We start from the raw sequence: 144,179 nt of genomic DNA on the forward strand, positions 1-144,179 counted from the left end.
CCCTCAGGCCTTGCCACTGCGTTAAACTCAAAATCAAAACTCAACACATACGGTACTCTTTTTATTTAAAAATATTGTGTGGTATACAATATGTGGAAATCAAGATGGCTACTATGATGCATACTAAATCATTTAATGCAGTTTCCACACCAATGCCAAATTGTAACACTTGCTTTTCCTCCGTCTATGCATCTCTTTGTTACTGCCCTATCATGATACATTTTCTCTATTAGATACATATGTCAAACATAGCACACTCTGCCTCAAACAAATGATGTGTAATAAATGAGTTCACATTCTCATTTGTGGCCATATTCAAGCCTAAGTTGAAGTGTAAAATCATAACCTTTTACATTTAAAACAATATTGTGTGATATGCAATATGGCGGAATTCAAGATGCCTTCCATGTTGACCACACACCAAATCAATGCAGGTTTTGCAATAATACCATTTGTAACATTTATTTTTCCTCCGTCCGCGCATGTCGTTATTATTGTTCTGTTCCAATACTTTTCACTAACCCTGTATACAGATCCACATATGTATTCTCACAGTAAAATTAAACTTATCTTTTCCACAGAATATTTTTCATACTATACTTTGATCCAGGAGTAGAAATGGAATTTTACAAGTAAGGGGAAAATCAGCAATAGATAAAGTTTGATTGGGCTATGTCACGAGAATACAAACTCAGAAAGACGGGAGTCAGGGGCAGACTGGCCAGAGCCGTTAGGCCGCAATCGCGGCCTAGGCCCTCTCAGGAAAAAATATGAAACAATAAAGAAAGAAAGAGAAAGAGAGAAAAGCTAAAACAGAAGAAAGCTAAAAAAATCGGTAGATCACTGTTATTATGCTGCCAACACATACTCCTCTTCCATCCTTTCATCAATCAGTAAGTTATCTTTTTCAATAAGGTCCTTTTGTTACTGGATTTTTGGCTAGGTCCATCTTTCACTATGGTCTTTTATTATCAGAAACTATGATTTAGTTTGTACCTGGGGCCTTGGACCCTTCTTTCAATATAATGGACAGTTGGGGCCTTGTTTCATTACATTGAGCAGTTGTGGCCCTGAGTCCTTTATTCATTATATTGGGCAGTTGGGGACCTTCTTTCACTTCATTGAGCAGTTGGGCTCCTAGGCACTTTCTTCATCATGTTGAGTTGTTGGGACCTGGAACTTTTAAAATTATGTTGGGCAGTTGGGGCCCTTTCATCGTTGAAGACTGAGGTCTGGTTTGTAGCTGGGTCCATATTTAACCACAGGCTGATTGGTCCTTTATTAATGTTAATACATCTTGTAGGTCTATATTTGATAACTGAAAAATGGAAAAACAGCGTATTTTTTTTTTAAAAAAACTATTTACTATCAAAAACGTTTGCAAAATTGCAGGAGAAAACAGTGGAAGACGGCAAGAAAGCGGGCATTTTCAGCATAATGGTTGATTCTATTTAAGATGTTTCAGTGCTGAATCAGCTTACTATAGTAATTCTCTGCGTTATAAGCGGTCAACTAATTGAGCGGCTGTTAGCAGTTGTCGTAAAGAGTGACACTATAAGACAAGTAACTTAAAATGAAAACAAAAGAGTACTTTGTGCCAACAATATTTTGATGTCATATTGATAGAGCTGCTAATTTGAGTGGATGCTATAAAGGAGTTAAAGCATTACTGGAGAAGGATAATCCTGAAATCATTTACACCCAATGCATGGCTCATGCTCTTAATTTGGTTATGACAAATATGACTGAGTAGATCCCTGAAGCTGCAAATTTTTTTGGTGTGGTTGAAACCATGCCGTGTTCTATCTGAATACTACTAAAGAAAGAATGTTTGGAAGAAAATGATTGATGCAAGCTACGAGGGACATGACAAACTACGAAAAGTTCAACAAGTTGGTGCAACACGATTGTGGAGCAAAAACAAGGCACTGAATGCGGTAGTCGACAGTAACGAGTTTCGCTACGAAACATGAAGCCAAGACGAGACGACAGTCTATCATCATCAAGATTTCTTTCATTTTTATTGTTCCTCAATGATGATGTACAGGACAGGAGTTTTAATGCGAAATCAACATTTCAAGCTAAACTTTACTGAATAAATTGACATAATTTAACACTGTAATGATGCGCTCTGTGTTTCAGGACTTGTTTACAGAAACGAAGCATGTTTCAAAATACCTGCAGTCTCACGGATTGGACTATCGTACAACCTGTAGACTTGTAGACAATTTGCTGCAGCAGCTTCAGAAGAAAATAGAGGCAAAAGATGTCTGTTTAAGCTTTACGAAAATACAAGAATATTTTGTGTGTAAAAAACAACAGCTTGTGCAATCTGGTGTAGAGATAGCAATGGAAAAAGACTTTCCGCCCAGAAGAATCTTAAAGAAGAAGAAAATGTCAGGAGAGCTTGCGGCAGTTGAACTGGAAAAGAACTTAAATATAAGTGAAAATGATTTATTCAGAATAAAAAACTTCAACGAAAATTCTGAATACAGCTCTTACATGAGTCAGTGATAGATTTCAGCAGCCAAATGAACTCCAAATGCTGGATCCCAAGCACTTTTCGGAAATCGGGAAGAATGATGTGTCTGCAGGAGCTTTCAGAGTTCTTGCGAAAAAAACTAAATATAAAATAGTAGGAAATATACAAAGAGCTCCAGCAGTTCTTTGTCGTGTATTCTGTCACAAATCGTTCTGGTTTTTGATGGTCATGAACAGAATGGTGCCCCTGAATCCGTAGAAGAAGATGATGATGATTATGCATCTGAGCATGCTATGGGAGATGGAATATTTTGGGCGGGATTCACGGCAAGAGTGATAATGATGCTAGAAACACATTGTGTAAAAACTTTTTGTCTTATGCAGGGAAAATTTTGTACCAATTTCTGTCAGTCTAGTTGTTTTAACAATTTATACATTGCATACAAACATGCGTTGTCTCTACCATGCACACAAGTGACATGTGAAAGGTGCTTCTCAAAGTTAAAGTTAGAGAGTAAACAAATTTCAGAGCTAATTTGTGTTAATACATTTTGGACACACTTTTACTAATGAAAATGGAAAGAGATATGTTAAATTTAGTGTCTGTGAACGAAGTTATTCAGGAACTCTGCCACTCATAATATGAACTGAAAAGAATCTTAACGTTGTAAAATGATTAGTTGTTTAGTTGTTCAGCAGTGTTTTTCATTTTCAGTAAAACGTCGTGTTCATTCCAGAGTCAAAAGTTATTATTAGTTGTTTGTTACAATTTTCAGTAAGCTGTTCTCTTCTTTCCATAGTAAAAAGCTATTAGCTATTATTTGTTTAGTGTTTCAGCTACTATACAGAATGCCTCAAAATTCCCATGACGTACGGTAACTCTTATTATCAGAGTTACAACAAAAAGTAGGAGGGGAAACCGCCTCCAAATATAAGGTTTTCAATCTAAAGTGCAAGAATTTTTCAAATCGGACAAGCCGTTCGGGCTGTACGCTCTATATGCACATAATGTTACATGAAAATGCAACGTTACCATTTACCTGGACCCAGAACATAAATGAATGAAGTTACTGTCTATTAAAAACTTTATTTGAAGACGGTATCTCCTCTTACATTTTGTTGTAACTCTGATAATAACAGAGTTATCCTAAGTCAGGGGACTTTTTAGACACCCCGTGTGGCAATACAATAATAATTATAAAATATTCTCTTGAAAGTTTGTTTCTGGAAATCCTGTGCTTGCTATGATATCAAATTTCCAATGACCAATAAAAAATCATAGCTTGCAAAAACTATGATGTAACAACGAATTTACCACTACTTAACGCGATGGATCATCGCATATGTTCATTGTACGCACTGGCGCAACCAGGAATTTATTTCAGGATGGGACAAGAATATCCAATACAGTAGTCCGCAAACGACGTGCTGCACCATTTGATATGGACAAAATTGAAAGTTTGAATTCTCCTCATTACAAGCAATTTAGTTATCCTTATTATTAACTTGCTAAAAAAAAACTTAAAATGAAAATTCCAATTCACAAATTCCCTATTATTAACGGTTCGAAGTTTTAAAATTTGCACTATAATTATTATTTTGTACATCTTTGTTTTTGCATAAAATGACGCACTCTTTACTAACATTTATTACTCTAAGAAATTAATGTAGGGGTTTTCTCTGTGTATTTCTCTTTCGACAGTGCTTTGACTTAATTCAATATTCATTTATGCATTGATCTATTTTGAAATTTCACCGAATTTGTCTGCAGCGCGTCTGTATAAGATAGACCAGGTTTGATTCGGGGAGGCATGAGCCCCCGAGCTCATAGCTGGTTGCACTACTGATTGTACGATATTTTAGAAATTGGTGTTATAGTCTGAGGGCCCTCCAAGGTAACCGCGGCCTAGGCCCTAATATACCCAGTCCGCCTATGACGGGAGTGCAAGCAAACATTCATGGAGAACGACTTAAGCGAAAGCGATTGTTGCAAACCAATCAACAAGCAAACAAAACTAATATCGCCATTCAAATTTCCTATTTGTTACTAATAACCACATATATATTTCCTTCTTTCGCACAAACACTTCAATTTACTAACAGGAGACAAAACCCTTATGCATGCTTGATCTCCAATCTACAAAAGATCAAACACGCTTTTTTACCCGTGAAACCGTATTTACCGGGCCCTTTTGACGCGGGACCTTCCTGACTTATGCCACTTTGACGCGAGGCCCTTTTGACTCAGGCCCAGCTGACGCCTGGCCGTTTTAACCCGTGCCCTTTTGTAGCGGTGCCCCTTTGACCAGGGCCCGTTTGACGTAGTTCCCTGTTGACTCGGGCCATTTTGTCGCAGAACCCATTTGATCCAGGCTCTTTTGATGCAGCGCCCTTATGACTCGGGCCCTTTTCTGGCGGGGACTTTTACCTGCGCCCTTTCGACGTTGAGTTGTTTTGCCTCGGACATTTTGTAGCGGGACCACTTTTGACTCGGCTTCGTTTGACGCAGTTACCCCTTTCGACTCAGACCCATTTGTCGTGGGACTCTTTTGACCCAGGCCCTTTTGATGAGGGTCGTTTTGATTCGGCCCTTTTTGACTCGGATCCTTTTGTTGCGTAGACTTTTGGTCCAGGCCCCTTAAACACGGGCCCGTTTGACTTAGGCTTTTTGTAGTGGAGTCTCATTTCACCCGGGCCCGTTTTACGATGAGCCCTTGCGATTCGAGACCTTTGGTCGTGGGATTCTTTTGACCCGGCTCTTTTGATGAGGGGCGTTTTGATTCCGGCCTTTTGACTCCGGCCCTTTTGTTGCGAAAACATTTAACCCGGCCCAATTGACGCAGGTCCGATTGACTCTTACCCTTTTGTAGTGGGGCCCCTTTTTGACACGGGCCTGTTTGACGCAGGGCCTTTTGACTCGGGTTCTTTTGTCGTGGAACCATTTTAACCCGACCTCTTTTTATGAAGGGCGTTTTGATTCGGGCCCTTTTGGCTCAGGCCCTTTCGTTGCCGACATATTTTAACCCGGGACCTTTTGACGCGGGGCAGTTTTGACTCGGGACCTTTTGTAGCGGGACCCCTTTTGACCCGGGCTCGTTTGAGGAAGGTCCCTTTTGACTCGGGCTCTTTTGTCGTGAAACCCTTTTGAGCCGGATGTTTTGATGAGGGTCGTTTTGATTCAGGCACTTTTGACTCCTGCCCTTTTGTTGCTGAGATATTTGACCCGAGCCCTTTTGACTTCCGCCCTTTTGTTGCTGAGAGGTTTGACCAGAGCCCTTTGGAAGCGGATCCGTTTTGACTCGTGCCCTTTTTAGCGGGGACACTTTTGACTTGTGACCTTTTGTTGCGGAGACCTTTTGACCCAGACCCTTTTGACGTGGGGCCGTTTTGACTCAGGTCTTTTGTAGCGGGGCAATTTTAACCAGGGACTGTTTGACGCAGGGCCCATTTACCGCGGGACCTTTTTGACCCAGGTCCTTTTAATGAAAGGTGATACGACTCGGGTCCGCTTTTGCGGAGACCTTTTTAACCGTTCCCCTTTGATGCGGGGCCGTTTGACTGAGTCCTTTTGTAGCGACGCCCATTTTTGACGCGGGCCGTTTGACACAGGACAATTGACTCGGATTCTTTTGTTGTGGGACCCTTTTGGCCGAGCCCTTTTTATAAGGAGCGTTTTGATTCGGGCCCGTTTGACTCAGGCCCTTTTGTTGTGGAGACATTTTCGCCCGGCCCATTTGACGCAGGTCCGATTGACTCTTACCCTTTTGTAGCGGGCCCCTTTTTGACACGGGCCTGTTTGACGCAGGGCCTTTTGACTCGGGTCCTTTTGTCGTGGGACCATTTTAACCAGACCTCTTTTTATGAAAGGCGTTTTGATTCGGGCCTTTTGACTCAGGCCTTTTCGTTGCCGAGGTCTTTTGACCCGGGACCTTTTGACGCGGGGCAGTTTTGACTAAAGCCCTTTTGTAGCGTGGCCTCCTTTGACCCGGGCTTGTTTGAGGCAGTTCCCTTTTTACTAGGACTCTTTTGTCTTGGGACCCTTTTGATATGGGTCGTTTTGATTCGACCTGTTTTGACTCGGTCCCTTTTTTGCGGAGTCCTTTTAACTCGGTCCCTTTTGATACATAGCTGACTTGGGCCCTTTTGTAGCGGGGCCCCTTTTTGACACGGGCCCTTTTGACGCACAGCTTTTTGACTCAGGTTCTTTTTTGTGTGATCCTTTTGGCCAAGGCTCTTTTTATTAGGTGCGTTTTGATTCGGGCCCTTTTGACTCAGGCCATTTTGTTGCATAGACCTTTCCACCCGAGCACTTTTGACGCGGGGCTTTTTTGGTCTGGCCCTTGTGTAGCGGGTCCCTTGTGTCGCGGGCCGTGTTGACTCGGGCCTTTCTGTGTTTGCCCTTTTGTCTGCCCTTCTGACATGGAACCCTATATATAAGGCAGCAACTGAAATACCTGGGACAGGGGGGCCTGGTGGAGTATGAGTAAATCAATGGGTGATATCAATAAAACGGAGAAGTTACTCATTACGCCCAATTTTGAAGTGGTTACTCGCATTGGTATCAATAAAAAGAGAACTGAGCACTAGTCGTCTCGGCTGACCTCGGAGAAGCCCCGCCCTTTTGAAGTAACCACACCTCTGTTCTCGAGCCGAGTAACTACTACGCGTTTGATATCAATAAAAATCAAAGACTCCTCTGTGATGCTAGTAACTTCTCTAAATTTGTGGAGCAAGTTAAATAGGTGACTCCGTGCGAAATATGGCAGAGTATATGATTGTTTTACTACGTAGAAAAACTTATAAACTGCATAGAAATGTTGGATATGGAGATTACAAAAAGCATTATAAGTTTATGAAAGAAAATGTAGTGATTAGCACAACATTTTTAAAGGAGAATCAACCGAAATTCGGGGTGGTGGACTACGTAATAATGAAAAGATGCGGGTTTTCTTCAAGGGCGCCGATCCTGTGGTAGCCAGGGGACCCGGGCTCGCCAAAGCTCATGTGGGCCCCCTATTGTATTTATGAATATACAATATTTGGCATAATTAGAGTGCAATTTGTCTTAAAATCCTGATATATATATACCTTCTGCATCTGAATGCCCTCCCCCCCCAATTTACAGAGAAATCGGTGCCCTTGGTTTTTTTGCGTTACGTGAGTGATCCGGGATTCAAGGTCGGAATGTCAGGGGATTCTAGTGTGGCTCAAAGTACTGTCTATGACTACCTGAAAATGGATTTTTTCCGGAAGTGTGCGTAATATACAAACAGCAAAGGCAGAGTGGCAAGAACAATACAGTATACATTTCCGGGTGCTATCGGAGCACTTGACTATACACAAGTGGCATTAAAGAAACCTAGTATTTTGGAGAGTAATACGTTAATAGGAAGAGCTATTTCGTGGCTAAGCGGTTAGCGTACATGCCTTTGGCATAGGAGACCCGCGTTCGATTCCCGGCAGGAGCTCATGAGGTTTGGATTCCACGTTAATCAGTGGGTTCTGTCTCATATAGGCACGCTACTGAAAAGGACGTTAAACTAATAATCAACTCAACTCAACGTTGATAGAAAGGGTGTATACATGAGAATGTATTTTGTTTATGTCAAGGCGAAAGGGGACACGTATGGTGTGGAAAATGCAATCAGATGGACGTGATTTATGACGTGGGTGGCTGGACTTTATTAAAAAGAAAACAAAGGAGCCAAGTGTCTGATTTCGTTCTTAAAGCCAAACAATCTACAAAGACCTTGGACAACACGTGATATGCGCTTGTCGTGTTAATCTTGATATTGCTGGATTCCAATCAACATCCGTCAGCTCAAATAGGTTCATTCCCATGATTTCAATATTACTTTCTTCTTTCTTTTTTTTCTTCTTTTTTATTTTTGTTTTATTCTCGCTCGAATATTAAAGATTCTCTTTTGAATTTGTGTCTCAGTCGTAGATGTATTTGATATTTCGTTGCATTTCACTGTAATTACCTTCAAAGTTTCGGCTTTCCTTCGTTTACTTTCTGGTAGCTGTGACTTTGAAAGTACCACTGGAAACTCTTTTAGAATATCCACAAATGCACTTTGATTGAAGCTATCGTTGCTACTTGCCCGTTTCATGGCTTTTAAGATACACGCCATAGGTTAAAAACAACGAAATGACTTCGTGATGAATGGGAGAAATTAGTAATCACTTCTTTTATTGATACGACTCAGTGTTACGTGCAGAGGAAGCGCGAGTAAACGTTTATAAATCTGGAGCAGACTAGACATGAGTAGTGGCTTGTTTTATTGATACGAAATTGAGGGAGGAGATTACTCCAGGTGTAGTTACTCCGATTCTCGAGCAGGACTTCTCAGGAGTAGTTACTTATTTTTATTGATATCACCCAATATCGATCGATCCAGGGCACAGTAAAATTAATTACGCCACTGTTCATATCTTTTCTTTCTATTCTCTCGACATCATGTCTGGAGATGAATGTTCTGACTAATGGGCTACAGCGGCGAAAGACGATATACGCTATCAATATTAATGTTATGGATTTTAACTTAACATATATAGGGCAATAAAATGAAAAACTCTCTATCGGTATTTTGCCCTCCCCCCCGTTGGAAAAAATCATGCGGGCGTAAGTGATTATGGTGTTTCTTAGTTACTGTATTATATTGTTCTATATACGGAATAAATACTTCTGTGTTTTGTATAATAATAAGAACCTTATCTACATTTATTAGGTCCTTGCTTTACGACAGCGAAACATATTCACGTTCAGCGTAATCAGTTTCCATTCTCAAATAATTACAGTGAGAGGAATGAAATAATTCACGCACACATTTAGGACTTAGAAAAGTGCCCTGCGAACATTTATTAAAGTCCTGAAGAGTGAAAAGCGCTAGTAGCAGTTATTAGCTTAACAAAGAAGACAGTAAATTGAAAAACTGAGAATACGAATCTTTTCAGAAAGGACAATGCGCTGATGCTTCTAATCTATGCCTTTACTCCCTATACCTACGTTATTTCCCTAGTCAAAATATAAACTCTTCAAAATTAATCACAATTTCTTATGCAACCATCCCTTCCTTAGAGTACTGCGCGTTCACATACCCGTCACGGCGATGTAAAGGCACTTTTGGCGACGAGGATACCATAATGTGTATATTGTCACGAACGTTGCGTGACAATGATGTCTCCGTGTCCCATACGAGTTACGGGGAAAATCCCACACTTCATCATATGTTCTTGTAAACATAAAGATATCATTGCCTTCTATTTGACGATTAGACCCGTGTAGTTCTTACATTTTGTTGGGCGTGTCATTTTCATTACTCGTTCCTGTAGTTTGGAGGGCGAGATAATTATTATGCAGTGTTGCAAACCCCGCACACCTTTGGTGTATCTCGGGAACGGTTAGAGATATCGCTTTCGAACAAACGCTATTAGGATTCTTGAATCTTACATAGACTTTCTATGGTGTTTCCAGCATTACGTCATATGGGCACTTTTCCTCCTATGGCAACTGTAAAATTTTCAATTTTTCCACCCTTTGCTGTGGCAACCCTGTTACTCATTGGATGCTGTGCGTTCTCTGGTTTACTCTTTCGGTTACTTCTTTTCATTCCGTAGTATTAATTTTCTTGCCCTTTTGCTAGTTTTGCTCTACGGACACTTTAATTTCTTGATCTTTGAAGCTTTATAACTTCCTTATTTGACAACACTGACATGTGCGGTTTCGGTTGTTGGTATTCACATTCTGTACTAATTCTTTTGATGGCATAAACTTCTATATGTTCCATTTTAAAAAAATGCAACTTTGTACTGTGCTGGCAACACTGTTGACCTGGTAACATTCTGTAGTACCTCAAAAGACGTCCCACTTCCACATGTATCTGGATCTACCACACTCTTGCTAATATCTGTTTTGGTTTCCAATTTATTCAGGGCTGTCTAACATTACTGAACCACCCTGTGATATATATATATATATATATATATATATATATATATATATATATATATATATATATATATATATATATATCACTTGACGTGTCTGTGCGCTATATACTAGTTTTCCCTTTCTTTCGTATTATTCTCTGTCGATGTTGTGCAAGTGGAGCCAGCACAGAGGATTTATACCGGTAGGGTATAAGTATAAGCTTAGGCCTCTTTGTATAAGCTTAGGCCTATCCACATTTCCCTTTCACAACAAAATTTTCAATGACATCGAGAAAATACACACTCTAGGAAAATATTCAAATAAAATGTATACTTAACTTAAGATCCCTAAACCTAACTATCTAGCCTAACTTAACCTAACACATATAAAAATCACTTCCATGAAACATATTTTTATTGGTATATAGCATGCACAGCCTTTACTAAGGACGTATAGAACGCATCTCGTTAAATTTTATATTTTTCTCTAATTAAATAAAAATTATCCAAATATGTTCTTAAAATCTGAACTTTTGTTCATGATGGGAATTCAGAATACAAAACGAATATTGCACCGTTGATTAGTAGCGTAGCCAGGATGTCTGTTTGGGGGGCCTAAATGCTGTTATAGGTAAATATAGAAAAATTACAAACAAAAAAATATATAAACATAAAAATATACAAAAAATTACAAACATCAAAGTACATTGTCGGACCTCTTTGGGGGGGCCGGCCCCTCCGCCCCCCTTCCCTACGCCACTGCCGTTGACAAACATCTCCCATTACTTGGGTCCCCGCGTAGCGTAGTCGCTAACGCTCTCGCCTTCGGTGCGAGCGGTCCCGGGTTCGATTCCCGGTGGGGGCACTCGGTCGAAAAAGTGTAAAACGCTTTTTCAGGCCAGCCACCCTGAATGAGGTTTTCCTGGGTTTCCCTCATTCACACCAGGCAAATGCCGGGGTGGTACCTAACTTATAGGTCCCAGGCCGCTTCCTTCCTTCCCCCATCCTTCTTCCTTCCCTTTCCCCGGATTGTGTGCTCGCCGAGGGACGTCATCCCTCAAACGTGAAGGGCTAAATGGCCTTAGATGCTGAAAGCCCAGAAATCTAAACCCTAAACCCATCTCCCATTACCAATAGCCGTATGTGGCACCCTTGTCATCAATGTGAGCCGAAAGTTTTCGTAAACATTATCTCATCATATCCAATCTAAAGTAAATGTGAGCCTAAAAAACCAGAGAATGGACTTGCATTGTGATATCGAGCAGTACGGAAAATTTTGGTGTTTACATATCTAAAATATAATTTTGGGGAGAATGTATGTACCCAGAAAGTACACATATTTCATGGACTGTTTATGACAATCGTCAACACAAACTTAAAGAAAGAAATTCCCCCATTGAGCGAGCAGTTCCTGTCACATCTCGAATTTGTATACTATATAACTTAGGGGAAAACGACGCAGAGTTTAGCACATTATTTTAGACATCACAACACCAAAAGAATAATGCATCTTCAATCCAATGATAAAAATTTTGCAGGTTTAGTTCGGCCGAAAACAACAATTTTGGATTTACCTTCTACCACACTTACTTGTTGAAATCTTCCATAGAAAATTATGTTTTCTTCCCTGGTCTGTCAGTCCTTGCCAGGCTTCTCAAAGAAAAGATTCTTCACCACTACTCGGCTGAGTAGTTTCCCGGTGACCTCAAAATGAAATTTTCTGGCCGCTGCTTCGACTCCAGACAACGAGGCTATACCCCAAAATGGCTTACATCAGCCACTCACGCTCTGACGTATAAGTTTGCTCTCACTGTCGAAACTCTATCGTCCGTTCAGCACAGCAACCACTCACTGCATTCGTATACTGTCCAAAGACATGAAAAGCTTCAACTATTTTGTGTTGTTACTTTTAGAAATTTCTATTTTCCACGTTTTATATCGACGAGGACCTCTTAACACTGCTTCTGGTAAAAGACAAAGACAATGGGAAGAAGATCCCTAATTGGAGGATTATTGTGACGTAACTATAGGATGATAGGTATACCTCCCGAGATCAAAGAAAGCCGAAATCTCCACCACAACTGTGATTGCGGAAGATCCAAACACAGATAATTTAGATTAAACAAAGAGATGCTTCAAGAAGCTATTATGGCTGACTTTACAAATGTGAAATTTCAGAGAAGATTTATGAAATAAAAATTTCGATTTCTTTTGATGATCCCCTAAACCAAAAATATCCATGAAAATAAACTGGAAAGGATTCAAAACGACCGGATATGACATTATTTTCTAAAATAACATTAGATTTTGGCTAAATATATAAATATTGTCCAATATAGATATATATAACCATATATTTTCATCTAAATACACAAAAATCATTATTTCAATCAACTTTACGCAAAATTTGCGATCTACATAAAATTGAGTAAACAACTAATTATATTTTTATCAAAAGTGCAATAAATATAAAATTCCTATATATATATATATACTGGTTGCCCAAAACTTCCGGGCCATGTTACATTACACCATGTATAAGGTAACATTACACTGATTTTAATATTTTAAATTCATTTTTCAAAAAGAAAAAATAATACTCAAATATATATGATATATTTAGTACTTAAAAATATACATATGGTATCAATTATATTGTGTTTTATTATTATTATTTATGTACCAATACGTATAAACGAAAACAATATCGAACAGCATTTATTGAATACTACTAATGGTGACATAATTACTGCTATATTGTAAATTTTGTTATATCAATAACATCAGAAGTCATTCTACCATATATCCGACTATGTAACAATCTGTTCTAATGACGTGAAATACCAATAAATACCTTTTACATATGTTGAACGTGTTTTACGCACAGGAATATAAACAACCTTTTCATGTAGGTTCTAGTAGTTGAAGTCCAAAGCATTCATAAAACGTTATCTCATGAATTTGTACAAAAGCTGAACACACTTACAATACTAAAGGTTAATAACAGATTTTATGAAGTATCACAAATCCTCTAACTTTCGTAAGTTTGATAAGTCAATATCAAATCATATCAAAGTCAATTTAGAGAACTGTATGAGAAAGCGTCCATATCTTTTCTTCCATAAAAACAATACCTTAACTTATAGAATAATTTATAGAAATAGTTTTTTCTCTAATTTTGCAACCTTTGGCCTTGCGTTAATTAATAGCATAACATAACTTAAGAAAAAATAAAAATAATAAATTCCACTATTATTGAAAATTAGCACCAAATTAAACAATTTTAAATACATTTGTTTCCAGCAACTAATAACAATTACAATATAACCTTCCAAGCTTTCTTGCCTGCAAAATCTCTGACAATGACCTCTACGTCAATGTCTTAAAGAATGTCGAACTCAATCGACAGCATGGGGCCGCAGTGGCTCAGTGGTAGAGCGTTCACCTTTGGTGCATCGGGTGTAGTTCATCCCAGCTCACGCCTAGTGAACTCTCACTTCCTCCCGTTTCCTCCCTTCCACCATTTCATTCATTTCTCATCACCGTTTCCTCTAGCCTAGTTGGCATAAACGTGGGACGTAAAACTCAGGTTTCATTTCAACGGAGTCCCACGAGGCGCTCCTGGTACGTGGTAGATCTGAAATAATTTTTAATTTTAATTTTGAGACGCTCCTTCTGTCTGAAGCTATGTTGACGGAAAGGGAGGGGAATTCTGAGTGCAATTGATACATTAGGTAAATTTTCAGTCAGCTGGTTACTTGTCAAGTATTTTAATACTTCAAGTTCTTTTAAAGCATTTTCAGTAGGGAGGGGACACTCAATAATTCACTGTTGATGTTGGAAACCCTTAATATCACAATGTTCTTCATCTGTTAAAGCCATCTGAAGGTAAACACATTTCTTCATCAGGAAATCCTTGTTTTCATTTTTGATCTTGTATAAAAACTCAAATAGGTCATGATGGTGGTTTAGTTGAGAAGACCGTTCTTCTAGCGAGCTTATGGCCTGATCCAAAACATGAAAATAAAAGCTACTTTTGAAAGAAACTTTGGGATCGCAATGCGCTCATCAAGAGCCTCATATTCAAGCTGACGTTTGGTTTTCCGTGGTCGTAATTGTAACTCATTTGGAAATAGAGATCGATTTCGAGAGTCTTTGCAATTTCTATTGGATTCACTAGTGACTCTTCAAACCCTCTATCGGTTTGCATTGCTTCAAAATGACTTTTCACTTTTGCGATCATTTTAACTGCTTTTGAAACGTCCATTTTTCTTTTTGAAGCATTTTGCATTCAAGATTGATTCTGAATAGAACTGTGTGCCAAAGTACGAGACAGCAAATGGACTTGAACCAATCCTGCGGGCTAGACTATTAGCTTTGCTTTTTCCAAACGCACCACTTCTGGAATCAATAGACAGTACTACTTTCAACAAAGGCCTACAGTTTGGCGCATCGGTGTCACTTCTAAGAAATCAAAAGTAAGTGCTGTCTATACTGTTCCCCCTCCACTACCACTTTAAAAGAGTAACATATACATCCAATAGCATTCCTTATCTGGAAAATGTTCACAAAGAGCATGGCTCGCTATAAACAACTCCCTTTATTCTTTCTTCTGCATGTCAAGTCTCCATTTGTCGATACAGGCCCCCTAGTACTATGGAACTCTTCTTCCATAGTAGAATGGAAAAAGATGATGTAATTGACGCTACTTTAGAAGAATATAAACCCAAAAAAGCCAACGAAAACACGTTATAAATTTTATAAAATTTACTTTTTGATGCTCGTTTTGGTCCTCCCCTGTATACTAGTTACTAAAAGCTAACCACTTCATGGATAACGGTCTATTTTTAGACCATACCGCAAAGGTGCTGTTTCATTAGAAGCTTCAAATTATATTTTCCTTTCGTGCAATGCTGTTGATAATAGAGCGCTAGTGATTCACGCTAGACATGTGTTGCCACCTTCTGGCGCTTTGGAGAAAGGAAGTGCAGTTTGGCGAGAACAAGCGATTGAAAACGTGGTTTACGGAACAAAGGTAAGATTTTTCTTTTCTCCCCAAGAAATATTTTGAATTAATCAAAAATGAAATTTGTCATGAAAGTTGGATGTTTAAAAAGAGAATAATGTATTAATGTTGATAATAGTGGTTTTACTTTTTTGTATGGAAGAAATAAACGTATGGTCTAAATATAGGCATCTATGCAGGAATTCTACAACACTGTTCTCCATTGTCCTTTTATGCTGCTGTTCTTGTATTTGTTACTTTATGTCAGTAATGCAATGCTAATTTTTTAGGTGTGTATACGCTCCATTCCTTATCACACATATATATATATATATATATATATATATATATATATATATATATATATATATATATATATATATATATATATATATATATATATATATATATAGTAATTATGAAACACCCTATATATAGGACGTTACATAATTACTATTACAGCACTTAGGAGTTGAAAGTAGACAGAAAAACATGCACATTAAAAAAGTTTGTATCACCGAAGTGGAAAGCGGCGTCCTTTCCGAGATATGAGCGCGGAAAAGTGCTGAAAATTGAACTTCGAGCATTAATAGCGCAGAGAGACCTTGACTTAATTTGTGAAATTCTGTATCTACTGGGGCCGTTCACTCATATGTAAATTCCAATAATAATAATAATAATAATAATAATAATAATAATAATAATAATAATAATAATAATAATAATAATAATAATAATAAATCGGTCAAGAAGATGTGAAAATGTCTTTACAGATCATCTGTGCCAAGAGAGGTTTTTCTTCATTCGCACCAGGCAAATGTCGGAATGGTACCTAACTTGTAGACCCCAAGTAGTCTCCTTTCCAATGTCTTTAACGAAGGACGTTATTCCTCTTACTTATTCGTCATCAAGCCGGAGATGCCATAACCTTTCTAATTTTAGAAAGTCATCTCGGGCTATCAGCCAGGTGAAGGTATTCACATCCGACGCGATGTTTCGAATGCAGTCATTGCATTCATCTTCAAGGATTGCGATGAAAAGACCGGAGTCAAGTGAAATGAAGTCTGTTTTGCCCCCGAAGGAGGAGTGACGTCTAGTTTTTAAACGGCTATTTTGTCCAATGTATATATTTTCTGTTGTGTTTATTACGGACAGAATGTTCTGGGAGTTAAGGTATATTTTGTGTAGATAGGATTTTGTAGTAGAGACAGGCTTAATCATCTTAGGTGGTTCTGAATCATATTCTTTAAGATCATTCAGATTGAACGCCCATATACGCGGAGAACAGGCAAAGCCCACAACGTGGAATTCAATTGAAAAACTTTTTATTCTGATTGGCTGAGTAATGCTGGCTCCTGATTAGGTATTATTGTGGTTCTCTGTGGGTTATCTCGTTGAGCAGTAGGCTATATCATGGTCCCTTGGATGTATATCTGCTTTATCAGCTTCGATCAGATTGATGTGGGTGTGTATTATGCGTTTGATTTTTTCGGTAAGTTTTCTTCTGGTGTGATGACCATTTTTATCTCATTGTCAGCAGTTCTGGAATGGTCAGTCTTGGAATTAGCTACTTCCGTTTCAGTGATGATTAGCTTTGCAAGTGCTCAGTGAGATGCTTTTTGATTGATTGTTAAGTTTTCTTCTGATATGATGACCTTTTTCATCTGATTGTCAACGTTCTGGAATGGTCAGTCTGGGCATCGGCTACTTACGGTTCTGTGATTATTAGCTCTGCAAGTGCTCATTGATGTACTGTTTGATTGATTGTTTTCTTCTGATTATGATGTGAAGTTGTTTTCCTGGATAGAAGTCCCGTTTTCCCTATAGCATGGTTTTCTTTTCCTTTCTGTGTTTTCTTCCTGTTCATCTTTACATCCATCCTTTTGTTAGATCTTGTATTAGTTATGCAACCTTCGTGAGTGTTGTTGTATGGGAACATCCGTGTATTTCTTTGTCTACTAGTAAGTGAGCAGTTGTTTGAACTCCGTAGTGCAGGTGATTTCGTTGCATCAGAATAGCTATAGACGGGAGTTAGGAGATGCCGCAGTTGGAGAGAAGATAGCTTCTGGGGGTAAAGCCTTCTTCAGAAGGCTCCCTTTCAGGAGTGTTTTGCGTCGACCTCTCTGGCGATATCTGGCAAGGCCTCCTTTATTTTCATCTATTTATTGGTTGGTCTTCTACGTTTAACATCTCTTGCCTGTTTTGCTCAGAAGGATTCTATTCCTTGAGTTCTGTGGCGTTTTTATGTCATTTCTTTAATTCCTGCATGGGCCTAAAAGGGCCTTAACACTTTGTCCTCTGCTTCCAGTAATTTAAAAGGTGGGTATGTGTTTGTTTATTTTCTTGGTGTAAGCAGCTCCTTGGAATAACACCGCAAGGTATCCAGAGCTACGATGTTGTAGGATTCTGTACGTGTAGTTGTTTGTGGGTATAACTGGAGTGTCGTCTGTTGGGATATATCTTAGCCTACTTGCTCTCCGACTGTCGGCAAGGCCTATACATGGAAGAGTGCCTACTCTAAGCTCGGTCACTCCAGAGGGACAGGGGAGCAAATAGTTAAACCTCTCCGTCCGGTTTGTTCAATGTCAATACTGTCGGGGAGGGAAATCTCTATTGTAAGGTGGCTCCAATAAAAGCCGGATGGTACTACTCTTATAAGAGCGGCAAGATTCTTTAGCATTGTCTTAGTCAATCATAAAATCAATTTTCTTTGCGATTTAAGGGTCTTACGCCGACATAGTACGGTCACTTATCCTGCTGCTGCTTGCTTCCATAGACTTGTACTGCTACTATACGCTGTAGACGATAATTCCGCGGTCGTGCGTACTGCAGCTTACCTCTCTCGGTACGTGGAGCACTTGCATTATGATGAGACCGGAGATATGGTCATGTATATATAGTGACTATTTAGGAGTGGAGCTGTGAATGGGGCTTGTGATTGGCTGAGGGAAATGATGGCTCCTGATTGACTATTGTTGCGGCTATGAGAAATGGCTTTGTTCAATGTTCTTTTTTGTTGTTGAAAAGGGCCGACCAGATATAACTGAATTGAAGCCCATTGTCTCTATTGAAACTATTCCTTTCATGTGAGATAGCTATGGCTTTCTTTATTATTCTATCCCAGAAATTGATGCACTTGACTATTATGTTGGTATTTGTAAAATCAATTGGTTGGAGGTTTATAAATAACTCTTATACTATGTTTGACAAGGCAAGTATTCTGCTGAGTTTGCCAGAGGTGCGGCCGATGAAAGGCAATACGGTAGTAGAGATAATACTGTGCTGGGAAGTAACGGCCCTTTTTAAGGTCATGTTGATATCTCTAAGACTGCAGCCATTCTCTTGTAGTCTGAAACAAAGATGGTTGTATTCCCCTTGTAAACTTTCCTGGTCATTTACGGAGATTGCTCTGTAGATCAAGGTGTTTAGCACGTAAGACGTTGTGACTTGTAATGGAAGCTGCTTGCGTTGAAATAAAGATAAGTATGTGTCTGCTCCCTATGTGTGTTATATGAAATAAATAAATAAATATGCTTGCGTCTTTCTCTGCAGTAGCAGCTGGCAAATTAGCATGCTCTTTGGATTGTTTCGCTATTTCTCGATGTTTTTGCTTTTACATTTTCATCAACGGAATTTACAAAGGTAAACGCAATTTACAACACAACACAACGCAACGGAATTTACAACGCATTTTTCTAGCACCTTCTTGGACATCTTCAAATTGCGAAGCAACTCTTTAATTCGTCAACCTACAAAGAAAGTTTAAACACTACTAAATTTTCGAAGTGACGGTAGTATTGAAATGATCAAAGATTGCAGTAACAAGCTCATACGCTACAAGTCTTTCCTGACTTTTGTTTCCTACCCTCCTGTTAACAAATTTTCTTCAAATATTTTCTTTGTTTCGATTTCATTCAGATAAAAAAGTGTTTATTTTTACTCTCCTTTTTTCGCTCAGTAGGTTGCCGGAAAACTACTACTACAGTACTAGCAGCTGAGTATTTATAGAAATTAATTGCTTCTTTCTTTTATGTTAATAGCGGCTACAAATGAACAGTACTAATCTAAGGTTCGCTGTTGTAGTTGATGATGTTGGGAATGACGGTGAATGCTTGAAACTAGACCGACGATAGTTCACATTTGTTATTTTTTGTAGAGGTCAGCGATTGCTTTGCGTAAATATATTCAGTTAATTTCTACTTAACTTTAGAGCTAAAGTTAAGACCACATTTTTTCGGAACCTTCTTCCGCGATTAGAAAGGAACTTGTTCCATCCCATATTGTCTCGCTCAAATTGTATCCAATTTCAGAATTTGAATTTGGATCAAAGAGGGTAGGGATGCACGCGAGACGAGACGAGACGAGAAATGGAAAAGTCTCGTCTCGTCTCGCATCCTCAAATGTTAGTCTCGTCTCGTCTCACAAAAATAAAGTCTCGTCTCGCGTCTCGCATAAAATTTTGAGTCTCATCTCGCGTCTCGCGCGAGACTTTCTCGCATGGTCTCGCAGTCTCATATATTCTGGGTCAAAATTTTGCAATGTGTTATCCTATGGCTGTTAATGAATGCTGATGTGATATTCTGTCCGAAGGCAGGTATTTGACCTAAAAGTCCGTTGGCAAGGTGAATCCATGGTGGTTTGCCATTGCTTTCCATGGGATGAATGTTCATAACATCCTAAGGAGACGGAACCTAGAGTTCAACACGGTATCAGAACTTGAGTACCCTCCGCTCCAAATTAAAAGAAAAGTTGTGCTGGAATTTGATTGCTGGACCATTAATTTTCGTCAAATTAATAGCAAAATTTACAGCAAAACCAGCATAAATTGTTGCTGAATCCAACATTGTTTTCCAGCTTAGAGGTCTCCAGCAATATTTGGCTCTTCTAAAATATCGTCGCCACTATCAACATTTACACGTTTTGGTCGTTTCATTGAAGGGTGATTTTCCATTATAAAGACGTTTTTATACCACCAAAAGCGCTTGTAGACAACAAAAGAACTCCTCACAACACAATACGACCCAATTCTTTCGGTTCGTTCGCGCTTGTAGCAATGTTGCATTATCGCATTTTATCAACTTTCGCTTTCAACTTATATAGTGTTGCCAGATCTAGAAAATTACTGACAGATAGTATATAGGGTCATTCCTACCATCTCCCACCAAACCTATAGGGCCATCCTACCACGCCAGCGTTTGAATTAAACTTCCGAACTAGAAGGGGATGTTTTTGATAAATATATAGAAAGAAAATACTTATTCTATGTAAAAATATCATTTTATTTCTGCAAGCCGGGCCGGGGATAAACTTTGACGAGAGGGGATTTCCCCGCCATCCCCCAACATTAATCGCTAGTAATAATGCGAAAAAGACAGAAACAACAGAAATATCACATTTCGCAGCAATAGGGAGTCTTATTCGCTTTTCAGACCAAAAACAGAAGTTCATGTATTCGTGCGCGCCCGCGTGTATGTGTTTGTGTCGCAAAATAAAGTCCTAAATTGATGCTGTAATAAATTTCCAATTTACAAAGCTTTTCTTTTTTAGAAACTAAAGAAGGCTTTAATTCTGAAAATCAACCTTGAATAATAATAAATTTCATAAAATGTCTATTGCCCCAATCACTTTTTTGTTCCTGGAGGCATTAACGCTCAACTTAGAAAACTCAATAAATGTAAAATCACTAAATATACAATTAAATGTAATTCATAAATGTTGCGAGACTGCGAGAAGTCTCGCGAGACTTAACCGAGTCTCGTCTCGCATGGTTTAGTCTAGTCTCGCGTCTCGCATAACATTTTTACTCTCGTCTCGCGTGCATCCCTAAAAGAGGGCGTGAAAACTGTGATCATTTCTACGTCAAAACAAAAATTTCAATGTTACCACATAAATATAGGCCCTACTCCTCACCCTAAACTCTATTTCCCACTGATCTTTAGAAACAAAGAAGTTCTACACTGATCTTTAGGGACCGCGCATCTGACATTTTGAGGAAAAAACACTGGAGGTTCAGAATGATGTTCTTTATCATAGAGGGGATTCTCGGAATACTCGATTCCCACACTTCGAAAACACAAACATTTTAAAAGAATTTAGACATCATTCGCGGCAACAGTCTGACGACTAGCTGTTTAGGGAGAATTTTTGTTTTGAAATATACTGTAGTACATGAAAAACAATTGTTTGTTCCAATGCAGTGAGTATACTATGGATCAAATGTAGCGTATACCTGCGTACTTCCTAAATTTTGGGTGGCTATATGATAGTTTCCAAAACTTAGAGGCGGGTATACGCCGTATACCCTCCATTACATCCCTGCTTTACGTGTAGAACATATAAAAAAGAAAGAATTTACTATAAATTGTTTCCTATTCAAATATCAGATGAGGGACTTGCTAACACGGGTCAGTTCTTGCCAGTTTAGGCGTTTATTGGTATACAGTAGAGTTTCGATAGTTCGAGCTAATTGGGCCAAACGGCAAGTGGCAAATAAACTGTTTCGTAAATGGCTACTGATGCTTGAATTATCGCCAATGTTGTACTTTTGTGTAGTGTGAGGCCCCATCAAACGTAAAGCTGTCTTTATTACATTTTTACAATCCTAGTGGGTTTCGCTTTTCTAGGCAATTTTTCGTACTTTTTTCTTTTCAGTCTGGAGATGGCTAGTGGTTAGACGTGCACGTATCGCGCTCCGTGCTTTTCATGCCATAAAGTTCAGTGGAAGAAGTGTTTCGCAGCAATCTATGTTTCCATAGTTCAGTTATAGATAAAAGAACAGTATAACGTTTTCTTATCTAGTGAAAATCTTGTACAAATATTACTTTCCTAATTTACAGTTATTTTTTTGTACGAAGTCTTCACAGTAAAATGGCTCCCTCTAAGGCTATCAAAGGGTCCCAAGGAAACAGTGCGCTCGAAGCAGAGAAAAAGGATTTCGTACGGCAAATCTGCGAAGAAGTCAAGTCAGTGGTGCAAACCCCTGAAATTTTAAAACTAATCGTAGATTCAATAATTGAATCAGTTACGAAAGTAGTGGTGGAAAGACTGGAAGAAACTCTTAAGTTCAATTCTGAAGAAGTGCATGACCGTCGGAAAGAGCTAAAGAACAAGGACGCAGAAATTAGTGGTCTGCAAGAGAAGATTGTGGAACTGGAGCAATACCAGCGGAGGGAAAACCTTCGGATCTTCGGAATACCGGAAGGAAGAAATGAAGATACTGACACTATAGCCATCAAATTGTTTGAAGAGCGGCTAGGTGTTCCCATGGACATAAACGACATTAGTCGAAGTCACAGGATTGGACCCAAATTAGAAGGAAAACCACGTCCAATAATTGTCAAGTTTGCAAGCTACCGAACCAGGGCTAAGGTGTTCAGCAATAAAAGAAAACTGAAGGGCTCCAACATCACCATCAAAGAAGACTTGTGCCATCATCGACTGGAATTGTTGCGTTCTGCAGTTCAGAAGTATGGTTACAAGCAGGTGTATACTCAAGACGGAAAGATAGTTGTCCTTAAAAACGGAACTAGACATTTCGTCTCTACCAAGGCCGAACTTAATAGCTTGTGAGGACACAGAAATAGCGAATATCTCCAACAGTTAGTGGCATAATATCGCAGCACGGAACGTGTACATATTGTACTGTGTGTGATATGTTAGAGATTTGTTTTTCTTTTACTATTTTATTAATACATATATCCCCTTTTGTTAAATGTATATCCAAGTATGAATATTGTGTGCATCTGAATTGTTTGTGTGCGTGTGTTTCAACGTCCTATGTCTATTTGTGTGTGCATACTTGTCAGTGTTTAAATTTTACAATACACAGAAGCGATAACTGCAGTAGCTATATGTGATTTATGAGCTTTATATTTATCTGACAATATTTTCAACAAGTATGGTGTGCTCGCTTTTTTTCTGAAAAGTGTGTGGTTGTGTTGCTATTTTTATTTGTCGGTAATATTTTGTGTTGGATGTGGTTATCAATGATGCGTTTACATGCATTTGTCAAGCTCAACACGAGTCTAGCTTCTAGTGATTCTAATGTGGGAATGGATACAAAAGTGTCCCCTCCCAACATCAGCACAGGAAGACCTCCCTGGCTCTGTGTTCTTTCACCCCTGTTGTTTCCAGTTTCGGCTCGCCTCCTCCTCAAGGTCAGTGCTATGTTTTTTTTTTTCTTCTCTCTCTCACCCCCCAAGATACCAATAGCCACTCCGTTTCGGGAAGAGCAAGCAAGAACCTCGTTTGAGGCACAATCCGCATGTTATGAGGCAATGGATTTTTTTTAAACATAAGCAACAAGGAAACAGTAAATCTCCATTCTATAGTCTTTTCGTTTTCTTTCGTCTTTCTGTTTTTTCGCAATACTTGCCATTGAAATATTCAATATTACATGAGTACAATGACTGACAATATAAACAACAAACATAGCCCCTCTTCATTCGTTTTAACCAAACTAAATAAAATATGTCCATCTGTTTTCGAAGACAATGAACCTTTACAACTTCCCGATCTACAAGTGTCTTACGAAGGCCCTCACTATTTATTGGAAACAGAACTTAATAAACCGAAGCGACCAACGTTCAATGCTGTGCACATTAATGCGCAGAGCCTTGTCAGACATTATACTGAGTTCGAAGTTATTTTTCATTCCGTTGAGAACTTGCATGCAATATTAGTTTCCGAGACTTGGTTAAAGCCAACTCTTTCTAATGATCTGGTATTGTTAAATAACTTCAAAATTATCCGAAACGATCGCATTAACAAAGGTGGTGGTGGGGTTGCAATCTTTCTGCGAAATGACATTGACGCAAAAATTCTTTGTCAATCAGGTGGTCATTATAGCTTCGAATCTGAGTACATCATAGTTGAGATATGTATTGAGAACCAAAAATTACTTTTGGCTTGTGTGTACCGCCCACCAGGATCATCATTTAAGAATTTCGAAGAAGATATTTCTCATATCTCACCACTTTATATGCATAGTCTGATACTTGGGGACATGAACTTTGATTTATTGTCCTCTAAACGTGAAGTAGAAACATTCCGCGAGATTACTACATCCTTAAATTTTTCCATCTGTCCGCTTGAAGCTACGTTTCATTCTACCACCTCAGATTCACTTCTCGACTTAATCTTAACTTCCGACATTGATAGAGTTCTTCATTTCGGTCAATTTTCAGTACCTGGCATTTCGCGTCATGATCTTATCTTTGTTTGCTATTCTATTAAGACTCCCAAATTGAAGCCTAAAGTTGTTTTATACAGAGATTTAGCCAACATTAACAATGAAGCACTCTTGCATGATGCTGCGTTATTGCCTTGGCATCTAATAAGTTCTTTTCCTTCTGTGGATGACCAACTATCTTATTTCAATGAGTTAATATTTTACCTTCTGAACGTTCATGCCCCCTTGAGAGAAAAACGTGTTTCTCGTTCTTCTTCGCCCTGGATTACAGATGAAATTCGAAGTTTAATGGCTTGTCGCGACAGCCCAGATAGCAAAAATGACTTGCAACAAACTTGCAGCAGATTTGCAATTCAAGTCTGCCAAACTTGCAGCAGACTTGTGATGCAAGTCTACAAGTTTGATGCAAATTTAATGCAAACTTCCTAGTTGACGCTCTTCGAACTTGCAGCACGCCTGCAGTGCAAGTGTGTGGTAAGTTTGCAAAGCAAGTCTAATGCAAGTTCCCACTTGCACTACAAGTGCACAACAAGTCGGCAGCAAGTTAGTGCAGGTTTGACGCAAGTCTCTGCAAGGATACCACTTGCACTGCAAGTCCACAGCAAGTTTGTAGTAAGTCTTCTGCGAGTATATACTTGCATTGCAAGTCTACAGCAGGTCTTCAGCAAGTGAATGTAGTAAGTCTTCTGTAGGCATATACTTGCATTGCATTGCATGGCTTTTACAAACCGAACATTTACTATATACGACAATCATACAGTATATTTTTCTCAACAACTTTGTCAAACAATATACGTTTAAAATATAAATTATCTCTACATACTGGATACTTACGTAATTATCTTAATTATCCACTTGTTTTAATGCTTCACACACTTCGCACCTACTACAAATGGCGACCTGGCGGGGAGATTTCTAAGATTAGACTTTTGTGCCACCTGTTGGTAGAAACTAGAACTGACACACTTGCTACAAAGTTGCAACAAGCCTCCGAGGCAAGCAAAATCTAGCAAGGGAAAATCAAATTACGACATTTGCGGGTAACTCTTTCAAAACGCCTGCAGCAGGTGTACAGTGCACGGAAAGTCTAGCAAGTTAAAATCAAATATAGTGAAAGACTTGCTGCAAACCAACATGCTATTAGGGAGAGCGTATAGTAAATTTAAGAAAGCACGTAAATTGAATCTACCCAACTTAAATGACAAATTTGAGGAATATAGGATCCTTAGAAATAGATGTAATCAAGCCGTGCGTAATGCGAAATTAAAATTTTCCTACACCCTGTGTGAGAACAAGAATCCCTTCCATCTTTGGAGAAATTTGAAGCTACTTGGCATTCGTAGCAGCAAAAGAGTCCAGCCGGATGTAGCTGCTCCTTTCTCTGCCGATTATCTTAACAATTATTTCTGTAGAATTGATAGTTCTAGCTCACAGATAAATGCAAGATCTGATAATACAGGACAAATCCCTAATTTTGAAGAAAATGTTTTCTCTTTCACTTGTGTTACCCCACATGATGTAATGAAAGCGATTAAGAGGATAAAATCCACTGCTATAGGCGCTGATGAAATAAGCATAACATTGATCAAGAAAATATTACCTTTCGTCCTCTCCCCAATTACCAATTTATTTAATTTTTCCCTTACTACCGGAACATTCCCAGTCTTGTGGAAGACAGCACGAGTCCTGCCTCTCCCTAAGACTAAGGATGTCCGATCTGCAGAAGACTTAAGGCCTATTTCAATATTACCTGCCCTATCTAAAGCTCTTGAATATATTGTAAGTGATCAAATATGTGAGCACCTTCGAACTTATAACCTTTTAGACACTTTTCAATCCGGGTTTCGTAAACATTGCAGCACTTCTACAGCCCTTACCAGTATTACTGATGATATACGTTCTGCTTTGGACAAGAGAGAGATAACCATACTTACCTTACTGGATTATAGCGAAGCATTCCAGTCAGTAAACCATGACATTTTGCTACAGAAACTTGTACAAAAATTTAATTTCTCTACTTCAGCTGCTAAGTGGGTCCAAAATTACTTATGCGACCGAAAACAGTTTGTGGTCGTTGCCAACTTAGTTTCTAGTCAGCGTAACCTTCCTTGTGAGGTTCCTCAAGGTAGTGTTTTAGGGCCTCTTCTTTTCTGCCTTTATATTAATGACTTAGCACAATCTCTAAAACACTGCAAGTATCACATGTATGCCGACGATGTTCAATTGTATCTATCTTCTTCACCAAAGCAAATAGATACTTGTATAACAAAGATGAACGAAGACTTGAATAATTTGGCTAAATGGTCAGCAAATAATTGTTTGATTATAAATCCAGTCAAATCAAAGTCAATTTTAATTACTTCCAAACGTGCAACGACGTTAATAGATGCTTCACTTGTTCCCAATATAACTTTAGAAGGCGTAAATATTCCCTTCTCTTCCTCTGTGAAAAATCTTGGCGTCATACTTAACAAATATTTAACGTGGTCCGATTAAATTAACGCATCATGCAAGAAGGCTTTTGGAATTCTTCACTCTCTCAGCAAATTAAAAAACTTTTTACCAACACAGTTGAAAAAAACTCTTGTTCAAACCCTAGTGGTACCACATTTGGAGTACTGTGACACCGCCTTAACTGACGCTGATATGCATTTACAAAAGCGTTTGCAGCGAGTACAAAATGCTTGTATACGTTTTATTTTTAACTTAAAATTCTCAAATCATGTTACGCCATTCTTTAAAAAGCTGCAATGGCTGAAGATGCAGCAACGGCGAAAATTACACTCGTTGGTACTGCTGTATAAAACACTTACTTTTAGAGAACCTTCCTATCTTCTAAAATACCTTAATTTTTTAAGCGATTTCCATGAGAGGGACACAAGATCACGTTTTAATAGCCAACTTGCAATTCCTATTCATAGATCAACTTATTCCTCCAAATCATATATAATTTCAACGTGTCGTGATTGGAATACTTTGCCAACCTCGGTACGTGAGTCAAAATCTTTAGCATCTTTTACAAGAGCAGTTTATAATTTATTGTTATCGAAGCAGGGTTGAATGGACACAGAGACAGAAGAGCCAATAGAGAAGCTTGTCATAAAGATATGAAACTCAACACTTATTACATATTATAACATCTATGTACTTTCGTGTAGCACTATATTATATTTGTGTGTGTTGTGTGTGTGTGTGTGTGTTCAAGTAACAGTCTGTTTCTTGTGTGTGTTTTTTTTTTACTTTCTAACTTTTTTATTTCTTCTTGCTATTGTTAGGTATATTCTTTGATTTTTCCATTTTTGTGTCATGTTTAGGTGGTAGATAAGGCTACATATAGCCTTAACCTCGACATGTAAAATAAGTCAAAATAAATAAATAAATAAATAAATAAAAAATGGACCCTTCGAAATTTTGCGGACATACTTCCTATGTGAAAGCAGTCTCATAGAATGGTTCAGCAAGTGAAGACTCAGATCTTTCGGATGACGGTGAGTGGTGCAGGATCTTAGCTCTTGATAACGAGGATGACTTCCTGTCCAACCTGAGAGCTATGTCATCGGATCGTAATATCACCATCATCGCGGAAACGCCGTCTGTAAGTTCTGACGAAGAACAAGAACCGACCCCGTCAACCAGCTAGCCGTCAGTGGTTCGTCCAAGAAATAAGAAGACTAGTTGCAAGAAAGATAAAGAGGTGTGGAAAAACGATATTTTCTCGGTTAGTAGACGTGGAATTGAATTTACTGGTGACATAACTTTGCCTGCATCGATTCAAGACCTAAACAGCCCGTTCGACTTTTTCAAATACCTGTTCTCGGACGAGCTAATCAATCACATAGTTCAGCAAACGAACCTGTATGCGACACAAATAAGACCAAATAAGTCAGGAAATATTACTAAAAGCGTCATTGAACAATATCTTGGCACATTAGAGAATATGTCCGTGATCCAGTTACCTACTTGCAGAGGTTATTGGAATGCTGTACTTGGACATCCGCGAATATATGAAGTTATATCAGTCAATCGGTGGGAAGAAATATGCCGTTTTCTTCACTTCAATGACAACACGTTCATTCCAGCTGGACAGGACGGTCACAACAAGCTGCATAAGGTCAGACCAATTATAGAATTTATCCGCTCAACTTTGGGAACTGTGCCTAAAGAAGAAAAACTATGCATCGATGAGCAAATCATCCCGTTCAAAGGCCGAAGCTATCTCAAACAATATAACCCTGCAAAACCTCATAAGTGGGGTTATAAAGTGTTTGTTCTCAGTGGCAAATCCGGCTTCAGCTATGACTTTGAAATATTTACCGGTGCTTCCGATAATATTCTACATTCAAATGAACCAGATGTTGGTGTTAGTGGGAATGTTGTTATTCGTCTTTCACGCACGATTCCAAGAAACCTAAACCACACACTTCTGTTCGACAATTGGTTCAACAACATCCAGCTTCAGGTGTATCTCAAAAAGGAAGGTATAATGCACTAGGAACTGTCAGGTTGAATAGACTTGGAGCCGTTGATATGCCAACTGAATCAGCTGTGAAGAAAAAAGGGAAGGGAACTTTTGTTGAGAAAGTTAGTTGTTGATGGTGTGAAACTATGTGCGGTCGCTTCACACGACAACAAAGTTGTATGTTGGATATCATCGTTTGCAGGAAGTAGGCCAGTGGGAAAGCAGAACGTTTTGTCAGATCCCAGAGGGCTTTTCAAATGATTCCAGGCCTCAATCTTGTGAAAGTCTACAACGAATATATGGGAGGAGTCGATCTCCTGGATTCCATGTTAGGCTACTACCGTATAACGATTCGGTCTAAAAAGTGGTACATGAGATCTTTCAACATCATCTTTATATGGCCATTGTAAATGCTTGGCTATTGTGGAGGCGCAAGATAGGTTTGTCCAAGCCATTAGTGCACTTCAAAATAGAAGTTGTATCTGCCCTCTGCAAGCTCAACAAGCCACCCAGACGTAGTCGAGGACACCCCAGTAGTGAGGTCGAGCATGGAGCAGTCAAGAAGCAACAAAGTGGGCCCTGTGGATTTATCCCTGGGGCCGACATTCGTTTAGACAATGTTGGACACTTGCCTACATATGCAGATCGACAAAGATACAAACTTCCTGGCTGCAAGGGGAGATCAGCAGTGATATGTGAAAAGTGCGAAGTTCATTTGTGTAACAATAAAGCCAGAGACTGCTTCAATCGTTTTCATAAGGCCTAAGTAAAAGTGTGAAGCCTAGATCAACTGTGTGTGCGAAAATCATTTGTGTAAAGGCCAAAGGATGTTTCAATCTGTCGCATAAAGCAGGGATGAAGATTTAGATAGTGTTTTATTGAAAGATCACACGTTATTTGTATTTCGTGTAAAGTTTGATAGTTGCAGTAAAAATAACTATATTATACTTTCAGCGCATGAATGTCCACATAGGGACCAAAACTGTGAAGTGTGAGAAGTTAATTGTCTATTAATAAAGTCACATAATTTTTTAATCGGTTTCATATATCATTAGTAAAGATGTGAAGATGTAGATCATGTGCCAATGAAAGGCAACACTTTGATTGTACTGCGTGTGGCGTTGATACTACTAGTATAAGTAATTATATTTTACCATCATTGCATGAATGTCCAAAAATAGACCACACCGTTTTTTTTTCTTTTTTTCGAATAAGAAAGATTTTTTTTTTTTTTCAAAATTGCTTGTCAATATGGTCTAGTAGCCTCAAAACCTACCACATACATTTTTTTCACCAAAAAGAAAAAACTCATGCATGAAGGGGTTAAATAAAAGAATACTTACCATACGATGAAGATCGTCGTCCTAGTCACATCATGAATGGAAGTCAAGATGGATCACTGCAAAACGATTTCAATCCGGAAGAAACGGGAAATAAGAATAATATGTAAAATGCAGATGATAAGATTTTGTATAATACCTTTGCATGTAAATGTATAGGTATTATGTAATTTCTGTATTAATTTGTTTCGTTTCAGACTTACTGTTTGTAATAATAATTTGAATTTTAGACTGTTATTGGTCATATTAATCTTATTGTATCAAGGCCTTTTCAGCTTTATATGCTTAATTCCTTGGGCACAGACTTTCCCAATTCCGTTATCTGGAAGCGTTTGTTTGCGTTTTCTTGCTCAGGATGTCATCCTAAGCTGGTTTACGTCGCCTTCGTGAGTGCTTCAGCGTTCACGTACTGTGACATATTCTATTCTTTTCCGTTGCGTGTTATATATACTTACCCTTTTCTTCGTCTTCTGCTGCTTCAAAGAAAGTCCTATTATAATGATAGCAGCTGCATCTAAAGAAGAACATGTGACTCCATCGCAGTGGCTACGAAAGAGGGGCGTCTCACACTCAGGATCTTCGTGTTTGCGTCAGAGGCCATTGCATTATTGAATCTCGACGTGTCCCCCGAGTCTGTTACGTAAAGCTGGTGACGCTGCAGTTTCAACATTACGGCGCCCCTTCTCATCACAAGTTAACCCTATAATATCCAGAGTGTGATATCATAGAGGCAAAAAATATTTTTTCATAAAAAACTGTTTTATTTACATGTTTTATGTGTGGTAAATAACAATTTTCTACAATCTTATATTTTCCCCATAATCTATGGGGTGTTACATATATGTAACATTGGGTATTAATGTGCAAAATCAGACTATATCAAAATAGAAGTGTGTTATTGCTAAAACCACACAGAAACACGAATTTGTGGATCGTTTTGTGAACTTTCACTCAAATAACGTGTAACATTATGTATGGAATCAGTGTCTATCCTTATTAAAACACAGATAAACCTGGCACTTCTCACACCATACAAATGAATTCAACTTTATGCATATTTTACATCGTCCTCGTGTTTCTTTCCACACTGGCCAATGGTTAAATTTGTCTTTCTGGCAATCTAGCACAGGAATGACAGTAGTAACTGCGCGTTTCTTTGTTTTTGACATATCATCTTTGCTTGGTCGTCCTCTTTTCGATTTCCCTTTGCCTGCGAGAACCAGTCCGCTGGCAACCTCAGCTTGACATTTCCGTAGTGGAATGGATTCCTGTCCAAGCATGTGACATTCCTTTCTGTACTTGATCCAGGCGTTGATAACACCAACTGTGATCAGATGCCAAAATATATAAAGGTACCAAGGACGAGATTTGATGTGGTACTTGTAGAGGTTGACAACATATCCAATAGATCAATTCCTGCCATGAACTTGTTGTAAGAACGAATTATAGCTGATCGGCTAATTTCAACATGTCACCTTTTGGACTTATCCCATCGACGAACTGTGTCTTGCGGGTCAAAATCTACAAATGATGACAACAGAGTAACTGCCTTATTGTCGAACCACCTGACCGCAACAAACTGATCAGTTGGATCAACATGACTGGCCACTGAACCCCTCCCTTCTATTTTCATCGTTTGTTCATCTGGAAGTGGACAATTTATCAGTCTGTTTGGGCGAATGGTGCCTATGAAACAAATGCCTCTGCTAATTAAGGACTCAACAAGAATATCAGTAATGAAGAAACTGTCTGCAAAAACTTTGAAGTAGTAGTTTTCTGGTAAAGTTTCAGTTAGTTGCATTACTAGTTGATAACCCAAGCCCTTTCCTACTTTCCTCCTGTGTTTTGTGGAGCCAGCTGATGCACCCTGATATATATCAAAATCGTACAAAACCCAGATGCTCCAGCCCTTCCGCACATCTTGAACCCCCAACGTGTTGGTTTGTTTTGCATATACTACCGTAAATGGTTTCTACCTTTAAAGATATCATCATTTCATCTATGCTATGATTTTCTTCTGGAATATTAGCCAGGCACTATTTCTGGAATTTATTCATCCAAGGTTTAATTTTCCAGAGTTTGTCCTCTTTGTCCTTATCTGTTGCCATCAAATTATTGGTGAAGTGGGGGCAAGAAAGAATCTTTTGAAACCTGTTGCGAGCCATAACATCAGATACCAGACTGCATGCCATGTTCATTTCCCAATAACTGCGAACGCTGGGCATTTGGCAGAGCCCCATTCTTAGATACATACCTATTACCTGTTCCAGTTCTGATATATTTATATTCAAAGAAACACCATCTTTTTGTACACTATAAATGTTTGATTCGTCAACCAACAATTCCATCATTTGATTTGTGACAAAACACTTAAAATATTGCAAAGGGGTAGAAAGCTAACTTCGGACGATTCTGGGATTTCTACAAATGTTTGAATTTGTGGACTGAAATTTCCTTTTTTCCACTGAAGCCGAAGAACTTTTTCCACTGAGGTCTCAGGATCCTCATGCACATCTGTGTCGACAGGAATAGGAGCAGTTGACTCAACATCAACTGGGCTGCAAGATAGCTTGGTTTCCTCGTCATTCTCGTCTTCCCCAAGATCGGACAAATCGCTCAGATTGGGGTCATCCAACACATCCAAAATATCCAGCACACTAACCTGAAATCAGAAAAGAACGTCTATAAGTACACATAATATAGTAATTTTCAGTTAATGCACATACATAAATGCATTTTCTTGTGCCTTTTACGTGTGTGTGTGTATCTTTCTCTCTCTCTCTGTGTGTGTGTATCAAAATCAAATGAAATGTATAAAGAAATTCTACATAAAAATGAAGCATAGCAACAAATAATTAGGCGCAAATTAACTACAAATGCTTTAATAATAAATATACATAAAACTCTAATACCATGTTACAATAACAATAATTGAGAAATTTATCTACAAAAAGTTTTTAAGGATTAATCATACTGCTACACTTCTTATTATGGATTTCTTCAAAGTATAGAGTTCTGTGTATGTAAGTTTAATTGCCCAATGTTACACATGTGTAACACATATTTCAGAGTACCCCACAATAACTTAATCATCTCCACTTTATATTTCTACTAGCAACAAACTCTTCCCTGATACTTGTTTAATAATAAAATATTCTAAATAACGACCTTACTTCGAAATTACAGTGTAAAACCTCAATTCAACATACCTTTGCGGCCATGGCGTTCGTCTTGTACAAACGCGTTGCTTCAAGTACTTCTGGGAGAAACAACATGACAAGAAGTTCAGCCATAATCCACTAGATGGTGTTAAGCATACTATTACAGATGTATCACAGTGGGTATTAGCAGCAAAACATCATTGTATTCAATATAAAGAAGTAAAATCCCAGTGTTACATATATGTAACGCGGGGTATTATAGGGTTAATATGTTAAATGTTCAGTCCCCTAACGTAATGGTCCTCTTGAGCGATATCCCAGATCCCTAGACTACTATCTAGGGACTTCTGCTTTTATGGCAATTTAAATGCGACCATCTGCAAACAACGTAATTAAAAGAGACAGGATTCTTTGCTTTGAGATTTACCTTGATTTCAGTTTTAGCTCTTGATGGCCTAGTGCAGTAGTTCTGAACTGTTAGAATTTAAAAATTATATGAAGCATTTAGTAATTAGTAAAAGACAGTTTTGAGACAGATTGTACCAATCTCGCCTAAGTACTACGTAAAGTCACTACTTGATAGAGACTTATAGAGTAATACACTATTATAATTTATATTCATACCTAAGTATTAACATTGAAACTGGTTAGGAGTAAGTACGTGAATTCACCCAACCTTTTGAAAGTACTGATACGTTCAATGATAACTTACTTGAATAATCGAATGTGTTTTCTTAGAGGTTTGCCTATTGGCTTTGTTGCCTGGAGTTTAAATCAAGAGTGAAGATCAGTCGGTTCCTAATTTAAGAAATGTTTCATGGTAATCTCCCGTTAAAAAATGTACGATTTTCACAAAACATTGGAGGAGTTTTCAACGAGGCTTAAGAATTCTATACAACACACAGTGGGAGATTTCATCGATCTAGGGGAACTTTATTCAGTGTGTGATGCACATTTCAATGGTGCAGGTTTTGACGTTCTATTCGATTGAAATATGCGATTTCCTTGATAAAGAATGTTGTTTCTGTATTATTGAATCGAGTTGATTTTGAGTTTAACGTCCCGTTCAGCAGCGAGGCTATATGAGACGTGGACCTACTGATTAACGTGGAATCCGAACCACATGTGCTCCCGCCGTTGTGTATTATTTACCAAAGAAGTAATACATGTGTGAGGAAGGTAAACATGGTTACACACAATTGGTGAAAGGACAACAATAGGATTAATGTGATCAGCTTATGTCTAAATACACGTTTAATGAGTACATTACACTAGGTAATCAGGACAATAAACAAGTCAGCGAGTACGCAAAACTGACGGCAAAAGTAAGTTCATTAGTCTTAGTTACTGCTCTGTTCGAAATGATCAAAGGAATCATAAGGCGCTTTTAGCAATCATAGTAGCTCGGACATTATGTCTGAACGTTTGGTTTTGGCAGGAGCACGTTTAACTAGCAATATGTGGATCAGAGGTGATCAGCAATCTATGAATTAAATCCGTGTTGGTATTCACTCTGGATAATTTTCTTGTGAAGAGTTCCCAATGTTTATTATTATTGTTATTTCGAGCCTCCTGTGCTTCTTCGGAAACATGGCCTATCGGTAAAATACTCGCGGCAATATTTCTCCCGTGAAATAGGACTTCTAGTACGCTTACAGACACATGATACCAAGAATACTCTTGTAAATACAGTCCTAAAGTGCAACGAGTGTACTCACTAAATTTGTTTGTATCAGTCGGAAAAACACAATTTAAGCATTCTAAAATTATGTGAAATCGTTTGGAAAAACACAATTTAAGCATTCTAAAATAATGTGAAATTGCTTAATTAAGTCGACATTTATCTCAGTTCTTTCGGACGGTTTTTCAGCATTACGTAAAAACTTGCAATTGCCATCATTGGTGTTTCGGCATATCTACCAATAGTCCGAGCTCACTACGAAATTTTGCTTGGACACTTTTTTTTTTTAATTCCATTTTCATCCGATTTCCTTTGCCTCGTACATGCCATCTTTAATATCTAGGCGGTAGGCAATATGGAGAATACATTCCATATGACGTATCCAAGAATAAACCGGAGTGTGTCCAAAAGTCAAAAAGTTCGAATCTACAGTTTTATGAGAAAGAATACCAAGATTATTCATCTTTCTCGGTTTGCTCCACATAAATAACACGTCTGCGTAGACGCATGAAGATACAGAACTACACACTTTTCCATCAATCATACAAAAAATCATTTTAGGCCGAACGATAAATTCCTTGTCACCTATAGTTATTATGATCAGAGTGAGTTTCTTGATTTGGTCTTCTACTTTCTGGACTTCGTTTTGTACAACTTCAACCGTTTCTTTTACAAAAACAAAGCTTATGGGATGACAATATCTGGTAGAGGATGGAGCGGGATTTTGCCAAATGACACAGTTACGATTGTTAGTGACACTGTACAGTTGAATAGGGCCCATAGATACACCAAACAAATTGTCGTCAGTTGAACGCTCATCTAAAAATGATTGGCGATACACACTTTGTTGCGCACCATCACAGTCTCCTTTAACTACAATGTTAATGTTGCGAACATCGGACAAATTTCGAAACATACCTTCTTGTGTTTTATTGAATCTTCATGTGGTATCATCAGAAGGGATTGCACAAGTATGTCAACAGATGTTCCTGTGATTTTTGTTTCATCTGGATAACAACGTTGCTTAGCATCTCTAACCTTATCGTAGGATGGATACATTTTAGAGCTTGCTTATTTTACCTCATTACGCACGACATTTTACTGGTTTTTCGAAAGATTCGCATCAACTAGTATCGCCAAAGCTTCATCTTCTGATAATTTCGCCCGAACTGGAAGTGCAGCGCTTCGAGATTTCTTGATTTTCGTACCCTGTGTGGGGAAGAACAACACTCCTTAATGATCGGTGCCGAATCGCGTTTTCCTGCCCTCCGTAGTTTTCAGTCGCCTTCAACAGTTCCTCGTTGCTGGTTGATTCTTTAAGTTCTTTAAATTTTTTACTTTACACTTTTGAGGTACATTTTCGGTCTACCGCGTTTATTTTCAACAGAAGTATCCGTTGGCAGAACAGGCGCTATGTTGAAGTCCATTTCATTTTCCAACCACGTTGCATTGTCTTCTATCAACCTCTCCTGGAGCCGATTGGCTTTGTCCCGTTTAACCAGTACGTGTATCATTGATACATTTTCTTATTCTTGCTCGCGAACTAGTGGTCAGTTCTACTACCCAGGTTTCTTCCATTATGCAATTTGCTAAACCTTCCAACCACTTTGTTGACGCATGTTGTTCCCACACATCTAATATAGCACGCCATGTAAACACGGGAGCCATTTTTACACCACGTCTTCACGTTTTTGCGCAAGGTTTCTCGATTGTTTTCACTTCTAACCTCAATAAGCTTTCAGGTGAACTTAATCCGCAGGCTGAACACCACAGAACACCTCTTGTTTGTAATTCACACAACATTTTTTCCACACGTTCGCACACGCTTTTTTCCCCATGCTATCCCCCAGCAACCCTAAAATGCAATGTAAAATTCAAGTGCTCGATCTTCCCCTCGGACACCCTCAATACTATTACAGCACTGCACTGATCACCCTGTGTATGCACAGCAGGACACAAGTCAAGTGAACTGCTAGTATAAAGCGTACCTGTCGCAGGCTCTACGCGTGTGCAGTTCGTTTCCTCCTTTCAAACCATATTTGCAACCGTTACACGCGACCATCGCCCGAATTCATGTCAATTTCATACCAACGGGTATATTTAGCTACCTACATCGCAGGTGTTCTTTGTTATATTGCATGGTCGCAAAATCGAATAAAGTTCCCTTAGATCGATGAAATCTCCCACTGTGCAATGGCTGGAACTGAAATCGGTCAAGAGTAAAGTATAAAGTACTGAAATCCTCAAAATAATAAAAATTTCGTTCGCATCTACAGTGCAAGTTTGCAGTACTCTCTTTGTATAGTGAAACCCTCATATTGACTACTACTTTCACATGGTCTTTTGCTTAATTTATTGCATATTTGTAATGTATATTATGCACTATTCCTAGGAATAATATCAATCACTGTCAATATATTGCTGGATAAATGCATCTCCACTTCTTGAGAAATTATTTTCCATATTATCGTGTAATGTTTTATCAATCTTGTATTAGGGTGTTCCTTAGGTTTCCTCCTGTCTCTTAGCATTCGTATTTGTAATTTCACGATAATATCTATAAACGTGGAACGCCTCTCGGATCCAAATATATAAAGAAATCAAATTCCCAGCAAATAAAATCAGGAAACCGACTTTCCTGTAGAGAAATTTTCAGCAAATAAAGAAATTTTCTATTATTTGCTTCTTTTTGGGAGTATTCCGACTAGACTCGCACCGAAGGAAAGACTAATTTAAATGCGGCGTAGATGGTAACTACACTCCTATTAGAACGTGTATGAATGAATAATATCTCAATTTTGGTAAATTCAGTTTTCAATTTTTTCATTATAAGTGAGAACATACTGTATTTTTTCTGAGACTATCAGAGTAATGAGTAGAATATTCACTCAGTACCTTAGAAATTTAACAGAATATGTCTAAATTATTTTTCGTTTAGTTCCGAACCAGTTGTGCAAAGTTATGAGAATAAAAAAGGAAATAGACAGCTGTTAAGTTGCATTTCGATAATCATCTGTACGTATCAACACTCATATTTCTTTTGAAAGCTCTTTACTTACACCATAACTAAAAAGTAGTTTTGATGGATGTCGAACATGCAAACAGGATTGCAGATTTTGCTCAAGAGCGCAATGTGAAGTAAACATTACTTAATTTTTGCTTCGAAGAGTAAGGGTGTTCAATTCTTTTTGATGATTGAAAGAAACTGGACCACCATCTCCTTTATTCAATAAATAAATAAACCTCCTTTCCCAGATACATATTCTTTGGTTTTCTTAACACTTTCTTATTTGCCTACATTAAAACATATTACCTACAGCTGAAAATCAGAACTTTCAAGAGAAAGGATTACGTTGTTTTTCAAAAACATGTTTGTATATGCTACTGTAGATTAAATAAAGTATTAACGATCGTTGAAAAGCTTTTGAAGCTGGATGCTTCTAAGAAGGGCATACTATAAAATAAGATTTTAATATAAACGTGATGGGTCATTCGATTCGTTACCGCAATTCGCAGATTGAAAACAAACCATTCACTAATCACATTAACTTATTTATGAACAAATGTTAAAATCTCAGTTGTTTATTAAAAAATACTACAAACAATGCAATAATAAATACATATAACTTAAAGAGTCAACAACAACCTTTTATAAGACTATACATAAAATGCCGAACAGCATCACTGAAAATGTAACCTTTATTTTTTACAGTTACAAAAACATAAGAAATGAATTAACAAAGCAATATTAAGTATCAGCTGCACAATATAGTACTTTGGGGGTCTTCGATGGTTCCATGCATGCGTAGAAACTATATACACTCTTTTGCCAAATATCGGCACGACATTCATTCATGTCAACTCACAACAGAACGCAAGGCTCATCGTCATAAAATACTATATACGCCTTTCACAAAGGATATAAATACCTCTGATATATACAAAGACTACCGCAAGAAACAACAAATGCCTTATCACATTTTTCTTACGTAATTCCACCTGCGAGCACCGCAAGCAGAAAAAGTAAGAATCAATAATTATGCACAGGAAACGTCCTCTCTTTCTACAATCTAACTTCTTCTTGTCACATTACTGTGCACTGAGACGGGTCTGAAGGGATTCCTGGAATTTGAGGATTTCCTTGTTCGTCGAATGTCATTACAGGACCCATGTCTCCAACTAACTCTTTTGGGGGTTGGCCACAATCTTGCATCTATCAAACAAGAAAGAAAATTATTATACGTATTGCTTAACATCTTATACCAAACTAGTTCTCAAAGATATTTACAATATATCACCATTGCATTTCGACGAACAACTATGTACAAATGCAAGAACAATTAAAAAGAAAAAGCATAAGAAAACAATTAACTAGTAAGGATTCCTAGAATCTATCAGACCAATGCTAATAATCCCATCCCCCGTCATTCAGTATTGACTGACCGAATTACACTCGGAACAAAATATTCCTTAACAGTTCTGAACATTTTGCACTATATACAGTGTACACCTTATTTTTGACCATAGCTGTTACATTATTATTAATACATCAACTATTTATTATCAGGTTGGTGCGAATGAAATGTGTGTATATCCAATGGCTAAAATATGAAAACTAATACCCGCTTAATTAAAATAGTCGCCGTCCGCAACCACACGCTTTTGCCATCGACAGTGTTATGGGTGTATGCCATCGACAAACCAACGACTGGATGCCATGGCAAAAGAAGTCTGGAGTCTGTGATGCGACAATTTTTTCAACCGCAGGTTGCACCTCCCGATCATGAAGGAAAGTTTTTCTCTCCCAAGAAATGATATTGGAGGAAGTGGTAGTTCATGGAAGAGATACCAGAGGAATACTGTGGGCAGAAAAGGGCTTCATACTGAAAACTCATAATGAGTGTGCACTATCCTTTATGCGACATGTTGGCGAGCATTGTCTAGCAAATAAGGACACGATCGTATGAGGAAGTGTTGAGCCCGAGTTCAGTATGAAGAAGTGTTGCCTCAAAGTAAGATTGGAGAGGTTCGCGCGCGTATACGGAAGTGACAACATTGACTCTTGTGTCGCTTTAAATTATCAGTGTACACGTGCTAGTTAAGTTTTCATAGTGTTGACAATACCCAAGTTTAGTGTGTGTCATATTTGTGGTGCGCCGATTGATATAAAATAATCTAGTGTAATTAGTGATCAATTACTCCGCCTCATGGTGGCGGTATCAGGAGGTACTTCTTCCCCACCATCGATAGTGACGGTGCCAATTATTAATAATGGAAACGAAGTATACATGTACGACACCATTCAGATAGCTAATGAAGTTACAGTTAACTCCACCCCGGCTATTAACTTATTTTTGCCTCATTATGCTCCACCATATGTGGTACATGTGGTACCGGTTTCTACCTCTGACACTAATGTAACAACGGTGCGGAAACACCCACAAGTACTGGGGAAGATTCCCTTTCAATCCAAAGTGACGGGAGTGAAATCGTTTCAACCCACGAGAAAGAATCTCATTAAAATAGAATTTCATACAGACCAACAGGCTAACGAGTTCATTCATCATGAACTGCTTAAAACACACGGTTGGTCGGCTTTCGTACTCTATTCTACAACTCGATCAGTAGGCATTATTCATGGTGTGTACCCGGATTTTATCGAGGAAGAAATACGAGACAATCTAGTGTGTCGTGCTCAAGTGCTCCACGTAAGACGTATTAAAAAGCGAGTGGATTCGGACATCCAACTTACTCACTCAGTACTAACCTTTGACACTCAAAGTCTTCCAGACTTCTGTTCACTTTATCATGCACGGCATACAATTCATACATATGTACCGGCAGTTAAACAGTGCAGAGATGGGTGTTACCGCCTAGGTCATCTCCAGAGGGCGTGTAGATCGAAACAAAAATTTGTCACTGATGCGGAGCGCCTCATGACTCCAACTCATGTACACAAGATCCTAAATGCATTAATTGCGGGCGGGGGCATATGGTCACAGATCCACAATGTCCGGAAAGGAAACATCAACACATTAACCAACTCATGGCGACGGAAAATCACGTACAATGAAGCTCAGAAACAGATACCAACAACGAAACAACCCTCTCCCAAAAGTTCCTTTACTCCGGTTAACAATATATCCTCTCCTACCCATACACTTGCCCTACCCTTTCTTTTTAGGGACCATCAACGTCAGTTTCCTCCTTTCAACCCAGATCCCCCGCTACAATTTAACCAATCCTTCGACACCAAATAACGCACATACTCGGCCTGTTGGACGGATGCAGGAACAAAACAAAAAACGCAGAGCGCCACGTCACGAAGAAGAGAAGGGGACGTCAGACGATACTATATACACGAGTTTCATAGGATCTTCAAACATTAAACAACGCAGGACACAGGAAGACAAAATTGAACAACCTGGTGAGTCCACATCCACATATCGCCGCAGGACGTCGTATCAACCGAGACCGCCCAATGAAACAGACCAATCTAAAGAACCATTACAAAGCTTTTTACATAATTTATTATATAGTATTGAACAGTATGCTGTTATCAATTATGGCATTCAATCCTCATCGGAAACCACAGAAGAATCACCGATTTATAAACTTCTACAGGAGCACTTCAAAACCCTAGAGAATGGCCATTAGATCAGCCTTCAATATCCTACAATGGAACTGCAGACAACTACGAGGAAAGAAACAATTTTTATGGAACCTATGCCGTATCTTCACACCCACCTTCATACTACTACAAGAAACATGGAGTACAGTAGATTACTCCTCAAGGATTCCAAATTATCGGTTGTACGAGCAGCATAGAATTGACGGATATGGAGAAGTGGCAGTTGGTTTCCACAAACAGACGTCAAACGATGAAATTCAACAAATAGCCCTTCAGCATCCTCTGTTGAATTCAAGTGCAAGGCTTTCGATACAAACACATAGACATCCTCATCCTACACGTATATTCTCCTCTAGACCAGGAGATTCCGAAGAATCTATGGACCTACCTCTTCACGCAATGCCGGGCACCATGTATCTTTGCAAGCGACCCAATACTAGAAGTGTACTATGGGGATCATCGAGTAACAATAGGGCGGCGGAACACCTCATCGAGGTTCTGGAAGGCAAAACATTACTGATAGCAAACGATGGAACGGCTACACGTCTCCGTAATTTGAATTCACCTCCTTCTGCATCAGATATAACGTTCCTTAGTGTGGACATCATCTTACAGCACACCTGGCAGGTCTACGGATACACGGGAGGCAGAGACCATTTTCCCATTATTACCACCTTGGCACACTTGCAAGGAGCCATTTCAACATATCAACCCGGCTACGCTTCAATACCGCTTCCATATGTCACCAGAAATTACGAACAGGGGCAATACCAGGCACACCTAGAACATGCTGTCACTTCTCTACAGACTATGGATGGTATTACCTCACTACAACATTTGACGCAATACATCGTCGCTGGCGCGCATCAGGCGGAACGAGGAAGGGAAATTCGAAGACCCCAGCGCTACAAATATCCGTGGTGGGATACGTATTGTCAAAAACTGCTTAATAACAGTAAAAAGGCTCAGAAGCAATATTTACACGATAGAACTCCTGAAACATACTTTCTCTCAAGACAGGCGCAGGCAAAACTAAAACACATACAAAGATGCCGTAGAACACATTGGCAACAATTTTGTAACAATTTACAAGCAGGAACTAGCGCTACAACCATCTGGGAGTACATAAGGAATAACTTGTCAACTCGCTGCGCCACAGATCAACCCTACCTGGCTGGAGGAATTTCACTGTAACTTAACGGCCCCGACAGTCTTGTTTTCACGCAAAGCTTTACTGTCGAACCTTACTACTGCACCACTTTCTCCTGCCCTTTCAACTCTCTTCCATGAAGAACTAGCAGAAGCTTTATCAACAGGACGTCACGCGAGCCCGGGCGCTGACCAAATCACCTATCAGCACCTTAAGGACCTCCCAGCCACAGGTCACCAGCTATTAACACAGTGCTTACAATGTTTGGTCTACGGGACACATACCGCCAAACTGGAAACATCATTTAGTAGTACCAATATTCAAACCGCATAAACCAGTGGGCCATGCTAACAGTTATCGACCTATTACATTGCTTCCCTGACTCAGCAAAGTACTAAAAAAATCATCCTAAGGAAAATGGAATGGTACAGAAACGTACATTAGAAACTGGAGGTTGGATATACAAGAAATGATAGCTTTTTCCAGTAGCAGAATAGTTTCACTGTATTTCTGATAGTTGGACAACCAAGATGACAGCAAATACATGCCCGAAAACATAACATGCCAGGATATTCCCCCACTTGTAGGAAAAAGTATTACTATTTGAGAGCATCACTTAGAGAAGCAATCACGAGATAAATCTGCAGAAATTCCATTCACGTTAAGTTCAAGGAGTTAGGAATTAATGCAAAGAAAACGAAAAGAATAATACGCATCATGCAGAGATCGAAAAAGTAAGGAAAGCTAAACAAAACGAGAAAAGAGGGAAAGGAAAGAGCAAAAAATATGGGAATATATTAAATTTTAACACTTAAGGATAAACAGTCTCCGTCTTTTCACCTGCCCCCTGTATCTGTCTTGGTTTTTCTCCCTTCATATGATAAATCTCTTTCAGTATCAAACGCGAACATCATTTATAGTGTTTAATTCCTTGAAAAAATGTAACTCAGTCTAGGCTGAGACTCGAACACAGAATCCTTACAACGACAGTCACACACGGTACCCACTTATCTACACAGGCTATATCATCTGCGTTTATAAATCAGCCATTACACACGCTATTATCAAACGTATTAAATCAGCCAATGTCGGTGAGTTACCCCAGTTTCACTTGAAGTTAGAATTTTATTTACGGCCTTTAACCATCTACGGCAACAGGGACCATGTTATTATTAAAAGCATTTGTTCTGTAGCTTAAAATCAAGAATACATTAATCTACTATGAATTAAACTCTTGGGTTCACCAATACACACAACACACAGATACACACACATATATCGTATATATATATATATATATATATATATATATATATATATATATATATATATATATATATATATATATATATATATATATATATATATATATAGGATTGATTAAGGATTAAATGAGTTATTTCGTAAATTTACGAAACGGGTCTTGAAGGAAGTCGTCGCAACAGTAATGACATCTCGTAGCGTTGTTACGTAACACACGCAATATAAATAAAGCTTCAAAACAAAAAGTTACAAGTTCTGCCGTGGGCAAGTCGGTACGATGTTTTCTTCTTGAGCGGAGCAACGCAGGTTCAAATTTCGGCTGGTTCGCTTTGATTTTTCTTGCTCTCAAAATACATTTCTATATGTTTGTATTTCTCACTAATAATTGCTTTATTGTATTTTTTTGTAGATTAACTTAAATTAGTGGAGGTTAAGTAAAGTCAGGAGGGCTAAGATAAATGTATGTCTGCTTTATCCGTGTGTGCAGTCCAGAGATGGAGTGAGTCAGTGGGCCAAGTGGGTCATGGGTCAACAGGATGTGACTCACTGCGACACAACCCACCATGACCCACTCTGACCCAACAACCCATTCTGACCCACTGATCCACTCTGACTCACCAACTCATTCTGCTCAGTGCATGGTAGACAGCTTCTGAGCACTGGTGAATTTGTCTACGCTTTACTTTCAAGCCCTCCCTTTTTCTTCTTTTTTCATGTTTCTATTGAAGAAAGAACTTCAGGCATTCTTGCAGAACTTCAGGCAATTGACCATATTTGCAATATAATAATAGCAATACGACTTACTTCTTGACTTTTCAGACACAGCCTGTGAGTTTTTAGAGGAGCTAACTACTGTAAAAAAAATTTGAATCACCTATAATGTATGAATTATTATATAAAAAAAATGAATATAATTGTGTGTGTGTGATCATTATGATCAAATTGCAAAGTCAACTGAAATGACATTTGGCATATACATAGTTGGGCCCTAATCTCAATATCATTTTTAAATATTCTCTTTAATTTGGGGGGGGGGGGGCTTTTATTTATAGGGTTGATTTCTAAAAATAATCGAAAACGATCGATATTAGTTCAGAAACAAACTGAAAAGCAATTATTGAGAAATAAAAACTACAGTGTTACGCATTTTACATCTACTGGTTTTATTATAATAATTGCTGAAACTTGTGTTTATGTATGGAGCGTTCACAACATAACGGTATCACGTCATAAAGTTGTGAGGAAAATGGAAATAAAATTTGTAAGCTTAATTACGTGTTACTTTAAATTTGTACGGGATGCTTAAATATATAGTCCATTATAGACTTCTCTTTACTTTGGTCTACTTTACCTTGATTTGAGACTTTCAAATTTCATCCTATTTTTCACTGAAAATGTCTGCAAGTCAACAAAGAAATAATTATACAAAGAAATAATTATCGCAATTTGGCCCATGACAAACACTTTACCATTGTATATCGTAAAGATCAAATCCAGCGGTATTGTAACAGAGCGGTGCTTGAGCGTTGAACCGTAGAAATTCAAAGTCCGATTAGTGATAATTTCACAGCCTTGTATATTATTATAAGTGTAAACTTTATTCAGTAGAGAAGAGAGCGTGGATCATGGGTCAGAGTTGATGACGATGAGTTTTGGTGGGTCGGAGTTGGTCACAATGGTTCATGATGGTTGGTGGGTTCGAGTGGGTCACGGTGGGTGGTGGCTCATGGTGCCTTGCAGGTAAAGGCGAATCGTGAGTCACGATGAATGGTGTGCCGTGGATCAAGTTTTCATTGACCCACGCCATCTCTAGACAGTCATATATATATATATATATATATATATATCCTTCCTTACACATTTGTTTCTTTCTTTCGACCATGCGGATTACTGTCCCGCCCAAGGAAATGTTCTTGAAGGGATTGTGCTATGTTTAACATACAGATTTTATTCGAACTAAATGACCGACTCCGATGCCATATTGTTCCAATTTCGCCTATTCGCAATGTAAATACAATAGAAAAAACAATATTTATAATGTTATCTTGGTGGCCTGGTAGTTAACCCCAGAGATGGGGTGGGTCAATGGAAACTTGACCCACTCTGACCCACCACCTACCATGAACTACTGACCCACCAAAACACATCATCATCAACTCTGACACATGATCCACGGCCTCTTCTCTACCGACTTAAAGGGTTTACCCTTGTACTAAAACAAGGCTGTGAAATTCTAACTAATCGGAGTTTGAATTTCTACGGCCAATCGCTCAAGCACCGCTATGTCACAATAGCGATGGATCTGACCTTTATGATATAAAATGGTAAAGTGTTTGCCATGGGTAAAATTACGATGAATTTCAATTAAATTACCATGGTCTAATTATTTCCTTGTTGAATTATCGATATTTTTCAGTGGAAAAACGGATGAAATTTTTCAGTCCCAAATCAAGGTAAGTAGACCAACGAACAGAAGCTTACATTACAAATTTTATGTCTATTTTTCTCACAACTTTATGGGTTGATTGCCCTGTGCTCTAAGCGCTCCATATAATAAGCTTCAGCAACTATTACAGTAGAAAGTACATGGTAAGCACATATGGATATATGATGCGAAGCACTATTTTTTGTTACTAGTGCAATGGCTAGTAATTATAATTGCAGGGCTCACAATGGTCTGGTCTCTTGTAAATAATTGAAAAATCACCAAAAGCACACGAAAAAGTGACCAAAATCTCATCTTGTCGCTTTTTCCTTCGTGAATTTTTCCATCAGCTCTCTATGTTTGTTGTTTTGTTTTATCTTTTCTTCTTTACTTCTTCTTTTTGAGCTTCCTCCGTTCTTAGGTTTTCTAAGTATGCTTTGTACTTACGGTAAGCTGACTTAGCAGATGTAAGAAGTTTCTGAGTAAGTGGAACCAGTTCTGGCGTAATTCCGAACTTCTTCATCCCAGACATTATATTTAACTTATTATTGAGAGTTCTAAATATTCAAATTCATCACCTACTTTCAAGAAAAACATATAAGAAGCATAGTACAAGACGAACATGATGAACCACAGAAACAAACACACACACAACGTTGAGCGGACCGTTAACTATTACGAGAGAAAACTAAAAGCCTATTATGATAAAAGAAGGAATAAACACAGAAGGGTTCTCAACTCCAACTTGAGAGCTTAAGCATCCACCAATCATCCACTGTGCTTTAGAAAGAATAAAAGCTGAAGTGAGAATAAAGCTGACTGTTTTACATGTGGCAGCAAGTAATGACGCTTTCAGAAGAGTAATGAGTTTCTGCCTTTTTCCATTTATTTTTGTATTTTTCTTAGAAAACTGCCAATACAAATCACACGGAAAAGTCACTTTATAACCGCCACCAGATTATAGAAGTATTTTTTGTGGAAGCTCTGTATATTTTGTAAAAACAGTAATTATTTTTTTGATTTATACTTTGTTCTGCGACGCAAATAAGTTCTTTCTTTGGTGGGAATTGCTTCCTTCCCACGCAACTGGACAAAGAAGTCTTTCATTGCTTTTTCATATATATATTTAAAACATTGCTCTGTGGTGAGAACGTTTCCGTGAGTGACGAACCTTCTCAGTGTTTCTCCCTGACTTATTAATATGCACAGTATATATTCTACAGTTATTTGGAACTGAATTAAGTGCTTTTTTAATCGTTTAAGGAAATACTGCAGCAGATTGGAGCAGATCAGAGTAGACCAGGTGTTCAAGCGTCAGATCGTCGCCTTACCAGTTCGTTATCTGTTCTTTCACACGCCCGAATTATCGTAATGTCTCGTGCGTCGTGGCCAGTGGACTAAAATTAACATAAATTCTTTTCCATATTCTGTTTGCATGTACATACAAGTGATTTAACCTGAGTGCTTTTAAGAATGAACTGCCAACATTGATTAATGGACCATTGCAGTTCCTATCTCGAACCTCTTGGTTCGGGGAGTGTTACTCCACGTTTCGAGGTAGCAACCACGCATGTCGCGTCGAGCTTCAAGTATAATATTGGGCTAAGAGGCGTAAGCAATTAGCCGGTAAAGGACGTTTTCTTACGGCTAGCCCCAATCAATAAGTCCCAGGATCATATACCTAGTGTGATAGTTATAAACGGGCCAACATTAGCATTCCACTTTGGAGACTGTTATTTTGCTGAAGACTCATCTCGACTCTTCAGGACTGTTTAGAGCAGCAACTAGATTACTACGTGGGATTATCCCGGCGATATTTCCCCAACGCTAATCCCCCAAGTGCGTTAATGGTGTGAGAAAAGCATTTATAGTGAAATCTCAATTATAATCTTATATAAATATAAAAATGAAATGAAATCTTTGAGTTTTACGTCCCACGGTTATGCCGGTTAGGCTAAAGGAGACGGTGATGATGAGAGATGAGTGAAATGGTGGAATGAAGAAAGTGGGAGGAAACGGGAGAACCCCGAGAAAACCCACGAGCACGGTGTTTGTCCACCACAAAGTTCACTTGGCGGGGGCTGGGATCGAACCCGGGACCCCAAGCACCAGAGGTGAACGCTCTACCACTGAGCCACCGCGCCCCCCTTATATATATATATATCACAGTGATAAGGGCTACAGTATAGTGAAAAGTAAAGTGTGATTTTAATAAAACAAATAATTATACATAATCAGTGTTAAGTGCTGTGATCATTTCTCTTTATTTTTCTTTTTAATAGTATTCTAATAAGTAAGTTTAGTGTCATTTAACGCAGTGTGTTTTTGTTTTGTGTGTGAGTGATGTTTGTGTACGTTATGGTTTGGATGACCGCCTGATCGTCCGTGAGGTTTTAGGGACGAGACATCCGGACCTATCGGCGTCTAATGCTCATCTCATCATTGAGACCGACGAGTAATTTGGAAACAATTTTGTAATCCCTTCTTGGAGAGGTCCTTCAACGTCAGAATACTCATTGACAGGACCACGGAGGGCAACGGAGGACAGACCACGACCAGGCAATTACAAATAAGTGGTACCCGAACAGTGACCCGACACTCTGGGCGATTACAACTTTACCTCCTAAAAAAGTAACTTTTAGTGACAAATTTGGAAAAAAGTAACTTTTAGTGACCACCTTGAAAAAAGATAACTTTTAGTTAAAAAAGTGACTCGCTATGAGCCCTGTAACTGCTTTTGGTGTGGGTTCAAACCCGGGCCAAGGAATTTTTTTATTTTTATATTTTATATTCTTAAAATTTTCATAACACTTTTTTCATTAAAATACGATGAAAATAATACTCGAAGAAGTGATTTACTTACGTTACGTGTGCAGTTTTGCTATACGAATCCACAGTATAGGTAGTAGTAGTAGTAGTGGTAGGAACGGATTAGAAGCCACGCAAGGCTCGTTTTGTTTCACCTTGACTGCCATAATATAAATTTAACCTCAACTGCGTCTTCAGTGTTCTTCTTTAATTCCAACAAAATTACAATTTTCTTCTATTATTACTATAATACGCAATATATACACCAGAAGGTTTGGACAATCGCAAACTGCAACCAATCAGAAACGTGTTTTTAGTTTCTATGGCTATGGTCGAGGGTGAAAAAAATATGATGTTCAGAAGATGCTGTCTACAATGGAAGAGCAGAGTGGGTCATGGTTGGTGGTGGGTTGCAGTGGGTCACGGTGAGTGGTGGGTCGCAGTGGGTCATGGCGGGTATTGGGTGGCAGTGGGTCACATGCTGTTGACGTACGACCCACTCAGAAAACTAGACCCACTTGATCCACTGACTCACCGGCCCACTGACCCACTCCAACTCTGGTTAACGCTTCGACATCTGGAGTAAACAAGTTCTGCCAGGGGAACTTTTTTCTTTCAAAATATATTTTTATTTGTTCATATTTATTATTATTAATTACTTTCTTGCATTTTTTCTTACATTATCTTAGATTAGTGGCCGTGGTTTAGGACAGATTATATAAAGTGAAATACGGTTATGTATGTTTACACTTTCGTTTCTTTCTTTCAAAATGCACTCCTATCTGTTCACGTAGTCCAAAAGTAGGCATACACCTCTGCATTGATCAACTATAACATTCTAGTTTATGAGTTTATTTGCTTCGGCTCTTCTGAGCTTAAGATTTAAGTAAAAACATATTAAGAACAAATAACAGGGCTCATAGTGTTCTGGTCTCTTGTAAATAGTTCAGAAGTGACCAAAAGCACACGAAAAATTGACCAAAACCACACCATACTCGTTTTTCCTTTGTCAATTCCTCCATCACCTCTCTCTTTGTTGTTTTGTTTCATCTTTTCTTCTTTACTTCTTTTTGAGTTTCATCCTTTCTTAGGTTTTCTAAGTATGCTAAGTATACTTTGTAGTTACGGTAAGCAGACTTAGCAGATATTAGAAACTTCTGAGTAAGTGGAACCAGTTCTGGCCTATTTCCAAATTTCTTCATCCCAGACAAATTTAACTTAGCATTGAGAGTTCTCAAAGTCATGAAATATTCAAATTTATCACCTACTTTTAAGAAGAACATACAAGAAGCATAAGACGAACGCGATGAACCACAAAAACACATACGCAACGTTGAGCGGAGCGTTAACTATTACGAGAGAAAACTAAAAGACTATTATGATAGAAGAATAGACACAGAAGGGTTTCCAACCCCACCTAGAGAGCTTAAGCATCCACCAACTATCCATTGTGCTTTAGAAACAATAAAAGCTTAAGTGAGAATAAAGCTGACTGTTTCACATGTGGCAGCAAGTACTAATGCTTTCACAGGAGTAATGAGTAACAAGTATGTCTTTTTCCATTTATTTTTATAATATTTTTCTTAGAAAACTGCCAATGCAAAACATAAATCACACGAAAAAGTCACTTTACTTCCCAAAAAAGTAACTTTTAGTGACAAATTTGAAAAAAAAAAGTAACTTTTAGTGACCAACTTGAAAAAAAGTAACTTTTAGTTAAAGATGCGACTCGCTATGAGCCCTGACATAATAAAGAAACTAAGTCTACCTGATGGATAAAAATAAGAAATTATATAAAATGCAATGAGCTGATCAGTACAGTACTGTATAACTATTTTTAGGCCATCCTGTATATTATTATTAACTTATTTCTGGCATTTAATAATAACTAGCTGAAATACTCAGTTTTCGCATGGGTCAGATAAAATATCTATGTGAACAAACTGAACAATGAAACGAGAAGATATCGGTAATTTTCTACTACTTTTACATATCCCGGTAAACGCCCCCTGAGACCCCCTGGTTCGAAATTTAAAAGAACGCCTCTCGCCCCAGGCGATTTGGCTGTATTAGGAAGTCAACGCCTCTGGAAGAATCACCATTCATCTCAGCGACCGTGAAAACTAAGGATCTGACACTAATATAGGTCATTTTGGAATATTTTTATATATTTCGGTACCCCACCTCCCGGATGACCACGACCCGCATACAAGGGTAGCCGATTTTGAAAGTCATTGCTAATGGAAGCGTCACCATTGATTTCAGCGACCGTGAAAACTATGGATTTGACACTAATATCGGCCATTTTGGATTATTTTACGTCTCGGTAACCCCTCTCCCCCGGTGACCCCGGCCTGCAAACAATGGTAGCTGATTTTGAAAGTCATCGCTAATGGAAGTGTCACCATTGATTTCAGCGACCGCGATAACTATGAATTCAATACAAATATCGGTCATTTTCTAATATTTTTACATGTCTCGGTAAACGCCCCTGAGACTGGTTCGAATTTAAAAAAAAAAAAAAAAAAAAAAAAAAAAAACCGCTTCTTCCTGGTCTGGGGCCTGGATAAAGGTATCCGTGACCAAAATTTAGTAACTTACGGTCAACTCGTCTAATTCCCAGGCCCCACACAGACACAGAAACCCGTATTTCTTACGCACAACAGATAGAGCAACACAGAGCTTTTTTTTTAACATAGCACAGCCTTCATTCGCTTAGAACGTTGCTATGTTGCTTCCACCCAGTTAAGCCTACTAAGTGCCGGAGGCATTAGGCACGACGTAAACACATCTGTTATATCTCTCTCTTCTATCGAAGTAATGGTTTTCTGCCACTGATTCTGCATTCAAAGAATAAGCTCCATCTCATCCGTTAACTCTATATTTAAGCCAGAAGTTGTTCAAATTAGCTATTTCCGGTTCTAACATTTAACCCATAGATGAAAACGGCAACATACAGGGAGAAGATGTTTTTTCGTAAACGATTTTGTGTGTATAAGCAACATATCATGGTCATCCACAATACAGTACTAAAATTGAAAATGGTTTAAGTTTATTAATACTTCCGGTTTCAATACCAGTTTTGGCTTTTATCGTCATAGTATGAAACGGTAACATAGCGAGAACTGACTTTTGAAAACGAGTTACCATCTAGAGAACATCATGAGTATCCAAAATACTCTACTAAAACCATAAATGGTTGAAATTTACTATTACTTCCAGTTTCAATTTCCGATTTCCGTCTAATAGAAATAGAAAATGCTTCAAGATGTGGTCTTTTGCAATTAATTCAGTGTTCAAAGAATAGATTTTATTTCCCCCGTTAACCTTCTACTCAAACCGGAATTGCTTCAACTTAGCCATTTCCGGTTTCAACGTTTGTCGATATACAAAGAAAATGATAACGTATAGTGAGAAGCGGTTTCTGCAAACGATTTAGAATGTAAAGACAACATATCATTACTATCTACAACACACTACCAAATTCGGCTGTAGTTAGAATTTACTATAACTTCTGGTTTCAATAATGGTTTCAACGTTTATCTCTATAGAACGAAAACGGCAACAGATACCGAGAAGCAGTTTTAGGCAAACGATTCAGCCTCTCAACAAACATATCGTTACTATCCATATAACTCTACCAAAACTGGAAATTGTTCATATTTACTAGTACTTCCGGTTCCAATACTGATGTCCGTAGAGCAAAAATGGTAAAAGATATTAAAAAGTGTTTTTTTGCAATCGTTTCATTGTCTTAAGAATAGCCTTCTTAGCTTCTTACTAGCATGGATGACTGACGAAGCAATGAAAGTATTTTAGCGTTTTCTTTTCACGGATAATAAGAAATTATTCAAATGTTACTACATTGATCCTTTGCGTATTGCACACTCATAAAATATGGCTATACATTCATTCGTATGTATGTATGTATGTATCTGTATCTATATCTATCTATCTATCTATCTACCTATATCTATCTATCTATCTATCTATCTATCTATATCTATCTATCTATCTATCTATCTATCTATCTATCTATCTATATATATATATATATATATATATATATATATATATATATATATATATATATATATATATATATATAACTATGTTCATATTCTCGGAAGCATCAAAAATGCAAATACATATTGGATGGAAGGACGGGTGGTACTTTATTCTTGTTAAAATTAGTATAAGGTCAATGTGAATACTCCAAAAAGCATTCTTGTCAAAAGTTAATACTAGGAAAAAGAATAGCAAAAAGCTATTTTCACTCTAAGCATTACTTATGTTATTTCTTTTGTCACCGTTTTATTTATCTGCTGCTGTATCTAGCAAAAATGTTCAGAAACCTCAATAAAAGCCTTTTCTAATACGAAAAGTGTTTAAATGTTTGAAGACTGTAAATAACGTTGTTTCGTACATCTTTGCACTATAGTCAACGGTGTGAATAGTAAGATAGCATGGTCAACGGGCCAATTTTAGTATGTGCATATGTAATTCAAAAAATAAGTGTCCTATAATTTTGTGTATTTAAATAGTTCATACAGTAGTTTCATTGATTTAAAAAAACTTCGATTCAGTCTAAGAAGCCATTTACACACTGGAATAATTAATAAATTATCATCAACAATGGAAAGGAAATAAAAAGAGGTCAGCCAATGATTATAGATAGTGTATATCTGGGGAAACTGACATATTTTCAATGTGCTTGGTTATACGATTAAATACTGCATCATTCAACCTTCTCTTGTACATTACAGGTAATGGGGACTAAAGGTACCGAGAAGCAGTGCGGTCGTAAACATTGTGCTGATAAGGTGAATGAACAATACCGTATGTCACACAACTGCGTTTCAAAGAGGTCTACTTGTTGGTGTCTCCCTGGGGCATATGTGACCACAATAGTGACTAAGTTTCCGGTGTAACACAACGCACATTATTGAAATTCATGATACTATAAAGAGTGCACTATAGAACAGGATCTGCCAAGCACAACAGTGTCAACAAAACTACGCTGCAGAGTACGAAACACGAGGTGCAGAAGTGGAAACGATGACTGCGAAAGAGATCGCGAAAGTAAAAGAGCAAATAAACTCTTCAGTTTCAATCAGAACAGTGAGAGTGAACTTCATGAAATGGGTATTCATGGATGTGTTGCTGTTGAGAACTCACTCGTAACAGACTAGAATGCTCAAAGGCGACGTACTTAGCTCAACGACCACGGAACTTGGAAGTTGGAGGGATGAAAATGCGTACCTTGGTTGAACGAGTCGACTTTTAGCCTCTTCCCACTACTGGACTTAAGTCTGTATGGAGAACATCGAGTCGATTACACGATGCGGACTGTTCCCCTAACTGTCACACACAACAACTCTTCTTGTCATGAAGCGTATCAAGCAATTTTAGGTATCCACGTCCGGTGCGATCCGGGTGGCGATGCTATATTCCAGGAAAATAATGCTACCGCACGCCTTGTCCAAGCGTGGTTTACGCGACACGCTGACAAGATTTTGCACTTCTCCTGGTCCATCCATTCACCAGACCTCAACATCATTGAGCATGTTTAAGCTACTTTGGAAAAGGGGGGTTCACTTCGATTTCCACGACCATTGTCTCTACCTTAGCTGCAGCATGTGCTGTTTGAAGAATGGCTTTAAGTTCCACTAACCTAAATTCAAACCATATTGAGTGCTAAAGGTGGACAACGAAGTTCTTATTACAGGCATTCCACTACTTTATCAATTATCTGTATATCTGGAGGTACAATACCGCGAGTTGCCTGGGATAACCGAATATACCTATCAGGATGACCAGTTCAGGGTTCTGAAATTCTCAATTAGGAAAACAAGATCGCTACCCTTTAGCTCATTCCCGTTAGATAATGTTAATTTAACAATGTTTACAATACAAGTAAGATATTACTCATTTGAAAACTTCCTATTTATTTCTACTGATTATAGTCGTTCTTGTACAGTCAGGGACAAAATTTATCTTGTGAATACGAGTGGAAATACACAATGTCAGAGTTTTACGGTTGGATCGTACGGAAAATCACATTCTTTTTAATTTACCGAAAACTGTACTCAAATTGCTTTTCCACTCTGAAGTTATTTACGAAACTAATTTCATCAAACGGAAAGAACTTTTGTCGCTGACTATACATCGTATAGGTGACTGGTTCTTGTGACTGAGCATGGAAAGAGGAAATGCAGTTTAACTAATAAAGATTAGTTAGTACAAATCAGCAGATTTTTGTTATAACAATATCTACACATAAAGAAGTGACAGAATAAAATCTGAGCATTATTACAAGTCAACCTAGTCTTTCCTACTTCCAGTCTCTTCGAGTAGAGTAACTTTACTCTATTAACCTTTCTTACTACCTCTTTTAAGGATATTAAAAATTAAAAATAAAAATGTTGCTGAAAAATACAAGACTCTTTGCAAGAAGTCACAATAAAAATTAATAAAAATATTATACAGGAGTATATGAATTATGGAATAGTGAAAAATATATACATTACCTTTTGCATTAAATCTAGTATTTTGCTAAACCTCTGCTTCTTCACGTCTTCAGAATCTGTTTCTCTTTCTGCTCCTAATTCTACACATACTTGTTCCATTAATTTAAACTGCTGAACATATCTGTTGTAATCTTCTTCCGTTACTGAACCCTTATTATCATCTAGCCACTTTGGATACTGAAAATAAAAATTACCTAAATCTCTAAGAAAAACTACTTAAATACCAGAATGTTCAACTTTAAATTATTACAACAGACGAGTTATTTGGAAAATATGATTCTTATTACTAGCTTGTTCCTTTGAAACAAAATTCTCTCAAATGGAACGAAGGCTATCTCAGTAACAACGGTTGTTTTAATATTGTGGGAGGTCATGATATCACGCTGCAGATTAAGAATTGCTGTAACAGTGTGTCAGTTGTGTGATTTACTTTGTTTATTTAACGAATTAGTCCGTTCTTCAGATGCATAAAACCTGATTCAACATATGATCCAACCACCTGAGCTCCCAAAGAAAATTTAACTCGAGTCTTCCGAGGCGCAGAAATGCTAATCATTTAGCTGAGAGCAATCTTACACAATGAGAAAAGAAGCATGAGATGTGAACAAAAGTTACCAAGTGCACATTAAGCGAACATAGAGGACTGCAAAACATGTCCCAATTTGTCACACTGAGACTAATATAGGAATGTGGACTCAACTCCGATTTGTAAATGAAATGGTGATTTTAGTGGTGATATTAGGAGCAACCAATAAAGCTTATTCGCAGATGTCAAAAGACTGTTCGACCGTTGAGACTGCAGTCTTAATGCTGAAGATCATCATGTCTAGTCTATCTCACTCTTGGAATATGTTTACAAAGTAGGATCAATCTCACACAAGGAGGGCAATTTAGTATTTATCAATATGTCGCGAAGAATTACTAACACTGCGAGGATGCGATCAGGCAGCAGACGTCACTTGAAACCCATGCTGATGGGTGCATTGGCAAAAACTTCAAATGCAGTGACTGCTGTGTGTGTACACAACTCAAATACACAGCCTGTTCTGCACCGTCTTAAATCACGTTTAAAAAAGGACAAAATAGCGATCCTGGGAGAAATGAATAGGAATACTTCAAGGCTTTGTGTGAAGCATCTGGCAACGATGTGTTTCCATATCGGTCAGTAAATTTCATAGTGATGCGAAATGACAGCGCATTTATCCTGTACAGATCATTTATCTACTTCTGATAACCAGATAAGACATTTCAATTTGGTTCTACGGTTGAAAGAACACCTCAGGGACATCAGGTGCCCTGATGGTCCGTTTGTGCTTCAAGCAGTCTCTCGTGTAATTGCTGATCAACACAGGACTATATAGCAGGCGACATTCATCGACTGGAACAGATTTTGCACCAAGTTCAGAATTTTGTCGGTGATTACATTGAAGGGATGCAATGAAATCTGCATACGAGTTCGTATACAGAGGTTGTTCAGCCTACGTTTGGCCGATTTCGTTCCTTCCCCCTCCCGGGCAGAATGGACTCACACGACCTGGCTCGTGGCGTCCTGCAGTGTTGTGCTTTGGCCTCCTGGGAACGGAGTTGTTTTTCCGCGCGGATGATAATAACGCACAAAACAGTACCATTGTTGTGAGTGTTGTGTTAAATTTGTTTCCAAGTGTGTGGGTTTCCACTCTGTGACCAAAATGCCGCCCAAACTAAGCCGGTTTTGGGAAGGCTATGTTGCGGCTGTTTATGACGCCCACTTTAGTGTTTCTGTCATTAGAAAACAGTGCAAAAAGAATGGTTGCAACATCAGTTTAAGTGGAGTAAAAAATGTTATTAAAAACTACAACGGCAACGAAGCTCCACCATTTGGATCACCAACGAAGTTGCCTAGGAAGCGGGAATGCACCAAGGCCACCTCCACCATGTAGAGAAAACTTCGCAAAATGGCAATGCAAGAAAATCCGCCAACACAAAGGTGTATGGCTAATCGTCTTGACGTGTCTTTGGGGACTGTAAGCCAGACGTTACACCATCAACTCAAGCTGGAAAAAGTCATGAAAGCTCGCGGCCATCTTCTCACGGATGCACATCAAAAGGAACGAAAGTGTAACGCCCGGAAGCTGTACGAACGGCATTTGGCAAAACAAAGATAGATGTACGTCGTAACGCTCGATGAAGCATGGATTTACCTTTCCGACTGCGGCAAACCGAGAGCCATCATGTACCGAGAGAAAGGCGCCAAGAACTTCAGAAAGTGGGTCCGTGTCTGTAAAGAATCCTTTCCAAAAGGGTTCATGGTCGTTACTGGCTACTGTTACCGAGGTAAACTGAAGATTCGTAGGGTGGCGAAGAAATGCAAAATAAATTCGCAGTCTTTTCAGGAGCAGATCATGCGGCCGATCTACGAGCATGAGATTCCAACAATGTACGAAAATGACGCCAATCTGGTGCGCATTCACATGGACAAGGCCTCATAACATACCTCACGATCGTCCCTCGCATTCTACAGGGAGATGGAGGCGGCAAGTGGTATACAGGTGATACCTTTGAATGAGGTACCTGTTAAATTTTCAGATGCAAGTCCTATGGACTATTGTGGATTTGGATTGCTGAAGCGGGCTTTGGAAAAACGGCGTGTGACAACTGTGGTAGGATTTTGGAAAGTTGTGCAAAAGGAATGGGACAAGATCCTCCCAGTTCTTCAGAGAAGCCTATTACGCTGTCAGGCTATTGTTAGGAACCAAGGGAAACACATCGAGCACTTACAAACCTGGCGCCATGGATTCTTCTAAATTTTTAGGTAAGTCGAAATTGGCCAAATGTAGACTGAACAACCTCTGTATTTGTTGTATTGCCTATATTGCCATTTTTTTTTTTTTTTTTAATTTCAAATCTTTGCATGTATAATAAACAACACTACTGAGCATTGAAAATCAATGTTTCATTTGGAGTTTTTTTTTTTTAATCTTTACTACAGACCTTACTTAACTAGGATATTTTAGCAGGGAATATATATGTAATAGCTACTGTTAAATATATAAAACAACATAATACTTACCTTTTCTACAATATCTTTGAGTGCGGGTAAAAGTATATCTTTGGAGAGAAGACTCTGCATCATCTGCTGCATAAATGGCAGGAATTCATTATCAAGGGCTGCATCATTACCGAAACCCATGTTGTTAAACATACTCATAACATCATCTTCAGATATCGGATTCTACAAACACAGAGAGAGAAGATTTTAAGATTTGCTACAAGCAATGAGGTGTCTGTTACAACTGAACTTCAATTACAAAATAGTGTCTAACAATTATCAGTACCTAGTTGTTATCAAGAAATTACACTACGAATCTATAAAGATGAGATTCGTTATTTTTTATACATATATCCTTGTTCATAAAGTTCAACATACCTTTTTAGCTCTCTTGTCAAACCATTAGTACGGCATTTTATATTTAGATATGACCTTTTAAAATTATTTTTCCCTATCTTAGAATAACAATATACATCTATCTCGTGTTAACCTTGTCTGGAAGCGAAATTAAATAAAATAATATTTTTATAACACTTCGCTGAGAAATAAAGAATAAAATTTATTTAAAATGCTACACATTTCAAATCTGATTTTTAAAAAAATATAATATCATGATCATTGCCTGTAAATTTGTTTAACGTGCACAAAAACATTAGAAAAATGCAAAAGTTACTTAATTTTCGAGAGGCTCATGGGTCTCCCTTCGATGATATTTTAAGAAAAGCATTGACATTAGGTAACGAAATTTAATACAGAAACCCTAAATTATACGATGAGAGAAATCAATACTATTACATTTGAATTCTTATTGATTGGTTCTTGTTGTTGGGAAACGAAAAACAGAACTGAAGATCTTCACCGCCATATGATATAACTCCTCCATTCAATCACATGATATAACTCCTCCATTCAATCACACGATATAACTCCTCCATTCAATCACACAATACAACTCCTCCATTCAATCACACGAGACAAGCTGCATACAACACGTTAACATTGATATCAATTATGTGTCGTACTATAGCCTGCATAATAGTATTTTAGTTCACGCATTAAAAGTTACCTAAAAATTATTTATATGTTTTTGAACATTGCATGCTAGTCTTCGATAGGAAAAAAAGTAGAAGTATGTGGAAAGAAGATATCTGTTTAGTCTGAGAATCTCTTCACTCTTCAGAGTTTCACGTTCTTTCATTATTTAATTTCTTGCATCTCAAGAGATAAGAAACGAATTATATGTGTTCACTGTAATCAGTTTCCAAAAAAATTATCATTCCCTTATGGTAAGTCCGGATCACATTCAATTGGACTTCCATATATAGTTCGGAAGTGGCTATGAACAATAAAACGGAATTATGAACAATTAAACGGAATTACAAATCCGTATCAATTTAGTGCAAGTAAGTGCAGACGAATTCTACCTAAAACAAGTGCACACTAATATGGACTTGGATTATTTTTTGGCCTTAGAATAGTTCTGATGCGAAGTGGCGTTGAGTCATGGAGTTGGTGAATGGTAGCACATTGGAATACTACACCATTTTACATGCACTACATCATTCAGTTTCCTGAGAAAGGATGGAGGCGGAAATCTGAGTCAGATTCGTATCTCCACAACGGACTACAGCTGTTCAATTATTTTCCAAGTCCGGCGATGGACGGGATAGGGGAGTACTTCAGCTTTATCCTGATGTTCCTGATAATCCATGGATTAATAGTTACTGATTATTGGGTACTGGTTTAATAGTATTTGAATGAATATTTTGAGTATGTTGTTTTGCACCGAAAAAGCCTTTTCGATTATCATATTTTTGTCACCTGGCAGCAATTTCGAGTGCAAGTGATGAGCTCCATCTATAAGCGCTTATAGTTGTGCTGAAATGTACCCTGGGAGGAACAAAAATTTACTGGTCCGCTAGTGTGGTTATGTAGGGCATTATTATAGCCTAGTTATTCAATTATTATATGAATTAGGATTATTATGTATAATATCTACGAGGGATATTTAAGAGATTAAATATACGGAAGTTAGAAAAGTTGAATAAGCCTCGCTGGAGCTACTTGGCCTGCTTGAAATATGTATTGCATTAATACGGCAGAAAATTACGTAAGTAATTCCTTTTCGTTTAACTTTCTTTTGTCTTACTATAAGGCTAGTCATGTCCATATTTGTTTAAAATACTTTCTGTAATTGTCAGTAGCTCTTTCTGGCTTCATTACCAGGCATGGTGTGACGAGTTAGAACATGATAGCTACTTAGGAGCAGAATAGTAAATACATTTGGTTGGTTAATCATTTGAAAATTAAACCGGATCAAAATCGTTGTTCGATTTAGTAACTAAATATATCATTTTGTTGAATTGTTATATATAATTCTTGTTGAGCGAATATTTACAGTTAAATATACTGTTTGTTCAATTTAAATTGGCTGGTAGTCTCGAGTATTATTTAACAAAATTTCTATCCTACTATTAATGTTGAGGTACAGTAATTGGTTTTCAGTAGCGACTACATGTGAAGATTACCCATCCTTTTCCATATTCAGTGTGATATTACATATCGCTAAAATTAAGTAGAGGGAATGGGTTTTGCATTCTCCTCTCCCACCCATATGGATGCGCAACTTTCCGAAGCTTTAGTCCAAAGAACAAAAGTGAAATTAATCAAAATCGAAAGTGACGTAACGAATGTATGTTTACAGGCTCCAGCTGTGTAAATGAGCGTATTGTTATTCTGGAATATGATGTCATTGCTGGAAACAACACCTGGACCATAGGATGCACTACAGGCATAATCCCAAGCAAAAAAGTGACCGGTAAGTGACAGTACAGGACTTACTTGAAACCAGAATACTGAACCCTATAGCATCACAGAACCATCGCCATGTTTCACAGTTGGCCAAAAACCCTGAGGAGATCATACACTTCTTACTTTGGGCGTCCGCCACAACAAACACGGTTCACGATGATTCATTCGAATATATCACACGTTTCCAATCATCAGCGGTCTACGTTGCATGTTCGCGGCACTACTGGCGTCGTGCTAAAACGTTAAGATCCCTTATCGCTATGGCATAAAAGACAAGAAGACGAAAGGGGAGATGTTTGCTCTCTTTGGTCGTTATATAGCTCGACAAGTTTTTACTCTATTTTGACAATAATTATCAAGAAACTAAAACAAGCCAAACAAACAAAGAAAAATGTAGTTACAACAGTATTGCATTCTATACCACATACACATACACTACGATGTTAATTAATAGTGTTTGTTTTCCTTTAAAAGATGAAGTAATAATGTAAGCAATTTAAAGTGTCTTATGTAAAAAATTTACGCGGGTGAATTTCGGTGTTGATTGGTTTCACGTTTCTCAATTTACGTATGTATATTTTTAAAATGAAGATAATTTTATTACTGTTAGCTTTACGTAAACTGCAACAAATGTCGAAACAATTATTTTCATTATTAACTTTTCTGTTCCACTATAAACCTGTGAATACACGAGAAGTGAGTGCTCATCGAAATACACTTTTTCTTAAGTTCAGACCTATTGCTTTCAGTTCTTTTCGTAAAAGATTTTCAATTTGATTTTCATTTCTTTTATTTTCTATGATCATGGAGAAAACGAAAAAAATGTCAATCAACGGTTTTCTATTAAGGCAGTTTCCAAACCCGTTAAGAAAACTGTTACTTTGAAAAAGGAAATATGCCTTTCTCACCCCAAGTCCTTGAGCATTTTCAGATAAATTCTTAAGTGTTTGCGCAATGGCAGATGAAATATCGCTATCGCCTGCTTCTTCTACAACTGCTTTTGCAGTAGCTTCTGCAATTTTTTGAAAACTTGCTCCTAATTCCTCAGGATTAAGTGCTTCATTACCTCCAACGCCTAAAAAAGAAGAAGAAAAAAGATAATTTACTTTTCAATGAAAGATAATTTGTGAAGAAGAATGAGCACAATATATGAAAAGTGGGAAGTCAACTGACTGCAAGTATTGTCATAGTTGGTAATTATTTATTTGCACATGATCATATCTCTAAAGCTGGTACTCTTGAAGATCAACACATTGTTTTCTTTTGGAAAACCTTTGGGTTACACAGTATTACCATTTAAGGCTCTTTACTAAGTCATTTCCACTTCTTTGAATTTTAGAGAATATCAAAAGTGTAGAAAGTACGTAAGTCATGTAGTATCTAGAAAATATCATTATATGAACTAATAATTATTCTCAAGGTCTTTTGTATAGTGTAGAAATTTGGGTGTACCAGCAATTATAATGTCATAAACAATGCACCCAAATTTCTGGTCAATAAGAAAAGCTTTGGAAACAGTTATTTAATAGCGTTATGTAGATACTACCTGGCTTATTTTCTACATTTTTGAACTTATTCATTATCTTTAAGTTGTTCATTAACATTAATAGAAATGAGGGTGGGCTTAGGAAGAGTCTTAAGGAGAAGCAAATTACTGAAAAAATTAATACATTCGTTCTCACAGGAAACCGCCTTAGAACTGAGATAAATTTTAGAAGAGAGACTTAAAGAAAGATATCATTAGGCTATTATTGTGCAAGAAAGCACTGCTATCGATAATGAAACAGAACACAATGCACTTTTTTTTTTTTTTTTTTTTTTTTGAAGTACACAGAACAAGCTTCTATATTTTTAAAATCATAAGTTCTTTCCTCGGAATTAAACAAGAAAACAAGATTCACAGGTAATAATCAGATTATATATATATATATATCAAAGGTAATAAAATCTAAAACACAATGACAAGCAAACTTTTAAAAGGGAAGAAATCCAATTGTTGGAATTACTTCGACTATGGAAGTTTTTCAAAATTGTCTCACTATGATAACTTCGTCCAAATTTTATCACCTTTCTGTCTGTCTGTTTTGTATTTAAGAAAAGTTGCAAGGTGAGTTATTTAGTTTTGATGTTAACATGCCTAAGTTAAAAATACACCGTCAGTAAAATAATGAACACATCACCTGAGAGAATAAAAGAGAAAACGTTCCATGTTTGATTCTATCTCAAAAGTTCAGACAACCATTTTATTTGTAAGTATAACATGAATAATTTTACCTTTGAGAAAATTAGAACATTAAATATAGCATACCTTGCGCCAACAATGACCTCATGTTCTGTTCAAATTCAGTTGTTGCTTGCTTAATAAATTCTTCTGTCCACGAAGAATCCACTACCTCACTATCACTTGATGTTTTAGCACTAACTTCCTGTTTTTCTTTGCTTTTCTTTTGTTGTCTAGGAAGCGGTTTACTGAAGTCCTCAAGAGCATCTGAAAACAGAGAAACAAGATTTTTATATATAAGAGTTGTTTGATTAATAAGTTGGCTGAGTCTGTGATTTCGGTGCATATAGAAACAAGGAAAAATCGATTGGGTTAATTGTTACACTTTCCTCTTGCCCATGGTTAGTCATCTGTTTTACTCTCAGATCCTTCAAACGTGAACGAGTGCAGTGATGGATTCGTGCGGATATGTCAAATGATGTGTGACTGAGTTTCTGTGCGTAACCAGAAGGATTTTTGTCGGTCAAATTTGGTGTAAGGGACGAACTTTGCAGAGTAAACTTGTCACGTGTAAGGCCGTTAGATGCAAAAGATGGATCGAAATGAATGGGATTGTGTTACAATATCGTCAATCACATAGATGTTCATTTTACTTCGACCTCACTCACCCTCGCCCTCGCAGTAGCAGTTGGCCCTCGCCCTCGCGAATGGAATTGTCCATCGCCCTCGCGCGCCCTCATCCTCGCTGTCGAAACTTGTCCTCGCCCTCGCGCAACCTCACTCACGCCATCGAAGCTTGTCCTCGCCCTCGCTGCCGAAACTTGTCCTCGCCCTCGCGCACCCTCACCATCGAAGCTTGTCCTCGCCCTCGCGCACCCTCACCCTCGCTGTCGAAGCTTCTCCCCGCCCTCGCACACCCTCGCCCTTTTCGTCGAAGCTTGCCCTCGCGCACCCTCACCCTCGCCATCGAAGCTTGTCCTCGCCCTCGCGATAGGAGTTGCCCATTATTCTCGCTCGCCCTCGCCTTCGTGCTCAAAACTTTTCCTCGCCCTCAAAAATTTGAGGGCGAGGGTAATTGAGGGTGAGGAGGCCTCGAGAGGGCCTCCTTCGTGAGGATCAGAGCATCAATTATTCAACCTATTTGTTGAATTATTTCCTTATCGACAGTGGCGGATCCAGGGGGGCGATCGCTCCCCCCCAGAAGAGGAAACTTCTTTATTTTATATATACAAATAAAACGCATCCCAGAGTTTGGAGCTCTTAAAAGTAGCTCTAAGTAGCAGTATTACAACCCACCACCCCCACCAGAAGTCCGTCCTGGATCCGCCCTTGCTTAACATACGTCCTAAAGAAAGGAAACTAAACATATCATCGTATAACTTACTGTGGAACACCTAAAATAGAACAACTGTTACAATGGAGATCTCGGTCGATAGTGACGTTTACATCATTTATCAACAGTATCCAATGCCTTTACTTCAAAATGTTCCTTGAACTACGATGCAAGCATAAGTATTCAGCCAGACAAGGGCGGCTCTCGAGGGTGAGGGTGAAATCGAGGTTTGATGAGTGGCGGTAGAGTGACTGCCGCGGACTATCTGTCAGAATTTGACAGTCAATACGTTAGCCATCCCTGATGTATGTAGCGTAACTGAGGAATTTGAACAAATTCAAAGGGAAAAATCTAAAGAGCTTAATTTTGAAACTCCGTCAGCAAACAAATAAAATACTTCAGAACGCTCATTTTCATTCTATGAACCTTAAAACATACAAAAACTTTATATTTCCAAATGAAACTATATAGCGACATTAATGGGTCATTTCAAAAGAGTGGGGGGTAACTGTCCACCTTTGCCCCCCTAATCGCCGCCCATGCTATGATGTGTGGCACATTTGTGCGAAATTAATAATAATATGATTAAACTGTTTACCCTCAACAAAATCCTGCTCGTTTTGCTGAAGTGGCTTTTCCTAAGTTTTATATGTTTCATATATCCTACAGTTTTTTTCAGCCCTTTGTTTTAATTTGTCCAAATTTATATTTCTCCTTTTACCACACAATCGTTCAATACTTGCATTATAATATTTACAATCAGTATATCATCCTGTAACGTATTTTATTCTTAATAAAAATCATTGAACATACAAACCCTATCTCACTGGCTTGCACGCGAATCTTTGGTGCATGGGGTCCTGGGGACAATTCCGAGTGGGAGAACATTGAAGGACAGTGGATAGAATTCCGCGTTAAACCTATAGGTCCACCTCTCATATAGCCTCGCCGACGAAAGAGGACGCTAAACGGCAATCAGTCAACAGTTGCAAATTTCGGCTGCATAAACAACTTATGTCTTGTGGAACTTATTAAATTTATTTTGTTAAAGCAGCTCTTTTAACAAAATTTCAGTATTAACGTGTCAGATATTTCTATTTAAGGACAAGAAAAAAACATATTATTTATTTTGTAACTAAATGATAGCTCTACCCACGTAGATTATAGAAGCAGAAACAATGAAAATCGATACAATAGTGACTGGCATTATTTTAACAAATATCGATTCAGATAATAGCTTGGGCTGTCACAAAACTATGAAAAGTTAAAAATTCCGATTAATTGTAACAACTCCATCAGTGGTGGACATTAGAGGAGGATGTATGCTATTAATTAGCCCATTTCATGGGCATCCAAACTCACGAGCCCAACGCTCGCTAGCTCGGCATTCGCGCTCAACCGCTCTCGGGTTCAATAATTAAGCGCTACCCCGAGCGCCAATGAAATAAGTCAGCGCGAGTCCAACTGAGGGAAGTAAGCCCGAGCATGATTCCCAAAGGAATAAATGAGCGAGAGCCCAGTTGAAAAAAATGAGGCCGAGTCCGAGAGAGTCCAGAGCAAAATGGCTATCTATGAACCAAAGTCATTCCATCAAGTCTTTCTCCATCTGATCTACTGCATTCTGATGGTTCTATCATTGATTGTGTTTCTTCAGATATCAGCGCTCTTGTCATTTACTGCTGAATGACGTGAGTGACTGTCTGTCTGTCTACCAACACTCTTTAAACATGACAGTGTAGTAGACACTTCTTATCTAAAACGTCTCCAACACAGGGAGGGCAACAATGAGGCACACTTACTTCTTAATGTAGCGCTATTTCTACCCGGAAACTTTCATGGGAAAAATCAAATATTATTCTTATTTGCATTATTAATTTTAATAATTACGTACGTACACACGAAAAATTGTCTACTGCAATTAATTGAAATGAAAAATACGATTAATAAATAACCTTGCTATGACACTAACTTTTCATCTAGGGGACATGGAGATGATATTTTAAATTTTGCCTCTCTCCAAAAGAGGTCAAACAGCTAACTCCAAAACAGTTGCTTTTAAGGAAGTTTGTCCTCCTCCCTCGCTCCCGCAGTAACACTTGGCCCTCACCCTCGTTCACCCTCGCCCTTTTCATCGAAGCTTGTCCTCGCCCTCGCGCATCCTCACCCTCGCTGCCGAAACTTGTCCTCGCCCTCGCGCACCCTCGCCCTCTTCGTCGAAGCTTTTCCTCGCCCTCGTGCACCCTCACCCTCGCCATCGAAGCTTGTTCTCGCCCTCGCGGCCAAAACTTGTCCTCGCCCCTCACCATCGAAGCTTGTCCTCGTCCTCGCGCACCCTCACCCTCTTCGTCGAAGCTTTTCCTCGCCCTCGCGCACCCTCACCCTCGCCATCGAAGCTTGTCCTCGCCCTCGCGGCCAAAACTTGTCCTCGCCCTCGTACACCCTCACCCTCGCCATCGAAGCTTGTCCTCGCCCTCGCGCACCCTCGCCCTCACGGCCAAAACTTGTCCTCGCCCTCGCGCACCCTCGCCCTCGCGTCACTGTGGGCGAGGGAACTTGAGGGTGAGGATGCCCTCGAGAGGGCCACCCTCGCGAGGGTGAACATCTCTGGTCAATCAACTGTGCAGTTTATTAATGAGACGACTGGAATAAGTATGGAACGTATTCATTATATTATCACAGAAAAATTAGGTTATCTGAAGGTTGCTGCAGCTTGAGTAGAGCAAGGAGCAAAAGAACACATATATGGGTATGTACTTGCAAATAGTAACATCACCACCACTCACGAAATCGCAGACCTACCCCCAGTGCTAGAAACGTCATGTTGATTCTCTCTTTTTTTAAATCTTCGTAGACCTATCCTCATCCATTGCTTGCCAAAAGGTGCAATTCGCTACTATGTTTGATGAGGAAGATTACAAACACTCGACCTGGAATGATGTCTAGAGATATAGTCCTTGTGCACGACAATGCAAAGCCACACAGCAGCTGACAACTTGACAAAAAAAGAGTTCGGCTAGGAGGTACCACCTGATAAAGTTTCGACTTTCCACCTGTTTTCACGTGTTAGGCCCAATGAAGAGGCCCTACAAGAAAAAGCGCTTTGCGTCTATGTCGAAGTGAAAACTAACTCAAATCAAAAATTTACACAGGAAGATCCATAAACTTACAGCCACAGATTTCCCAGAAGGGTATGGCAATAAATAAATAAATAAAAAATTAAAGAAATATTTAAGAAAAAATAATAGAAAAAATTGGTATCATTTCAGTGAAAACTGGTAATTCACACGAGAAAAACAGGAAACAAGTAAAATGTTAACTATGAAGAGATGCATATCATTTACGAAAGTATTTCGTAATACCAATATGTTTTTTTCTAATCATATTATTATAACTTTCGTTTCTGTAACAATAACCTTCCTTTCTCGTTTTATTAAGAGGGAAATCCTTTTGATCTTCAATTTTTTACAGCCAATAATTCCATGTCTTGAATTCAGTTCTTACTTAATGATTCCCTTTTAACAGCATGAGAAAGGTTTCAGTTTAATGTCCCATGATTAAGTCCCTTAGGCTAACGGAGACAATGATGATAAAGGCAAGTGAATGATAATGGAAGAATTGGTGAAATGAGAATGTGGGAGCAAACGGAAGTATCTCGAAAAAATCCAATGGATATGATGTTGTGCATAGCAAACTTACTTGGCCGAGGATCGAACCAGCGACTCCACACATCAGAGGTAAGCGCTCTATCACTGAGCCACTATGCACCCTTTAACAACATGAAAACAAAAAGTTTTTAAAATAAATTAAGTTACAATATGATTAAAAAAAACTAATTAAATATTTCTGCTGATAGCATACTTCACTTGTAGTTCAACTTTTCCGTATTTTTTTTATTTCTACTTACTTTCTTGATTTGCCAGCTTTCATAAATGTTAGTGTGTTATCAAATTTCTTTACGATTTCTGCTTAAATATTATAGCATTTATGATGCCTATAGCTGGACAGAAGGAAATAATATAGTCTCAAGTTTTTTCCATGTCGGAGATTTTAAGGTGTTCCAATATATTACACAATATTAATTCTCTACATATCTTATAAAAACACTGCTCTTAAAATTTATTCAAATATTTATTACTGGAATGATTTCCCCTTATTATACGAATAGTAATTCTGTCTGACTACTCGATTGCATTGGAGTTTAGTGTCCCTTCTGAGTACTCAACTAATGAAGAGTACACTGTTCGCATGGTTTGACAATAAGCTTCCAGGACCGATGCTCATACTCTATAACGCTAATGAAAGAAAATTATTGTCAGTGAGATTAACGCTGTGATATTTTTCTTTTGCAAGACATGCAAGCCTGTATTACGCAAGAGCCACAGGGACGCATATTCCCTTAACCTCAGGACAACCTGAATCACCTGACTATTCAAGCAACAGAAAACGACCTGACTGCGAAGCTGAATTTTGAAATTATGATTAGTGTATCTGCTAGTACCACAGCAAGAACATTTTCCTTCTGAAAGTGCAGATATTTTGACCTTGTATCGTAGAGACAAAATATATTTTATATTTTGTGTTGTTTTTGCTTACGCGTATCTGAATAGGAAGAAATAAAGGGGATAAAGTGAAATATGTTGGGCCATGAGGCGTAAAGTACTTTAAATACGGAGCTGAAGACATGCGAAGATTTGGTAATGAGAACATTTGTGTCCCTCTAAACATCGGTCATCGTAGATACTCGGGTTCCCATTGCCATGGAACAACGTGAACATTAAATTTTGATTTAAGTCTACAGAAATCGGCAACAGAGACCTATAAGTTTATCACAGCTGTTTACCACGAGAATGTTGGATGTACTTGAATGTACGCCCGATTTCATGATTGATGTGAAGACACTTCTGGTCCGTTAACCAGTCGTTAAGAGCATAATGTGGTGCATGGTCGCCACCTGCTGCAGTCAGACGGTCTGAATGATGCAAATTGTATTACACATCAAATACGAAACGATTCGGTAGATCCTGAAATAAGATTTGGGAGAAAAAATTATAAGAGGTTTGTGGCTCGTTCTTTGACTGAAAAGCAAGATGCTCAGAGTCGAATGCTTTCCGCAGTTGATTAACTACGTGGAATGGGATCTCATTACTGGATAACATCGTCACAAGCGACTAAACCTGGTGCTATCAATATAACAATTTATGACAACGGAAACCAGAGTGTCTACGATGACCGATGTTTAGAACGGACAGATGCTCTCTTTATAAAATCTTCAAACTCTTGCAACAGAAGAATATGATAGCATTAGTCTCACATGCTAAATAATGTTCTATCTTTAGCAGTTATACAGTACTAGAATCGGTCCTGGAATATTATGATTCATGCCTTGTAGTAACACAATATCTTAGTTTTACATTCTTACTGCTCAAGTCCTTTAAAACTGCTGATAGCTTAATAAATACAGGGTGCGTCAGAAAAATGTATACATACTTTGAACCGTCATAAAAACCGTATTTCCCGTCCTACAAGGTTGAATTTCTGGGAGAAAGTAATGTTATCTTTCTTCAATAGGTGGCAGCAGAATTGTTGCTCTAGCTACTCAACCCAGTTAGTGGCAAGGAAGTAACTGTAAGATGGCGGACGTACGTTTGAACTTTAAAACGCGGAAGCAGGTAATTAAGTGGTACAGGAAGTTCGAGAATGTTGCTGCGGTTCAAAGATCAAGGTACAAACGTAAATCACGTAACTTAGACACACTTTGGAATGAGATTCAAGTGGTGTGCGCTGAAATCGCACTGGACACGTTGGTACGATGTATGGTGACTCGTACTCAGAAAGATATTGATGCTGAAGGCCGCCATTTTGAACAGTAATGACATTTGCGTGAGAAAGTGCATTTGTGCTTCAAATTGGACTTTATATATAACTTTTATCCATAACTGAAAATAATTTGTTCACTGCGTTCAGTTTCCAACTATTACTTAGTTTAGTAAACATGATATGTTGAGAAATATGGCTTAAAGTTTTCGCTGAATAAGTAATTCTTACCATCAAGCAATTCATCCAGTTCCTTATCACAATCGTTTGTCACTGTCTCTGATGCTTTAACGGTATTGTCTTTTCCTGAGGCAGCATCTGCGAAAATAAAAGAAAATAAATATGTAGAATATGATATCCTATATAACTGTTAGTACAATTTCAAAAGTAATGGAACCATTTCAGCATGCACTTACGAAACAGTTATAGTTGGTATTTATTTTGAGTTTAGCATCCCATTTAATCAAGGCTACATGAAACATGGAATCTGAATGACATGAGCTCTCAACCGTGAATTCAACCGGGTCTCTTGCGCCTTCGCTAACTATTTGCCCACGACGGAGCTCAAGTGGTCATTCATTATTTTGAGTTTTACAACAATGAATATTCAAGTACTTAGCGTCGCAATGATACGAATAGTAACACTAAAGTTCTTTTTCATATTCTCACGATTTAATTTATATTATGAGAGACAGTCAAGTGAAAACAAGCCATACGCCAAAAGCTACTATTAAACATTTATTACCTCAAAAATATTTTCCACAACTGTTAATACAGTGATCCAACTGGGAAATAAGACGGTCAACCCCCTCCATAAATGTCTACGAACGTTTCTCTTCAGCTCTCTAAACATGTGGAAATCACCATGTGGAGATATCGGATCGCAGGATATTGAAAAATTCCCTACCTAAATCACAAACATCAGGAATAATAACACGATATCGTTTTGCACTGATACACGTCTCTCTTGAAATCTCCAACGCTACCCCAGTACACGTGAACTTGACATGTTTTGCTATGGAACAAGGTGGCCCAATGGTAGAGGGCTTACCTCTGGTGCATGAGGTGCTTGGTTCTATCCCCGGTCAAGTAAGCTTGTGGTGGACAACATCGTGTCCGTGGGTTTTCTCGGGATACTTCCGTTTCCCCTCCATCCTCATTCCACCAATTCTTCTATAAACATTCATTTGCCTTAATCATCGTCTCCCTTGGCCTAACGGGCACAATCGCGAGACGTTAAACTGAAAGATTTCATCTTCATTTCATGTTTTTCTGTACACAAACATTGTCGACTACGAATTTCATGTCTTCCAAGTCTTTAAGAAGTTAAAAAGCGCATACCGCCTCTCTTTTCTTTCTGAATTGGTTAAATATGTACAGCGCGTACCTGAGTTGCAGCACACTTAACGCACGATTGGTGTGCGTGTGCGAGTTGGCTATGTGCCCACAAGATGTTAGTGTCTGTACCAAACGCCAGTGTGATCAATTTACACAGTGGCAGTAATGCGTTGTAACATGTTTTCGCCTGACTGCTCCTCTTACAATATAGAAAATGAAAACTCAAAAAGTTTTTGATGTCCTGTCTCTGGCTTATGGTTCCGGTGCGCAACAACAACGGTACCCAATCGCTATCCTTAAGTTTTGTAGCCGGTAGACATACTAAAAGTTTTCTTTCTATTCTTTGTGAACTTCGGTTATTAGATTTCGAATTCAATACACAATTATTTATTACAAAAATATCCATTTAGTTTTCAATAATATTATCTTAGATTTCCCCGACTGCTTTATTTATTTATTTGGTTTGAAATTATTTGTAGCCTAACGTTTCTTTTTAATACTGAAACTATATAGAATGTTGACATATAGCATAACCTGAAATCCACATGTTTACATTCACCGCGATCTCACTATATAAAAATTATTTATACATCAAATATTTTTAAAAAGCACACCTTTATCCATATATCAAAATATCGCATTAAAATTCAGAACTTATCTATGTGAGTTAAGGGTTTTACTACCTGACGTAAGTGTCTGAGTGTATAAAACTGTAGGCACTCTGTATTAATCAATATTTTTGGCTAAAAAATATTACTTTATAATTATTACATTGTCTTTTAAATCTGTTTAATCATGTCATTTTTCTTCTCGGTAACCACATCGAGAATCGTAAATTACTTTTTTATAATATGATTTTGCATGCTTGAGAGTGCTAAGTTTCTTATTTTATTTTATTTTTTTTTTTAAATAACGCGACAGTTGATGGTCTGCTTTAATTAACGTAGGCCATATATGGCTCCAACAATAGTAGGCTTGAATTATAGGCAATAATTTCGTCAGAATGAGTTTCCTCGTGGCATAGTTAGTTAGTAGATGTGCTTAACATTTTTGCCTTTGGTACAAACGACGGATTTATTTCAAGTGGGAATGCCTCTGGTCTGGAACCAGTGTTAAGCTATAGATCCATATCTCATATAGCCTCAGTGTTGAAAAAAAAATACGAAGTTTAAACTAATAAAACAGGGTGTCTACTGGAATACCAGAAAGTAAATTCATGACTTTTTCATGACTTTTCATGACCTTTTTGTTCAAATTTTCATGACCATGGCGATAAAAATTTACCATTAGTAATAATAAACCCCTACCATCAGTGGTGCATCGGTTAAGATGAAGATCACATTATGTTCTTATTTGTCTAATGTACATAATGTCGATTAGCTGACAACTAATTTTAAAATGCAAGAGCAATTTAAAAGGCAGTAAACAAATTTTTAATTGCGGTTCAAGTATGGGTTTAAGGCTTACCAGGTTCTATAGATTTAAAAAAATCTTGTGAACAGTCCCGTTACATTCACCTAGGTTTTTTATCTGCATTTTATGTACTCTGAATTCTAAATTTATAATTTTCGTTTACAAGAAAAGACTGATTACGTAAATATACAATTCTTTTCCATCGTGTCATATTTGAAATTAGCGTACATAAACATACTGATAAGACCTACTGAATTTGTTCATAATGGAACCTTCATCCTGGATGGGGTCTGATGCCTTCTTTCTTCTCTTTTTTCAAGGGTACTTTTACAAATATTTTTTTTCTCACGGTCTGCATACTAGTATCACATCAAAACTTAAAAAAAGTGAACACAAAAATGGACATCTTGATTGAATATCACATAATTAAAGATCATAGTGAGTTTAGTAAAAAACATTTCATAAAGCTTTATATGTAAAAAATTATATTAGCTTACATAGAGTGGATACTTTCATATACTTTTAAGCTAGTCATATACTTTTAAGCTCTTTCCAAAGTATTCATAATTTTAGGGGTCGCTGAGATAAATAGTAACATTTTAATCCAATTCAACTTCAAGGTCATACTCCTCTCTCTAGGAGTGAGGTTGGGAGGGGGGCGAGATTTTAAAAGTAATCAAAAACGACCGATATTAGTGTTAAATTCATAGTTTTCGAGGTCTCTGAGTTTAACGATATCAGTTTTCATGATGTTCAAGTTCATCGTCACCCCTTGGGGTGGGGGTAGGAGAGGATGACTTTTTCAGATAAGATAGCTAATTAGTAACTACTGTAATTAGAGCGAATTAAAAACATTAACATATTTTCTCGTGCTTGCACGGAACTATGCGGGTTGCTAGTCTTAAATATCACTTATTGTGAATCTTAAAGAATCAAATTCTGCTGCCTTGTGCTCGAGCACAGAATAGCACTTACCTAAATACGGGCCTGCTCTTACCAGTGAATCACTCTATACTGTATTTGAAGTTTTAATTCTGAGTATAATTATCCATCTAGCAGAAATTTGTCTGAAATTAAGCACTCAGAGAACTGCCCAAAGACAAAACAAATTATAAAAGAAATTCGTTTTAAAAAAATAGATCATCAAATTTAAAATCTGCAAACTCAAACGAATAATATTATTTGCATAAGTCTAAAGGCCCAAAAATACACAATTTACATTTCTTAGAAGTAAAGAAATAGCAGATCAGAAAGTTGGACAGTAAAAAGTTGTTTCTATATTACAGATACTAGAAGATGGAATGGGGAGCAGCTAGGAAGACAGTAAAGTACCAGTTATCCAGCACTAACTGGTGGGGGAAATTCTCACAATTACTGACCTGATACAACTGTTTCAGTACATGCAGTATGAGGTATAAAAGTATGAAGTATAAAAATATACTCTGAGATTTCAGATTTTCATGATCAGTTGGGTAAATAAAGGACTTTTTCATGGCTTTCATGACCACTAAGCAAAATATATGACTTTTTCATGACTTTCATGACTTTCATGACCAGTAGACACCCTGTAAAATATAGATGAAAACTGCAAATTTGCAATACTACTAAAATTCCAAAATAAAATTTCATGACCTATTCTTTCCCAAACCATAAAATTTAGTAACATTCTCAAGACCGAATTTTCATGCATGCGATAAAAGCGTTCTTTGCTTGCGATTTGGTAGCGTCTAAAGCTGACCATACACATTTTTGGTGGTGAATTTTGAAGTTTCATAGAACGAAGTTTTCCAGTTCATACTTATATTTGTACAGATTTAAAAAAAAATCGTGACCCAAAAGCTAAATCTCGTGATTTTTTCTTGACTTTCATGGCCGTTTTCTGATTTCATGACTTTTTCATGGCTCGTAACTTTCGTGCCAATAGGCACCCTGGAAGATCACAGTCCTGTGTATAACATTTGTTGGCCTAATTTTGATTAACAAAATCCTTAATGATTAAATTAATTAGCATAGTAATTTATTCTGACGAATCCTAGTATATACAATAAGTATGTTGAATTAATAATTTACTTCCTCTGTATCTTTCTACTTGCTACATCCCTGTACAGCAAACTAAACGCGATTTCCTACAGGGAGTATCTGCCATCCCTAATTTTGAGAATAAAATAAAAAGTGACTTCTTTTAATTACAAAAAAAAAAAAAAAAAAAAAAAAAAAAAAAAAACTTTATAGTAATTTTTTACGATATTTTAGACATGCTATTTAATACCAATTGGTTCAATACATGTAATCATTTGGTTTTTACATAATACATAATAAACACACTCTAAAACGAACACAAAATCAGCTAACGATTTTAAAGATAATAACAAAACAACATACTTCAAAACCTCTCGGCTCATTTTTGCTTCTTGAATGGTGTTGTCATTCTCCGTTATAGCGATTAAACAGAAACCAAGACCTAACGAATTACTGGTATCCATAAAACTTTCAGCGATTCTTAAGGTAGTCATTGATTTAAACTTTTGTTTCCCTCTGTCTGTTCCTTGAAATAAGTATGAATATTTAAGGAAGAGTAAAATGTATACAGAATTTACACAGTCCCTTACACTAAGTATAGTATCACTGCTGAAACACTTTTCCAAGTGTGTCTCTGCCAGTCTGCTTCAGCGACTGAGAAGCCTACAAAGAAACTTGCGCGCGTCGCTTCGTTTCAGCCGCGTTGAGACATGCTACTCTATAGGATGTTTCATGTACACACAATTTTTCTTCTACACATTAACATGAAACGTATACTGATTCTTATACACAAAACAAGTCTAAAACTACTGTTCCCTGAATTTGAAAGGATACATCGCGTCTCAACATCTCATAGCACAATACGTTACATGAACATCGATCTAAACAATGAAGGGCATGTATCTATTCAGGATATACACACGATAACATACCAACACAATAAGCAGAAGACCTGGGTTCAATTTCCAGCTCAGCCCCGCACTTACACAGAATGTGATACAAGGAAAGTCGGTTGATACCTTCTATTTTCAATTATACATTAATCTTCTATAATTTTAATACTGTGTATAATCGTATTATCAGCGCAATAACATTTCAATCAGATAAAATACTCTATCATAAACAGTATAACTGCAGAATGTATATAGATATATATATTCTCTATCAACATGTATTTCTCAACGACGGTGCGAGCAACATAGCGTTAACGGAACATAATTATAATATTTTAATACATAAGAAAATCGAGAAAAAATCTATATTTCTAGCTCTAAATGGATGTAGATTCAATGTAATTAAGAAAATGTATGGCTGGTTTGTAGAGAACTGTGTGGCGTACTGATTAGCAAACCGGCGCCATAAGCCAAAATCAGCCAGCTTCATCAACAGCGCAGAATTTTTTCACACCTTGAATCTCATTGTGATTTTTTAATTAAACGTGACAATAACTACAGTCTACTACACTACAGCTATTTCACGATTAGTGGGGAAAAAAGCTAAAAGAATAAAATAAATACTTTCTTTTTGTATTTCTACGGAAACAATATTCGATATTTCGGATACTTTATCTAGTATCCATTATCAAGGACTTAAGAGGCTTAAAACATATTCAGCACCAAGATCACATGCTTACAGCTTAGATTTTAATGGAAATCATTAATGATTTTAAAACCGTAACATATGAAATTATATCAAATTCTTAATTTAACGTTCCACGATTACAGCCTTTAGGCTAAAGGAAATTGATAGTTAATTACAGTGAATGACTGCGAAATCGAACCTGGAACCACGTCTACCAAAGGCAGACGCGATTGCCACTAGACCAGCGAGGAGGGCTACAAAAGTTTGTTCGCTGTTCATTCGACCATTTTCAATTTGGTGCAGCCACTTGACAGTATCATGCTGGAACTATGCTGGCGGGAACAGTGTTGCATTTGACCTTGTAGGCGCGTGAGTGGCGCCGAAAATCAACCGGTATTGGAAGTTACGTAATGGCCCTTTTACATGCTAAGATTTCGTATGTACGCATTGTGAAACAGTGTCGGGAGAGTAAGTGACTACTGCGAAAGCTATTGTGGCCCGTTACTCACAACAGGCTCCCTTGCAAAACATTCATTCACGAAAACCACCAGAAGTGTTGCAAGCAAAGTGACATCCGTAGTGCTAAGGGGAATCCGCCGATTGGCGTGGCAAGAAAATCCCTCGACGCACCGTAATATGGGCCACAGATTCTACCTCGTACCGTCAAGTGTGAACAAAACAATTTGCAAGCACCTCAGGTTGAAGTATGTGCGGAAGGCCCGTGTACACCACCTGCTATCGAGTCATATTACCGAACGCAAGACTAACTGCAGGAAACCATATGAAAAGTATCTGACGAGTTCCAAATGAAAGAAAGTTCTCACAATAGATTAATCATATATCCATCTCACTGCTGGTGGTCACATTTGGGCGATCGCATACCGTGACACTGATGGCACGGGACGCAGCAACTTTGTTCGTCAGTGCAGGGGAAGTTTCCCTCTTGGCTTTATGGTTGTTACAGGATTTGGATATAAGAATAAGTTAGTGATACGCAAAGTGGACAAAAACGTGAAGGCGAATGAAAGATACTTCCAAGAATTCATTCTGACACATATCTACCAAAGAGACATCCCACAATTGTATGGAATGGACGCGAACCAGTTGATGATCCATATGGACAAGGCTTCGAGCCATATCGTTAGAACATCACTATGTTTTTATCCGGAAATAGCAGAGAAATTAGGAATTCGTGTCATTCTGTTTGATGACATTGCTGTGAAAAGCCCAGATGTCAGTCCAATGGATTTTTGCGCATTTGGGCTGTTACAGCGAAGTCTTCAACATCGCGGCCAGCGCGCACCATGGACGATCTATGAAAAGCTTGCAGGGAGGAGTGGGGACAGAATTCCTATGTCTCTCTTGTGCCGAACCTTGCTGCAATAGAAACTGCGATGCTGGATGATAGTCCATCATGCTGGGGGGTCCAACAGAACGTGATCGGTGGTGGCGGTGCAGTATCTCTTAATGTGAATACCATAAAAAATAGTCTGATATAAAGCGAAGACCCTGAATAGATTGCAAAAACCGCATTTTGATATCTCTTACCAGGTGGACAAAGCCGACCTATAACACTTCCGACACTTATGCGTAATATACGTTGGAAGTCGAAAAACTACTGCTTAATAACAGAAGTTTTATATAGTTAGCCACATGCACCAATCATTATCGGAACGCAACGATTTGTTTATCTTCCTTTAACACTATAGCTATGTCCTTCAAATAATGAGTAATAGATCTGACACGAATATACCCTTACTCCCTTCCTTCATTCATTTTTATTTTAAATTCCTTTATTATATTTATGTAATTTTATATGTGGATCAAAATTATTTAATTCTTTTGGTAGGAAATATAATTGAAAATATTGTTTGTAGATCAGTAACTAGTTATCACCGAGTAGGAAATATTTGGTATACTTAATGCTTCTGACGTGAATTTCATTTTCTTATAAAATTCTCTCTTGAACTTATTCTAATTTGAATAGTAAAACTACAATCACTTCTGCATAATCAAACATTAACATACAGTAAGGAATGTGAACAACTTTTAATTATTCTAAATGCAGAAAAGCAATAATATGCTTTTATTATTCAAATAGCTTGTACAAAAGTGTATATATATATATATATATATATATATATATATATATATATATATATAAGTGCATTTAAGTCTGGTCAAACTACTAGTACGCTGTAATAGGGCAAAGTATTAGATACTTACAGGATGCATACAATATCGTGCGTATGTGCTAACTTACTTTCCAAGAGCTCGCCTTCATCCTTGTTTTGTGCTTTAGGCACTTCAGATTTTGACTCAATTTCCTTTACTTCATTGTCAGCCTTGCTATCTGTCATGATGTTAACTATAAGTGTCCAGACTGCTAGAAGAAATATGATTAAAGAAAAATAAATCTTAGACAAAATTTTAATTATATGCACAGCTGGCACTCAAAAAATTTATTTCAGAAAAATCTAGTCTCGAAGTCAGTGCTGTAATCTGAATATTCTACAATGTAAATATAAGAAAATATAACATTCATTCTGAAGATATCAACTTCCATAACACGCAAAATGTTTCGTTAAGAACTGTTCAAAAATAAATAAAGAAATGCATAGAAATTTAACGGTCTGTTTCCCAGCACTTTTGAAAACTAGAAGTTTCTTAGTATTAAATATTCCTCCTCCTCTTGTTTATATTTTCAAGAAATCGATGGAGATTATTAAAATACGTGAAGTAAGCTCGATATGCAGAGAATTTTACGACATATACTGAACAGCAACGAAAAAAATCATTATATTGTTAACTGACGTTTTGTTTCATGACAAGAACAGATAATCTAACTGCTAACATCCCTATTAAACCACAACTAACCAACTAACGTTTTGGCAAATTACCTCGATTTTCGATAATTTTTAAAAAAAATTAATAGCAAAATATTACTGACACATGTATCTTCAATATTTTTGTTCAATATTAGCGTAAAATAATAAATTATAAGCAAAAAACTATATATTGCGAATTTTACTGTCAACACTGTAAAGAGGAATACTCTCTCGACTCTTGTGGATTCCGATCTTCATACGAAATATATATATATATATATATATATATATATATATATATATACGAGGTGTGGCAATTAAATAACGAGACTGTCCACCTCGTGTTTCATGATTCTAAAGCTTATCTTTTCTTTGCAGGCTTGTATGAAGAGGACAGTGTTCTGTAGTAGTGTCGGAATCATGGTGAACAGTAAAGTTCAGCAGCGCATTAACATCAAATTTCTGGTGAAATTACACAAAACGCCGACGGGATGTTGTGCAATGTTAAAAGAGGTGTATGGTGATAATGTTATGTCACGTGCGCGAGTTTTCGAAGGGCACAAATGATTTTCAAAAGGTAGGGAGGAGGTTGAAGATGATGAACGACCCGGCCGCCCTTTGAGTTCAAGAACGGACGTAAATGTTCAAAAAATTAATGAACTTGTGCGGAAAGACAGACGTCTGAGCATTCGGATGATCGCACACATGACGAACATTAACAAAGAGACAGTAAGACAAATTTTGCATGACAATTTAGACATGACAAAAGTTTGTGCAAAAATTGTCCCGAAAAACCTCTCTCAGGAACAGACAGACATTCGAAAGACCTTTGCCGTTACATCATGGAACGACTCAAAGCAGAACTAGACTTGCTAACGCGTGTCATTACATGTGATGAAACATGGATTTTCCAATGTGACCACGAGACTAAGCGTCAATCCATGCACTGGAAGATTCCCACATCGCCCAGAATGAAAAAAGCACGAATAAGCAAGCCGAAAGTGAAGGCAATGCTTATCGTTTTTTTTCGATATCAGGGGTATCATCATGACGGAATGGGTGCCTCAGGGTCAAACGTTGAAAGAGACCTACTACAAAGTAGTCCTAATCAAGCTCAGGGAAAGAATAAGAAGAGACCAGATTTGTGGAACAACGATGCATGGATCCTCCACCAAGACAATGAGCCTGCCAGGGTTGGCTGGTTTAAACCAAAAAGAAAGAAAAGGAAAAAAAAAAACCGAAAAATGCTTTAAATCGTGTGAACTTCATGGTGACGTTTCCACATATCAAACCATCTGCATTAGTTTTACCTCCTTTTCACCTTTTAATCGAGGTATCCCATGTTCAATTCTCGGTCGAACCATAACCCTTCTTTCATGTGTAAACCAAGTAGCGGTTTGGATGTCACTTTAAAGCGAAAGCCTTCTTTATAACCTCGGTATTACATAAAGATGTTAAGCCTAAACATACGAAACGAAGCCAAATTGTATGCTTTTGCTTGCCTGAATGCTTGTTGCTTTATAAAGAAGCAAAGGTTGCCTAAATGTATTGATAGACATTGGCAAAATTTATCGACTGCCTACGTAGCTTCTAACATTAGCTTGTATTGGACTTCGTTCTAATTTTATTGTATGATATCTACATTTGGAATTTAATACCTCAGTTTTAGCGTACTGCTTATGATACGTTGATCTTAGATTTTACATGCAAAGGAATAACACGATTTTCCCAATGACTAACGCGGGAGTTTCCCAACTTATATGTAATTCTGTATAATGGTTTCACTTATGCAACTATTTATCTTTTCGTCCTGAAATGACTATTGACAATTATATTAAGAAGTATGTAAAGATCAGTACAACGTATTTTTATCAGGAGTCCTTCGTGAGTGAGTCGGCAGACTCATTGCATTTGTGGCCAATTAGTCCCGGTTTCGAGTCCAAATGGAGGACAATTTCTCTCGGATATAAGCCGGGAAGCTGTTTGGATCCTGCTTTAAGCTTATAAGACCCCTTCCAACATAACCCTGTCGTTGCATAATAACAGCAAGGCGAAACAAACTTATTTCTGCCATATGTAATATAAATACATTGAGCAAATTATTTAAATAAAACAAACAAACAAACAAACAAAAAAAAATTGGTTTAAACCAAAAAAAACTGGTTTTTTGGTTTTTTAGTAAAAACAACGTTTTTTGCCAACCCTGGCGCCTGCCCATAATGCCCTTTCTGTGAAGCAGTTTTTAGCAGCCAAGCGCATTCCTGTGCTCGACCATCCTCCGTATTCCCCAGTGTAACGACTGCTACAATCTAAAACCTAGTTCAAGGGAAGTCTTATTTTTACCAATACGTAACGACCACCTCCCTTGAACTCACCTTCTTGATCCCTGATTCGAAGTCCTAGCAACCTCGAAAGGAATCGAGAAGGGAATCTATCGCGCAACGGAAAAATAAACGAAAACGGAAACAAAAGAAATGAAGAACCAGAAACTTACCTCCGGTGGATGCAGATTAGAAGAGAGAGTAATAGCTCCACTCAACTCCTTTAATAAAGCTCAGCTTAAATATGTATGTATATATGAATATTTTACCTTAGTTATATTAAATACTTTGAAAAAAATTCATTTTCAGATACGATTTATTAACAATGCTTCAGTTAGGACTGGTGTGGCAGTTAACCACACTACTACAATTAACGTAAGGTGCCAGTATATTCATTATAGTATCATAACATTGTGAAGAAGAAAAAAAAAAAAGAAAATTTTAAGAGAACACATTTAGAATTCTGTCTGTCAATCTCATATCCAATTTGTTTACAATATCAACCATTATCAGATTTTCATTGTTCATCATCCATGACAGAACAGTCAACAAACCAATAGTTGAAAAAAATTGTACTGTAGGTGTTAGAAACAGTTATCTGACACTTCGTCACACCACATAAGAGAAACAACTGTATTGCCGTCACACAAAGTTACATAACATTTAAGGACTTCATATCACTCATCATAGGTACGACATAATAACAGAACAGAGTGATTCTCGCCTGCGCGAGCGTCAGCTGAAAGAAGTGTTACCGCTTCCGGTTCAGTTCAAGTGCCAAAACACAATCAATAAAGGAACGGAGGTAATATTTACTGACATCCCCGTTCGGCAGCTCCAACCATGGGCGCATTTTACTATCAATTATAATGTCCTAAAATTTATACGAAGTCAAATATAGTACACCTGACATCCCACTCACAGCTTCAGCATAATCGAACTCCTGTTCACTCATTTCACATAACTTAATATGCCGTAGCAACTCAAATAATAATGTGTAAAGCCAAACATTCACTGGGCTGACACAGCAACTAAAGACTCGGACGATTAGTAATAGTGTTCCCTTACGGGCGGACAAGGTGGACGGATAGTATGGACAGTAGACGGTAGATAGATAATGGACAAGATAGTATATAACACACTTCGTAGAGAACAGTTGGATGAGACTTTGTATATCTATATATCAGCTAGACAAATATTGGACGAATGGACGATAGATACGTATGTTCTTATGGACAGACAGTTAACTAACAGATAGCGATTGGACTCGACATAGCTTGGAATGTCCACAACTTTGGAACGTAAAAACACTACTGAGAACAGCATCTGTATCTTGGCAACCTTACTACTATAAACATCTAAACCAATATACCAAGAAACACTGATAAATACTGTCAATATATATATTTATTATACTCAAATTTACTCAACTGGAGCTCTAATAGAAAATATTCATGTGCACTTTAATACAATTAACCCAATACTTAATGAACTTCACGACAGAGAGAGAGAGATTTACGCTACTTACGACTTACATAATGAGAGGGCTGGCTAAGACTATTCGGGGCCGCGCACAGGCTGGGCCCCCATGGGAGGAGGTTTCCCCCATAGGAACTCCTTACTCGGACATTGTGCCGTGTATAAGATACACTCGTAAACTATACATTTTTGTACTCACAAATATTAATTTGTACTTCTGAAGAACACCAGTGCTTTCGTTATCTCAACTCTAATAAACAACTGTAGGTTTTATTTTAACTCTGATAAACCACTGTAGCTAATACGAAGAAAGAATAATTTCATTCAGTATGTTCGTGTCCCAGAATAATTTAACCGAACTAAATATAGATATATCCGTTGACCTTTAGTAGTTCGAGTTTTACTACTGAAGTTTCCAATAAAACAAGGTTAAGTTCACTTTACTTCAAGGCTCCCATGCAGAATAGTCATTGTAGATAGACTTAAAGTTAGTCACGTTACCTGAAGTGCTGCTACAAGAAGAAGAAATAATCAATTTTGCTCCATTGTTCAGCTTACACGATAATCACCATGTGCGTGATCGACTTCCACTTTGTATCCAAATTATTCACTTTTCGTCCACAATTTAGAAAGAACTATATCTCTGTCGGCAACTATGCTCCTTAGAGAATCTTATTATATAGAATAGGACGACGAAATAGCTTCTAATACATCACAAATTACATTTCTTTTCACGAAAGAAAGAAAGCTCGAAACACTAGTTATGTCCGGCGTAGTTTTAGTCCACAGTATATATAAAGACAGTCGTTTCACCGCTTCGCTTCTCTCTCTTTCCCGCTGTTGGAAATTTTGGTGAAACTTTTATTACAGCTTTATTAAACAAAATAAAGATAATTCGCAGAGAATATAGACACTAATAAACAAAATATATAGTAAGAAAGAATACTACAACCTTAATTTGAACTATAAATCAACGTTATAAACTGGCCTCATTCCGTAATGCTCCTATGCCTGTATATTCTCCTACTATGGGCAACTCAATAGAAGAAGAAGAAGAACATTGATAACAAACTCAAGAGCAGTTTACTAAGAGAACCAACGTCTAAACACCACAAAATCTGCATTTCAACGCAATGTTTGCGAAAGAATAATGAACGTAAGGATACGTTAAATTGCCCTATTATAAAATTACGATAATAATATGAGTAATATAATCTGATATTCACATTGAGCCTATTAACTTGTCTGTAACAAACAAGGTATGTTACACCAGACCTGGATCCCTGTGATTTTTATCTATTCCCAAAAGTGAAAAGTGCATTGAAGGGAACACACTTTCAGTCGGTGGAAGAGGTGAAACGAAAAACGGCAGAGTTGTTGAACAGGGTGATATCTGATGACCTACAGCATTGCATTGAACAATGGGAGACACATATGCAGCGGTGTATAGATAGGGAGGGGGAGTATATTGAAGGATTTAACAGTCAATTATAACTTTCTTTGCAATACATCACATTTATGACACCAGTCTCGTTATTTAATTGCCACACCTCTATATATATATAATTATTAGATACTACTTGCATTAACTCAATATCTGTATCTATATACATATTGCTTTACATCATTTGAAGAAAACAATTAGAAGTACGCGAATTGCGAACTTCGTTTATCCTTCGTATAAATAACTCTGCACGTAAAAACCAACAGTCGCTATGGGAGTTAAGCAGAAGAAAGAATATGCTAGTAAAACAAATTTCAGAAATAAAGAATACTGAGACAACGATGTCACCCATACCAGGAAATAACTATTTAACTACCCTTGTTGGCATCGAGGCTATATGAGACGAATAACTAGTTTCATGTCAAAGCAATTACGATAAAACTATAAATAAGCAATATCTGCTTAGATTTAGATTTTTGTTTAGCGTTCCTTTCAGCAGCGAGGTTATATAAGACGTGTACCTAAAGCTTAATGTGGGATCCGAACTACATGAGCTTCCGCCGGGAATCGAACCCGAGTCTCCCACACCAAAGGCTACGTTACCCATAGCCACGAGGGAGCTCTATGTTGCCCTGCGTAGCGTAGTTGCTAACACTCCCGCCTTCGGTACGAGCGGTCCCGGTGGGGGCACTCGGTCGAAAAAGTGTAAAAAGCTTTATCAGGCCAGCCATCCTGAAAGGGATTTTTCTTATTCATACTAGGCCAATTGACGGGGTGGCTTCCCGATCCCAGGCAGCTTCCTTCCTTTTTCCCGGATAGTGTCCCCGTGAAGGGACGTCATCCCTCATAAATGACGAGCTAAATGGCCGTAAGTGCCGAAAGCCCAGAAATCTAAAATCCTATAGCCACGAGGGAGCTCAAGCAATAGCTGCATCGGCGATAAAACACATTTACCGACATGAATGGACGTTAATCCTCTACTGAACTCAATTTTTGTAAACAGGAAAGTTCTATGTCCTATCCCTATAATGATTCTAAAACTGCCAGATGGCAGTTCACTAACAATAATAAATTAGAAAACGAAAATGTACTAAGATTATAAGAAGACAGTTATATTATTTCGAAAAAAAAAAATGATTATTTCAAGTTTCAAAAATCGGATTAATGTATTTTTTCCCATCCGACTGCCATCCTCCATCGACGATCGAGATAACTATGAAAAATATTTTTGATGCCACAATGCTTTTAAAGTGAAAGCAATCATAAATTGAATGTATCTCAAGTTTCCAGTCAGATGTTTTCTTTCTCTCTATTCTTTTCATAATTGTCTTCAAATTGAGACGTTACACTTCACGTTTACAAGTGTAGCGTTAACTAGACAGAGAAAATTGAAAGTGCTAATAGGAACTCGTATCACGTGTTTTCACTGTTCTCGCTTAAGCATCTACTTACCTTGACTGACTCGCATGCTCGCTTCGCACGCACACCAGGTTTGGCCTAACCTGACTCGGTAAGATAACATGAATTCGTATTTTAATGGCCACCTAGTACCTGGTGGTTCGTGTTTTTCGCACTTTGATTTTACTGGATAAGTCTGGACGCTGTATTCATACTCAAATCGTGAAGGAGTTTTAAGTTTTTCAACAATTACTTATAGTGTCTCACTTGAACTTCATTTATAAAAAGCCAAATTTGTCAAGTCGTCCAGTGCAAATCTATTGAAAAACAATACAGTAAGAAGAAAATTAGTGAAGAAATTAAAATTTTACAATAATTATTGCGAGTGGTGTATCTAAACTTGACTTGTACGGTGAAAAATATGTTTGATGCTATAAATCTTCAAGTAAAAGTTCCAAAGAATGCCGTTATCTGCAATTTCAAAAATCGGATCGCTTTTTTTTTTTTCTTTGTACTATTGTATTTCTGTCATCAACACCTATGGTAATTGTGAAAAAACATTTTTGATGCTACAGCACGTCTTATCGTGGAAACAAAAGACCAAAGAATTGCAATTACTGAAGATCCGATAGTTGGATCGCGAACATTTTTGTACCACTGTAATACTCTCACCGAGATCAATAATAATTTTTAACCATAGTCACAATTATTACCAGCACTTCAACCCATGGAAAATACGAACAAATAAATAGTACGACAACGTTCAAAACAGGTTTTGTGGCTCTAACTCGGGGCTGAAGATTAGTCTTATGCTCTTTAGGCTAAAGACGGATAAGTAAGGTAAGTGAATGATCATGATGATGATGAATGAATTGGTGGAATGGTAATGAAGGGGGAAACGGGCCTGAGGAAACATACGGACAGGATGTTTTCCATCACAAACTTATTTAGCCGGGGATGAAACCTGGGATCTCACGCACCAGAGGTTAACACTCTACCAGTGAGCCACCATGCCCCAAATCTTTATTTCGAATGGTGTTCTTAAAAGTAACCTTAACCAAATAACCTACATATGCTAATTCTGTAGGAAGAAAAAAGTGTGCAGATTTACTGTACGGATCTATATATTTGTAAAATTTACAGAACAAATTTATAATACTTTAATACATCAGTGCGCATATATTCTAAATGCTATGTTCTTACCTGTGAAATGTATATCTACGTATAAATACATTCATGAGCCTAACCTGTTAAGAATGGATTAATTCACAGGTTAGCCATTAACTACACTAAACAAAATGAAGTGAAGTAAAATATCTGAAGTAGTGCATGCTAACTCGTCACGTGCAACTATAGAAGTGTCCGATGATTACGTGATCCACATAACTGACCCTATATTCAGTAATAGGGGCCGGGGTTTATGTTACAAAAAATGATAAAATTTAGTTTATCATTTAGATTATGTTACTTAAGGTACTTTAGGTTAGTTGAGATTACTTTAGGTTAGAGTTGCATATTTGTATATATACTCCCTTATGTGCGCTTCCGGTAAGTACATAGGGGTTCACTTAAGCAGACGGTTCTCCCAAATATAAATTTTATAGGTAAAATACGATGTCCTGAAGCAATGAGAGTGTGGATATAAGTAATTACTGTCAGTGCACACCATATGAAATGAATCTTGAGTGATACTGTACTGAAAGTATTGTACGTGTGTGTGTTCTTGCACTGTCCTCGTTTATGCGTACACACCCCGTCGCTGACGCGCCTGCTCCCTATGCATGCATTCCCTGCTGAGCATCTGCCCTTACTCGGTTAGATGGCATTCCTGCTTTCTAGTGCCCACCTACCACAAGTTGGTTCGCATTTTATGCACTGTAGTTTTTATCTCGTATGTCCACAGAGTATTTACTAAGCCCTCCTGAAGTCAATCTGCAAGTAGTAATGGCATGCATTTAGTGCATGCTCTGTTAAAACAAATACAAAACTTTAACCTTATCTGAATATGTTTCAAAATTTGGCAGAACCGTGTGCCGGAAATGAAATCTTTTGAGCTTTACGTCCTACGCGTATGCCGGATATAGAGACGGCCGTCTGCTCGAGTAATGCCACATATAAAATGTAACATTCGAACATTTTGCATTTCTAGAACATATAGTACAATTCCACTCGTACATGACAGAAATCAATTACAATTCCGTTACTTCAACTCATTTTTCCTGTAAATCTCCTACTTTTTACGTAATTCCGGACATATTCAACTAAACATAGCCCCATAACTGTGAAATTTACGTTAGCAATGTGATGTGTTACTTTGGAACACAAATATTTGGTATTACCTATAACAATGTCTTTAGTAACGTGGAAATGCGTAAGGGAAGTACTTGTATAGCATATATAATGTTTTACACTATCCTCGTTTATCCGCCTGCTCAATACAGATGAATCCCATCGTTGTGGCTCGGTCCAATCAGCTGTATTTCTGCCCTGACTCGGTTACACAGTATTCGTTTTAGTGGCCACCTAGCCCACGTTGGTTAGGGATTTTTTGCAACGTAGTTCTTAAGTATACTACCCTAAAACCCTAAAAATGAACCTGTATAGTTGAATGCAAGTCCTCCCTCAAAAATGATCGTTTAAGACGCAGGTATTCGATTTACTCAAAAAGTACATAATGCACTGAATTTATATATGGATCTGTACAATCTGCACTGAAAAACGTGTGTTATGAATACTTGCCAATTCTTATACAGATCTTACTACAAAAATACCTTCTTATTTTATTAGCCTATTAATATCACGTGATTTACAAGTTTTACTACTCTAAAAGATATATTATTAAAATGAGCTATTATCTGCAACACCTTACTCGCCTCAAAATTTAAAAGAGCTGAATAAACATACATAGGAAACAAATAAAAATTTAATTAATACCTCTATAATACGTTTCACTACGCAAAACTGCTTATTCACAATTCACACTAAACCTTCTCGGGTTTAATAGATGCTCATTTATTTTCACAAATACGAAACACTGTATCAACAACACATAAAACAGTTTTGCAAATTACGCTCGTTCAATGGACAGCAAAGTTCTTGCCTGGCTCTGAAGCGAGCTTAACGTTGCGAAAAGTTACGTCAGGATCAGATTTATTCAAGTTTCTATATCCAGACTCAAGATTTAAATGATGGGAATGTTTATTTAATAAATAAAAATTACCACGACCGTTTATTTTTTTAAATTATTTCGGCCAACACAATATCCGTTTTCAAACTGAAATGCAGAACGATATTAGATGAGAGACAAAAGAAATATTTTTTCTGGTTGTACATAACATTTCTAGAGTAGGGAAGCAACACTGTTTACATGGAAAACAAAAGAATATATATGTGCTATAAGTCAAGGATAAATACATAAGATTAAATTGTTGTCGTTATCGAAAAATCGTTTGAAATAATTCCAATATGAATCTGTCAAAACTGAAAGACGATAGAAAGTTATATTTATGCAAATGGTATTACAGAGGTAAGAATCTCCTTAATAATATATGTATGAGGTTATTATTTGGTAGGCCTAGGCTCTTCAAGATTCTGTTCATTTGTACACCCAGACTTTTCTTCCACAAAACTGTCAAGTGGGCTGCAGTAAAACATTTCGTGAAGGATGTGTATTGCAGTTTTACTATATGAATCCATAGCTTTATAAAATTCACGGAAGAAATTTCTAATAATACTTTAATAGAGTATTGTAAGTGATAGAAATATGGTGCACACTTACTTCTGAGACGCGCATTTACGTGGGGGGGCGCGGTGGCTCAGTGGTAGAGCGTTCACCTCTGGTGCTTGGGGTCCCGGGTTCGATCCCAGCCCCCGCCAAGTGAACTTTGTGGTGGACAAACACCGTGCTCGTGGGTTTTCTCGGGGTTCTCCCGTTTCCTCCCACTTTCTTCATTCCACCATTTCACTCATCTCTCATTATCACCGTCTCCTTTAGCCTAACCGGCATAACCGTGGGACGTAAAACTCAAAGATTTCATTTCATTTTTCATTTGCGCATTTACGTGGAAGCAGGGTTGGCTGGTTTAAACCATGGTTTAAACCAAAAAACAAAAAAATGTTCGTAAAAGTGTGTGTTGCTAAAATCTTGATGAACACACATTTGTGGGTTATCACGTTTCACTCCCGTATATTATTCATATTATATTCAGACCTAAATTCCCCATTCATTACTCAAAATGATTATACATACAAAAGCAACTTTTTTGTTATAAGTTTATAAATGTTTATTTTGTGATTTTTTGTAGTTGTTATTGTCGTTATGTAATTGCAATCGAAGAAAAATTCTAAATATTGTTTCGTTTCAATGTTTACTATTGATAAAATACATCGAAAATGCCGTACTTTTTGTGTGTGTGTGGGGGGGGGGTCATACAGACCCCACGAGAGGCATTTAGTGAAATAAGTATCTTTGGTATCTATTTATGTATAAATGAGTCTGAGCCAAAGTGGACCCAAATAATTCGTATCTTTATTCACTTTTCTTATTGATATGCAGATTAAGTCGGTGTATTTCTTTAATTTGGACCAATAAAAGTCGTTGTTAACTAACTTGAACTAAATTAGTTCTTCTGTACTCCGTAGTACTTTGAAATTGTTCATATGTAATTCTGTGTAATGGTTTCACTTGTGCAACTGTTTATCTTTTTGTCCTTCTGAAATGACTCTTGACAGTTATATTAAGAAGCATGTAAAGATCAGTACAACGTATTTTTTATCAGGTTTCCTTCTTGAGTGAGTCGGCAGACGTATCGCATTTGTGGCCAATTAGTCCTGGTTCCGAGTTCAAATGGAGGACAATTTCTCTCGGATGTAACTCGAGAAGCGGTTTTTATTCCGCTTTAAGTTTATGTGACCCTTTCCAGCATAACCCGGTTGTTGCATAATAACATCAAGGCGAAACAAACTTCTTTCTGTCCATATATGATATGAATATATAGAGCAAATTATTTAAACCAAATAAACCTGGTTTAAACCAAAAAAACCTGGTTTAAACCAAAAAAACCGGTTTATTTGGTTTTTTTAATAAAAACCATGGTTTTTGCCAACCCTGCGTGGAAGTATAGAAATTAAAATTGAACCTCAAATGCACGTAATCTTCCAAAAGCTAATTATAGATGAATTTGTAGTTTGTGAAATGTTTTTTATAGAAAGCTCTGACATGAGAGGAAGACGTATTTCTCAAGTTCTTAGAAATTGTCAGCAGAGAAAGAGTGCTAACGTCCAAATATCGGGAACGGCAAGGTTCTAGAACAGAGGTCCCCCTTCCTATGTAGCTATAATAAAGACAGAAAACAACATGCCCCGCGGGGCCTTAACCCGCCTACACTCGCAGACGCTCACTTGGCAATGCTGTATGAATTAAACTCTTAATTAATAACTTTGGTACAGAAAGGAACCAATCCAGTTACTAACCTATATGAAGGGGACCTGTGTTCTAGAACCTTCCCGTCGAAAACAATATATTTTTTTTTACGCATCCGTAGATTGTAAAATGTACAGAAAAAATTTGGCAAGTCTGTAATTTCCCAATTTTATGTGGAAAACAGAATCCAACCAACTCCTGCGGCGCTTCTAACCCATTCCTACTGCTACTACTACTATTACTCCTACTTACTCCTCCTGCATCTGCCAATAAAACCATCATAGCTTTAAATTCGAACTAAATACGCTCTTGTTATCTTTTTAGAAGTTCCTGCTTTTCTTTTCCTTGCGCTTGCCATGTTTTAAACGGTACTCTATAAGCAATGTGCACTAAACATTCGAACGTTCTTATCCAACTATGTAATGAAGATACACCAAAGCTAAAGTGATCTTCATTTAGGGGCTTCTCATACACCTTCGGAGTGTTCATTTCTTTAGGGATCGCACCACAAATAAAGCATTTCGAAGAAGCGTTTGTTTTCGTTAAAATATCGCACACAGAACCGTCAACCATGGTTAAGCGTAAGTCAAAAGTCACTTTAAGATTGTTGCCATTCACTGACAGGAAATGTGGCCCAAGATCTCTAATTTGGGACTTCACCGCAAATTCTTCACATAAGACGAGTTCTGGTCCTTTTCAAAAATAAATTTAAATGGCCTCCAATAGAGTGTGGATGAGGGACGATTGTTTTACCACATTGTTTCATTTGAATCTGAATCAATTTATTTCAGTGGAGCAAGGCAACCAAAAACATGAATTGGTCAGTGGTTACATTACCGGCAAATATTTGTTTGTACGCGCTGTGGCCCGCACTCCCGTCTAGTCCCTACTTACAAACCAATTTGTTCTGCGTGTTTTTTGTAGCATACTGTCCACAGTCTTATTGAGATCGTCTTGAACACTGACACTGGCTGATACATCAGTTATTAAGATAGGATCAGGCAAAAGTTTATTTCTCGTCTTTTAACATACTCGCAAAACAATCTTCGTGCACTCATTTACGATAGTTCGGAGTACATTGTATTTAGGTTCTGAAAGGTCAGGGTCATAGTATAACGCTAGCGCCTCAATCGGTGACAAGCATTTTTGCTGTTGTGATGTATTCGATGTTGACATCTTCGCCTCTGCTTCCTTTGCAGCATAACGAAGTTCTTCGGGGAATTTGGTTGCGATCAGCTCTTCCACTCGCCTTTTCTTCGTTTTTACCGAACACTGATCGAATGCCTTTTGTAGCCTTCCACGTACACTAGTAGCATTAGCAGTTGTCGTCGGGGGATTAATTAAATTACTTACATAGTCCGGCATGAGCACAGTGAATCAAGCCACTTTTCATATTTCTTCTGATCTTTACTATATGTTCTGTTGAATCTTCGCCACTTTTTTGTTTATGTCCACGTATAATAGCTGACTGTATTTATTTAGTAAGCGATCAACATCTTCTGAGCAATTGTTCAACTCAAACACCGACCGTAGTAACGAATATATGCAGATCGATTGCAAGCCATTCCAGGTCAAATCAACACAATTTGAGAACAAAATTTACCTTTCCATCTCAGATTGTCATGAAATTTTGTACAGGGGTACTATTCATATAGAAGAAAATTATCAAATTTCAACTTTCGACCTGTATTGAAGATAGGGCTATGTAAAGTTTGGAAAAAATGCCCAAAATAGCATGTTCAATGTATTTTGAAATTGGAATTGTAGCTCTCCTAATTGAACTAGCGAGCTGATTGAGGTGTAATTTTACGGCATTTTTCATGCCCTTTCCTGTGATATACAACAGCATATAGGCTAATACAAATTTTTATTTTCAAAATCAAAATCAATTTTTTTCAAAAAGTACATCTTTTAAATTTAAACACAAACTATTTGCTGAGCAAAACAATATATTCTGCTTATATAACATAATTTAAAATTTTGAAATTAATTCCACACTAAATAGTATTGTTGTAAAGCACCTGGAAAAATATGAATTTGTTATGATAATGGGTTCATTGTAAAAAAAAAAAAAAAAAATAAATAAATAAAAAATAAAACTAACCCTATAGTTTTCATTAATACCCTATACCTATTTAATGCATGTAGTTCATTTTTTTTCTTTAACTTATGGGAATAAATCTGAACACTAACATGAAGAGTACAGTAATGGGTCTAAAACATATCATACCGACTTGTAATGTGCTGGCTACACTTATTACCTCATACTTTAAAAACTAACTTAAAACAAGTTAAAGTGCTGATACTTTTGAACGTTAAAATAATATTAATACAAGTTTCACAATTAAAAATGTTACTGTAAATAAACGTGGTTTGTAAAAAGTATACATATAGAACTGGTCCAACAGCAGAGTTGGCTGGTTTAAAACAGGTTCATATATATATATATATATATATATATATATATATATATATATATATATATACAAAAAATAATGCAAAAATGTCACAAATTGTAATCACAAATGCCACGTGAATTTCATTGTGACGTTTTCACATATGTCGAATCATCTGTGTTAGTTGAATCTAATTTTCGCCTTGTAATTAAGGAGCCCGATGAGCCCACAAATTTTCTCCCAGGTGGAAACCGAGTAGTGGTTCAGATGACACTTCCAATCCTTCATAACCTCACTTTTACATAAGGACGTTAAGCCTGAACAAACCAAACGAATTGAAGCAGCTTTAGCGTGTAGGCATGAGTTCACTACCAAGCAACAAGGAGCCTTCCTTAACTACACACAAGAAAATCTCAAAGAATAAGATATTTCTGTCATCTATGATTTTTCTGGAAATTATAGCACAGAGCTACCACTGGACAAGCTAACAGATCACAATCCATCCTTTTGTTTTATATTTCAAACAGGAAAACAAAGTTGAATATGTTAAATATGTAGTTGTTTCCGATTGCCTGGAGCACAATACAGTTGCTGTTTACACCTTTTAGAAAAAGACTCATATCATTTCTGACATCCAAATTTCAAAAATTTCCAAACAAGTTTTTTTTTTTTTTTTTTTTTTTTTCGACAGGTCTACCGCGCAATACAAAAATAAGAAAAACTTTTTGAACCTCTGCTTTCATGAGACAGCTTTTAAAGTGAATTCGGCTATTGCACATGGAAAAGGGTCTTACGATGGAGTAGGCGGTCCAGTAAGGAGACTGGCGGCTTGTGCTAGTTTCCAAAGACCCTATGACAATCAAATTAAAACCCCAAGACAACTTTTTGAGTGGGCAGTAGAAAACATTACCAAAGTAAATTTTGCCTATTCAATCCAAGAGGAATATACTGAAGCTGAAATGTTCCTGGAAAGTCGCTTCGATCAACCATTGACTATCAAAGAAACACATCATGCATTCATTCCCAAAACTACATCAACATTTATGGTGAAACACTTTTCAGATGGTTTGCAGGGTTGGGAAAAAGAAGTATCACAATCTCCAAATAAACTTCAATTAGAATACATATCAGGCTATGTCACCGCTGTCTACGAAAGAAATTGGTGGTTCGGGTACTTTTCTTCATCCACCTGGCCATATCCAAGAAACGCTTATGTTCTGTGGATGTCTGTAGTGGACGTTCTGACAAGAGTGAATCCTGTAACTCCCGATGGAAGAAGTTATGTTCTTCTTGAAAGTAATGTATTCCGAACATTTTTTTTTTTTTTTTTTTTTTTTTTTAATTTCAGGTGATAAACATATCCTATTACTTATTGAAAAGTTTTACTATGAAATCATCTGTGCTCTTTCTTCAGATTAGTGTTCATTTTTATTTTCTCAGATGTGTAAATCTTAGTATTCTTGTGTTATTACCCTAAGTACAGAGTATTCTTGAAAAAGAAGTATTAGTTTTGAATATTTTAAACAATGAGCCCATTATCATCCCAAATTCATATTTTGCCAGGTGCTTTACAACAATACGATCTATTCATGGAATTAATTTCACAATTTTAAAATTGTACTTTTTGAAACATTTTGAAGTAAGATCCGAGGACTCACAGCTGAGGTTAGTGTTCAACGTGGTTTAAAAGTGTAAGAAGACTTCTTTTTGATGTGTTTTCAGTTGTGGAAACGGTACACCGCCTTTACAAGTTATGATTTGCACCACCCGGAAAGCTTGATGAGGCTATGCTATATTTCAAAAGTGGAGACAATGAATAGGTTAAAAGCACTCAAGGAGTTATATATAAAACTGGACCGCATTTCTGCAATAAGCTACAGACCAGACATTGGATTTGAACCATATTCTCCAACTTACTCTACCTGTGCGTTAATCGCTACAATATCCAGTCCGCTCACGGATCAGCTACACACATTATCTCTTGTGAATGGGGTGGGAAGAAACTTCTGTATTTATGCAAAGAAAAGTGAAAATTTTATTTGCTTGTATCACCATATGGGAGATTATATTAGAGATTCATGTCTTTAATTCTTCATTGTTTCTCTGATCAGTTTTATAATGGGTCTAAAGTTGAGATGTAAATTTAATGTATTACTGTACTATGATTAATTTTAGTGTCACTTTTTTTCAGCTGGTTTTGCATTTCTGCCGTTCCTATGGGGTGTAAATGCTGTATGGTTTTTCAATGAAGCATTTAGAAGAGCACCATATGAAGAACAGAAAGAAGTTAGAAAATGTAAGTTTATTTGTGACTTAAAAGTTTAGAAACTAAGGCCGAATAATCTGGAATGTTTTTAGTCATGTGTTCTTAGGAGTGATCATTAATGCTAATATGCACTGGCTCGAGTTAATGTGCTTATATAAATCATGTGTATGTTTTTTTCTTTAAAACCATTGTTTGTTTGTTTGTTTGTTTTTGTAATTAAGCGATTTTAAATCATCATTGAAATTCTTCTAAATATGTAGGTAAGACGTGCAGTTGAACCCGTAGGAGAATATTTGAGAACTTAATGTAGGGTTGTTTTGTAGTCACAGTAATGTCTTTTAATTTTTACAGTTGAGGAAGTGTTGCATCTTCATGATTCTTAGATAACTAGAATCTCACTCAGTTAATACACTCATCTATCATCAAGCACTATCTCCTCAACTTTTGCGACCACGCTTGGGTCTGTAGCCGTTCAAGAATGGCTTTCCCTCGGTCATTCCTCACTAAACACTACTGCCATCTCTTCATTTATTGTTTGTACCAATTTTCCTTGAAGATGGAGGAACCTAGCCACAGCTCAGTATTCGATATTGCCCAAGATGCTGCTGCATGGTGTTCTAGCTGTAACATCAATTCAACTGGGACTGGAAAGACACAAATTAGTATACATATTAGTGAGATGCTAATCTATCATTGTGCTTATTTTTTTTTACATTACTAGCACATCTCTATCATGGTGAGGATGAGAACTCTTGGGACTCCCCTCGTAGTTTATGGTAGTAAATTTGTTTAAAACATGAAAGGTGTTCTAATGTTGATACGCGTTGATATAAGTCACTTTAGATAGCTTTAGCCCTCCTACGTGTCTTGAATGCACGTCCGGTCATTTCAAGAAGAAAAAAGTTACGAAAATCACTTGCTAAAGATGTTACTTCAAAATTCGAATATTCGTGTATTCGAATTGTGGACGAATTGATCGAGTTCGCGCTTTCAGTTTTGTGGAAATGTTACAGTAGCGGTAAGAATTACTGGCATTACTCTTAGGCAGGAATTTCTTGTGCACTATACCGTGAAAGTCCCAGAGGACTGTCGGCATGACTTTGCCTGCTGAAGCCATAGCCTTAGATTTTGTGTGCAGACAATCTTTTGTGGCGATATGGAGGTGCTCTTGTTAACTGGATCGAAATTATGTGATCAAGTTTCATCATCTGTGACAATGTTGTTGAATAACTCACCGCCTTCACGTTCATATCATGACACTCCGTTTGCAAACGTTTGCAAATGTTTATCTTATTCTTTTTCAGGTCAGAACTCAGGTTTCTCGATACCCACCGTTCACAAACTTGCCGATATCCCAGATCTGCGATTATTGCATGGACTCATTCCCATGATATGCCATACTTCACAGATAGCTCTGTGTGTATGATGTGTCAGTTCTCTCGAATCAATTCACCAACGCGATTGCGATTTGGTTCAACGCGATTGCGATTTGGTTCATCCGTTGTAGTGCGTGGCGTTCCGCTTCGTTGTTTGTCAACCAAAGCAAGGTTTGCTCCTGTGAATTTTCTGTATGAACACGGCACGGACACTCCAAGGTCTTATGCTGATATCTATAGTGCTGCCAAAATGTCTTGAGCCTTGACAAAAATGCGAACTAAAGCTCACATCCTCTACACACCCACGCGTTGAGCCAATAAGGGTTCAGCTGTTGCTAAGCGAAAGACCCTAAGCGAAAGGGAGTGGAATTTCTTCAGTCGATAGCAGTGTTTGGAACGGAAGACTAGGTATCAAGTCAATATGGTATATCAATACATAGTCTCCCCGTAAACAGCGGTCATTATCCGATACATGTCAATGAAGTATACACCTTCCACTGTGAGAAATTCAATCACTGCAAACTGCTTCAGCCTCACAGACATAGTGTTGTCATATGCTTCCATGTTTCTTACTATTGTAAAGGGTGTGTAAGGTTGAGGAAAAGACTACAGAAACTCCACCTACACACAAGCCGTGAGAAGAATAAAAGTGGGGAATCTAGCTCAAATGGCAGGCACTAGGATCGGAGGGCTGTCCTTTGAAATAAGTGAACATGTTGATACAGATGAAAATAATAAGGGTTTTCTTGAAAAAGAGAGACTTGACTTAGGAAAAGAAAAAGGGTTAAGAAAGGAATACCTTCATCTTGACGTCTGGGCGTAAAGCTGACTCTCCTTGGTACTCTGGTTCGGTGTCCTCTGGCTTAGCTCCACACTCCCTCAGTGGCCCTGGTGTCACAGCGTCGGCGAAGTCCTCTCTCAGGTTATGCTCTAGTCTACTGGTAGGAGTCCAACAGCAACTCCTCTACTCTCCGAATCTCGATCGCAACTCCACTCCGACAGCAACTTCGTCTGCAACCTCTTCTTCTTCGACCGCGACTTCCCGAAGCGGAAGTTTTCGGTCCTATTTAAGCTCGGGCCCAAGGCTCGGTGACTATTACAAGTGAGCCTAGAAGCAAGTACCAGACGTCCCAAGAGGTGTGGTGAAGGTAGTAGCAAGAGTTAGGATGGTGTCTCTCATGATTTATTACAAAACAATAATAATAATTACATGAATCACATCACAATTGTAAAATGCTGATTCAGCGAAAGATAAATTAGTCAGTCACCGGCTCTTCAGAGCACCAGTCCACAACACGTTTGTTACTCATGGCGTAATATAATCATGTAATAAAAGGTCTCTGTCTTTCACCAAAATGCACTAAAACTCACAAGACACGAATAACACAAATCAAAATAGGTACCCCACATCATTGTTCGCTGGTAAAACACAATAAATCAATCACAACAGTCTTCAATGTGGGATCCAACACAAACACACCGATTCCTTTACACTATAGTTCTTAGACCCCAGTAGTGACCAGTTTAAAATTTGTAACATATCAAGAGAAAGTTTCATTAATAAAATCCAGTGATACTCCCAATGAAATATCTGTTTATATCGAGAGTGAATCAAACCAAATGAAAATAAATAAAACAATAGTAAGACATGATTCCGATTTTTCAATTCTGGTTGAAAACAATATTATTGGTAACTGTGAATTATAAATTTGTGAAGTTGATTTTTTTTTCAGATTTCAATCACTTGATTTTTTAAATAAAAATCTTTGATTTAAATCAAATTCCGAAATGAATTAATTTAAAGTAAAAATAAGTAAAATCCCGTTTCTGTTCTGTTATTTCGAGTATGGAAGATAATAATCATAATACAATGAGACTCAAATGTATGTAAGCACAGTATGAAAACGAGTATCATGTACAAAACGATCAGGGAAAATCCCGTTTAAACGGGTAACGGGTGAACCCTGCTTTCTTCTCTTTGTAACACAGGGTTTTAAAATTTCTATTCCAACGGGGAAATCACATGGACATTTAAGATGAAAACTCTTTTGTGTCCACGTCTATATTTGTTTGTTTCCAGTTAATTTAGAGGGGTCCGATCCCCTCTCCAAAACAAAATAATAATAATAATAATTTTAAAATTTTTGGCGAAATTTATGTACTAAATACACAGAAGTTCCTCGGAATCGTAAATCGACAAATTTTGGATGCGTTAAAATATCGAATAACACTTTTGATAAAGTGGATACCTGACCCCATTGCAGAACACGCTGCGATCTGCGATGTGATCGCAGAAAATTTGCCGTGCCTGTGCAGGAAAAATTGTCAGAAATAAAATAGCCAACAGAAAAGTATAAAAACGTGCCTGCCATGTATAGATGTCTTAAATGCACGGACAACTCGCATTTGAACTGTTTTTCACGTCACATAAAGCATATTTTTAACAATCACAAGTGCTTCTTCTCCTAGAACTGATCATCTTGATTTTTTTTTTCTTTAATTCCTGCAGAAAATTTGTGACTTACAAAAGCTTATCGCATAAAGACAAAGAAAGTTCTGCCATCGGCTAATATATAGGATCAGAAAACGATATTCACGAAGAAATTAAATATCGACTAAAAGCAGGGAATTCGTGTTATTATTCAGTTCAAAAATCTCTTATCGTCGCGAATTCTGTTGAAGAATTTGAAGCTTTAAAATATATAAAACGATAATTGTGCCTGTTGTGCTGTATGGTTGTGAAACATGGTCGCTTACATTGAGGGAAGAACGCAGACTGAAAGTATTTGAGAATACAATCCTGAAACGAATATTCGGAACCAAAAGGAACGGAAATGAGGAATGGCGAAAACTTCATGATGAGGAACTGCATAATTTATACCGTTCACCAAACATTGTTAGGGTCATTAAATCTTGGAGGCTCAGGTGGACAAGACATGTAGCGAGAATGGAAGAAAGTAGGAACGCTTTCAAAGTTTTAACTGGAAGTCCAGTCGGAAAACAACCATTAGGAAGGCCTAGGCGCAGATGGGAGGACAATATTAAAATGGATCTCGCAGAAATAAGAATACAAAATAGAAATTGGATTCAGTTGACTAAGGATAGAAGTCAATGGAGAGCTTTTGTGAACATGGCATTGGACCTCCGTGTTCCATAGGTTAGTTAGTTAGTTAGTTAGTTAATTTTAGGCAAAATGTACTTTATATGTATTTCGTGCCGCTAGCTAGTTCCAATTGTTTAAAAATATGCCCCTGCCAAATATCAGTAACTTTCGTGAAAAGAAAAGTGTCATGTTGATATACATTGCTGTACTTTTTCCTTAATGCTTAAGAAACATTGGGATTGAAATAGGTTAACAATTGGGAATTAATTCAAAATTAAAACCCATTACTTTCACTTAAATGGCATAATTAACATTTAATACTAATTCCTAATGTTTTTTCTTCAGTCCGCGACTCGTATTATACGAAGAAAAATATTTGATTTAAATCAAAAAAATCGATTTAAATAAAAAAAATTAACAGAAATGATTTTTTTTGAAAATAAATCATGATTTTTTCCCACCCTGTTTTTTTAAATAACTTTCCTCTTTTCTTTCTTTCTTTCTTCACTCTAGACTTCAGTCTACTCTTTGCTACAGCCTTAAATTCTACTGTAATGTATAAGGGAAATTATTTCCATGTTCTTAAGATTTTTGGAGTTTTATTGACACTGTTTCATAATCACACACACACACACAAAAACCAAATTAATTGTCAGTACATTGTAATTCATGGTGAGAAATCTGTTAGCCTACCTGACAGACTTTGCTCACACATATAACCAAGAATATAAATGATACAGAAGGTTCCCATCATTCCGGACTTTTGATACTTCATAGATGGCAATTACGAGAATTTTATTCGGTTACTCATGACATTGTCAAAAGATAGCTGGTAACGTAATAAATAAAAAATAATGTCACTCTAAGTCTTATGAAAACCAAAAACTCTCTGGGTTAAAATAAATAATAATAATAATAATAATAATATGTTCCGTTAGTCAATATATATATATATATATATATATATATATATATATATATATATATATATATATATATATATATATATATTCCCCTCCCCTTTCCCCAAGTTTCGGGGCTGAATTTGGATTAAACTGCATCGGAAGTGTCACTGTTTATCGTAGCAACCCCGAAAACTATGGATTCGACACTAATATCGGTCATTTTCGATCATTTATATATATGTATCTCCCCCTCCCCTAAGTGCAGTGATAAATACCATCCCAGGCCCAAACCTCATCTAGTTGAGAATTTCATCGAGATCGGTCGGGTGGTTCAAGAGTTATTAAGTCACAAACATAGTCACTATTCTCTTTCCAACCTTAGAAGAAAGTAGATGTAAACAAACCCACCTGACTACCAGTGGCTCGATAACCAGTGATTGGTTTTTGGTCTCACTGCACTAGTATCCTACCGCAATATAATCCCTACTAAAATAATAATTTCAAATAAAGATATCTGAATTTATCCTGCATTCGTGATAATAAACGCAATATATGTAATATTTAACAACAGATGTAGCTTTATTTCAACCTTACCCATACTTGGACATATAGTATTTACTGCGCATGCGTAGGCGTTCGCGCGTCGACCCTGCTCATTTGAAGTCGAAGAATGCAGAGTTTCATGACGACGATGACTGACAATAATCAATCTTCGTCTTTTGGTATAAAACACAAAAGAGGACAAGAGGAACAGAGGCAATCTCTTTTATATAACGATTTAAAAAAAAATACGTATTTCCACATAGCAGTAGTGAGTCAGTGCATTAAGTACTTACCAAGCACCGTAGCCTTACACTTTGGAAATTATGCGACGACAATAAACTAGCAGACTATCTTGCTGTCACGTCTCTCGCTGTGGGAACACGTGTGAGCCGCACAGTAATACATTTCGGTTTGTTTACGTCTAACTTTCTTCTAAGGCTGGAAAGACTTTATATGTATATATAGTGTTCGAAGTGGAAAAAAAGCTGAGGCGGTATGTTTTATTATGATTTTGACTCAACATACCGGCTATTTAAATATTGTCTTGATCACTGAAAAACCAGAGACGGTATGTCTTCATTACTCAAAAACCAGAGGTGGTATGGCATACCATCGCATACCGTCTCACTTAGACCACTGTATATATATATATATATATATATATATATATATATATATATATATATATATATATATATAATCACGAGATCTGTAGAAACCTTGAAGTCAGCAAGGAATGCATTTATAAAATGAAAACTTACTTTCTGTAAGATAGCCAATTGAATGTCAGCCCTTCCTGTATAGATTTCAGACTTGAAGAGCAATGGCTGATTCTTTGAATCTGTAGGGGAAACTTAACAATGTCTAACGATTCGATGTGTAAAACCAGACCAGAACTGCTGAAATGCACAGACACAGAACTAGATGTTAATGTCAAAACACTTTTGAGCAATGCTGACATTAAATTCACTGCCAGACAACCTGGAACAGAGGCTAGGGAACAACAGAAACAGGAATTTTCACATGACTATCGCTGCATCCTAATTTCTGTGATTGTCAAACAGAGAAGTTGTAATAACGAATTAGGGCTTGACGTGTTTACACCAAGTTTCGTGCTAGTACTCAATATTACAAATAAATATGTATAGAAGATAGTAACTGTGGACTGTTATTCTCGCATAGAAATGCAACGTCGAAGAAGGGTTTTTCGTCAATAAATCACTACTAATGGAAAACATGCATGAAAAGATTACTATAGCACAAAGGCATATATTCATAACTAGATACAGGAAGCAGATGATATTGAACACGTGCAAATCACCAAAAAGATGGTGCTTTACGTGCAAGCTCCAGGAGACACTACCAAGTATAATTCCATCAGCAGAAGGAAGAGATAAGTTAGCATTACAAAAAGGAAGCTGAGAAGAGAATGTTGGATGGATAGATGAGAAACTTCCAGCAACAGAGGATATGTTTGAAACGGTAGGAGCTAGTCATTGATATCAAATGGAACGAAATCAAGAAGAAAAGGCTTTTTTCCAATTAAATTTCAGCAACTCCTTAGGGCGACAATTTTGCGTTAATCTTGTTTTAGTTATAGTTTAACTATTTCTATATCAAATTAACTTTTGTTTTTCTAAACTACATGAAAGTTTTGGTCATATTTATACTATTCTGTATAGGGATATGTAATTTTGTGTGTAGACAGTTTTAAAGTCTTTTTATAAAACGAAAAAAAATACTGATAACATGTTTGAAAATAAAAATAAAGTTGTTATAAAAATATGTTAACGGAAATTGTCAAATTGTTGAGGAAGGGCCAGCTGTAGGGGAAGTGGAGGCTGATTTCATAAGGATTCCACGTAGTCATGAAATTCTTATGAAAGATCAGGGCATTTTTTTTATGACAACTTGTAGGAACTATGAAGTGTTTTGTAATTTCATAGTAATTTCGTTTTGTGTTTGTTTTTACATTATTCATTGTTCTAGTTGATTAGGGAAAAAAATATTCCTTATATATTATTGTCAAATTTTTTTGTCTTGTTTATCCGTAAACTTCGGAGAAAGTGTGTCTCACTAATTACATATCGGGGAAAATTTCGGAAAAATGTTCTGGAAAATCGGGAAAAGGCTGTTTTCCGTAAATTTTGTCGCCAGCCTGCTTTCAAAAGCTCAAATAGCAATTCTTTGGTTACTTTACGCGTTTGCTTATGTACTATTATTAACCAAGCGTTTATCCAGCTCATACAGGTTCTTCATTATTGGACCATTACCTTATTAAATGTCGTGGTCAGAGAAAATAATTGGTCTGAAACCTGGAAATCAGGGGAAAAGATAAAAAGAAAAAAATATTTTGTAACAATCTTTTGATGACTATGGAAGAATTTTCTGTCTATTGTACTGTATCCAGATTTATTTTCAAATTGCAGAAAGCATTTTCTTTGTTGAGTGAGTACGTATGACTTTATAGTATTAATTTCTGTCCGCTATGAAAACATTCAGGGAAGGAAGGGATGAAAACTGTCCGTGTCCATAAAGGAAAGGGTTCTGTTCCGTAATAATACTGGACAAACAAAATGTTATTGAGAGGTGTTCGATAAGGGAGATTTCACTATAATTATGAAAATGAATATCTTTCTTCTTTCTTCACACGCTTAACGATGAGCCGTTAGAGGCTTAAATTCCAGTACTTTCAGTGTGTACACGTCCTAATCAATTACGTGCAAATATCTATTATTTTAATTTACAGCATACATATAGTAGAAAACTGTGTGAGATTTGTTTATTTATTTATTTTCAGATGTTATTCGTTCTGGAATAGGTGCATTATTGTGGGCTGCTGCCATTATAGCATGGGTAATTACATTCCAGACGCATCGAGCCGAATGGGGTGAAGTAGCAGATCGCATGTCTTTCATTATTCCACTAGGAATCCCCTAATCAGTTATCGATGTTAAAGGACACTTTTTTAATTATATACTGATTTTTTAAAACATATAATTTGTAACGTGTGTACATACTGTATAACTTTAATTTATAAATTTCTTGCTTACATGTTATGCATATTGTCTTTTTATTAAACCAAAGTTGCAAAGAATATTAGTTGTGAACAATTGAACTACATAAATAGCGTATTGTATTTTTTTTTCATGTTCGCTATGTGAATATTATAGTGGTGAATAAATTTTTTAATTGTACGTGCTATTGTGTTATATTTAGCCTAATGAAACTCATTTATTAATTGATGCACACCAAGCGACTTCTAGTTGGGTGATGTGTGTGGTGATATACAGTTCTATGAAAAATCTATAAAGACTGACAATGAAGGACATCATCGTCATCAATATTATTATTTTACGATATCGTTGTGTGCATATGCTCCTGAGTCTTACCTGGTCTCAGGGCACAGCGCACATTAAACGTTCTTGTCAAGATGAGGTTTCCGTACCTTCAACCTAGAACGTATCTTCATTTTTAAGTTATTGGGAGAGCATTCTGGGTGAATGAAAAGGTACACAGTTTCAAGGAGGAAATGTGCGAGCAGAAAGGAAATATTCATTCACAGCAAAGGCAATGTGTGAGGCTTTAATGCGAGTGCCTTTGTTTCTTAAAACGAATCTAATTTGAAATTTAATTCCCGATAGATTTTTGGGTTGGTGTTGGATTGGAAACAACACAGCCTAAAAGGAAACATTCAGATATGAGAGCAGGATGGAGAATGTATGTATAGAAACTGCAACTGACTCGGATTTGCCAATAAATGAATACTACTTACGGCTTTGGTTCCAACCATTCCAGTTCGTAGTAGTCTGTATTAACACACACACTAGCACTTCACTAATACACAGTTCCTGAAGGTTGTTAAGTGACACTAGTCCGAAAAATGAGGTGGGAAGGTTTTTAGTTCATCAAGCATCTAGATTGATTGGAGATTAACTCTGGGCGACGACCACTTATGAATCTGGACTCCAGCATCGTAGACTGCTAGGCAATTATCTCTTCCTTCTTTTGGGTATGGACGAAGTTTTCGATGATTTTCCCTCTTTGGGAGGACCACGAGGGTGTCTTCTAAGGATCTAAAGTACCCTAAAAGTCTATGATAGTCCTTTTATCATTTTAGGTATTTTCTTCTTCAGATTCATATATGTTTGGATAACAAAATAACACAAAGCGGAGTAGCTCGCGCACAGAGGTGTTGCGAGTTTGAAATACCGAGGAAAAAGGCTTAGTGTTACAAGTCCTTGCTTCTATTTGTAAGTTCGCTCGGCGTTGTTCGAAGGATCTGGCGTCCCTATCTCAGCAAATCAATTGCCTGTGATGAGAACGTTCTCTTCAGTGTGTTTCCATCTTATGTCTGCAGTTTCGTTGTGTGTTTTTTTTTCTATTCTGCTCTATCTGCATGTTTGCTTCCGGCTAATGTTGAACTATTGCAAGCTAATTGCATGAGACGCGAAAAGAAATCGTTTCTATGCAATGTAAAATTAAATTTAGAATAATCGCGTATCTTTATTTCCTTTTTACTCTTTTCTGATTTATTTTGTATTCCTTTTAGAAATTACAAATTAGATCTGTTTTACGCTCCCTCCGCGAAGTTGCAATTTTCTCAAATACAAAATTGAAAACTTGAAAATACGCAATACGGAGTAAAACGAAAAAAAATGAGTTTCTGAAACATAACAAAGTGAATGAAACTTGAATTTGAAAAAATTGAAACATATACATATGTGAAAATTAAACTCAAAATAAGGGCGAATTAAAATGGAAAGCCCTGTATATCATTCAGGTCGTAAACACGTAAATTGAGTGCAAGACTAACTATGACATAAACATACAATAATCAAAATCAAAACATAAATGCAAATATTGAATATAAAATCAAAGCTCAAAGTAATGAAAATTATTAAAATCGCATAAAATAATAATGCATGAATCTGGAATGAATTCCTAAAATTGCATAATATATGTATCATTCAATAATCAAAAGGAAATTGAAAAGTAAACATTAAATGAACATAAAATATATGCGTAAGGTACGACAAAATGTTAAATCAATGTACCTGAAATGAAAATTATATGAGTACATACTTAAATTCCCAGCAAGCACTACGGAGTTATGGATAATGAATATTACCAACTAAAATAAAATGCAAAATGAGTTTAAAATCAATCAAACTAAAATAACATGTAAATAAAGTGAAATCATATTCGCTTCTATAGTCCTGTGTTTCATGAACACATTCAAACACGAATCCTACACAAATGGAGTAAAAGTAATTCCTTGCTAATTGCAAAATGTCAATGTCATTTTGTATATTACTGTAGCACTGAAAATCAAGTCTCTATTAAGTAGATTCAATGTCTGAGGAACTAACATATTTCTTAATAGTAATCATTTAAAGACAAGAATCCTCAAAATCAAATTACAGTTTCTTATAAGGAGAGGAGGGATTTAAATGCTAAGATGTTTCCACTCCGTCACTGTGTCAAGGGCAACATATGACAAGATAAACAAATGCGCATGCGCTGCATACAAGAGAGGAGGAGCACGGGAGTGCTGCATGGTGAGAAAATGATGCGATACATGTGTGTGTGTATAAGAGCAAGCAGATCATCACACATGGGTATCTAATCAACTTCCTGTGATAAGCATGCGCTGCTACAAATTAAGCATATATATAGCGTAAATAAATGTTTCCTTAAAGCCCCATTATAAGGATAGGGGAAGGGAAGGATTCCAAGGAAATCTAAAACAAATAAAACGCATAAAGTAACAAACGTTTTAGTCTCCCGTATACGAAGAGTATTAAAACGTATATGTAAATAAATAACGCGTAAACTTGGAATCGATTTTCCTATCATAACCTAAACAACAAGTAAAAATTAATACGCTAAATAGATGCAACAAACGCAAGAAAGTACAAGGGTTATGGAAAATCCAAGTAGGGTTCGTAGAAAACGGCAGAGTACCTATTTGAGTCGGCACCTTGTGAGACTTATGTATTTATCTAAAAGCCGGCTAAAATATATATAATAGGAGTTTCTGGTGAATATGCTTACAAAAGAACCAAAATCCTAAGAATAGCAAATTGGACAGCGAGTCTGAACGGAAAACGACCACAGACGAGTAAGCTTATTCACACGGAACGGAAACAAAAGGTAAGGATACAAACAAAAATCCTTAAGGAAAGAGTATCCGTATCCAACAGAAACAGACTCAAATGTATCCGCGGAATTCCAGAACTGGAACAACGTAAACACAACAGAACGAGGATCTAAGAAGTTCACCGAGTACGTCCGAGTATCCACATGTGGAAGCAGAGCAGAATGACATGAGCAAATGACTAGCGGGAAGGTGCGATCCCTGTAAACTAACCTAACTAAAACTAAAGCTACTGGCAACGAAAACTAGAAAACTGCGTAGGTATGTTCAAAATACCAGGGGTAAATATTCCAGTTAACGTGTCGTGAAACTACTGCGTTCCCAACATACTTGTTTGACTTGTCAAAAGTCGGTGACGTCGATTGGGATTGGGAAGGTTACTGTATGGCGTGCATTGACTACTGAGTGTGTCTAACACCCTTGTTACGTTATGCATGTGCCTGGTTTTTTTTTTTTTTTTTTTTTTTTTTTTTTTTTTTTTTTTTTTTTTTTTTTTGCAAAACTGGCGGATACGTAGGGTTGCGTATTCCGGTCTCTCAAAGGAGAAGAAAGAAAAGTCTGACTACAGGACCAGCCCGATAGGCAAACGAGGATTTGCGCAAAAGGAGAGGAAACGAGAAATACACAAACAAACATTCGCACAGTTGAGTTTCCGGTTTGCGTGATACAGTGTAGAGGTGTGTTCGGTAATGCCATAGTAGGACTCACATACGTACTAACAAAAGGATGCGCGCAGTTGAGTAAGACTGATCACCATGTCATTCCTATTTAAAGTGCTCACGAGGATGACATGTAAGATTCATCTGGATGCTGAAAGGTACGGAAAAGAACCTGACAACATATATATTTACGAAGTAAACTGAAGTATGAGAATGGAACCTCTATACATGATCAGTTTGCTCCTACCAGAGAATACAATGCAAGTGCCTATGTCATTCCCACATGGGATAATTACTAAACAAGTCGGGAAAGGAAGACAACGGAGAACAAAACAAATTGTATAAGTGTATACAAAGCGGACAAAGGGCACGCATGGTATACATCAAAGGGGGAATAAATCGTACACGGTACCATCAAGGCAACCTAAGTGCACTCTGAAAGTTATATCCCAAATGCAAATTTCGAATAGTCCAAAGTCTTCCAAACACGAAGTATAAAATCAGGTGACGGAACAAAATAACGAAAAATTAATTCGCAAAGATGACATAAACGACCTAGGAGGTGGGGAATCGCATAAAGAAAGGGGTGCACATAACCGATCAAAAAAAAAAAAGGTTAAAAAATGGATCACAGATTACGGCGTATGATGTGATTCGAAGTAACCAAAGTAACAAAACTCAAAGAAAAGAACAAATTCGAAACAGTGGCAAAAGTACGGTGTACGGAAGGAACTAGTAAAATTTCGAAATGTTCAAAAGAACGACAGTCTGAACAATTAAAAAATCGGAAGAATTGAAAATGAACGCGAAAAAAAAATCAATCGAAATGAGTTTCAAAAAAAAAAATAGGTGTATGATCTGAATAGTTTCGTAACATCCACAAAGTATTTGAAGAGAGGAACAACCAAGAGTAAGCCTGAATACCCTCACTACGAAATGTGAACGATGTACCTCCATACTAACGTGGCTGAACGTGTTATAATCGAAATGGTAAATTCCCTACGGTCATGTCGTATATCCTACGAGTAGGAAAACCTCCGAAAAATCCATGAGCTGAACCTGGTATAATAATTGTCTAAATAAAAGCACCCTACACGAGAATGACCAAGCATTCGAAAGTGTACAACTAGAGATGATTTAAAGACAAAAGTAACCGGCCATGTCGTTGAACAAAGTACGTATGTTAACCTCTCATGGAAATGTTTTCAGCTGAACCTGTAGATAACGGAATTAAGAACCTATTCGAATAACCGCCATGTCGTTACGAAGAAAACCAGACCAAACCTAAGAAAGACTACGAATGTGGGTAAGAGAGAACACTCGAAATGGAACCGTGCTTGGCAAGCGGGAACGGTTTGGGAACGCCACAATGGGTGGGAATCCAAGGTTCACCTCCAAAACTGAAGGAACAGTTTGGGCTAGCATTGTGGTACCAAAGAAGGGTTATCTATTCACCACAGAATCAAGTCTTTCGAAGCCAATAAGAATAAGGGGGAATTTAGGAGGAACATTCTGAAAGATATTATTGTGCCTCTACATCGCGCGATTCCGCCATAGGATGTGATTCATTATAAGTCTTCATAACTTGAAGAAGGTCGACAGTGATGGAACGAATGCGAATAAATGCATAGACCAACAAACCTGCTAAAATGGCAATAAAAATGAATGCCAATGATAAAGCGGGATAAGTAACGATCGTAGCGTTGGACCAAGTTGGTAATTGACTATTAACTGACAAGTTACTAAGTTCGTAACTTAAAAGATCCAATTTCACTGTAAACTCGTCAAAATTAGCGGAAAAGTTGAAAGTCGGCATTACAACAGGAATGACGGTATGATTAACGTCCAAGGGGGTTCTCGATTCTAAAAGAAATGAACCAGCCATAAGGGTAGTAAAATTGTCATAAGGGAGAAATCGGGTCAAACCGTGCATTGCTGACATGTTCGTATAAAACGGTCTATTGTGAGAGCGTTTAATAACGTGTACATCCAACAAAGACGTAAACAACAAACCAGCCAAGGTATAGCGATACACAAATTTCTCCGAAGTATGAATGGAACGAAATTCACAATTGGATGTAGAGTTGGACAACAATAAATCATTAATACAAAGCGAAGGATGTTCCGGAGAGACGACATCAATCTGACAAAGGAAGATATGACTATGCCATTGACAATGGGCCATATTTACAGTATAAAAATGGGTGTTATGCAGGTAAACAAATGGTGGTAAAACTAGAGATGTTAACGTGTTTCCAGATAAAATTCCGGTATTAACAATGGAATAGAGGTGAGCTATATCCGTGTGGGATACGAGAGGGATCTCCAATAGAATGGTAATTACATCATGGTCAAGGGAATATTGTAATAAGGAGACCTTCGTAACGGAGTAAAACAAACCTATGTCCGAAAGGTACACAGTATCACGTAATTGTTTGTTTCCCTGTATGTATTGGCGAGCAACATGGGATGGCAACAAACGCATAGTTAAACGAGTGGCATATATGTCTTCAAACATACGAATTATGTCTTCCCTAGTCAAAATATGAGTCAAATTAGCAATAAGGAAGCCCTCTGTATTCGCAAGATGACAATACAAGGCTCCTAACGAAGACTGAATTCCGGCCAAAGTCCGTCTAACAGTAAGGACAACATCATGCATGATAGAAATCTCCCTGTGAAGCGTACGTTTAAGAGAGTCTATTTCCGACGCTAAAATTTGATCATGTTTTTCTAAGGAGTTGACCACACCATTTATCTTGTGTATTTGGTAAGTATTGTACGACGATAGTCCCAAGGTGGTAATACCAAGTAAAAAGGGAATAACAGCCCTTTTCGCACGACGATTGGAACAAGTTAAGTCGTCTTGTTTTTCCGCGAGTTGAAAATGACAAGGGATTTGAGAAATAATCCTGTCACGAAATTCCCGATCCGTTTCTCTATGAGACGACAAATGTCTATTCCAAGTAGGGCAACCAGACAATCGATAAGTTTGGAAGCCAAAATCCAAATGGATACGAACAGGTACAAAATAGGTGTTCGAATAAAGAAGGGCCAAGCCCTGGGATTGAAACACTGTTCCAAGAGATGGGAATGAATACTGCGCGGACAGCGGAACTGAGAAAGAACTACCAGTACTAACTATGAAGACAATTACACAAACAAGCAAGAGGACATGCTTCATGATGATAAGAAGGTTATTCACCTAAAGCAAGTAAAAGTCTATGCGTCTGCACGGAACTCAGCTGAAGCTGACACGACAAAACGAGAGAATTGCAGGATATGGGTTAGACAGCATGAATATGGCATAGTAAACAATCGCGATAAAACTTACGCTAACTATAATGGTCTGTCTACGGATAACGTATTAAACATGGTCCTTAGTTCAGTGAAAACCTGGAGAAGTACAGACACCACAAAAATAGTGCGTACGCGGACGTCGAACTCGAGACGAGTTATCCATAGAAAAGCTAGTGCGGCCAATAAAAGGGGATCCAGGGGGGGCATGATAACGAAGTATCAGAACCTCGCACAAAACCACGTTTAGGGCGTAAGGGCGACAACGACCAAAAAGTTGAGCGGGTTCGGACTCGTGCCCTGGCGGGGAATGAACGGGGAACCCCGGCCACAAAAACCAAGAGAATTGGGAGTGCGTCGTTCTAGTAAAAGAAACACTCTGATGTTCAGCCATAAACAAAGCGAAAATCCGTAAAGGTGAAGAGCTGTAAAAGTATACTAAAGACCCTAGGTACGAATCCAAGTGATGGTATTACCAAAGTAAGGAGCATACAAAGCACGGGTACCACGTTGTGGATAAAACGGGTTTCAGCATCACGTTGTTTGTCCGCAGGACCACTACGGGAAAAGCGGGTTTCGGGCAATACGTTGTGAGCCTGGGGCCACAAGGGTACGAGCGGGGTGCGGCACCACGTTGTGAGTGAAGGACCACGGGTTCAATTCCTAGCGGTAGAAGTGAGGTTGTCGGCACCACGGTTCGTGTAAATCGGGTTTCGGTACCACGTTGTATATAGACCGGGTTTCGGCTCCACGTTGTGAGCCAGCGGTCACAAGTGTACAAGCGGGTTTCGGCACCACGTTGTGAGCCAGTGGCCACAAGTGTACGAGCGGGTTTCGGCACCACGGTTCGTGTAAGTCGGGTTTCGGCACCACGTTGTGAGCCAGTGGCCACAAGGGTGCGAGCGGGTTTCGGCACTACGTTGTATATAGACCGGGTTTCGGCTCCACGTTGTATGCCGGTGGCCTCGAGGGTGCGAACGGGTTTCGGCACCACGTTGTGTGCATATGCTCCTGAGTCTTACCTGGTCTCAGGGCACAGCGCACATTAAACGTTCTTGTCAAGATGAGGTTTCCGTACCTTCAACCTAGAACGTATCTTCATTTTTAAGTTATTGGGAGAGCATTCTGGGTGAATGAAAAGGTACACAGTTTCGAGGAGGAAATGTGCGAGCAGAAAGGAAATATTCATTCACAGCAAAGGCAATGTGTGAGGCTTTAATGCGAGTGCCTTTGTTTCTTAAAACGAATCTAATTTGAAATTTAATTCCCGATAGATTTTTGGGTTGGTGTTGGATTGGAAACAACACAGCCTAAAAGGAAACATTCAGATATGAGAGCAGGATGGAGAATGTATGTATAGAAACTGCAACTGACTCGGATTTGCCAATAAATGAATACTACTTACGGCTTTGGTTCCAACCATTCCAGTTCGTAGTAGTCTGTATTAACACACACACTAGCACTTCACTAATACACAGTTCCTGAAGGTTGTTAAGTGACACTAGTCCGAAAAATGAGGTGGGAAGGTTTTTAGTTCATCAAGCATCTAGATTGATTGGAGATTAACTCTGGGCGACGACCACTTATGAATCTGGACTCCAGCATCGTAGACTGCTAGGCAATTATCTCTTCCTTCTTTTGGGTATGGACGAAGTTTTCGATGATTTTCCCTCTTTGGGAGGACCACGAGGGTGTCTTCTAAGGATCTAAAGTACCCTAAAAGTCTATGATAGTCCTTTTATCATTTTAGGTATTTTCTTCTTCAGATTCATATATGTTTGGATAACAAAATAACACAAAGCGGAGTAGCTCGCGCACAGAGGTGTTGCGAGTTTGAAATACCGAGGAAAAAGGCTTAGTGTTACAAGTCCTTGCTTCTATTTGTAAGTTCGCTCGGCGTTGTTCGAAGGATCTGGCGTCCCTATCTCAGCAAATCAATTGCCTGTGATGAGAACGTTCTCTTCAGTGTGTTTCCATCTTATGTCTGCAGTTTCGTTGTGTGTTTTTTTTTCTATTCTGCTCTATCTGCATGTTTGCTTCCGGCTAATGTTGAACTATTGCAAGCTAATTGCATGAGACGCGAAAAGAAATCGTTTCTATGCAATGTAAAATTAAATTTAGAATAATCGCGTATCTTTATTTCCTTTTTACTCTTTTCTGATTTATTTTGTATTCCTTTTAGAAATTACAAATTAGATCTGTTTTACGATATACTTGCTGTAGAAAATTAGATTTATATCCTATCTACAGCTCAAGGTGAGGTATCAATAGTGCAATGTACGTGTCTTTCGTTACAAAATATTCCTGTAACAGACGTGTGATTGGACACGTGCTGATCCGTCTACGAGAAAACTGGTGGTACGATACATTATAGTAAGGTTTTGTTCTCGTCTTAGGAAAATGGCAGCTGAGACACATACAGTGCTTCAAGAAGGGTATGGATGGACTGCTCTGCCCTACGGCATAGACAGGTAGTTTAAAATGTTTACAGATGGGAGACAATCGACCTGAGATTTAAGTAACCGCTTTCCTTCTCTCTCTCTCTCTCTCACACACACACACACACACACACGCAGCTGTCGTAATTGTGAGAGAATATCGAATAGCCGTGTGAGCATTAGTAGTTATTTTTTAAGTTCTACCTACACCTGAGTAACAGAAAAAACTTAACATGAGACGTGTCTATGTGCGCTGCATTCTCATACTGCTCACACCAGAACAAATGAATGTCCTCGTGAAAGTTAGTTTGGAACTCAAACGAATGTTACAGGAATAAATACGATGTTGTTGCAAAAGTGATAAATCGTAGGAACATCATTTTGATCGTATGTAAATAACAGAGCTCTGTGTAGAAATACCCGTCATTCATTATCAACGATAAATAAAGTAAAAATAGAGGCTTCTGCAGGATGGTTGTCATCACTTTCTCTGATATTTAAGGCATTGTTTTTCAGCATGTGGTACCTATATATGCACACAGGTAACTGGACAGTACTATACTGAGTATTTAAAATCTTACTACACCATATTGAGCGAAAAGCCACATTGCAACAACGTGGATTCTGCACCAAGACAATGTTCTCACGCATGTAACAAATAATGTATCTGATTATCTCTCGAAAGTAAATGTGAAATATACACCCTTGCTATATTTCAGACCAAGCACCATGTGATGTTTTCACTTGAAGAAAAATACCTTGGTGGTAAAAATTTTTCATCAGAACTAATGGCCAAGGCTTCGGAGGCGATACTGAAGAACCTTTCTACAAATAGCTTCCAGTATGTCTGATGATCGGAAGAAACGCTGGAACAATCGAATCAAATTAGAAAGACCATCATAATTATAAGGACAAGTAAAGGTATTGTTAGGGTAGCTTGGCCAAGAAAAGTTTTATGGTAGTACAATGTGCATATTATGTGAAGTTCGGTGGAAATAAGTTCGTACAACTGACTAAAATATCTACATGTACTCAGTTTTGCACAGATTCATTTCCACCGAGCTTCACATAATAAACATGTTCCAATATCATAAAACCTTTCGTGCCCAAGCTACTCTAACAGGTATGTATGAAAGATGATAGTTTTTTGTTGAACATCTGTTATTATATATTTACTCTTCTGGTGAACAAAATAGCTACGTAGTATCATAGAAAGGCCTTAGCTCTGAATCTCTCTTGTTTATATGAGAAATAACAAGGGGTTTACTGGCCTAGAAATTTCTTTTGGATCTGGAAGATTTGAATTTCAACAGAATGTGAGATTTCTTTTTTTAATTTACTATTTTTACACATTTATTTTTAAAATTTTCTATCTGTGAATATTCAAAGGAAAAATAATATTGAATTGGTAAGTTCAAGGATACTGAACGGAGAAATTTAAGTAATTTATTTCATATAAATTTGTTTGTTAGGTCTCATAGTCCAGGATCTGACTATGGTTCTGTAGAAAAGTTTGAGTATGGAGAATTTTTCTTCAGAAATCGTTAGTAGGTGTCTTACTAATTATTTTTTACTTGGGTGGACATCCTTCACGTGGTACATTTTCCAGGTATGACGTCATCAAATATGGCGGTTGCTTAATTACAAAAATGTTCATATATTCATTCATTCATTCATTCATTTATTTCGTCTTTTTAGTCATACATATTGCACGATTACGTGCGTATGAATAAGACTCGTCAAGGGTACAAATATATAAAACACGTAGTAATGACAAATACATACCTATTGAAATAAACTACCATGCTACATCTACGATATAAAAGCATTACATAACAATATATTTCCAAAACTATCAATAGACAATTGAATTAAACTACTATGCTACCCAAAACTATCAATAGACAAATTCACTTACATATCTAAAAATTCGTTTACAGAATAAAAACAGTGCTGCAACATATAGGTTTTCATTAACCTCTTGAACTCTCCTTTTTGTTCTGTCCTTCGAATATTCTGAGGTAGTTTATTGTACAATATAGAACCCATAAACATTGGATTCCTTTCATATAACTTAGTGAAGTGCTGTTTGCTGGGGATTTTATCCTTGCGCCTGGTATCATATTTATGTGTTGATGGTGTGTTAAATAAGTCAATGTTGTTTTTGACGAAGAGCAGCAATCGAAACATGTAAAGAGAGGGTAACGGCAAAATTTTAAATTCCTTAAATATTGGCCTACATGGGTCGTTTATTTTGGCCCCTGCTATAGTTCTTAAAAGCCTTTTTTGTATTACAAACAACATATTACTTTTTCGAGAATTTCCCCAGAAGATTATGCCATATGTAAGTAAAGACTGAAAGAGACCGAAATATAAGTTACGAATCGTGTCAAATTGTAAAACATGTTTAATTGATTTTAATGCATAGAGCATTTTATTGAGTTTTTGGGCCAGTGAAAATATGTGAGTTTCCCAGGAGAGGTTGTGATTTAGCCAGAGTCCCAAAAATTTGGTTGACTTTGAGTACATGATTTTATGATTATTTAGCGCTATATCAATTTCTACGCACTGCTTATTTTGAATGTGATGGAAATTTAGAGCTGTAGATTTGTCTGTGTTTAATTTTAGTTTGTTTTGGGCAAACCAGTTTTCTAAACTACGAGTTGTCTCGTCAATTTTATCGCAGACAATATCATAGTTTGTACCTGTTATTGTTAGGCTTGTGTCATCTGCGTACATAGTTGTACTTGCTAATGATACGTCATGTGGCAAATCATTTACGTATAACAAAAATAATATGGGTCCTAGTATCGAACCCTGAGGGACGCCGGTAGAGATGCTTCTAAATTGAGATTTATAAGTTGCTGATTCAGCTGTCTGACGAAAAAGATATTTCAACAGCTTGGGTGCGATTTTGCAAATATGATTTAATCCATGAGTTAACGACTCCTCTTAGACCGTAACTGTTAAGTTTTTGGATAAGAATGTTATGAGGGACAGAATCAAAAGCTTTGGATAAATCTAGAAACAATCCTACGCATTTTTTGCCTTTGTCCAGGGCCTCCGTAACCTCATTGATATAATTATAGATAGCAATTTCAGTTGATTTGCATTTTTGAAACCCGAACTGTGAAGGTGAAATTACATTATGCTTAGATAGGAATGGTATAATTTGGTTGAGAAAGGCTTTCTCTATAATTTTTGAAAAAGAAGACAACAAGGAAATTGGTCTGTAATTTTCGATTTTTGTATTGTCCCCCTTCTTATATAGCGGTTTAACTTTGGCATATTTTAATTTCTCAGGAAAGGTACCTGTCTGAAAGGACATATTGATGAGGTAGGACAATGGTTCCGAGATGTGAATGCTGCATTTTTTGATGATGGCAATTGGTATTTCATCCAGACCAGAAGACCACTTTGACTTCAATGACATTATTATGTTATGTACCTCTCTTGCTGAGGTGGGGCGTAAAAACATGGTACCAATAGTTGTGTTTATCTTGCAAATGTTTGGGTGCGATTTATCATTAGGACCGTGCTGGTTATGTAAACCTGTGTAATAATTATTGAAGGCGTTTACAATATGGTCTGGGTATGTAACTTTGCTCCCATTAACATCCAACTCAGTAATTTCATTTTTCGTTTTGATGCTATGTTTTAACTCTATGTTTACTACCTTCCACATAGCTGCCTGTTTGTTTTTACAATTGTCTATATAATTTGAGTAATGTGATTTCTTGGCAAATTTAAGCAACTTTTTATAAACGGTTTTGTAGCGTTGATAATATTCCTGCATTTCTGGAGATAAATTCCCTTTTTTATACGCCATATTAAGAGACCTTAGTGTTTTGCTTGATGTTTTAATACCGGTGGTTACCCATGTTTTTTTATTACATGTCGATGTAGGAACAGAGTACATTTTTTTGGGACACGCTTCGTTGAAGTAATTTGCAAAGATATTGTGAAAGCTATCCCACGCTTGATTCATGTTATTAGCCGCATAAACCTGCTCCCAAGTTTCGTTGAATAAACGACAGTTTAGATGTTGTATGCTCGAGTCATTAAAGTTTCTTTTCGTTAATAATCTAGTACCGCGTTTATGAACTGCACCGTTAGTAATCTCGTTACCTTTTAGCATTACTGTAAAAATCTGCGCCTCATGGTCTGAGAACCCACTGTTTAGTACTTGGACATTACAGGCAAGACGATCGGTATTGTGTAAAATTTGATCTATTGCACTGTTTTTGTTTTTAGATAACCTGGTTGGCACTCTGACTGCTGCAGTTAAGTTATATGCTTGCAACAGAATCTCGAGCTGGCCATTTATTTTGGGTTCTAAAAAGTCAATATTAATGTCACCTACTATGACTACTTGCTTACCCGTTTTAATATAAGATTCAAGGATAATTTCTAACTTTTTCAAGAAAATATTAATGTCGCTGTCTGGGGTTCTATATACACACAAAATAATTAACTTCATATACGGTATTTCTACTACACATGATTCAAAATCCTTTTCTATATTTAGATAATTAAATTTAGTTATGACCTTATTTTCTAAACCTGTTTTGACATAAATACAAGACCCCCCTCTATTCCTAACAGATCTACTGTAACTAGCGATTAGATTAAAACCGGGAAGGTTAGTTATACTAAGCTCATCTGAATTCAACCAGTGCTCAGTTAAACATATTAACTTTACATTTTCCTTAATGTCACTTATTAACACTTCCAACATATTTCTTTTATCAATCGTAAACCCTTGCACATTCTGATGGTATATTACTAACTCACCCGGCTTTTCATTCACCATAAAAAATCATCTTTAAAGCTATTTGGTTTTTTACACCTTGCTGATTTTCTAGTTTGCAAAGTCGATTCATTTCCACTTGAACATTTTTTAATTCCATTCTCAACTTCTGACGCTTGTTGATTTTCCACAACACGCGCGATCTTATCTGACACAATGACACCTTTGGGAGATATTTCACTATTGTCACTTGTTATTTCACCCTCGTTTTCTTTGTGAACTGTCTTTTTAGCCGGTAGCTCACTATGGTCACTTCGACGTGTGTTTCGGTTAACACTGTCATTACTGTTATTGTTACTAACCACCTGCATATTGTTGTTGTTCCGAGGAGTCGATTCCTTTACTTGAACCGCTTGACAGGAATTTACACGAAACGGTAATGTTATAGGAGCTTTCATGGGCTCTATTGTTGATAGTAGATCGGTTAGGTCTTCGGCGAGGGAGTTTTTACCGGTACCATTAAGATGCTGACCGTGCCTCGTGTGATAGTGTCTTGGATATCTGCTTATATTGAGAAGCTTCACATTTCTAAATCGTTTGCAAATATTCTGAATTTTAGTGTTTGTTTCATGTACCTCTTTGTTCACTATGGAGGAATCTATTAGATCGTGGCGATGCGGTAACGTAGCGACTATTACATTTGTATGTGTAAGAGTTGGTAAAGTTGTTCTCAGGGTGCTCATTAAGTTCCTCCCCTCGTTTCTTGCTACATCATTTGACCCCCCAATTATGACAATAGCATCCTTATCAAGCATGGATTCCCCAGTTACTAGAGCTGGTTTTATTAGTTCACTGACACTGGCACCTGGTTTCACAAAACCAAATACATTTTTGTTTCTATTTCTTTCTTTGATTCTTTCTGCAATACCCCGACCGTGGCTGTCTGCCACTATTAAAATATTGCAATATTTCCCGATTTTACTTGCAGGTTTTTCCTGAACCAGTTTAGACTCACACTCCGTACGTTCAATTTCGACTACCCCTTTACCCATCTCGTTTGTAGCTAATGGCGAATATCTATTGAAAATTTGAATATCCTGTTTTTTAGTAAGCAGATGATTTTTTCTGTTCTTAGGATTTCTTGTATCTTTCACAACACGCCACTCACTTCCATTTGGGTTAGTTCTACTGATCTGTCTATTGACATGGAATGTGCCTTGTACTAAGGGAGTACACGGCTGTATTTTAATTCTGCTTTGATTTGTTGGTAACGTAATTTGTGATCGAACGCAAGAATCATTAAGTTGATTTGGATTATGATAGTTTACTGCACCACTATTTTGCTTGACAATATCACTCCACGCACACTTTTTCTCGGTTGCATTTACAGTACCTTCAAGTGCCTGCTTACTATTAGTATCACTATTTTGTAGACTGCGCACGTCTTCATGTAGAACTTCGATAATCTTGTGTAGATTTTCAACTTCATTTCGAAGGTTTCCAATTTCCTGCAACATGGAATCAACGACAGAATGTTCATAGTTATTAACAAGTTGTTGTCCTGGGAGATCTCGATGCTCTATTGTTTCTTCTGTTACACTTCTATTTAATACTTGTTTTCTACTGGAACTTTTTCCTTTAGCCTGGTTGCCTATACTGATATTATTGCAGTTGCTGCTCTCATTGTTTGTGGGTTTATTTACGCATTTGAAGCATTTACCATTATCTTCAGCACAAACATTACGGGACGAGTTGCACTGCCCAACTGTGACTGACGCCATATGGTGCGTTCTGTCTAATGGACTAGGACTTATTGGACTAATTAACATGTAATTTCGTTCTTTTCTTTTAGGATTGCTTAGCAGAGGTCCTAGTACGCATCTTTTTACTAAGGTGAACACACTATATTTGTCTGGGGACTCCTTAATCACAAAAATGTTTATACCTCAACTAATATTAGACTGATTAACATACAATTTCCTTCTTTTTTTTCAAGATTGTTTAGCAGGGGTCCTACTAACTATTTTCTTACTAAAGTGAACAACCGACACTTCTCTAGGATGTGCCATCCAAGATGGTGGCTGCTCAATTACAAAGATATTCATACTTTGGTAATATTTTACTAAAATTAACAAGGTATTTTGTTATAATTTTTCATTCCTGTTAAACAAATGTTTTTTTTAACTAGTTTCAATTTAGGTGGTCCGACAAATTCACCACATATGATATCATCCAATATGGCAGCTATTCAATCACAAAAATCTTTATATCAGTGGAAATATCTGACTAATCAACATGAAAATTTGTTCTGTTTATTAAGGAAAACTTAATAGGTGACGTAGTAAGTTCTTTCAACTTAGGCGAACGTTCAACACTTTTTCCAGGCATGACGTCATCAAATATGGCGGCTGCTAAATATTTTTTCGTATCTCTGGCATCTGTAAGTGTAAATCTATAAAACACTTCAAGGTCCTAATTTAGATGTTAGGATTCTTTTTCCTTTTCCCTCAGGCTATTGAAATGAAAATACGGATGCCATAGAATTGTCGAGAGTTTCAAAGTATAATGAAACAGTTTAAACCAAGTGAAAATTCATGCATCATATGCAACGTAAGTGACCATAATGTATTACATTAACTACTGAAAATGGCAGGGAAAATGACGGACCAGCTGTCCAAGTGCTAAATGACATTGTTGCTAAACGTTTGTGCTATATAAATGTGGAAACAATATTTTACGATAACCTGAACAATGCATGTTATAAACAGTATACTCATAAAAAGACACCTTTGCAGCTTGAAAGAGAGAAGGGAGGATTAACAAGTGAAACTATGAATACTACTTCTCTATCAAATGGAAGGAAAATGTTTGGAAATCCTCAAGGAAACGAACACGTCAAAACAGTCCTCAAGGAGAGACTTCTAAGCGATACCATTTTTGTATTATTTAGGACCAAAAAAAGTCACATAATTGTGTTTACGACAAAGATAGAATAGGAGAGTGTCCAAGAGCTGAGGAGTTTCTAAAAGCCACTTTTTACTTACAAAATAATGATTTTACTCGTACATGTGATTTCACTCTTACATTTAAATAATTCTCTACTCTTCGATGTAGAAGGGTTTATGAGGAAAAAAAAAAAACGATTAAGAAAGAACTTAAACGTCTTTCAGCATCACCTATAACTATCTCCTGTTCCAGGTGTATCGGAAAACTTGTTATTTTGTGGATATTATGAATTCTACCTGGAAAGTGATGAAAACTGACAAGAAAACTTTTGGTTAAGTAGCTTCTTCTTACTTTACGTAAATTCAGAGCATCACGAAGAGCTGTGAAGGGTCGATTATGTGTTCGAAAGCACCACAAACCACCACCAAAAGAACACGAGAGAATGCGAAAACAAAATAGTACTTGCCCGTAAACATAATAGTTTCTGAGGGTCTTCAAAGAACAAACTGTTAGAGTTAATTTCAAAAATATTGATGACTTTTTTGATTAAAGCGCATGTGCTGCCAACCACAAATGTAGTGCCTTCGCTGGTGATGCGATAATATTCAACTGTACATCTATAAGAAATGGAACCAAAGTTAATAATCCATAAATAAATTGCTTACTGGTAGGGGAATCTGACTTTAGATTTGCAGCATGTATTCCAGTGTGGGTCCACCAAAATTGTTCTCATTACTGCTGACACTGACATAGTGGTATTACATTGTTTCATTGGCCTACTCTCCATCGGATTGGTTTACAAGAAATGTGTGCATATTGGAATTGTTGATTCCATATGACTTTTACTTGTTTATACCATTTACCGAAAAACGGGAGAAGATGTGTGCAAATTGTTTCCAGCCATCCATGCACTAGTGAGTTCGGTACGAAGGAGGCAGCAATTCATTCTGCATCCAACATACACTTGGAAAATTTTGTAGTAATGCCTGAATGGGATGATGGAAAATAGCCTTAAAGCTGCAGAAGAATACTTAGTATAGATACTGAAGAAACGATCTCGTTGGAATTTATAGATGAATTCAGGGTTTGGCATTTATCATCATGGAAAAAATTCGGCATTGACGGCTTGCTACCTACAAGCAGGAGTATTAAGGGATACATATTAAGATCTTATTTTTATTTTCAACCGCATTGCATTGATGACACAATTGTGATTTTGGTTTTGAAGTAACAGAAGATAGTTTCATGTCAAAACAAAACTTACAGCATTATCCTAATGAGTTTATTGGTTCATGTACCTGTTTGACATGTACAAAATTCTCATGCACTTGTAAGAAAAATAAGGTAACAAGTTGTGTCTTCTGCAAGTGTTAAGGTGTCGCATTCACCCTGTAAAAATCCTTTTAAGATAAAATCTTAAAAAGCTGGGGGTGATATCCATTGTAGCATATTACATTCCGTTTTTCATATAGTATAACTTAAAACTTCTGATGCACCTCGTATAGTAAACAGATTGCTTTTAGGACAGGCTATTGATGTATATGTTGTTAAGAATGTTTATAAAATCAGAATGAACGCAACTGTTTATATATTTTTTTTTATCTTGCTAATTAGTTATAGTGTTACAACATATTTTGGTTAAGAGGATTTGATAGAGCACATAGTTTACTGGATTAGAAAATCAAGTGGATTTTTAATTCTCGATATTAATAAGTGGAACGGATATATGTGTTGTTTTGAATGTCTCTGCTGAATGTTAATGTAGTTTAAATATGGTAAAATATTAAACGCTATTTTAAGAAATGGTTTGATATACTTTAAATAATGTATATTTAGCTCATCTGGAACTATGATAGAATTAAAGTGAATTGCGATTTTAGAAGTATTCGTTTCCCCAATAGTAATTACAACATAATTTACTAACAAAATTTTATGTTGATTAGTCAAATATTCCCACCGATATAAAGATTTCTGTGATTGAATAGCCGCCATCTTGGATGATATCCAGTGGCGTATTTAGGGGGGTGGCTTCCGGGCTTAAGCCCCCCCCGAAATCTTACTTAGTATAGTAAAGTAAATGAAATACCTTGCAGAATTTTCACATTTCCAGGCAAAGCCCCCCCCCCGAAAGTTAGCAAAGCCCCTCCCGAAACAAAATCGTAAATACGCCACTGATGATATCATATGTGGAGAATTTGTCGGATCACCTACATTGAAACTAGTTAAAGAACATTTGTTTAACAGGAATAAAAATTATAACGAAATACCTTGTTAATTTTAGTAAAATATTACCAAAGTATGAATATCTTTGTAATTGAGCAGCCACCATCTTGGATGGCACATCCTAGAGAAGTGTCGGATGTTCACTTTAGTAAGAAAATAGTTAGTAGGACCCCTGCTAAACAATCTTGAAAAAAGAAGGAAATTGCATGTTAATCAGTCCCAGTGATTTATTTGTGGATTTTGTAGAAGGGGGGAATTTTTATAAAGGGTTGCTACTAAAACGTGAAGTTGAATTGTTGTACTTTATAACAGATTATATAGCCTATGAAAGGGGTATTTTCCCTGGGAAAACTGAACTAAGAGACAAGGAAGTCAAAACTTAGAAGGGGGGAAATTCCCAGGCTTCCCTGGCTACAAATAAATCCCTGATAGGTCCAATATTAGTCGAGATATGAACATTTTTGTAATTAAGCAGCCACCTTATTTGATGACGTCATACCTGGAAAATGTATCAGATGACGGATCTCCACCCAAGTAAAAAATAATTAGTAAGACCCTACTAACGATTTCTGAAGAAAAATTCTCCATACCCAAAATTTCCTACAGAGCCATAGCTAGATCCAGGACTATCAGTGATAAATGTAATTGAAAAAAAAAAAAAGTTAAATTTTCTGAGGAACTTCAAGAGAAGTATTTTTTACCTTGATAAAGATAAAGGTTCAGCTTTGTGTATAAGCTTTCTTTATAACTGGACCTTTGTAATAAAGAACAAGCTAACATTTTCAACGTCGGAGAAAGGTTTTGAAGTGTCTTCTTTTTCTGACACTGTAACGTTATGGGCGAGATAACACTATCTATAAATGTAACGTATATTGGGAACCACCATTTAAAATGTAATGATTAATTTATATTATACATACACTACCGGCAAAAAGTTTAGTAACACGAGTGTATCCATTGGTATTTTGTATATATTTCCTATTCGATGCTAATGTGTATTAAAGTATTAGTATTACTAACCTTAAACAACCTAAAACAATAGTATTTATCATGTTGAAAAGGACTATCTTTGTTCATAAGAACAATATCGTAATTTTGTTACAAAGCCTGGATTTAATACATGCAACAAAAGTTATTTGTATTGTTCTTTTGGAGTCAGCGCTATCTAGTGATTGATGGCAGCACTCATACGTGAAATAAAACATAAAGCGTCATTTGTTTGTTGATATTCAGTTGTTTACGTACGGTTTATATTCAATTGTTAGAACAAATATTTTTCATCTTCCACGTTTCACTTCAGAGTACGTAGTGCACCTAAAACGTGGGAAAAATGGATCGAGGAAGGACTCTAATGAAATAAGAGCCCAAATTGTAATTCTTGACAAAGAAGAAAACGATGCGCGAAATTGCAAAAACACTACGTGTATCACTCCATGCTGTGTGGGAAGCCATTCATCGCCACCAACAAACGGGGACATTCAGCGATCGACATCGTTCTCCCAATCCATTTCCAATCCGTACTGGTCCGTTCCTCCCAATCCATTTCCCTCCGCGCACCAGACATTAATAGTCCAACGGTGTTGAGCATCTACTGCCCTATGCCAACGAGGATTGACATCTGACCAGTAGTGACAGTTATGCCTATTGAGTTCACCCGTACTCGTCCGAAAACCTTACATATCTATATATAAAAAAAAATCTACACGTTTCCCAACTCCATACGGTGTAACTTGTCGTTTGCAGTAAGGGCTTGAGTTAGAGTTATGTGATAGGCACGATGTTTTACTTTTTCAAGAGCCTAAGGGCAGTTCTTCTAGGTATCCCTATTTCCCTCTCCATCTGCCTACTACTAATATGGGGATTGATGTGAATTGCTGCTAAAACAGTTACATTCGTGCATCATGTATGTCGGATCACTGTATGGTTTGGTGGCCGTCGATCTGGATAACGGATTTGATATAAAGCAACAGCTTGACGATAATTTTGCGACATTCACCAAAAATAAGTAGCATGTCAACAATTTCGTTTGGAGTATAATCAGTCATAGTCTTATGAACGACAACATGTCAGACAGTCAATAAAAAGAAAGTAAGAAGTACAACGACTACTAATACTAATTCGTAGAGATAATAAGAATACGTATGAACAATGTTTGTCCGACAGTTACATAAGTAGTTACTCTAAACCTTTGCTTTTGGCAAATCTGCTACTAACACTGTCTTTCATTTAACTCATTTAACAGGTTTCGTCTGTAGAATCTTGGTTCGAAGCTTGGAGGCAGCATGTACTGTACCCGTGTGTGTGTATTGGGCACAAGTGTCTTTTGAACCAATGCGCATGAGGCAACGGGGTTGCGTCTGCTCTATGACGGCGTTCTACACGAGGATTCAGGAACAACGCTAATAACTGCAATTACTACGAACGTTTTTGTGTTCAAAGTACTGGTACTTCGTTATTTCATAAGTCAAACAACATTGTTTTAGTTATTTTGATTTCTCAAAACTATATTTTTCAGATGGGTTTGAGAGTTTTGCTGGGAGCTTTAGAGCTCATGCGCAATGTGTTGTAGCAAGAGACTTGAATTTAGTTTAGCACGTTTAGTCATCTAAAGCCTAGGCCGGATTAGGAAAGCATGGATGAGGAAAGGCAGCGCCCGTGGCCTTTTACAGACGGTTCCATCCTGACATTCGTCTAGTGAAACTGAAAAAAAAACGTACTCGCACTCAGAATGTCCGACCGGACAGCGGTTCGGGCGTACGCTTGCCTACCCAATGCTGATTGGAGGGCAGACTTCAGGGATAGAGAATTGGTGCATTGAGTTAATGCGGATGGCCACAGTTACATTTTGATTAACTATTAGTACTCATGTCATATTGTGAGCTTCAGGGATGAAACAATGCGTACGTATATCCCCGAAATGCTTTCCCCGAATAACTAGCACGCATTGCATTAAAGTTTCTCTGGCGAAGGAGATTGGCAAATTCACACGTTTGTAAGTTCCATCAACTGCATTATTCGACAACTTTCGTATAACGTTCCTTCTGTTTTCGCATCAAATCATACTCAGTCATACAGGTATGCGTTACCATTCAAATAAAATTTCACCTTTTTAAGCCACTACACGTCATCCTTACAAACAAATGTTTCGACCACACCATACTTATTGGTAGCATAGCCTTAATTTGCGAATTAAAGTAGAGTTCTCATTTGAACTTTCACAGTTACTTTCCACCCCACTCACATACAGAGCTCAGGGAGAGATTATTTTGCAGGACTTGGATTTTTCTCTATACATTATTGCAATTTTACTCTAACATTTTTATCTCTGTTGTATCATTCTCGAGCCATGGAATGCCGTCCGTGGTTTTCCTATTTAATTTTGGTTATTTTGATTTATTTCTAACCGTATTCATACTACGGGCACTAGATGTTTTCTTAGACACAGTCACTATGTCTTGGCGATCATTTTGAAAACGGTATTTCATGTCGAAAATATTCTTACAGAAGCTTTTTATATTCTTTTGTCTATCTAACGTGATATTACTCGCTTCAAGTTGCTATTTGAAATTTTCATTTTCGCCCCGGATACCCTTCAGTTGGTCCTTCGAGTCACCCCGACAACACCTCTCGATGTGCCTTACGTCAGTTACCTACTTCAGGTTTTCTTCTGTTGATTTATCTCCAATCACTTTCATACTACGGGTACTAAACCTTTTCTCTGACACGGATACTATGTTTCGTCGGCCTTTAGAGAACAGTGCAATTTCACCTCAATCGTTTTCTCCTGCAAGATGTTTGTTTTGCAAGATTTATCGAACCACTCGACTCATGTTACTATTTGAAATTTTGAAGTTAGCCCCCAAGACCCCTTCAGGGGGGCCACTGGGATCACAGGGAACACACCATACGATATGCCCTATGATATTTACGTATTTCAATTTTGTTCCATTCATTTACCTTCCATGGTTTTCATACTACGGGTACTGGAGTTTCCGAACCATATCATGGCGTCCATTTTGAAACTGGTGCATATATATATGATCAATTTATTAATTATTTAGGTCCTAAAATATATTCTTCAAATCAATATTATGGGAGCTCATTAACAAATCAACTCAGTATATGTTGACATATTATATAACTTATTTCTTCCATTTGGGCATAATTAACATAGCTTTGATAAACAATATTTGTATCGATGTATAGATGTAAATAGCATAGAATTCAGAAGAAGTACGAATTACAAAAAATTATAACAATACACTAAATTAAATAAATAATCAATATCGTAACAACGATTAATACAAGTAAAGAAATATATTGCAGCGTTATCTAATGAGACAAGACGAACAATATTAAAAGACAAAATTTCTAAATTATAATTCTTCTTTACACGTCTTTCCTTGATTTCAGCACACACTGCCTTTAACCTATTACGCACCTCATTGTCCATGCTAAGGCTGTTATACTTTCTTCGCTGTGCTCCATCTTGGCGGGATGGTGATCTTCTGGAATGACACCACCTTAAAAATTGGTCTAGAATCTATCCTGAATTGCTCACTCAACAATAACTCTTGGTTGCAGGAGTTCCTCCCTGTTAACCACGGAGGTCTCGGCATTTGCCGCGCCATGGACCTGGCTATTTCATCCTTTCTATCTTCATTCTATGGCGCTAAGCCATTGATCGAGACCATTCTCCAACAAGATCTTGTAACGGATTCGGATGTCAACGACAGCATCTCAAAGTGGTCATTTATCGTGGGATCAGATCCTCCTGATCTTGATAAGAGAGGACTGAAATCCTCTTGGATAGGGATGCGCACGAGTCGAGTCGAGTCGAGATTTAAGCATGTCTCGACTCGTCTCGAGAAAATGTTGTCTCGACTCGAAAATATGTTTATGTCTCGACTCAACATGTTCTGACTCGACTCGAATTCGAGACGAGACGTCTCGAAATTCGAGTCGAGACAAAATATACGAGTTAAAATATACGCACACATCAGCCAGAACATTATGAGTATCTACGTAATTGTCAGTATGTCCACCTTTGGCACGGATAACAACGGCGTCTTGGCATGCACACAATGATCCTTGGTAGGTCGCTGGAGAGAGTTGGATCAGATGTGCACACACAGGTCACCTAATTACAGTAAATTCCGGGGAGGAGATGATGCGCTCTAACGTCACGTTCAATCACATCCCGGATACGTTCGATTGGGTTCAGATCCGGCGAGTTGGGGGGCCAGCACATCACTTGGAACTCGCCCCTATGTTCTTCGAATCACTCCATTACACTCCTGGCCTTGTGACATGGTGCATTATCTTGTCAAAAAATTCCACTACCGTTGGCAAACATGGTCGTCATGAAGGGCTATACGTAGTCTGCAAGCAGTGTGCGATGCACCTCGGCGTCATGGTGCCTTGCCCAAGCTCCACTAGACACATGGATGCTCACGTGAATGTTCCCCAGAGCTTAATTAAGCCGCCGCCAGCTTGTCTCCGTCCCGTAGTACAGGTGTCAAGGAGTTATTCCCTTCAACACGACGGATTCGCACCTTCCCATCGTCATGATGAAGAAGGTATCGGGATTCATCAAACAATGCAACGCTCTGCCAATGCGCCAAGGTCCAGTGGCGATGTCACGTGTTCATTTCAGTCATAGTTGCCGATGTCGTTTGTGAACATTCGCACATGGATGGGTCGTCGGTTGCGGAGGCCCATCGTTGGGAGTGTTCGGTGCACTGTGTGTTCAGAAACACTTGTACTTTGCCCAGCATTAAAGTCAGATGTTTGTTCCGCCACAGTTCGCTGCCTGTTCTGTTTTACCAATCTGCCCAGCCTACGACGTCCGACATCTGTAATAAGGTGGGGGCGCCCAATGATATTTGATAGTACTTCTTTAAGTGTTAAAATTTGAACGGCCCGGTAAGTTTGTGTAGGGTAATTAACAAGCACAGAGCAGTACACACCACACGTTTAGGGAAACTTTGATAAATAAAACATTTCTACAGTCCCTACAGGATATTTTGGTGCTTAAGAATGGTACTCTGATTTGAAAAGAGTTTCTTTAAGTTAACTGTCATGAAATAACAGACCAACTTTTCAGTCCGTAGTGAAGTCACCTACTTAAGCCTTCATAAAACCATAACTTCACACTAGGGATGGCCAGATCCGGATATTTTTGGATCCGGATCCACTTGGGTCCGGATATCCGGACACTGGATCCGGATCCGAGATTTCGGATCTTGGATCCGGATACGAAACCCGTATCTTGGATCCGGATCCGAAAAAAGGGATCTTGGATCCGGATCCGAAAAAAACGGATCTTGGATCCGGATCCGAAATTTCGGATCGTGGATCAGGATTCAAGAAACCGAATCTTGGATCCGGATCCGAAAAAACGGATCTTGGATCCGGATCCGAAATTTCGGATCTTGGATCCAGACCTGAAAAACCTGATCTTGGATCCGGATTCGAAACTCCGTGTTAGAAAATTCGGGTGTTCGGGTGTCAAAATTTTCGAAATTATTGACAAAGTGATTTTCATTCCTATGTTTAAAATAAGATTTTAAGACACTTTTGGTATCTGATCGTGTGACAGTCTTGCGTTCTCTTCATTCTGTTAATATTTGGTTTTCGTGCCTTAATATGTCACAATTACTCCAAATTTGATTAAGTAAAACTGTCGACTTAGGTGAGAGCAATCTCATTGTCAGATTCGATTCTAGTGGAAATACTTGACCGAAAAGGTAGTAAATCTTTTTTAAAGCGGTCGTCCTGATGGAAATTTGTCCTTTGTTTTCTGTAACACTAGTCAAATGCTGGGATGAAACCTTAGTCTCAAGCCCAAGCTTCTTCATTAGACTCGGGCTGCTTACTTTTCTAATTCTTTCTGAGTTATTGTGGTCACTGAATGAGGCCATTTCCTAGTCGTGATGGGCTAGGCCATTGCTAATAGAACAGCCCATAAAATATAGATCAAATCAAATTAAGGAGCAACTTCCTTTTCTTGCTCTTGATGAGCTTTTTTTCTTTCTTTAAAAATACGTTTTTCTGTGACCGTACCACTCCAGCTAGAATTAAGAATTGTAGTAGAGATGAAGTTCTAAATGGCAATTAATGTAGCAAAGTCAATGTATTAATGTACTGTATGTGTATACAAAATAACATATGGAGCCTCGAGCAGTAACACGTATCTTTGTAATTAGTAATCCACTACTATTAACTCTGCATAGGTTGTATAAGGAGCTATATAATTCATGTAAACACATAGGCGGATGCAGGGGGAGGGCAAAAAGTCGTTCGCCCCTACCCAGCGCCACCATTAACAGTGTACTTTAGTAGTAATTTGTGGCAATTTCAGATCATCTAAGTAATTTTTCACTGCTAGCATCCCCAACCGCCCCCTAAGAATCCATCCATCCACCCCCTCCAGGAGTGGGGCCGCGGTGGCTCAGTGGTAGAGCGTTCACCTCTGGTGCTTGGGGTCCCTGGTTCGATCCCAGCTCGCGCCGTGTGGACTTTGTGGTGGACAAACACCGTGCTCGTGGGTTTTCTCGGGGTTTTCCCGTTTCCTCCCACTTTCTTCATTTCATTTATTTCTCATAATCACCGTCTCCTTTAGCCTAACCGGCATAAGCGTGGGACGTAAAACTCAAGGATTTTATTTCATAACGAATTTTTGTTCAAATAACAAGTTTCATTTCTCTAACATTCCAGGATTCCGAGATATAAAAGTTTTCTCCCCGCCCCTTTTCTTCCTCTCTAAGACATACATCAAAAAACGCTTAAGTACATACCTAATTATTTCAAATGTAAAGTCCAAATACCAAATTCTATGCTCCTAACCTTCAGAGGTTCCCAGATATCGACATGTTATTATAATAATTACAATCCCCACCCTCTTTCCTTTCCATCTCTTTTCTTTTCCTTTTTATTAAAACGTCAAAAAACACTGAAACACATGTCAAATTATTTTCAATGAGAAATGCAAATACCATATTTCAAGTCTCTAACCTTAAAGGATTAAACGTATTAATACAATAATTGTAATCCCCACTTAATTTTCTTCTCGCCCTTTTTTTCCCTTCTGGGCCACATATAAAAAAAAACGTTGAAGTACGTATCTAATTATTTTAAGTGAGAAGTCCAAATACCAAATTCCATGTTTCTAACCCTTTAAGTTTCCGAGATATAGGCATATTATTATACTAATTGCAATAATTGCAATTACCACCCGTTCTTTTACTTTCTACATCTTCCCTGCCCCTTCTAATGTAAATATCAAAAAGCACTTAAACAAGTATCAAATTATTTTCAATGAGAAACCCAAATACCAAATTTGAAGTATCTAACGTCAAGAATCATCAATATTTTCCACCCCATTTCCTCTTCCTTAGTGGTATCCTACGTCACAAAGCCTATAAACTGTCCAAATTTCAAACGGTGATCTGTCACTCACTCACTCAGTCCTCAGGACTTTGCCCTTTTTATATAGAGAGATTTAAGATTTTATGGGAAAGCCATGGATTTTGTCCTAAGGCCGCCAGTGTCTTAGAAATGTAATAGCTTTGCTATAAACTTTAAGCAATCAACTGACTGATCTGCGTCTATATCTATTATGTAAAATGCCGCTTATGATATTTATTTTGCTCGTAGTAAAAAAAATAGAAATGATGACGTAAATTCAAAGACATCCATGATTTTAGCGTAATGCTGCAGGAGTTCAGATCATTGAATTAATCATAAGAGCCGACTGTATAAGATAGACTACATTAAATTCCAATGTGGCACAAAGAAAATATGCAGCATTACTATGCAGTTTTTCAACGTTATAACTCATTCTGAAAATATTATCATAGGTCTCACAAACAATCGAATTTTAATCCTAACTCGATTAACATATAACAAAAGGCAGATCTATACAACTACTGACTTGAGATGAAAGTGGCATACTTGTAGTACGTTTAAAGATATACTAAAGACTAAATGATGGGGTGTGCGCAACAGTGGTCTAACCCCGAAAAATGTGAAAATGAGGTTTTCGTGTAATCTTTTTTCATTTAAATTGAATTGTCTTCCCACTGAGTTAGATAAAATTCACCTAGTAAATTTTATACATATGGATATTTTAGTTCTGGGTCTCAATCTAAGGCCTAAAATATTCAAAACAGGAGTCCGAATCTAAACTTCGAAATTTCGGGTGTGGATCCAGGAACCGAATATCCGGATCCAATATTCGAAACTTAGGATCCGGATTCAAGATCCAAAACTTCGGATCCAGATCCAAGATCCAAAATTCCGGATCCGGATCCAAGATCCGAAACTTCGGATCCGGATTCAAGATCCGAAACTTCGGATCCGGATCTTATAGGATCCGGATCCGTCTGGCCATCCCTACTTCACACCCATTTTCTTCAACGCAGCTAACAAGGGAATGAAGGGAGAATTGATATCGAGTTGGAACGTTGTGCATACATCAATCGAGAGCACTAATAATGCTGATTAAGAATCTGTAATAAAAAGTTTCCACATAAATGTATTGAAGGAGTTATGTCGATTTGTCACTTTTCACAGTTTTTGCACTTTTTCACGTTATTTCAATTCCAATCTCTACCAAACTCATACAAATGACTAATTCACGCACTAGAAATCGTTTGGAAATGTTTTCGTTACTCATATTTGAGGAAACATAGGTGCCTTCCATTTCAATTCAGGCAGAGCATGTACCATCACCATCTCAGATATTGTTGAAACTTTTTTTATAGCAACTAGACATGTTTTTAAGAGACCCATATTTTTTTGTTTTGTCGAAAAAAATTTTCCCGCCAAGTAATGGGCCATCAAAGACGGGGAGTACAATTTATGAATTGTAAAAGACATGGAAAATGGTCAATTTCGGAGCCTCACCATTCGGCTATGGAGACAGGTAGAGTTATAATTCTTGTTGTGGTATGTACATAGGGATATAAATAAACTATATTTTATTATAGTTTGGTTTGCGCATGCGTATCTTTTTGTACATAAATTAACAAATGAACGTCAATTTATCTGAAAAGTCGAAGTTTGCGAATTTTTTTCGAGCACTTCTGGTTCGAATTTTAAAATTCTGTTTTCACGGTTGGTAAGACCTAGTTACCCGCTTTCCGAAAAAAATTTTGTATCGCTTCTGTGGTCAACCGTTTTGTCGCAAAAAATTCGAGAAATTGTAAAATTTTCAAAAATCGCCATTTTTGGGCGCCATTTTCTCGAAAACACCATTTTTTAAAATTCTGAAATTTTGTCAGATGGTTCAACTTTACCTGAATAATAAACACACCAAATATCATTCTCGACCAATGCTTCATGGATTAACTGCAGCCTTTTAAAGTTAGCGAAGTTTCGCTAATTTTGATGTCACAGTTAGCAACACTGGGAACAATGAAAGTGCAATGATTTGATGATGTTTGTGGTTCACATTCATTAAATGAAGAATAAAAGGTTTTCTTGGCTGGTTTTTTATTATTTTGAACAAAGAGACTCTCTGAAATAGTAAAATGAGCCCCCCCTACTCCTCCGTTTTCTTAAACTGAAGTAATCTGAGGTGGAAATTACGATTACGAAACACACAAATTTTAAGTTTACTTGAAATGGCCATCCAATGAATTCTGATGATCTATAAAAGGCCTAAACTATTACCTCAGTATGATTTGGAATGCTGCAGACAAATTCTCAATTAAGTGCGATGTCATTACAGTGATCGAAAAATGACAAAAAGTTTTTAAAAAAAATCGAAACGTTTTCTTACGCGTTCCAAAGAAATTTACTGAATTTTTAAACAGAACAATCCCAGCATAAAAATGGGTCACTCGGAATTTTATAGTGTTCGACTAAAGTGTGTCAGTCCGCAACCTGAGAGGGAAGTGTGTGTGTGTGTGTGTATTGTGCAAATTTTAAGTTAGCTGCTACTGCGTTGCTACAAATCAAAGGTGCAACCTGTATTGAAGCTGTCATGAGTGACCTATTTCCTTTAGTAGTATGATCCGTAGAAAATGACAGCTATCTTCTTCAAGAATGTGGTGAATGTCCTGGAATGGAAGAAATAAGTGTGGTGTCTTTAATTATTGATCCTGATGAAAATGAAAGTGATTACATATGCCATATGGGAGAATAATGATCTCGTTAAAAAAAAAAAAAAAAAAAAAACTGTGCCACTTTCTGTTTTCGTATCGTACATTGCCGGTTTAACTGTAAGAATTGTAATTCATGACTACATCAAGAAAATCCAAAGAGAATCAATTGCTACCGAAAACCACGGTATAAAATTTCAAGATACAAATTCTATTTTACTTCATGTGGACTTCGTTGAAAACTGGACTGTTATTCTGCAAAGTGCAATTCAGAGTTATCACCGAAATATGAAACAATTGACAGTTTTGTTGTAATAAACGACGATAAAACACACGATTCGGCTCATGTACTCATAGTCATAGACAAGATTCTAAACATACTCGAAGAAAAGCGCAAATATATATAATAGAAAAAGGTTTGAATACGTGAAAATAGGTGTCTACAATTTCCCAAACCGTGTCACTGATTTCTGATGGTGCTGCATCCCACTTTAAAAATCGCTTTCAGATGTTCGAGATGCAGACAGGTCCGATAAAGCAGTGTTTTTGCAGTGAAACCGGCCATGCAAGGGTCTCTGCGACGGTAGTGGGGAAGGGGGGGGGGGCAAAGAATGTGGCAACGCGCCATGGCCTTAGGCTAAAACAGATACACAGTATTAAAACCGCAGAAGAAAAAAATGAAATGAAAGTTTTGCTTTCCTCGGTTATGCGAAAGGAGACGGTGATTATGAGAAATGAATGAAATGATGGAATGCAGAACGGCACGAGCTGGGATTGAACCAGGGATCCCAGACACCCGAAGTGAACGCTCTACCACTGAACCACCGCGTCCCCACTAAAACCACAGGAGAATTCGTGAGTATAGTACAAGTACAAACTCCGGGTATTACTCTCGTTTTGTTATCTGGAACTGAATTCGACGACTTCCGGAAGAAAAAAGGGAAAGTATGCGACCGGTAACTGGTATTCAACGAAGTTATCTTTGGCTTTCGGTAAACTGCGAAGTTTTTATGGCAGTAACGGGTCACCATGAACTAACTTCAAACTTCCCCCAAAATCGAACTTTTGCAATTCAAAGTGTAGATTTAAGAAATCTGCAAAAGGGAACTTTTGTTATATACATATATGTATGATAACCAGTGGTGCGTAGCAGAAATATTATGAATAAATCATGAATTACATGAAGTTTAAGTGCTGTTTATGCTTCCACATGAACCTTCAGCAGGTACAGGTTTCCAGAAAAGCATAAGACAAGTGAAAATAAGTGTTTTGTGACTATCGACAATGTGCTACGCAGGGGCGGATCCAGGACGGACTTCTGGGGGGGATTGTAATACTGCTACTTAGAGCTACTTTTAAGAGCTCCAAACTCTGGGATGGGTTTTATTTATATATATATATATAAGAAAGTTTCTTCTTCAGGGGGGCGGCAATCGTCCCCCTAGATCCATTCCTGGATGAGTTATGAGTGAAGCAACATCTATTGCAGCACCTGCACGGTTACATGCTATTAGCAAAGAAGACAACAACCAAGCAAATGATTGGTCCATGTAAAAAAAAAAAAAAAAAAAATCAGTGAAATTTTGTTTCCGAAGACCCTTTTAAGTAAGTGAACTTGAAATTTGTGTGTTTCGTAATCGTAATTTCCACCTCAGATTACTTCAGTTTAAGAAAACGGAGGAGTAGGGGGGGCTCATTTTACTATTTCAGAGAGTCTCTTTGTTCAAAATAATAAAAAACCAGCCAAGAAAACCTTTTATTCTTCATTTAATGAATGTGAACCACAAACATCATCAAATCATTGCACTTTCATTGTTCCCAGTGTTGCTAACTGTGACATCAAAATTAGCGAAACTTCGCTAACTTTAAAAGGCTGCAGTTAATCCATGAAGCATTGGTCGAGAATGATATTTGGTGTGTTTATTATTCAGGTAAAGTTGAACCATCTGACAAAATTTCAGAATTTTAAAAAATGGTGTTTTCGAGAAAATGGCGCCCAAAAATGGCGATTTTTGAAAATTTTACAATTTCTCGAATTTTTTGCGACAAAACGGTTGACCACAGAAGCGATACAAATTTTTTTTCGGAAAGCGGGTAACTAGGTCTTACCAACCGTGAAAACAGAATTTTAAAATTCGAACCGGAAGTGCTCGAAAAAAATTCGCAAACTTCGACTTTTCAGATAAATTGACGTTCATTTGTTAATTTATGTACAAAAAGATACGCATGCGCAAACCAAACTATAATAAAATATAGTTTATTTATATTCCTATGTACATACCACAACAAGAATTATAACTCTACCTGTCTCCATAGCCGAATGGTGAGGCTCCGAAATTGACCATTTTCCATGTCTTTTACAATTCATAAATTGTACTCCCCGTCTTTGATGGCCCATTACTTGGCGGGAAAATTTTTTTCGACAAAACAAAAAAATATGGGTCTCTTAAAAACATGTCTAGTTGCTATAAAAAAAGTTTCAACAATATCTGAGATGGTGATGGTACAATTTTATATTTTTTTGCCTGAGTTGAAATGGAAGGCACCCATAACGTTTGGAGCATAACAGAATTAAATGTATTAGTTGACATAAGATGTGCAGTAATGATATTCTGCACATACTCAGGGTTATCAACAAGAAAATGGTTCAAGCAAAAAATGTCTTTGCACCAAGAGTAACGGATTCTCGCAAGCTTCTCACAAGCTTACAGTTGGCGACACCAAACCTGAAACCAAATTTGCTTTGCGAATCAAAAGCAGGATATTAACCAGTCTTATAACCAGCTTTAATAAATGCATATTGATACAACCCAATCTATCTTGACGAACTCATCTGATTGTGTAGAGTCGAAGCAAATATAATGCGCTGGTCTCGTTGAAGTCTCTTCGTGTTCAAGTCGAGTGTCGAGTCAAGTTGAGTGTTCAAGTCTCTTCAAATAATTTTTCCAAACACCAAACCCATAAACGTCTAACGGATGACAGAATCGCGTGCAGTTTTTCGGAATATTCTCAACCTTCGCCATTGCGCCATTTGGCAAACACGCGGCAATTCGCGTGTGGTCTGTAAACGGACCCCAATGGTCAAGTAGAACGATATTTTCTTCGTTCGGTGAAATTACTGCAGACAGCAAGTCTTCAACAAACTTGTCGCGGCCGTCGCTTGTCATGATGCCACTTTTCGATGCATCAAGCACTAGATTTTCGGGTTTGATCATTGTTTCCCACACCGTTGGCCCAAATTTTCCACTAGACTCCTGGAGTGCTACCATCATTTTGTCATGAACAACTCCGCTCATCGCAACTATTGGCAACATAGTGAAAGAGTGGGTTGTAGCATTTGTTGACTACACAACTTTTTCAAATCTATCTTGTCCTTTGAACGCCAGAGTGCGATTTCCAGTCATTTCATATTGAACACTACTCTGATCGGCGTTCCAAACGTTTTCGGCAGCGATGCGTTTTTCATTGATTGTGTTGCTGATGCGGGTCGCAAATTTGTCTGCTCCCGTTTTCAAAAGCTCCTAATCTTCGAAGCAGGGCTTCGTCACGCGACTCGTGGTTCGGCGGCTGGTAATTCCACGGGCTTTTTTAAACTGCTCTACCCACCAAGACGAAGCCTCGAACGAATGAAATCAAGTTTGGCTGCATTTTTCATCGCCCAGATTCGTATGTCGTCGTCGTGAATTGGATGTCCAGCCGTAGCAGTTGCGTTGAAATCGGCAAAAGTGTCGTCGCTTATTTGCTTCAGCTTCAATTCTCTATTGCCACCAGATGCGAATTGCCTTTTCCACACACGAATGACAGGCCAGTCTCGTGCCCAAGAGTGTTTCTTACGGATGGCAGTGAGTTTTTGCATTTGCCTCGCGGTATCCATGCACAATCAAGAACCATCCTCATCTCGTCGTCTGTGTATTTCTGAGTGTTTGAATTTTTCGGACGACCTGGTGATGTCGATGGTTCATAATCAGGGTCTTCATCCAAAATCGAATCAATCACGCGAAAGTCTGTCAAAACCAAAGTTTCTGAAATGACATCGCCTTTTTCACAGCCTTAAATAATCATGTTACTAATGGCGGATGCGAAGTCAATTTCACTTGACGTTTGTCAAGCAGATTTGGTCCGATTCCGCTGGATATAGTTGCTGACTTGTTCAGTTACAATTGCCAAGATGTTGGCAATATTCATTTGCGGCATTTTGCTCCTCGTCGTAACAAATGATCAACATTTGAGTACACATCAAACCAAGCACTTTGTTACCTCGGCGAGAGCACACTGACAACTGTTCGCGTGTGTTTACAGTCCGAAGCTAGGCATGGGAGAATCGAAGTTGTTGCGCACTTTACCGCATAGGTGGCAGTACCACACAGGAACTTTATTATGCGTGCAATATGGCTTATGATGTTTTCTCACTATGCGTTTCACATAGATGATTAGCTTTAGAAGCTAGCAAGCTCTGTGAGTTGAGTTCATCGTTTTGTTTTCACTTACTAAACTAATTTCAAAACAACAAAATCTCGCAAAATGTGAAAAGTGACAAATCGACATAACTCCTTCAATACATTTATGTGGAAACTTTTTATTACAGATTCTTAATCAGCATCATTAGTGCTTTCGATTGATGCATACACAACGTTCCAACTCGATATCAATTCTCCCTTCATTCCCTTGTAAGTTGTACTTGAATCATGAGAGAGCAGAACATGTGTTTTCTTACATCATACTTCCTCAACATCTTAAAGACAATTTAATTAATCAGAAAGCTGTCTGGCCTAAAGTCCTAAACATGGAATGGTCTATAAACAGACTCTCCATCAAAAAGGCTAATTCTTTTACTTATAGGATTGAGTTGGTTGAATATAAGAAAATACCTCTCACCAGAGAAGTGAAGCGCCTTCAGCAGAATCTTCGTTTGAGATTAAGTTTCTACAAAAACAGTCAACTTCTCGCACCAAAAACTGAGTCCAGTATTCTTTAAGATCGCACTGAGTTGAATGCAGTCAGACTGCGGTTTAAAAAAAAATGTATTTGAACCTCGTAAACAAGGACCCTCCTTGCTCACGCTTCAAATAAGGCTCTCACTCTAAAATCATTAAGACTTGCTCCATTACTATGGAAACCAGGTATTGCTAGCAGTGATGAAAATTTCCCGGAAAATTTTGAAACGGAAAATTTTCCGATTCATAAAACATCACTTATTCCTTCATCGTTGTTTAGCCGTGATGTGAGGTGGAAAATTTTCTTCTATATTTTTCCGAAAAATGTTCCGTTCTTAAATGTCAGTGATCAAGTAGCAGTTCCTCAGTATTCATAAAATTGATTGAAATCATGTATAGAAATGTTAAAAATGAAAGATCGTTTAAAGAATCTGAAAATTTTCATGGCTCAGACAATTTTCAGTACTATGTAGGAACAAGTGAAACAATTTTTCATGAACCGAAGAATTGTCTGTCCTGTACAGTGATGAAAATTTTCCGGAAAATGTTGAAACGGAAAATTTTCCAATACATAACAACAAACTCCACTTATTCCTGCATCGTTGTTCAGCCGCGATGTGATATGAAAAATTTTCTTCCATATTTTTCCGGAAAATTTTCCGTTCTTAAATGTCAGTGATCAAGTAACAATTCCTCAGTATTCATACAATTGATTTAATTTATGTATAGAAATGTTAAAAAGGGAAAGATCGTTTAAAGAATCCGAAAATTTTCATGCCTCACACAATTTTCAGTACTATGTAGGATCAAGTGAAACAATGTTTCATAAATCGAAATATTTTGTGTCTTGTATGGAAAAATTGAAGAACTTTTTATGAGTCGGAAAATTTTCATAATTTTGAAGCAAAAAGTAAAACAACTTTTTGTGAATCGGAAAGTTTTATTGCTCTGTAGAAACAAATGTAAGGAATTTTCATGAATCGGAAAATTTTCATCACGTTGTAGAAACAAGTGAAAACACTTTTCATAATCCGGACTGTTTTGGATATTATGTATAGTGATGTTAGGTGGAAAATTTTCCACTATATTTAACTGCACATTCAGCTATAAAATTCGATTCTTGTAGAGGAAAATTAGACAGCAACAAATTATAATTTTCCAATTAGATTTCGGGAACCAGAAAATTTTCTAATATTTCAAGTTGTGAAGTAAAAATTTACATAGTGTTTCTCTCTCTCTCTCTCTCTATTATATCTACTTATTTATAAACGTTGCAGAATGTAAATCTATAAAAGTAGTAAAGCTATGAGAAAACCGACTTATCCGTATTAAACTGACGAAATCTAATATTGTAAGATCAAAGGTGGATTCTGAGGGAAGAACGCATTGAAGTTTTCGAAAAATTCTTGAAATGAATGGTTAGATTTTCACTTCATGTAACTATGTAAGACAATACTTATTACCAATAAATTCTACGGCTAAACAACGATGTAGGAATAAGTGGAGTATGTTTTTATGAATCGGGAAATATTCATAACTTTTAATAAATTGAAATTTTAAATAATAGAATTGGATATTTGTACTCTACGAACTCATGTTCTCTGCACTTTGCATACACACACACAGAAGAGTTGAATTGAGTTGATTTTGAGTTTAACGTCCCTTTCAGCAGCGAGACTATATAAGACGGGACCAACTGATTAACGTGAAATCCGAACTACATGAGCTCCCGCTGGAAATCGAAGCCAGGTCTTCCATGCCAAAGGCGCGTATACTAACTGCTTAGCAACGAAGGAGCTCGCAGATGAAGAGAGAGAGAGAAACACTGTCTAAAAGTTTATTTCCCAACTTGAAATATTAGAATATTTTCCGGTTCCCGAAAGCTAATTGGAAAATTATAATTTGTTGCTGACTAACTGTCCTCTACAGAAATTCAATTTTGTAGCTGAATGTGCAGTTAAATATAGTGGAAAATTTTCCACCTAACATCACTATACATAATATCCAAAATTGTCCGGCTTATGAAAAGTTTTTTCCACTTGTTTCTACATAGTGATGAAAATTTTCCGATCTATGAAAATTCCTTTCACTTGTTTCTACAGAGCAATAAAACTTTCCGATTCACAAAAAGTTGTTTTACCTTTTGCTTCAAAATGATGAAAATTTTCCGACTCATAAAAAGTTCAATTTTTCCATATAAGACAGAAAATATTTCGATTCATGAAAAATTGTTTCACTTGTTCCTACATAATACTGAAAATTGTCTGAGCCATGAAAATTTTCGGATTCTTTAAACGATCTTTCACTTTTTTACATTTCTGTACAGAATTCAACCAATTTTATGATTGCTGAGGAATTGTTACTTGATTACTGACATTTTTTTTAGAACGAAAGATTTTCCGGAAAAATATAGGGAAAATTTTCCACCTCACATCACTAATTGCTAGCAATCTTAAATAAACGTGGAAATGTCAATATCCATAAACAGACACTCTCCCGTGAAAATGTTAGATGTTCCCTGCTAAGAAATAACATAAGAGTAATCTATTTCTCTATCTGGGGATTGGTT

At 37.5% G+C, this 144,179-nt stretch overlaps 3 protein-coding genes across 7 annotated transcripts; 2 read left to right on the forward strand and 1 right to left on the reverse strand.

Annotated features, from left to right (window-relative positions):
* Positions 1 to 22,285: 22,285 nt before the first annotated feature.
* LOC145661537 (uncharacterized) lies at positions 22,286 to 22,987 on the forward strand. Its single transcript, XM_081726859.1, has one exon. The coding sequence runs from the start codon at positions 22,286 to 22,288 to the stop codon at positions 22,985 to 22,987; it is 702 nt and encodes a 233-aa protein (XP_081582985.1).
* Positions 22,988 to 38,815: 15,828 nt separating this feature from the next.
* Pex19 (peroxisomal biogenesis factor 19) lies at positions 38,816 to 90,177 on the reverse strand. 5 transcript variants are annotated; one of them, XM_081728206.1, is made up of 8 exons: positions 90,019 to 90,177; positions 79,878 to 80,000; positions 71,495 to 71,581; positions 64,204 to 64,383; positions 62,804 to 62,970; positions 59,106 to 59,267; positions 56,057 to 56,233; positions 38,816 to 39,462 (listed from the first exon to the last, which is right to left on the reverse strand). In XM_081728206.1, exons 2-8 carry the CDS (start codon positions 79,972 to 79,974, stop codon positions 39,334 to 39,336), a joined length of 999 nt encoding a protein of 332 aa, XP_081584332.1. In that variant the 5' UTR covers positions 79,975 to 80,000; positions 90,019 to 90,177; the 3' UTR covers positions 38,816 to 39,333. The 5 variants fall into 5 exon arrangements, with proteins under 5 accessions (XP_081584332.1, XP_081584333.1, XP_081584334.1 ...); XM_081728207.1 differs by having other exon boundaries at positions 79,878 to 79,997; positions 90,019 to 90,175; XM_081728208.1 differs by lacking the exon at positions 90,019 to 90,177 and adding an exon at positions 89,424 to 89,580.
* Positions 90,178 to 90,436: 259 nt separating this feature from the next.
* Positions 90,437 to 106,292, forward strand: pen-2 (presenilin enhancer, gamma-secretase subunit). Its single transcript, XM_081728209.1, has 3 exons — positions 90,437 to 90,610; positions 97,094 to 97,198; positions 105,896 to 106,292. The coding sequence occupies exons 1-3, from the start codon at positions 90,550 to 90,552 to the stop codon at positions 106,033 to 106,035; spliced, it is 306 nt and encodes a 101-aa protein (XP_081584335.1). The 5' UTR covers positions 90,437 to 90,549; the 3' UTR covers positions 106,036 to 106,292.
* The last annotated feature ends 37,887 nt before the right edge of the window (positions 106,293 to 144,179 follow it).

Source organism: Thermobia domestica, chromosome 10 (genome assembly GCF_964235325.1).
Source record: "Thermobia domestica chromosome 10, izTheDome1.hap1.1, whole genome shotgun sequence".
Lineage (NCBI taxonomy): Eukaryota > Metazoa > Arthropoda > Insecta > Zygentoma > Lepismatidae > Thermobia > Thermobia domestica.

Bases quoted from the DNA above. Each gene is read 5' to 3' on its own strand.
- LOC145661537 (XM_081726859.1), top strand. From the start codon at position 22,286: ATGGCTCCCTCTAAGGCTATCAAAGGGTCCCAAGGAAACAGTGCGCTC.
- Pex19 (XM_081728204.1), bottom strand. The intron at 64,384-71,494 runs GTAAGAATTACT...CTCTGTTTTCAG, and splicing joins ACTGGATGAATTGCTTGATG to ATGCTCTTGAGGACTTCAGT. The intron at 59,268-62,803 runs GTGAGAAAGGCA...CTGTGTTTGTAG, and splicing joins AAAATGCTCAAGGACTTGGG to AATCCGATATCTGAAGATGA.
- pen-2 (XM_081728209.1), top strand. From the start codon at position 90,550: ATGAATCTGTCAAAACTGAAAGACGATAGAAAGTTATATTTATGCAAA. The intron at 90,611-97,093 runs GTAAGAATCTCC...ACTTTTTTTCAG, and splicing joins ATGCAAATGGTATTACAGAG to CTGGTTTTGCATTTCTGCCG. The intron at 97,199-105,895 runs GTAAGTTTATTT...ATTTATTTTCAG, and splicing joins ACAGAAAGAAGTTAGAAAAT to ATGTTATTCGTTCTGGAATA.